The sequence below is a fragment of the Camelus dromedarius genome, chromosome 17 (genome assembly GCF_036321535.1).
Source record: "Camelus dromedarius isolate mCamDro1 chromosome 17, mCamDro1.pat, whole genome shotgun sequence".
In the NCBI taxonomy this organism is placed as follows: Eukaryota; Metazoa; Chordata; class Mammalia; order Artiodactyla; family Camelidae; genus Camelus; species Camelus dromedarius.
The window spans coordinates 35,725,593-35,863,640 of NC_087452.1; the positions used below are offsets into that span (position 1 = coordinate 35,725,593).

The 138,048-nt window shown below is 49.1% G+C and overlaps 9 protein-coding genes and 1 long non-coding RNA gene across 19 annotated transcripts in view; 7 read left to right on the forward strand and 3 right to left on the reverse strand.

Moving 5' to 3' along the window:
* LOC105103923 (serine protease 44) overlaps positions 1-213 on the forward strand; it is a 4,260-nt gene extending 4,047 nt beyond the window's left edge. The window contains exon 5 of the mRNA XM_031470179.2: positions 1-213. This exon is cut by the window's left edge and continues 837 nt beyond it. The gene's annotated coding sequence lies outside the window, so the exon portion shown is untranslated.
* Positions 214-13,016: 12,803 nt separating this feature from the next.
* PRSS44P (serine protease 44) lies at positions 13,017-17,183 on the forward strand. The gene is made up of 5 exons (XM_064496137.1): positions 13,017-13,200; positions 13,422-13,581; positions 13,947-14,209; positions 14,940-15,097; positions 16,794-17,183. The coding sequence occupies exons 1-5, from the start codon at positions 13,044-13,046 to the stop codon at positions 16,917-16,919; spliced, it is 864 nt and encodes a 287-aa protein (XP_064352207.1). The 5' UTR covers positions 13,017-13,043; the 3' UTR covers positions 16,920-17,183.
* Positions 17,184-19,222: 2,039 nt separating this feature from the next.
* LOC135323351 (uncharacterized) lies at positions 19,223-21,655 on the forward strand. Its single transcript, XR_010384866.1, has 3 exons — positions 19,223-19,327; positions 19,818-19,944; positions 21,231-21,655. It is a non-coding gene; the product is annotated as an uncharacterized LOC135323351 (long non-coding RNA).
* A 2,917-nt stretch (positions 21,656-24,572) lies between these two features.
* PRSS45P (serine protease 45) lies at positions 24,573-28,072 on the forward strand. Its single transcript, XM_010997179.3, has 4 exons — positions 24,573-25,444; positions 25,930-26,204; positions 27,081-27,244; positions 27,573-28,072. Exons 1-4 carry the CDS (start codon positions 25,281-25,283, stop codon positions 27,804-27,806), a joined length of 837 nt encoding a protein of 278 aa, XP_010995481.2. The 5' UTR covers positions 24,573-25,280; the 3' UTR covers positions 27,807-28,072.
* Positions 28,073-33,744: 5,672 nt separating this feature from the next.
* Positions 33,745-50,664, forward strand: PRSS46P (serine protease 46). The gene is made up of 5 exons (XM_010997173.3): positions 33,745-33,826; positions 36,585-36,762; positions 36,943-37,202; positions 37,999-38,162; positions 50,184-50,664. Exons 1-5 carry the CDS (start codon positions 33,745-33,747, stop codon positions 50,436-50,438), a joined length of 939 nt encoding a protein of 312 aa, XP_010995475.1. The 3' UTR covers positions 50,439-50,664.
* Positions 50,665-52,401: 1,737 nt separating this feature from the next.
* LOC105103893 (serine protease 50) lies at positions 52,402-58,092 on the forward strand. The gene is made up of 5 exons (XM_064496613.1): positions 52,402-52,730; positions 54,074-54,236; positions 55,250-55,533; positions 56,744-56,910; positions 57,430-58,092. The coding sequence occupies exons 1-5, from the start codon at positions 52,448-52,450 to the stop codon at positions 57,658-57,660; spliced, it is 1,128 nt and encodes a 375-aa protein (XP_064352683.1). The 5' UTR covers positions 52,402-52,447; the 3' UTR covers positions 57,661-58,092.
* Positions 52,692-67,757, reverse strand: TMIE (transmembrane inner ear). Of its 3 annotated transcripts, none has more exons than XR_010384867.1 (4): positions 63,932-64,175; positions 60,571-60,720; positions 59,974-60,265; positions 52,692-54,656 (listed from the first exon to the last, which is right to left on the reverse strand). XR_010384867.1 is itself a non-coding variant. In XM_031470171.2 (4 exons), exons 1-4 carry the CDS (start codon positions 67,409-67,411, stop codon positions 60,165-60,167), a joined length of 447 nt encoding a protein of 148 aa, XP_031326031.1. In that variant the 5' UTR covers positions 67,412-67,757; the 3' UTR covers positions 58,975-60,164. The 3 variants fall into 3 exon arrangements, 2 of the variants coding, with proteins under 2 accessions (XP_031326031.1, XP_064352684.1); XM_031470171.2 differs by lacking the exon at positions 52,692-54,656 and adding an exon at positions 67,334-67,757 and having other exon boundaries at positions 58,975-60,265; positions 63,932-64,049; XM_064496614.1 differs by lacking the exon at positions 52,692-54,656 and having other exon boundaries at positions 58,975-60,265.
* A 4,027-nt stretch (positions 67,758-71,784) lies between these two features.
* Positions 71,785-97,457, forward strand: ALS2CL (ALS2 C-terminal like). Of its 7 annotated transcripts, XR_010384868.1 has the most exons (28): positions 71,886-72,886; positions 75,435-75,533; positions 75,636-75,761; positions 76,547-76,745; positions 77,064-77,129; positions 77,580-77,745; positions 78,244-78,375; positions 79,078-79,197; positions 80,682-80,740; positions 80,885-80,951; positions 81,379-81,575; positions 82,643-82,708; positions 83,127-83,225; positions 83,328-83,489; positions 84,215-84,326; positions 85,422-85,499; positions 86,356-86,486; positions 87,630-87,803; positions 87,957-88,053; positions 88,227-88,384; positions 88,922-88,990; positions 89,879-90,052; positions 90,611-90,653; positions 91,490-91,551; positions 91,658-91,807; positions 92,115-92,211; positions 92,637-94,868; positions 94,986-97,457. XR_010384868.1 is itself a non-coding variant. In XM_031470165.2 (27 exons), exons 3-27 carry the CDS (start codon positions 75,659-75,661, stop codon positions 92,712-92,714), a joined length of 2,859 nt encoding a protein of 952 aa, XP_031326025.1. In that variant the 5' UTR covers positions 71,808-71,842; positions 75,435-75,533; positions 75,636-75,658; the 3' UTR covers positions 92,715-97,457. The 7 variants fall into 7 exon arrangements, 6 of the variants coding, with proteins under 6 accessions (XP_031326027.1, XP_031326025.1, XP_031326026.1 ...); XM_031470165.2 differs by lacking the exon at positions 71,886-72,886 and adding an exon at positions 71,808-71,842 and having other exon boundaries at positions 92,637-97,457; XM_031470166.2 differs by having other exon boundaries at positions 92,637-97,457.
* Positions 95,051-110,667, reverse strand: FAM240A (family with sequence similarity 240 member A; the record flags this gene model as incomplete). Its single annotated transcript, XM_010997150.2, has 4 exons — positions 95,051-95,185; positions 96,005-96,100; positions 106,948-107,029; positions 110,519-110,667. Coding segments are annotated over 4 exons (462 nt in total), but the record flags the coding sequence as incomplete, so codon positions are not given.
* A 26,648-nt stretch (positions 110,668-137,315) lies between these two features.
* CRIPTO (cripto, EGF-CFC family member) overlaps positions 137,316-138,048 on the reverse strand; it is a 4,398-nt gene continuing 3,665 nt past the window's right edge. For both annotated transcript variants that reach the window (XM_064496138.1, XM_010997141.3), the window contains one exon: positions 137,316-138,048. This exon is cut by the window's right edge and continues 219 nt beyond it. The gene's annotated coding sequence lies outside the window, so the exon portion shown is untranslated.

A 138,048-nucleotide genomic window follows, 5' to 3' on the forward strand; every position in this document is an offset into this window, starting at 1 on the left:
GGAGTGTGGAGATTTCAGATGTCAACTGAATAAATGCTTGGAGTTTCTCGTGTGTTCTGAAGCTCAGGTCTCCTGAAGTTTGTGGGGTTGCACATAACATACTGTAGAAAACTAGTTTCTCCTTTAGCGGAGGGAGCTTTCCTGGTGTCCATGAAGCTCTGGAAGTTCAGAGATGGGGAGCCTGTGTCCCAGGACGGAAGTCTGACGCGTGTGTTAGGGGGTGGGTCCTGCGGCCTGAGCTCTGTTTAGGCATCAGCATCTCTGTAGCGGGGCTGATGGAGTTGAGTTTGGCAGCCTTTGTAATCAGGACCCCGGGAGCAAGAGGGCAGAGCCTGGGACGTGGCCCCCTCACCATCCCTGTACCTCTCTGTGCTGCCCTGTGACAGGCATGCCTGGTGGAGACCCCGTGGGCCTGTTGTCAAGACCCCTTGAGCCCAAAGAGCTGAGTTTCCATGAGGGGAGGGTGTAGGGAGGGCCTGGGTCTGTGTGTGTGTGTGTGTGTGTGTGTGCGTGTGTGTGTGTACGTACAGCTTCTTTTTCCTAATCAGCAGACCTAGTGTTCCATAGTCACCTGGACTGGCTGCTGGTCTCCAAGCCTCTGTCCCCTGTCTGGGATCACCCTGCCTGAGGGAGGCTGGGGCAGGACACTGTGCTTTTCAAATGCCAGTAGGTTATCGTTAATCCTAGTAAACACTACCGTGGTTTTACAGAAATGTGTGGTTGGGCAGACTTGGAGGCCTGTGTCTGGCTACGTTGCACTCTCGGGTGCAGCTTTCTTCCAGAACAAGCCACCTTGTTCTTTCCTGTGATGTTCTCTTCCTGGGAATGTCAGTATGGCTTCTCATTTCCTTCTCTCTTCCTCTTCATTGGCTAAGACCCAACAGAAGCAGTCAGTCCTCCCCAGGGCATCTCCTGTGGACTACCCTGGGCTGAGTAATGTGCTTTATTCTGGGCTCCCCTGACTCTCGTGGTCCTGAGCCCTTTCTTCTGTCTTGTTTCCACTGGGTGACTTTTCTGCTCAAGGTTGAAATCTGTATCATCCTTTTATTTTTTTCCCTCCAGCTCCAGGCTTGGAACAGAGCAAGACTTCAGGAAATATTTGTCAAATGTGTGAAAGGCTGGAAAAATGACTACTCACACCTTCTCTGTCACCTCACTGCTTTCTGTCAGTGCTCTCTCAGCTCATTGCTCTGTCCCGCTTTTTCTTTCCAGGATGACTTGGCAAAGAGGGGAAACCTCAACTTGGAAGCAAGAGTTACAGGAAAAGTCCAAAGCTCTGGGAAGTTTATGGTCCCAGTGGGGGTGCCCTTTGTTATGCTGATACTAGAATGTCCTTTTCTTGTGGTGGGGGAGAGGAATTCAGTTTAAGCAGCTTAGTAACTGAGGGTCAGCCTCTGGCTACCAGAAAAGTCAGGCAGGGTCTCCCAGAAAGCAGAACACTAACCTCCAAGTAAATGATAGCCATTTTCACTCCTTCCAACTATTTGTGAAGTTTCTTTTGTGAATCAGGCACTGGGCTGTGGCCACAATGAGATGTGGCTCTCAGGTGGGAGGGAAGAAATGGTCCTTAGGATAACCTTTAGGTCAGGGGGCTGGTGGCTGAGCAAACCACCCTCTGAAAGAGACAGATAGCACAGAGAGAAGAGGAGGTTGAGAAGCGGGCATTGAGTTCTACCTAAATATTGGACTGCAAAGGAAAAGGAAACAAAACCAACAAAAATGCTGATGGATTCGCATCATTAGGAGAAGCAATGTATAGTAGTGAACACTCCTATTACCCAGATTGTGTTCTTGAAATGTGATTTCACACACAAGGAAACCAGGGCTCCTTGTAGCAATGGCTTGAAAAATGTCCAGGTGTTGGGCAGGAAATGTATGAAGTCAGCCTGAAATGTCCTGTCAGATGGTAACGGAGGTATCCAGATGACTAGGATCATGTCAAAGGGACTCAGGAGCAGGTTGGTTCAGGTACCTGCTGTGATGGGTGGCATTCCTGCTAAATCCCTGTTGCAGAAAAGTCACATGTATTTCCCAGGATCTGTGGTTAACGTGGATCCTTATTTTATGTTTGTTTCTGGATAAAAACACCTAATTTCATACACTCTGTTGATTCAGTATCATTGAACTCATGGCCAACAGCGGTACAATTCATGCCTGTAGGAAGCTGACCTGACCTGACCCATGTGTGTTCTCTGCAATGTGCATCACAGGCTGGAGTCCTTGAGCACCAGACAGCACTTCAGCAATTTGCAGGGGGCCATGCTAAACAGTGAAATCACCAACAAAAAGCAGAAAAATGCACAAACGTGGCACTACTTTTGTGGACTGGGAACAGGGCATCTGATTACACCATGAGAGCTGAAACGAGGAGACTCATCTCTGACCTCAGCTGAGAACATTGCTTGCATTGTTTCTGCTGAGAAACGTAATGTCATTTTTATCTTTTTCCTCTTACTTTATTGTTGGTTGTGACCTACTTGATTAGGTTGTACTTTGGTCTAGATTTCTTCATGTTTCTTTGTTTGTTGATCGTTGAGTTTATTGGATGTCTGGGGTTATAGTTTTTTAAATCAAATTTGCAAAATATTTGGCCTTTATTTCTTTAAATATCTCCCACCCCTGACCCCAGCCCTGCAACTTGCTTTTGTGAACTCTAGGGACACATAAATTAGGCCACAGGTCACATGCTCTATTTGTTATTGTCTTTTCTCTCTGTGTTTGATTTTAGAGTTTTAAAAAAGTTGTCATGTCTTTGAGCTCACTAATCTCTTCCACTGCGATGTTTTATATAAAGTCAATCCTATGATCAGTGTGTTTTCTCATCTCACAAAGGGTTGTTTTTATATCTACACGTTTGATTTGGGTCTTTTCACGTCTTCAGCATCTCTACCTAACGTTTGTGGGTGTGTGTATGACTACAGTTCTAATAGCTGTTTTAGTAATCTTGGGTTGTATTGTCATGCTCCTTGAATGGTGAGTATTGTTTGATTAGGTACCAGGCATTGTGACCTTTACCTGGTGCTTGATATTTTCCTAGAAATAGTCTTGGGCTTTATTTTGGGATGCAGTAAAATTACTAGGAAACTGATATATTCTGGTCTTGTTTTATATTTTTTGGAAGGGCTGGATTGAGACTCAGCCTAGGGATGATTAGTCACTGTTGCTAAGGCAAGACCTTCCTGTACAGGCTACAGTGTGTTCTGGGCATCTTGAGGTTTCCAGTCTGGCTGACGGGAACAGGCACTGTTCCTGGTCGTGGGTGAGCACCAGGCATTGTTACTCGAATCCTTTGAGGAGGTTATTTTTCTGGCTTCAGGGAGCTTCTTCACATTCATGCACTGACCAGCGCTCAGGTCAGCACTGAAGGGGGTGCCTCCGCTGATCCCCAGAGCTGTCTCTGTGCATAACTCCCTCTGTTCTGTGTTCTGTCTGCAGAGATACCTTGGCGTGTCCCACCCCTCAGCTTCACCTGCTCCCCTCGGGAGCCTGCTGGGTTCTGCCCAGGCTCCCTCTCTGTCAGCACTGCGGCCTGGAACCTCTTTCCAGGCAGTAAGCAGAGGCAATAGTAGGGGCTCACCCCATCCAACAGCAGTCTTGTTCCTTGTGGCCTGGTGTCCAGTGTCTTGAAAACTGTTTCATATTTTTGTCATTTTTGGTTGTTTCAGGTGACACAGGGAAGGACAATGCCTGTTAGTCTATCTTGGCCATAGGAGAAGTCAACATATGCATTTAATAAGAGTCTCTAATAACTAAAAAAGTTTATCATATCTTTGTTTCCTCTCCCTTTTCACCCTGCAATATCCCTTTGTCTTGTATTTCATTCAGTCTTACCAGAATGTTGTCTCTTACTAAGCTTTTCAAATAACAAAATTCAGGTTGTGTCAATCCTCTCAGTAATTTTTCTCTGTTTTGTTGATTCCTGCTCATGTTTCCCATTATTTCCTCTCTTCTCTCAAAGCCTTTCTTTAAGAGTACAGCTTTGATCTTTCCCCCATTTTGAGTTGAATTTTCAGCTCATTTGTTATCAGTTTTCTTTATTTTCTGATACAGTGGGAGCTACCAGTTACTTTCCAGGAATGCAGTGGCTGTATCACATTGGATTTCGTGGGTAGTGCTTCCTTTTTTTTTTTTTTAAATTCACTTTATTTAATTACTTTTAGAAACTTTATTTTTTTGGAGGGGGTGGTAATTAGGTTTGTTTATTTACTTATTTAATATGGAGGTACCGGGGATTGAACCCAGGACCTCATGCATGCTGGGCATGCACTCTACCACCTAGCTATACCCTCTCCCTGCGTAGTGCTTTCATTGGCAATGATCTCTAAAGTCATATCTCCCTCCTGATTACCCTTTATATCAGAGGACCACTGGCTAGGGTTTTGACTTTATTTCAGAAATACGGGATTTTTAAAAAGTTGATTTTAATATTATTGATGTGTGGCTCATGAAGAGAATGTGTATTGCATGGATTCCTTGAGATAATTGGTCTTCCGTTGTGGCCTTGATTCTGAATATTCCCTATGTGTTTATTCACAGAATGAGTGTTCTCTGTTCATAGTTGTAAATGCAGCATCTTGCTATTAGGTCTAGATAATGTGTTCTGAGAGTCAAACATTCTATACTTTTGCTTAATTTTGCATATGTAAGTTATCAGCTTTGAAGAAGATGTATCATAGCATCAGTTTCCCATAAATTGGTCATCTTTGTTCCACCTTAAAGGCTTGTCATTGCATCTTCTCATTGGTGTCTTTTCCTTACTGTATGTTACTCCCTCTGTCCTTGATACAATCTCTGCCTTGAAAGCTGTGATCCAATAACCAAATTGCTCTCCCAGCTTTCTGTTACACCAGTATGCATGTTACTTCCTGTGCCTTTATTTCCCAGGTATCTGCATCTCTTTGTGGTAAATTTGTCTCCTAGAAAGTCTATTTCTGGACCTTATGTTTTCCACCAATTTGAAAGTCATATATTGTTTAGTATGATCAACCCACTCACGCTTATCACAGATGCGATTATATCCGGGCTCAAAACTGCCATTTTGTTCAGTAGTCTGTATTTACCATACTTTCGTTTTCCTTTTATCCTGGCAGATTGGTTTTTTTTTTGTTTTGTTTTGTTTTTTTTATGACTCCAGTTATTAGATGCTGGTGAGGTATATATAATTCAGAAGGTCTCTACTTTAGGGTTGAGGAATTAATTTCATGTTCAACGTCCTTAAGAGCACAATTTAGATTGGTTGGATAAGCTTGAGGTGAAGATTTTTCCGATGCTGCCGAGGCCCTGTGTTCCCGCCAACAGGAAGGCAGGCGCGGAGCCGCCGCGAGGGGGCGCGGAGAGCGCGGTGCTGCGAGAGGTGCCCATGGCGTCCCCAAGCGTGCCCTGCAGGGGTGGAGGCTCCATGCACGTACTGGTCTGGTTGCTGGTCCTTTGGCTCCTGGTCCTTCATACTGAGCTGAGTGAGACCGGGGCAGACCGTGATTGGACAGGACTGGGCCTGGCTGTTCACATGGGTGCTGGGCTTGGGGAGGGGCGGTGGAATTTCGGGGGCGGGGGTTGGGGAGGTGGAGTTTGGGTGGGGGTGGGGGTGGGGAGGGTGAGATGGGAAGAGGCCACGACGAAGGGGCAGGCTCAGGCCAGCTCCATTCTCACTGGTGTCTCATCTTCCCCAGGTGAGGGTGACAGCCCCAAGGAGGATTCTGCAATGAGTCCGGCAATCCCAGAGGCCCCCTCAGCTCCAGGACACCCGAAATCCCGGAAGTTTCCAGTGCCCACTGTAGCTCCAGGGCCAGCTGCAGCCACAGTGGGGGCGGCTTTCGAATCCAGCCAGACTCCTGTATTTGAAGGGTTGTCTCTTAAAGGTACTGCTTCTACACGGGACTGTAAGGCCTGCCTAGGAAGCCAGTAGGGGTCACTGCCTGGCTGTGGGTTTGAAAGGTCAAAAGATTCTGAATGGTTTGAGAGGAAACCTGGCTCTATCCTCAGGGTGGAGGTAGAAGTGGTGGAGGTGGTGGTGTTGGAGGAGGTGGAGGTGGAGGTTGAGGAATTGGTAGGAGGGAGACAGTGGTGTCACCTCCTGTCCCTCTTCTTACTGAGCCAAGGAAGATGTATCCATCGGGATATGAGGATAATTGATGGAATGCCAGCCCCGAAAAGAAGGTGGCCCTGGCAGGTGAGCCTGCAGACGGGAGGAGTTCACAGATGCGGAGGTTCCCTCTTTGCCCCACGGTGGGTGCTGACTGCAGGTCACTGTGTAAATAGGTGAGTGTTTGGGTAAATAGGTAAGTGTTTGGGGATGTAGGTTGGGCTACTGGTTGGGCTGCACGACATGGAGCCAGTCCTAACCCTCACCTGAGCTTTCTCTTCCTCATTTAAAATCAGATTACAGCCCCTAGCTTGTATTCAGTAGAAGTAAAAGATGAATTTTGCATTTCTTCCAAGATCTCAGGTGCTGCTGTGGTGGTTCTGGGATATCAATGGAGAATCACTGCCTTGAGAGGTTAGGGGTTTATCGATGGGATGTGATTTAGAGTGAGAAAATGGCCTATGGCTCGTGTAGGAGATGGCATGAGGCTGGGAGGAACATGGAAGGGGTGGAGGGGAGTGCAGACCCTCCAGCATCTCTGTGAGGGGCTTGTCCTCTTCCCGCAGCTATGAGATATATGAAGTGAAGCTGGGAAGTACGTGGTTACATGCAGATTCCCCAGATGCAGTGGTCGTTACAGCCAAAGACATCTATCGCCATAGTGGGTATAATCGGACTGCTTACATTCACGACATTGCCGTTATTAAGTTGAACTCCTCTGTGAGTTATTCCTCATCCATCCAGCCAGTGTGCCTCCCAGAAAAGGATTTTGAAGTGCTACCTGGGACACAGTGCTGGGTGACTGGATGGGGGCGAACAATTGAAAACGGTGAGACTGGCAGACAGGATCTGGGGTGGGTGCAGCCTGGTGCCCCAGGGGTTGGGCTGCAGACTGAAGGGAGGGTCAGCGAGGCTGGTTCTTTAACAGGCGGGTGCGGGACGAAGCGGAGGGGATGCTGGCAGGTTGTGACTGAAGTGCATGAGCAGTTTCTGTAGTTGTGTTAGGACCTGGGGGCCTGGGTCCAGGTAGGGTGGGTTCTCTCCAGGGTGGATTTCAGGTCTCCCATTCAGAGCCGTCCTTCTCTGGAATGACCTGCCAGGGGGCAGGGAGCTTGTTGTGCCTGGGGTGTAGGTGTAGCCAGAGCAGCCCTGTTGGTGTGTCTGTGAGGCCCCTTATGTGGAAGGAGGCTGGTCTGGCAGCTTTGGTCACTAGCTGTCCTAGAGTCTGTGAACCTGCTGCGTGCAGGGCCCTGTCACTGTTACTACAGATACTCAGAGTGACAGACACCTGGGTTTGTATCAGGCTGGTAAGGCCTTGCCTCTTCCTGTCCTGAAGTGTTCCTCCTCCTGTCTTGCTTTGCTTCTCACCTCCTTGGCTCCTCATGCCAACATTTGGCTTGTTTCCTTCTGAGCTAATAGGGACGATATCTACTGTCCTTCCTTCATCTCAGGAGGCATCAGGGTGTGACTGCGCTGATCATGACGCACTGTGCGCTCTGGGGGCCTCCGTCCTGTTCCACTCATGCAGGGTCTCTTATTCTTGAATTGCCTCTTTCAGTACCATCATCAAGGCCACCTGATCTTCAGGAGATTGATCAAACCATTCTTCAACTGGAGAAATGTAATGAGATGGCCCAGGAAGCAGCGAATATGTCTGACCAACTAGTGCGAAAAGGAATGATCTGTGGCCATAACAAAGAGAGGGGAGGTCCCTGCAGGGTGAGTTTGTGGGTCCCTTGCTGCATCTACATTGATATCTCCCCTCAAAATTCCCTCTTTCCCAGGGGCAGGGCTTGGGTTATTCGCTACCTCCTCGTTTCATCCTTTAATTAGGAGAGATCAGGAGAGACTTCTCATCACTCCCCTGAGCTGACCTGGCCTGTGTCTCCAAAAGGGAGCAGCCCTCACATCCTGGGGGTGCTGCCAGGGTGGGTGGGATTGAGGATGATAATGATAATAATGTAAGTTCCTGTACCTGAGTTCCTTCTTTGGGGCACTTACTGTGCCAGTGTGAGAATTCACCCACGTTAGCTCAGTTAATCATGTCACAACCCTGCAACGTACACATCATACATGTTATCATACCAATGTGGTCCCTCCAGAGACAGTAATTCCAGGTCCTCCTGTGAGTGGATTTAGGACAACTGGGCCCACAGTCTCCCCTCTGCACCAAGCTGCCTTTCTGAGCAGGGAGCATTTAAGCTCAGTCTTAGAGGATTTGGATTCTGGAGAGAGAGAGAACAACACAGTTGGGAGGAGGAACAGCAAGTACAGTGGCTCAGAGGTTGGAGGGAACTTGTCATGTTTAGGGACATGTTAAGGGTCTGGAGCAATGAGGGGGCAGATATGGCCAGAGAAGGGGGTTGGAGTCAGAATATGTGTGGCCTGGAATGCTGTGCTGTGTTTCCCGGTGCCGTCCATGCAGGACTGGAGGCCAGGAGTTTGTAGGCAATGTAGCAATGGTGTTGTAGGCATGTAGGCGATGGTGTTGATCCCAGGCAGGACCTGGGGCGGAGGGGCTGGTGAAGGGGTTGTGTTTGAGGCGGAGTCGTCAGGTGTTGGTGACTGACTGCAGGTGAGGGAGGGGATGAGGGAGAGCTGAGGACTGTTGAGTTTCTGACTGAGTGGTTGGGGTTGGAGGTTAGTTTCCAGGTGATGGGATGTTTGGAGAGGATCCTGGGGAAAGGGTCAGGGCAGTGGAAGCCTAGGGGGCACTGGATGACAATGTGAGTATATTAGCTACAATGCTGATGTACCAGGGCCTGCTGGTTTAATTGCTCCTGTGCATCTCGGAACACCTGGAAAGAGTGGTATTTCTCAGATGATGTTAAAGTTTTCAACTCTCCAATCTCATTCACAGAAACCTGGGCTTGGTTGGTACCTGGGGAAGGACCTGGGTGACTGTGTCCCAAGTGCCTTGCTGTAATCAGCCTGTTCTGATGTTGGTTGCCTTCCATTCCTGTGTTTCTTTTTTTTTCTGCAGGGAGATTCTGGGGGTCCCCTGGTCTGTCAGTGTAATGACTCATGGGTCCAGGTGGGGATTGTGAGCTGGGCTGTTCGCTGTGGTATCAAAGAAGTGCCTGCAGTTTATACAGATGTTAGGTTCTACAAGGATTGGGTCATTAATCAAGTTACTAAGGTGTCCTCCTGTGGCGCAGCAGGTGTCTTTATCCCACCTCTGTGTCTGGTGCTGCCCTTGGGCATCCTGGTGACGCCATGATACCCTGTCTCAGGGCCCTCCTGTTTCTGAGTCTCACACTAGCCCTGCCTCTGACCTCCACACTACTCAATGCCCTTCCTCGATTCTGTTTGGGATCCACTGACCCTGTGGAGATACACACGACAGAGACTGGCAGCAAGTCTGGAGCCCCAACATTGTCCCGGCCTGGAGATCCTGGGACCTGCCTCATCCACACCTGCAGCTTGGCTGTGCTCTGCCTGCCAGGAAGGAGGCAGTGACACCATCCCAGCAGGGTGGCCAGGTGATCTGCCAGGTGGAGTGTAGTGGCTCCTCAACATCTAGTGGAACATCTAGCAAAGAAGAGACAGCATCAACGGTGAAACAGCATTAGACCTGACACTTTCTCAAGCCAGCCATCTCGATGATTTTTTGATCGGACTGAGGAGGCATCACCACGTCCACATCTGACTCAGTTCTCTGGAGCTGGAAGAAGGTCCTGTGTGGATCCATCTGTGAGTGGCCAGCTTCTGCCACACAAACCACCAGGGGCAACTCAGTCTTGGAACCACCCCCCACCAGGGGTCCAGTGGCCACACCCAGGCTCACCACTGGTTGTGTTGAGGCATTAAGGAGTGTGGAGATTTCAGATGTCAACTGAATAAATGCTTGGAGTTTCTCGTGTGTTCTGAAGCTCAGGTCTCCTGAAGTTTGTGGGGTTGCACATAACATACTGTAGAAAACTAGTTTCTCCTTTAGCGGAGGGAGCTTTCCTGGCGTCCATGAAGCTCTGGAAGTTCAGAGATGGGGAGCCTGTGTCCCAGGACGGAAGTCTGACGCCTGTGTTCGGGGGTGGGTCCTGCGGCCTGAGCTCTGTTTAGGCATCAGCATCTCTGTAGCGGGGCTGATGTAGTTGAGTTTGGCAGCCTCTGTAATCAGGACCCCGGGAGCAAGAGGGCAGAGCCTGGGACGTGGCCCCCTCACTGCCCCGTACCTCTCTGTACTGCCCCTTGACAGGCATGCCTGGTGGAGACCCCGTGGGCCTGTTGTCAAAACCCTTTGAGCCCAAAGAGCTGAGTTTCCACGAGGGGAGGGTGTAGGGAGGGCCTGGCTCTGTGTGTGTGTGTGTGTGTGTGTGTGTACAGCGTCTTTGTCCCAGTCAGCACACCTAGTGTCCCATAGTCACCTGGACTGGCTGCTGATCTTCCTCTCGGTTCTGGGTTGATATTGATTGATTGAGTATTCCTCTTATGGGCTGTATTGTCATGCTCCTTGAATGATGAGTATTGTTTGATTAGGTACCAGGCATTGTGACCTTTACCTGGTGCTTGGTATTTTCCTAGAAATAGTCTTGGGCTTTATTTTGGGATGCAGTTAAATTACTAGGAAACTGATATATTCTGGTCTTGTTTTACATTTTTTGGAAGGGCTGGATTGAGACTCAGCCTAGGGATGATTAGTCGCTGTTGCTAAGGCAAGACCTTCCTGTACAGGCTGCAGAGTGTTCTGGGCATCTTGAGGTTTCCAGTCTGGGTGACGGGAACAGGCACTGTTCCTGGTCGTGGGTGCGCACCAGGAATTGTTACTCGAATCCTTTGAGGAGGTTATTTTTCTGGCTTCAGGGAGCTTCTTCACATTCATGCACTGACCAGTGCTCAGCCCAAAACTGAAAGTGGTGCCTCCCCTGATCTCTGAGGCTGTCTCTCTGTGTGTAACTTCCTCTGTCCTGTGTTCTGTCTGCAGAGATGCCTTAGCGTGTACCCCGCCTCAGCTTCACCTGCTCCCCTTGGGAGCCTGCTGGGTTCTGCCCAGGCTCTGTCTCTGCACTGCGGCCTGGAACCTCTCTCCAGGCAGTAAGCAGAGGCAATAGTAGGGCTCACCCCATGCATCAGCAGTCTTGCTCCTTGTGGCCTGGTGTCCAGTGTCTTGAAAACTGTTGTTTCATATTTTTGTCATTTTTGGTTTGAAATGGTGGGAAGGATAATGCCTATTAATGTATCTTAGCTTTAGAAGAAAGTAACATATTCATTTAATAATATTTTGTAATAATGAAAAAGAGTCAGTCATATGTCTACGTTGCTTTTCTTTTTCACCATGTGATTTGGTTTCTCTCTTGTAGTGTTTCATTCGGTCTTACTAGAATGTTGTCTCTTACTAAGCTTTTCAAAGCTCAGAGTCCTGGCTGTGTCAGTCCTCTCACTGACTTTTGTTTATTGATTGATTTCTGCTTCTGTTTTCCATGACTTCCTCCCTTCTTCCAAACTCTTTCTTTGAGATTATTCCATTGATCTTGTCCCCATTTAGCTGAATTTTTAGCTCATTTGTTACCAGTTTTCTTTATTTTCTGATACAGTGAAAGCTATCAATTACTTTCACGTAGGATTGCACAGGTAGTGCTTTTGTTGGCAATGATCTCTCTAGAGTCATGTTTCCTTCCTGATTTCCTTTTTAAAGGAGGGCCATTGGTTATGGTTTTGAGTTTGTTTCAGAAATATGAGATTTTTAAAGCTTGATTTTCATATTGTTGACGTGTGGCTCATGAAGAGAATGTGTATCACACGGATTCCTTGAGATAACTAGTCTTCCGTTGTGGCCTTGATTCTGAATACGTCCTATGTGTTTATTCAGAATGAGTGTTCTCTGTTGATAGTTGTAAAATTGATCATATGGCTACTAAGTCAAGATGATGAATTTTGAGAGTTGAATATTCTATATTAATGCTCACTTTTGCCTATGTAAGCGATCAGCTTCCCAAGAGGAGTGTATCAAAGCGTCAGTGTCCCATAAGTTGGTCACCTTTGCTCTACCTGTTAAAGGCTTGTCATGCGTCTTCTCACTGGTGTCCTGTTCTTACTGTATGGGACTCCCTCTGTCCTCGATACAATCTTTGCCTTAAATGTTATGATCTGATAACCAAATTGCTATGGCAGTTTTGGTTTGCTCCAGATCGGCCTAGCATTTTGCTTTCTGTCCCTTTTATCCGACATGTGTACCTGTAGCTCTTTCTTGTAAATTTGTCTTCTCAGAGAGTCTACTTCTGGAGCTCACTTTCCCTCCAATCTGAAAGTTCTTGTTTTTTCTGGTGTGTTTCCCCCAGTTATGCTCATTATAGACACTGCTATAGTCGAACACTAAACTTCCGTTTTGTTCTGTGTTTTCTACTTCCCATACTTTTGTTTTTCTTTTTCTTTTTCATTGGGCATTGCGCATACTGCATTTTCCTTCACTCTCTCTCTCTCTTTTATTTTTTTCATTTTTTAAAGATCGCGCTGAGGTATCTAAATCCGGAATATGTGTACTTCAAAGTGGAGAAATTAATTTCATGTTCAAGGGTCTTAAGAGCACAACCAAGAATAGGTTTTGGTTGAATCTGCAGGAGGTGAAGATCCTGGAGGAGGAGCTTTCCGGTTCTGCCTTGGGCCCCGGGCTCCCGCCAACAGGAGGCAGGAGCCGAGCGGCCGCCAGGGGGCGCCACAGGGAGCGGAAGCGGCCAGAGGGTCCCATGGCGTCCCCAGGTGTCCTCCGCAGCGGCGGCGTCTCCCTGGGCCTCCTGCTCTGGCTCCTGCTCCTTCAGCCCCGGCTCAGTGAGGTCCAGAAGAGCAGGAGTCAGAGGAGGCTGGGCTGGGCTGCTCGCTTGGGGGCTGGCGGTAGGGGTTGAGGATGGGGAAGTTTCCTTGGCAAGAGGCCAGTGATGGGGGGGGGGGGCGGGCTCCGGCCAGCTCCTTTCTCACTGGTGTCTCATCTTCCCCAGGTGAGGGTGGCCGACTCAAGGAGGATTCTGCAATGAGCCGGGCAATCCCGGAGGCCCCCTCAGCTCCAGGACACCCGAAATCCCCGAAGATTCCAGTACCCACTCTATCTCCTGTGCTGCCCACACCCACAGCAGGAGAGGCTTTGGAATCCAGCCAGAAACCTGTAAATGGAGGGGGGCCCCCTCAAGGTAAGACCTCTGCATAGGGCTGTACAGGCCCGCCTGGGATCCAGTGGGGCATGCGGCCTGGCCTGGAGGGGTCTAAGGGTCGGAGGGTTCTGGAGGCTTTGAGAGGAAGCGTGGCTCTGCCCTGGGAGTGCGGGGTGGTGGTGGTGGAGGCGGAGGTGGTGGCGATGAGTGGGGAAGGGAGGCAACAGCTTCACCTTCCGTCCTCCTTTTACTGAGCCAAGCAGCATGTGGTCATCGGACTTCAAGGATAGTTGGTGGAATGCCCGCCAGAGAGAGAAAGTGGCCCTGGCAGGTGAGCCTGCAGATCAATGATCAACACATATGCGGAGGCTCCCTCATTGGCCCACAGTGGGTGCTGACCGCTGCCCACTGCATATTTGGGTAAGTGCTTCAGGCTCTGGCTTTGGGTTCCTGGTCAGGTTGTCTGCAATGGAGCCATCCCTGTCCCATTCCTCCTCTGTATCTGAAAAAAAGGTCACGGCCCCTAGTTTGTGTTCAGTAGGAATGAGACCTGAAAGTTTGCATTTCTGGCAAGATCCCAGGTGCTGCTGCTGGTGGTCCTGGGAACTCACTTGAAGAATTACTAACCCAAGTGGTTAAGTGTCTGTGGAGAGGATGGGGTTTGGAGGGAGAAATGGCTGATGGCTGGTGTAGGAGATGGGATGAGGCCGGGAGGAACATGGAAGGGGTGGAGGGGAGTGTAGACCCTCCAGCATCTCCGTGAGAGTCTTGTCCTCTTCCCGCAGCTATGAGGAATATACGGTGAAGCTGGGAGTCATATTTTTACATTCGAATCCCAAGAATGCAATGGTCATTCCGGTTCGGGACATCGTTTGCCATAGCCATTATGATGTTAGAACCTTGAGTAATGACATTGCCCTTGCTCTGCTGGCCTTCTCTGTGAATTATTCCTCATCCATCCAGCCAGTGTGCCTCCCAGAAAAGGATTTTGAAGCAAACGCTGGGACCCGGTGCTGGGTGACTGGATGGGGGCAAACAACTGAAAATGGTGAGACTGGCAGACAGGATCTGGGGTGGGTGCAGCCTGGTGCCCCAGGGGTTGGGCTGCAGACTGAAGGGAGGGTCAGCAAGGCTGGTTCTCTAACAGGCGGGTGTGGGAGGAAGCGGAGGGGATGCTGGCAGGTTGTGACTGAAGTGCATGAGCAGTTTCTGTAGTTGTGTTAGGACCTGGGGGCCTGGGTCCAGGTAGGGTGGGTTCTCTCCAGGGTGGATTTCAGGTCTCCCATTCAGAGCCGTCCTTCTCTGGAATGACCTGCCAGGGGGCAGGGAGCTTGTTGTGCCTGGGGTGTAGGTGTAGCCAGAGCAGCCCTGTTGGTGTGTCTGTGAGGCCCCTTATGTGGAAGGAGGCTGGTCTGGCAGCTTTGGTCACTAGCTGTCCTAGAGTCTGTGAACCTGCTGCGTGCAGGGCCCTGTCACTGTTACTACAGATACTCAGAGTGACAGACACCTGGGTTTGTATCAGGCTGGTAAGGCCTTGCCTCTTCCTGTCCTGAAGTGTTCCTCCTCCTGTCTTGCTTTGCTTCTCACCTCCTTGGCTCCTCATGCCAACATTTGGCTTGTTTCCTTCTGAGCTAATAGGGACGATATCTACTGTCTTTCCTTCATCTCAGGAGGCATCAGGGTGTGACTGCGCTGATCATGACGCACTGTGCGCTCTGGGGGCCTCCGTCCTGTTCCACTCATGCAGGCTGTCTTACTCCTGACTTGTCTCTCTGTAGCATCAGTACTGCCAGATGTTCTTCAGGAGACTGAGCAAATTCTTCTTCACCGCAAAGAATGTAATCAGAGGATGCAGGCAAAATTAAGATTCCATCGCACACTAGTTCGAAAAGGGATGATCTGTGGCTATCACGAAAAGATGAAAAGTCCGTGCAAGGTGAGTTTGTGGGTCCCTTGCTGCTCTGCATTGATGTGGTCCCCTCAAAGTCCTCTCATCTCCCAGGGGCGGAGCCTAGGTTATTTGCCACCTCCTTGTTTCAGACTTTAGTGAAGGAGATTCAGGGGAGAATCCCTCATGGCTCTCCTGAGCTGGCCTGGCTTGTTCCTTCAAAGGGAGCAGCCCTAACGTTCTGGGGCGGGGCTGCCAGGGAAGGTGAAGTTGAGGATGACAATAATAGAAGTTCCTGTCACTGAGTTTCTCCTATGGGGCACTTACCATGCCAATGATAACATTACTCAGTTATCCACATATATCCGTGCAACATAAACATTATACATGTTATTATACAGATGCGTTCCCTCCAGAGACGTTAATTCAAGGTCCCCCTGGGAGTAGGGGTAGGATTCCTGGGCCCTCATTCTCTCCTCTGCACCAGGCTGCCATCCTGAGCTGAGAGCATTTGACTTGGTCTTAGAGCAGGAGTATTTGAATTCTGGAAAGAGGAAAACAGAACTGTTGGCTGAGGGAGCAGCAAATACAGCAGCTCAGAATCAAAGGGAACTTGTTTAGGGAGCATGATAGAGATCTGGTGCAGTGAGTTTTCAAATATGGACAAAGAAGGGATTTGGAGTATAGAATGTGTAGCTCAGAATGCTGTGCTGTGTTTGCAGGTGCCGTCCATGCAGGACTGGGGGCAGGTTTTTTTCACTATGTAGGCGATGGTGTTGATCCCAGGCAGGACCTGGGGTGGAGGGGTCGGTGAAGGGGTTGTGTTTGAGGTAGAGTTGTCAGGTGTTGGTGACTGACTGCAGGTGAGGCAAGGGGTGAGGGAGAGCTGAGGACTGTTGAGTTTCTGACTGAGTGGTTGGGGTTGGAGGTTAGTTTCCAGGCGATGGGATGTTTGGAGAGGGTCCTGGGGAAGGGGTCAGGGCAGTGGAAGCCTAGGGGGCACTGGATGACAGTGTGTATATCAGCCGCAGTCCTGATGTACCGGGGTTGTTGGTTTAATTGCTTCTGTGCATCCTGGAGCACCTGAGAAGGAGTGGTATTTCGCAGATGATGTTAAAGTTTTCAACTCTCCAATCTCATTGACAGATATCTGGTTCTGGTGGGTACCTGGGGAAGGACCTGGGTGTCTGTGTCACTAGTAACTTGCTCTCCTTGCTCTCGATCAGCCTGTTCTGACATTGATACCTTCCATTCCTGTGTTTCTATATTTTTTTTTCTGCAGGGAGATTCTGGGGGTCCTCTGGTCTGTGAATTTAATGACTTATGGGTCCAGGTGGGAATTGTGAGCTGGGGTGTTGCATGTGGTGCCACAGGATTGCCTGAAGTGTATACAGATGTTACTTCCTACAAAGATTGGGTTATTGATCAAGTTATTAAGGTGTCCTCCTGTGGCTCAGCAGGCTTCTTTTTCCCACCTCTGTGTCTGGTGCTGCCCTTGGGCATCCTGGTGACCCCATGGTTACCTGGCCCACAGCACTCCTGTTTCTGAGTCTCTCAGTAGCCCTGCTTCTGATCTCCCACAACTACTCAGTGCCCTTTCCTTAAATTCGTTGGATTCACTGACCCAGTGGAGATCCACCTGACAGAGAGTTGCAGCAAGAGAGGTAGAAGAGAAGTTCCCCAGCCTGGTGCCCCTTTCACTGCCTCGTCCACACCTACACCTTGGCTGTGCTCTGCCTGCCAGGAAGAGGTAGTGAAACCATCCCTGCAAGATGGGCAGTCGACCTACCAGGTGGAGCACGATTGGTCCTCAACATCTAGTGGAACATCTAGCAAAGAAGAGACAGCATCAATGGTGAAACAGCATTAGACCAGACACTTTCTCAAGCTCAGCATCTTGGTGATTTTTTGGAGGCACTGAGGTGGCATCACCATGTCCACATCTGACTCAGTTCTCTGGCACTGGGACAAGTTCCTGTGTTCCCCAGCGTGGATCCATCTGTGAGTGGCCAGCTTCTGGCACACAAGCCTTCCAAGTGCTACTCAGTCTTGGACTCCACCCCCAGGGCTCCAGTGGCCACACCCAGGCCCACCCTAAGTTGTGTGAGGTGATTATGGAGTATTGATATTTCTGATATCCATGGAATAAATGTTTGGAATTTGTTGTTTTGTGTTCTGATCTTTGTTTTCCTGGAGGTTGTGGGTTGCATATAATATACTCTAGAGAACTAGTTTTTTCCCATTTGACTAAGAAACTATTCATGGTTTATATTATGCCCAAGAGGGAGAGGCGAGTCCCCACCTGCTCATGTGTGAGTCCTAAGGATGGTATTATTCAGCTGGGTTTTGCTCCCTGTACTCCTGTTATAGTCATCAGCGTGTCTGCAGTGAGCTTTGTAGCCTAATTTCATAGCCTTCATAACTCAGATTAGAAGATGGAGATAGAGTCAAATTGAGAATACATATATTTTGGACATAAGCAATATTCTTCCTCTTCCATTGCTTCTACTTGCTGCTCACCTCCACTTTGTTACCAAAGATCTGTATTCCCACAGAGAGGAGTATAAGAGAGATTCACTGTATTAGGTACTGGTTCCTTTTAAAATTTAATTAAAATACTTTAATGGTGCATGCTAAGCACATGTTTACGACCTCATGCATGCTAAGCGCACGCTCTACCACTGCACTTTACCCCACTCCTCAAGGTACTGGTTCTTTACCCTCATTCTAGGACAGTGTCCCAGAGTCTCTGTGTCTTGCTGCTAATTAACTTCCTCTCCATCTCCTGTCACCTGCCCTTCCAGAGGTCAATGTTTCAGCTCCCAGATATCCCTGGGCTTCAAGTGTAGTTTTTGTCTTATGTGTTGTCTAAGGAAGGCTGGAGTTGAGAGACTAGGAACTTGCATCAGATCTAGTCTGTTAATAAGTATTGAACCAGCTGCTTTTAGAAGCCACTGAATATTCACGAGTTAAAAAAATAAATTTAACTTCTTGTTCCTATAACATTCCAAACAGGTGTTCTTGGTCAGCAGGTGGTGTTTCTCCATCTTAAAGCTCCACTCAACCCTGTGGTTCATGCTTTAGAATAAGAATCTCAGAATTCCCTGGAGGGCTTATTAAAATACAGATTGCTGACCACACTCCCAGAGTGTTCAATCCTGCAGGTTTGGGGTGGGTCCTGAGAATGTACATCTCTAACAAGTTCCCAGGTTATCCTGCTGCTGCTCTGGGGACCACACGTTGAGAACCATTCCTCTGCATTAACACAAGTAAAGAAGGCAACCTCCTCTTGACTTCCTTGGCATGGAAGTGGCACATGTCACTTCTACTCACCTATTGGTGGAACGCTTCACCTGGACCTCTTTAGATGCTAAGGTGAGGAATGTGGTCCCCAGAGCTGGATTCCCCCACACTAGACAGAAGAAGCAGTAATCTTGGTTGTTATCAACTAATCTGGGACACACCAAGCAGGTCCAAAGGCTGCATCCTTCTACAAAAACACCCTGAAAGCCCAAGGTCTGGCATCCACCACCACCTCTTTCAGTTTCCAACATCCTACTGGTGGTCCATGGAAGAGGAGAAATGCCTTTTCTTTCTCAGGACTACGCCAAGACTCCTTGTTCAAGTCTTGGGTCCAGCTCAGATGCCACTTTCACAAAGACATCTTCCCTGATTGCATAGCCTTACTGTTCTCTTCTTGTGCTTTCTACCTCTTTTCAGATTTTCTAGTCAGTATAAACTGTGACACCCTCAAATGCACGAAGCCCAGGGGAACAAGGTTGTGGTCAGAAGGTGGGCAACAAGATGCCAACACCAGTCTTGGGATTTGTATGTGCCTACGCTGGCCAGGTTTTGAGACACAGTCACCAACTGAGGCAATTTGGGGTGCTTTCATGGGACTGGCCAGCGCGGAGGCAGCGACAGATCCAGAGCTCACCAGGCATCTTTAAGGAACCCGCACGAGATGGAGGTACGCGCGGCGGAGCGTTCACGGTGCCGGGGCGCCGTCGCACGTCTGCGACGTCATCACGTGCGGAGGGGCCGTCACGTGCCCGAGGCTCCGTCTGCGGCGGGAAGTGCCGTCAGGCGCGGGAGTCGCCGTCGCGGCGGCATCCGGGGCTCGTGCGAGCTGTCCTCTTCGCCGCCAGGGGGCACGTCCGAGCCTCATGGCAGCCTCGCTGTCCCGCGTCAGTGTGGCGCCTGCAGCCTCGAGGCCCTCGGGCCTGAGCCGCCGCCTCCTGCTCCTGCTCCTGCCGCAGCTGCTGCTGCTGATCTCAGGTGAGGCGACGTCTGCTCCGCTCCGGGTTCTTCGAGGCCCGGACAGGCCCCGCGGCGCGCATCCGCAGCCATTTCTCCTCCACTGCCCCTCCCGGCATCTACCAGGGCGGTTCCAGGGGTCCCGAACTCCCACCTTCTCCACCCGCCGTCTCCTTCCTCAAGGCTGCCAGCCCTGCAGCCTCCTGGGAGCCAGCGGTGGTGGTGGGGGGACCCCAGCGTTTCCTCCCGGAAGTGTGAACGTATGAACCTCACGGCTGAGACCTGAACCATCCTCTTAAGCGTCCTCAGGCCTCTCACTCTCTACCCCTCCACCCCAGGCTCTCTGATCTTCCCACGCAGCTGGGCACCGCTGGAGACCCGGCTCGGTGAGGCGGTCCGGGCCAAATTCGTGGACTCCATCCACTTAAACGAATAGTCGCAAATTCACCGTCTTCCCAGACTGCCCGTTCCTACCCAATGTGCCTCACTAGCAGCTCCTTCCTTTCCTCAGGAAACCCAGGCCATCAGGTGCTGTCTCCGTTGACTCCCTCCAGCCCCCAGAGGCGCCTCTGAACCTCACTATTCATCGCCACCCTCCCCGCTTTCTGTCGGAATCAGAGACAGGCCTCCAGTTCAAGGTCAGCCCTGCTCTGGACTCTTGGCCTTCCCTGTGCTGCTCCTTCCGTCCTCCTCTCTCATAGTTCTTTATCCTCTCTCTTTCTGTCTGATTTATTTCTTCACTCTGTCTCTTCCCCTTGCTGCCTCACTATTTTGAGATTTCTCAAAGTAAGCCTTCACTTCATGTTTCCTTCCAGAGCTTCTTCACTTCTCACTTAATCCTTAGCCCGTTCCTGGGAGGTCTGTGCTCTTAGCCACCTTTGCTCTGTTTGTCTCTGACATATTGATGTTCCTTAAGGTGCTGTCTTGGTTCTGTCTTCACTGCTCCCTGGGTGAACTTACTTGCCGTGGGCGTTGAGCTGCCATTTATGTGATGCTGTCTCCCAAAGCAATGTGTCTGATATGCAGCCGCCTACTGGACATCTGAATGACCTAGAACTGTCTCAGCATCTTGGATTTGAAAGTTGAGGCTCTCTTCTTCCTACAAACTGGGTTCTCTTGCTCTGTCCTCTAAGTCAGCCAATAGTGGTCACGCTTCTCTAAAATCAGAAACTTGAGCGTCATCCTGGACTCAGCCATTTCCCTAAGTCCTACATCCAGCTCACCATGTCTCTTCTCACTGCTGCTTCCTTATTCAGACCTCCTCATTTCCTGCCTGGGTTCTGCAGAGCCTCTGGTGGGCTTACTGCTTTCAGTCTTGCCACCTCCCTATCTATTTTCCATACTGCCTTCACAATACAAGCTTGACCATTGCACACCTCCATTGGCCTCCTTCCTCCCAGAGGGTCTCACCCAGGCAGCTTGGCCTGGCTTATGAGGCTGCCTTCTAACCCTGACATCATTTCTTGCCATCACAGGCCTTGCCCTTTATCCTCTGGAGTCTCCCGCCTACACCATGGTGTTTGTATCATAAAGAATGTCACTGTCACTTTTCATTTCTGTTTTACCTTGTCATATTTAAGACCTGGCACAGTAACCCCTCTTCCCAGAAGCCTCTCTGTCTACCACTTCTGGACTTACCTGACACCTGTGGCCTGGTCCCTACATTGATCTCACCCAGGTGATTGTGTGTTTACTTATGTCTCCCCCGTTGGACAACGTGATTCTCAAGGGCAAATACAGGATGTATCTGTCTGACACATTTCTGTCCTCCCCTAACCCCAGCCTTGGGCTCCAGGCTGGAAATAGAGTGGGAGATTAGAAAATATTTGGTGAATGAATGAATTAACATATTAGTGAAAAGACACACCTCTTCACTGTCATCTTGTTATGACCTCTTCATCTCTGTCCCCTTTTTCTCCTCCAGGTTACAAAGGAGACAACACCAAACCAGGTGGGTTGGGTGAGCCATTGCTTCAGGAAAACCTCAGTTCCTGGGAGGGTATGTTCTGAAGAAGGTCACAGAGAGAGTGTTTTGAGGTCTGTAGAAGCAGAAGTTTTTTGGGGGAAGGGTCTATTTGTCAACCCTTGTTAATACCACACTGTTTTTGTTATTATGGCTTTGATGTGTCTTTTTTTGTATATATATATTTTTATTGAAGTATAGTCAATTTACTATGTGTCAGTTTCTAGTGTACAGCATACTGCTTCAGTCATACATGAACATATACGTATTCATTTTCATATCCTTTTTCATTATAAGTCACTACAAGATATTGAATATAGTTCCCTGTGCTATACAGTATGAACTTGTTCATCTATTTTATATATAATTGTAAGTATCTGCAAATCTCAAACTCCCAATCTATCCCTTCCCAGCCCCTTTCCCCCTGGTAACCATAAGTTTGTTTTCAATGTCTATAAGTCTGTTTCTGTTTTGTAAATAAGTTCAGTTGTCTTTTTTTTTAGATTCCACATGTAAGTGATATCATATGGTATTTTTCTTTCTCTTTCTGGCTTACTTCACTTAGAATGACAATCTCCAGGTCCATCCATGTTGCTGCAAATGGTATTATTTTATTCTTTTTTATGGCTGAGTTGTATTCCATTGTATAAATAAACCACAGCTTCTTTATCCAGTCATTTGTCGATAGATATTTAGGTGGTTTCCATGTCTTGGCTATTGTGTATAGTGCTGCTATGAACATTGGGGTGCATGTATCTTTTTGAATTAAGGTTCCCTTTGAATATATGCCCAGTAGTGGGATTGCTGGATCAAATGATGTCTATTTTTAGTCTTTTGAGGAATCTCCATACTGTTTTCCATAATGACTGCACCAAAACTACATTCCCACCAGCAGTGTAGGAGGGTTCCCTTTTCTCCACACCCTCTCCAGCATTTATCATTTGTGCACTTTTGAATGATGGCCATTCTGACTGGTGTGAGGTGATAAACTCATTGTAGTTTTGATTTGCATTTCTCTGATAATAAACGTGGTACTGAACATTTTTTCATGTGCCTATTGGCCATTTGTATGTCTTATTGGAAAATTACTTGTTTAGGTCTTCTGCCCATTTTTGGATTGGAGGTTTTTTTTTTTTTATTATTAAGTTGTATGAGCTGTTTATATATCCTGGAAATTAAGCCCTTGTCAGTCTCATGTTTTGCAAATATTTTCTCCCATTCCACAGGTTGTCTTTGTGTTTTGCTTATGGTTTCCTTTGCTGTGAAAAAGATTATAAGTTTAATTAGATCCTATTTGTTTATTTTTTTATTTTTTTAACTTTTTTTATTGAGTTATAGTCATTTTACAATGTTGTGTCAAATTCCAGCGTAGAGCACAATTTTTCAGTTATACATGAACATACATACATTCATTGTCACATTCTCTTTCGCTGTGAGCTACCACAAGATCCTGTATATATTTCCCTGTGCTACACAGTACAATCTTGTTTATCTATTCTACATTTTGAAATCCCAGTCTGTCCCTTACCTACCCCTGTCCCTCTGGCAACCACAAGTTTGTATTCTATGTCTATGAGTCTGTTTCTGTTTTGTATTTATGTTTTTTTTTAGATTCCACATATGAGTGATCTCATATGGTATTTTTATTTCTCTTTCTGGCTTACTTCACTTAGAATGACATTCTCCAGAAACATCCATGTTGCCGCAAATGGCATGATGTTGTTGGTTTTTATGGCTGAATAGTATTCCATTGTGTAAATATACCACATCTTCTTTATCCAGTCATCTGTTGATGGACAATTAGGCTGTTTCCATGTCTTGGCTATTCCATTTGTTTATTTTTGCCTTTATTTCTATTGCTTGGGTAGATTGCCTTAGGAGAACATTGCTGAGATTTATGTCAGATAGTGTTTTGCCTGTGTTTTCTTCTAAGAGGTTTATAGTGTCTTGTCTTATGTTTAAGTCTTTAAGCCATTTTGAATTTATTTTTGTGTGTGGTGTGAGGGAGTGTTCTAATTTCATGGATTTCCATGCAGCTGTCCAGTTGCCCAACCCCATTTGCTGAAGAGACTGTCTTTACTCCATTGTATGTTTTTGCCTCCTTTGTCAAAGATTAATTGACTGTAGGTCTGTGGGTTTATTTCTGGGCTCTCTGTTCTGCTCCATTGATCTATATGTCTGTTTTTGTACCAATTCCATGCTGTTTTGATTACTGTGGATCTGTAGTATTGTCTGAAGTCTGGAAGGGTTATTCCTCCAACTTCATTCTTTTTCTTCAGTATTGCTTTGACAATTCTGGGACTTTTGTGATTCCATGTAAATTTTAGGATTATTTGTTCTAGTTCTGTGAAAAATGTCCTGGGTAATTTGATAGGGATTGCATTAAATCTGTAGATTGCTTTGGATAGTATGGCCATTGTATGTATCTTAATATCTGTTAGGATAAGTGTCCCTTCTTTGCTCTACTTTCTCAAAGACTGAAGTATTCATGGAACTTTGTTTTTCTATTTTGCTTTTAGAGTAAGTTTATCAAATTTCTTAAAAATTCTAACTAGGAAAGTGAGTTTATAGATTAATTTTGGAAAAAATTACTTCTGAAATATTCTATTTAAAAGTAAAGAATCTTTCTCCATTTATGCTGATCATTTTCAGTGTCCTTTATTAGAGTTTAAAGTGCAGTACTGCAGAAATCTTGCATACTGTTGTATATGTTAATTCCTTTGTACTTTTTAATTTTTAGCTATCAGAAATGTCTTATTTTGAATATAGTTGTGTTGTATTCAGATTGATTGGAGGTAGAGAAATGTTACCGATTTTAAAAGTGAGTTGTTGAAGTATTATATATACACACAAAAGTGCACACATTATGTGTCCAGCTCAAGAAATTACCACACAATGAAGGCACCTGTGCAGTCTCCACCCAGGTCAGAAAGTAGAGCAGTACTGGCATCCAGAAACTCCCTTCTGCCCCCCCCCCCCCAGTTACTTCCTTTGTCCTCCTCCCACGAAGTACCATTATTCCTGGCTTCTGTCAGTGTAATTTTTGGGGTCTGTTCCTTAGTGTTATGTGATGTTTGCTGAAGGTTTATGATATATAACTTCTATAAATAAGGATTTTCTTTCTGTTGCTCGTTTGCTAAGTTTTTTTGTTGTTGTTGTTTTAGTCATAAATATGTGCTGAATTTTTCAAATGCCTTTTTAGTGTGTGTGTGTCTATTGAGAAAAGCAGGCGATCTTTCTCTCCTTAGGGGAAAAAAAAACCTATTTATATGGCGAATATACCAAGAGCGCTTCCATTGTGGGACCTCCCTTGCACCCCTGGGACAATCTCTACATGATCATGGTGCATTATTTTTAAAAAATATACTGTTGGCTAATATTTTATTTACAATTTCTGCATCTATGTTCATGTTCATACAATTGTCCAACTTGATTGTTGGAACTACTTGCAAACTAATAGTGTGTAAGCTGTGAGAGGAGGGGTACCTCTCTCTGTGGGCTCCATGCTAGGGTTTTTTTTGTTTGTTTTGTTTTGTTTTCTGAATGGCCTATGAAAAGACTTCTGACACATAAGTCTGGAGCTTTTCTTAACTCTGAGTAGTGTGGGGACAGAGCCCTTTTGTATCTCAAGAGATGAAGCAAGCATTATAGCCTTGCAGCACCATGGACTAGGGACTTACCGGACACAAGGAAATACATTTCTTGTCCTGGGGCTCCTTCTGTGCTTCTCCCTTGTCGTGAGGTTCTGTGCTGCTTGCTTCCTCTGTGTCTCAGTATCTCTCTCCTCCTCCTGTCATGTCTCTTTGTCTTGATGCTTTTTATTTCTGTCATTGTCATTTTCTGTCCAGCTCAGTGCCTTTGGGCAGGCCACTGGTCTTTTCTCACCCTCAGTCTCCCCTTCTTTGAAGTGGGAACAAACCCCCGGGTTACAGCCTTGTGCAAATTGCCCTGGAGGTATCTTGGTCTCTGTCATTCTTACCCTTCTCTGTGTGGCCACTGTATCTTCCTGGCATGCTTGTTCCTGAAGCTTGTGGCAAACCCTGGTGGTTGGAGAATTCGGACGTGACCCGCCATTGGCCCTGGGAAGTAAGCCTCCGAGTAGAAGATGAGCACGTGTGTGGAGGGGCCCTCATCGACCTCAGCTGGGTGGTGACTGCCGCCCACTGCATCCAAAGGTGAGCGTGGCCTATGGAGACCCAGGGCTGCAATGGGCTCAGCCTAGCCTCCTGGTCTCCTCTGTGAAACAAGGTGGGAGTGGGGGCAGTGGAGAGGGTGGGAAGGGATGTCCAGGACAGGGAAGAATCATGCTTATGACTGAGCTGGGGCAGGACCCCCAAGCAACAAAGACTGTATACCAGGGCAACAGGAGAACCCAGCATACACGCCACCCCTCACACGCATGAGAACACACATGCATACTAACAGCTGCATGCCCAAATACACAACACACAGACCAGGCTGCTTGAACCAGTTTAGCTGATGAATGAGGAGGCAGCCATATCTCTGACCCCAGGGGCCCCCAGACTGGATGAGCAAGATGACATGAGCAGGGAAAATCAGGCAGGACTTCTGCTAAGGGGAGGGTCCTTGTCTGAGGTAGGAGCCTAGGGTTTGCTTGGGAACCTTATGTCTACCAGGTGGGGCTCTGTGTCTCCTGTAGCACCAAAGAGTACTCAGTGATTCTCGGCACCTCCAAGCTGAAGCCCAAGGACGCCATGAAGGCCCTCTCAATCCCCGTGAAGGACATCATTTTGCACCCCAAGTACTGGGGCCGGACCTTCATCATGGGCGATGTTGCCCTTCTCCAGCTTCACACTCCTGCCATCTTCAGCAAGTACGTGCAGCCCATCTGCCTCCCGGAACCCAGCTACAACTTGAAGGTTGGAACACAGTGCTGGGTGACTGGCTGGGGCCAGGTTAAACGGCGCTTCTCAGGTGAGCAGGGTGGGGTAGGGGTGAGATTTGGTACCCTAGAGGGTGCACTCCTTTCCTTCTGGAACCTTGCTGCTGAATTCCCGAATGGTGCCTCTCAGGAAGCTGTGGCTGTTACTGCTGGCCCTTGGTTCTTTGGATGTATTGGGTTTGCTCCTCATATGAGAAGCATTGTTATGGTTTACACCATTGCGTTTGCTGTAGGCACTTCATTCAGGCCCAGCAAAGCCTGGGCTGGGCATGATCATTTGCCTCTTACAAAAACTCAGAGTCAGGGATTCATAAATTCCTCACTCACTTATTTGTTCACCCGACAAACTTTTGATGTTCAAGCATCTGCCACATGCCAAACCCTTGACACTGGGAATGCATGCCCTGCCTGCAGGGCACTCATAACTGAGTGTGGGTGGGGACATAGGCTGACAAGGAAAGAGGCAAAAACTGTCAGGTGATCTTGAGAGCACGTCTGGGGGATCTGGGATGAGCTCTGGGCAAAGAGTCTGCCTGAGATGCCTGAAGGAGGAATGGGTGTCAGTTGGGGTGGCAGAGGTCACAGCTGGTGCAAAGCTCAGAGGCTGGAGAGAAGCAGCATGTGGTTGGGGTCTCGATTTCTAAGTGGTTGCTTTGAAATTTGAGTTATAGCCTGCTTGGTTCAGAAGCAAAAGTTTCCCAGAGAAAGGGATCCTGAAACAGAGCCTCTGAGGGTGAGGTGCTTGCCCGACATGGTCCACACTGCAGGGGTAAGGGCCAAGTGGCGGAGGGCATGGAGATGTGAAAGGGTGTAGCTGAGTCTCAAGGATGGAGGGAACAAGACCTTGGGAAGAGGCAGGGCTGAGTGGAGTGAGGATTCAGTTCTCACCCCACTGGGCTCCTCCACAGCCAACTCCACGCTGACGCCAGAGCTGCGGGAGGCTGAGGTGTTTATCATGGACAACAAGAGATGTGATCGGATTTACCGCAAGAATTCCCTCGTCCCCCGAATTGTCCCCCTTGTCCTGGGGGACATGATCTGTGCCACCAATTATGGAGAAAACATGTGCTATGTGAGTTTCTGGGAGGTTCTGGCAGCTCTCCTTTGGTTGGGATGACTCCCGGTAGGGGGCCAGTTCCCTGGGGAGGGGTTTGCTGGGCCTCCTCTTTGTCATCATTACCAGGCAGTGCTCCCATTTTCCTTCCCAGTGACTTTGACTTTGCTTGATATTCTGGGATGGGGTCCTCAACTGAGGAGTGAAGGAAGACTCCAGGTAGTGAGATCCTTAAGAAATGAAAAAAGCTTCCAAGCAGAACTCAGAGGGTGGGCATTCTGGGTCCCCCAATTCCCTGGGTCCTAGCTAGGCCCACAGCCTCCATCAGTCCTCTCTCTTTGCATAGGGGGATTCTGGGGGTCCACTGGCTTGCGAAGTCGAGGGCAGATGGATTCTGGCTGGGGTGTTGTCCTGGGAAAAGGCCTGCGCCAAAGTACGTAATCCAGATGTGTACACCCGTGTCACCAAATACAGCAAATGGATCAAGAAGCAAATAAGCAACGGGGTTCTCTCTGGACCCCGCACCTCTCCCTGGCTCCTACTCATGTCTTGGCTGCTGCAGCCCCTAATGGACCCCTGATCTCCCCTCTCCCTTCTTCTCCATGCTTTGCCTCTGCTGGATCAACCTTGATCTCTGGCCAGATCAAGGTTAGACCGAGGTCATGATTCTGTTTTCAACAAGAGTCAAAGTTGGGAAAGAGTGGCCCCTGGGAGACTGGGTCTTGCTTTAGCCTCCTAGTGAGGAGGGATATGGTGGATGACTAGGCCTTGGTTGACCAGGAGAAGGGAAGTGTGGCCTAGAAGTGCTCTGGAATTGGGGACCAGAACAGTAGGGATTAAATGTGTGCAAATATGTGCTGGCTCTGTTCTCTTTTCTGGGTGGCCCTGTGGGCTGGGGGTCAGTGGGAGGGCCGAGCATCCTGAAATTAATTCTGCCAGGAGACTCATCAGAGTGGGGGCTGATAGTTTTTGCTGTAGTGCTTGGGCTGGGGCATAGGGAAAGGGCCTGAGCCTGAGGCCTCGGTTTCCTCAAGTGTAAAGTGGTTGTTCTGTGGGGAGCAGTTGAGACACACCCCTTAGGTGACAGAAGGAAGGACCGACACATACTGCTCCAAAATCAGCTTGCTTTTTTTTTTTTAAATGGCATTTAAAACTGATTACCGAAGTATTGCATGTTGACTTTCTAAATTTTTAAAAATTAAAAACAATTACAAATATCTGAATACATTTTTGTCGTGATTTACTTAAAAAATTCAGAGATACATGTTAAGACTCCCTCTTGCTCATTCACCCCCACCATTCATACTGCCCCCCTTCCCAGAAATAATCATTGTTAGCATCCTTAAATAATTCATCTTTGATGTTTTTAAGTAAATGGGATCTTATATATATATATTATTAATAATCTACATTTAAAAAAGTATGTGCCTTGAAAACCTTTCTGTGCCAGTACCTAGAGCTCTTCATAATTTTGCATTACTGCATGTGTTCTGTATGCATGTAATGTATGTTATTTAAGTAGCACCAGTTTTGAGGCTGTTTCTGACTTGTCAGCATTGCCGCAGTGCTTCCGTGACCGTATCCTTGCATGCTGGGCGGGAGGACACATTCTGAAGCATTTCTGCAGCTGTCTTCCTAGGAGTGGGGTCAGGGGAGGATCATCAAAGGAAACACACACTTAATAATTTTGGATGAATACTATCCAATTTACCCCTCCCCAAAGCTGAACAAGTTTACATTCACACCTATAGCATATAAGAAGGAATTTCTCCTTTTTAAGCTTGAAATGGATATTACTAATCTTCAAAAATTTTGCCCATTCAATGGTGGAAAGCTATATAATTGTTGTTTTAATTTGCATTTTCTTGATTGGAAAAATGTGTTTTCGTGTGTTTACTGAAAAAAAAGGTGTACTTTTTCTCTAGTAAATCCTCTGTTCATACACTTTGCCTACTTTAAAAATTAGGTTGCTTATCTTTTTCTCATGAAGGTCTTTATCTTTTTTGAATATTAAGTTTTTGTCAGTTGTTTTACAAATACGTTCTCCAGTTGTTGTCACTTTTCTTTTAGAAATATGTGGAATTGATGGGAATTTTCCCCTAAGGACTTTTTAAAATTATTATTGAGTGAAATCAGTCAGTCTTTTTTTAATGGATTTTGTGACTTGTTTGACATGGCCTTCTCCATGTCCAGATCATAGAGCTATCTTCACATTTTTCTTTTAATATTTTGATAAATTGATTTTTTATGTGTAACTATAACCCATTTGAAATTTCTATTTATGTATAGTGTGAGGTGGGGATCTAACTCTATTTCCAGCTGGAGAACCAACTTGGTTGACAGTATTTCTTGTAGAGTCCATCATTTTTGTGCTGATTTGAATGTCCACATTTGTAATAACAAAATCCCGGTATATTCATGGATATGTTTTTGAAACCTAAGTTATTTCCCCATTGATCTTTTTGTCTGTCCCTGTTTCAGTCAGCTTTATGCTATGTTTTGTTAAATGATAGCAAAATCTCTCCTCTTCTTGAAAAAAAAAAGCCCAATCTGCAAAGTTTGTCTTCCATGTAGACTTTAGAATCAGTTTCAGTTTTCATTAAAAATATGATTGGTATTTTAATTGAAATTAAATACACAGACTAGTTTGCGGAGAGCTGTCATTTTTACCTAATGTTGAGTTCCTAACCAGGAATATGGTATATGTCTCCGTTCATTCAGCTTTTCTATTCATGGATGTCTGGAAAAGTACTGAGTTTATTTCTAAGTGTTTTACAAATTTTGGTTATCTTTGTTTTGGATAATGTTTTTTCACATTACACTTTTTCTAATTGTACCTGTAGGTATTTTAAAGCTGTTGATAGGTTTTTTAATAATAGTGATCTTGTTTCCTGATCATCTTGCAAAACTGTCTTATTAAGTTAATAGTTTTTCAGTTGATTCTCTTGGCTTGTTTTTTGGTAATCAAATCATCTCAAATGGTGACAGCTACCTCTTGTCCTTTTTGAAAGTAACACCGTTTATTTCTTTTGTTATCTCATTGCCGGAGACCCCAGCATAATAGGAGATAGTAGTGATAATGTGGGAGCACGTGTGCCGACTCTGACTTCATTCTTTCATCCATTCCACAGATATTTATTGGGAATCTCCTCTGTGCCAGGCACTGTTCCTGGTCCCTGGTGACACAGTAGTGAACTGTTAAGATGATTATATGGTTATTCTTGTTTAATTTGTTGACTAGATCTCCATAGATTTCTTAGGTAAATCCTGTAATACACTGTAAACTCAGTTGCTAGCATTTTGTTTAGAATTTTTGTCCCAATGTTGAATTGGCCTACAATTTTCCTTTTTGTTCAAGTTCTATGTCACTGCTATCCTAGCCTCTTCTAACAGGAGTGGCTTCTCCTTCTTCTCTATTAAAAATTGTATCACAATATGGATTTAATTACTTCTGCATTTTAGAATTACTGAGTTTTTCTTTGTGCCTAGTACTTGGTCAGTTTTAGTGAATATTTCATGTGTATTGGAAATGAAAGTGTGTATTCTGAAACAGAGTTCTAGCTATAACTGATTGGATCAAGCTGTGTTCATTGTGTTACTCAAATCCTCTCAACACTTCAAATATTCTGTGCCTATATATGCCATTAATTCCTGAGAGGTTTACCATGAGAATTAAGACTTTGTCTGTTTATTTCTGCAGTTCTAACAATTCTTGCTTTATGTTTGAAAGCTGTGTTGTTAGGAGTACAAGGTTCTTGCCTACTGTGCCATCTTGGTGGGTTATACCCTATCAGTGTAAAATACGCCTGTTGTCCCATTTCATATCGTTTGTTTTTTCAAAGATCCAGATCATAGAGTTCATTCCTAGCTCTGCGGTCCTAATTGTTTAGGATATAGTTTTATATTTTTGTGCATGTTTCCTACAGATTTTCCTTGGGTTTATTTTGTACCTTTATAGTTTCTTACTTTGAGCATTTAATTCATTTATTTTCATTCTTTGTTATTCAGTAATAAATACCTTTAAGGTTTATGGATTTGCCTTGAACACACCCAATAAGTTTTTAAAAATGCATTGCTTTCATTATTACTATTTCCTAAATAGTTTATAGAATGTTTTTATTTTCTTGAAATAAGTTAACCAGGTTTATTTTTAAAATGTTCAAATCATTTGGTTTATTTTGCTTGCTCATTGTTATTAAAACCCTGTTTCATTGCATCATGGTAAAAAATGTGGCCCAGATTAGTTCAACTTTTAGGGAAGTTATTGTGATTTTCTTAGTAGTCTAGTATGCAGTTGATTTTTTTTTCATTTTTCAGTTTTATTAGGTAGAATTGTTAAAATTTGACTGCACATATACAATATACTGCATATAAATACATATACACAATATACTGCACATATTTTAAAAATTTATATACATGTATGTTCATTGTTTCGAAGAACATTTAGAGCTTTAGCTTTTTATTTTTTTGTGTGATTTCTTTTTAAATTGAGTTATAGTCATTTTACAGTGTTGTGTCAAATTCCAGCGTATAGCACAATTTTTCAGTTATACATGAACATACATATATTCATTGTCACATTCTCTTTCGCTATGAGCCACCACAAGATCCTGTATATATTTCCCTGTGCTACACAGTACAATCTTGTTTATCTATTCTACATTTTGAAATCCCAGTCTGTCCCTTCCCACCCCCCCAACCCCCAGATGATTTTTATAGATGTTTCATTTGTCAAAAATAGAGTTGGAGAAGAATTTCCCCCCGCCAGTAAGGGTTTTCAATTTCTCGTGTTACCACGTTTGATGTTATGTTATTGATGAACAGAACTTTATTATGTTACACGGTTGTTGTAATTTTTATCTTTTTTCAACAAAAGGTAACTTCCTTTTTCTGTTTAAAGCTTTTGTCCTGAATTACATCTTTAGAGATTAAAATTGTCAGTTCTATTTTTGCTTGAATATGCTTAATATATTTTTGCCCATCTTTTCTTTCAGCTGCTTTGTGTCACTTTGTTTTAGGTAGGTCTCTATTTAGTAGCATCTGAGTGGATTTTTTTTCTATTCAATGTAAGAATCTTTGACTTTTAAAAGTAGAGTTTCTTTTGTGTTCACATTGGTGGTGATAATGGATATGCTTGGTCTTTATTCAGTTATCTTGTTTTGTTCATTGGTTGATTGTCCTCCGCTGCTGCCCAAAGCAGTACTTTCCACAAAGGCAGAAGAGTAGAGAGGGTTCTCCTTCTCTGGATTTTCTTTCTTCTCTCTCTCCCTCCCTCTTTCTCCTTCTTTCTCCAAAGGAAATCGGATTGAAGGGCTAATCATTTTCTTGATTGTCTACCATGTACCCCTAAAAATAATGTTTTGCCTGTGTTGAATTTTATGCAGTATGTACCTCTTGGTGTCTGACTTCTTTCACTCAACAATATGTTTATGAGATTCACCATGTGGCTGCGTCCATCCTCATTGCTCTTCATTATTCTGTGTCTCCATCCCACCTTTGATGGCAGTTGGGTGGTTTCCAGTTTGGGCTCTACCCAGCAGTGCTGCTGTCAGCAGGCTCACATGTTCTTTCCTGCTGCATACGTGATGAGGTTTCTAGGGCGCACACCCAGGAGTAGAACTGCAGGTTTGGAGGTAGGCACATTGTCTGCTTTACTAAATGATACCAAACTTTTCCACCGTGCTGGCCCCAGTCCATCTCCCCTAGCAGTGTGTAAATGATCTCATTACCCCATGTCCTTGACAACACTAGCAACGGGGCGGGGTAGGAGTGAGGTGTCCTCATGGACAGTGTGAGGAACATGGGATCCTTGAGGGTGGGGACCTCAATGGAGTGGTGGGGAGGGGTCCCAAGATGTCATTTACTGTGCTGATTGATGAAGACCCGGGCTTGCAAGCTTCTTCGTCCCAGGAAGCCACCTTCTCAGGCCAAAAATATCTGGTCTTGCTCTACCCATGAGCTGTTCTCTTGAAAATGCAGAACCTGTGGGAAAAAGGAAAAACCCCAGTTCCAGCTCAATCACTCACAGCAGGAATTAGCCATTCCCCGTCTCAGAGCCTCAGTTTCCACACTTCCAGGGGGTCCGTGAAAAGGGCTTCATAAAGGATCTTAGACTGGGCACCGGGGGTGCCTCCCAAGCCAGGCACCAGGCACTGTCATAAGCCAGATGCCTGGTGCTATCACAGGCTTAGGGTTAAGCATACAGGGGCATCATCAAGGCCAAGGCTGAGCCTAGGAGACACTGTCACAGGCCAGCCACCAAGTGCTGTCACAGGCTCAGGACTAGGCACCAGAAGCACCATTCCAGAGATGTGCCTGGCAACAGCATCACCTCATGGTCCTGGCAGGGCCTTGCCATGACCACACTGTCTCCTTGGCATCCTGCTGCTGCCCCAGCTGCTACCCTGCATAAACAAACCATGAGTTCTAGAATTCTCGCACAGTGGAAATGCCCTGCCCCACCCTGCCCCCAAGTCCCATTATGAGGGCCAGTGAGAGCCGTGTACCTTCTTGCTATGGCTTGTGGGTCAGGAGATCTTCAGGGCCTTACATCTCCATTTTCTTCTGCCAGAGCTGACAATAGCCTCTATGTTGAAGGTAGGCCTCTGGGAACATGGGAGAGAGGCAGGAGGGATCCGTTTGCCTGGGTGCCTGTGTCAGCCGTCTTCATGCCTGAAGGGCCTCCACTTTTTTGTGTCCTGATGGGTGCATCCTCATGAGACTGAATGGTGTGCCAAGCCTGGGGACCCAGACAGTGGCAAGGCAGTTCCTGTTTGCAGGGTGATCATGAACATGAGGGAAGAGCCTTATTTTAAAAATGGGAACAAACTAACATCCGTGGAATGGATAAGCTTGTTTGGGAGGCACAGTCTAGGAGAACCAGGACTTGTGCTGAGGACAATGTGATACATGGATGACTGCTCACCCCATAAGGCTCATCCACACACCTTTATGTCTCAGCACCCTGTGAAGTGAGCTTTACCAATATCCCCATTTCACAATAGAAACCCAAGTCCCAGAGAACAAAGTGCTTGTGGACCCAGGATTCAATACCAGTTTTCAATAGACTCTTTGGCGATAAAAAGTTTGGGACCCCATTTGACAGAAGGTCTTCGGGTTCCCACTCTAATCAATCATATATAATTTTGTGGTGACAGCTTTGGTTCGGTTCATCTGCCAGCTGCCCATTCTCCCACTTGGCAGAAAACATGCTGACATGGCATCTGTTAGTAGGGGTGTGTCCCCAAACTTAGGGACTTTATCCTTTTCCACCACTGTGTGACCCTTCTTCCCAGACCAGTGCCTGGTTGAATGAGTGAGTGGATGAATGAGTGCTGTCCTGCTCTGCACTGCTCTCAGGCATCTGTGATGTTTGGCGGGTGCTGAGGATGTGTGCTGCTCCTCATGGCTGACTGCTGTGCCTGTGATGATGTGGGAGTGGAGGGCTGTGACCTTGGATGGAGGTTACGAGCCAGGACAGGTGTTCCCATCGCCATGTGTGAGTGCAGGCGGTGATGTCAGAGTACAGCTTGTGAGTGGGAGTGCTTAGACTCTGGACTCCAAGAAGTGGTAGAGGTGGTCTGCAGTGGAATCTGTTTGAGCCACTGAATGTCCCCAGTAGAATGGAATGGTGTCACTGTGCCTATGACGGGGTTGATCTGAAACACATCATGCCCCGAAATAATCTGTCATGACTCCCTTCAAGTTCAGCTGCTGTACTTGGTGCTGGCATCTCCAGGCGGAATCCTGCAAATCTTGCGTAGGGTTTGGGGAAGGAAATCAGAGTCATCGTTGTCCTGGGTGGGAGTGTGAAGAATGCTGTTTGCTGAGACTGGGGAACCCACTGAGGGTGTGGAGCACAGAGGCAAAGCCCAAATCTGCCTCCTAGAGCTGTCACTTTTTAAGTGGGGAAGTTCATCCTGCAGGACCTTAGCTCCCCAGGGCCTCAGCTTTGTAAGAAATGAAAGGGCAAGGCTCTGGAAGCCCTCACTGCTCCCAAGGTCTTGACTGGAGAAGGCTGTGATCTGAAACAAGGTACACACAGCATATGAGAAGGGCTGGAAATGTGGCTCCCCATTAGGGGAGATGGAAAGTAGGACAGCAAGCCACCGGGTAGAGATATGGGCAAGAATGGAGCAATGAGAGGCCGAGGCAGACAAAACTCCATGGAAATGTTGGGGCTTGTGCTGGTGCCTGTGGATCCCTGTGGGGAGCCATTGGTTGAGGGTAAAGATGACCAGCCGTGGACGTGTGTGGCAAGGGAACCCGCGATCCACATCTAATGGTAGTACCAGGAGCCCTGGGGCATGGCGGAACAAGCCCAGTCATCAATGGTTTGTGATCCTCTTGAGGGATTTCCATGAGTCAGGCCCAGGAGATGTTTCTGCTCATGTGTATTGGTTGCAATAGATTATTAGCCTTGTCTGTTTATTGTCGGGCCCCTCCACCACCACCACAGACCTCCACCCGCACCCCAGATGAGGACAAGCCTTGGTTGCTGCTGCTGAGTCCCTGAAGCTCTGGTTGGCACTGTATGCTGAACTGCCTAGGGGAACACTTTCTGGAACTGTGTCTGCTTGAGACAGTGTAAACACATATCCAATTCCGCCTGCATGAGGGGAGGTCCATGATGACATATAACAACTTCTTGGCCAGCCCAAACTTGACAGTAAGCTCTGCATAAGAAACCTTTTATTTTGTCTTTAATCTTGATTGCCAACCTTTGTGGTAGGATTTCTCTCTTTCCTGTCTTCAGTGATGTTCGGTTATCAAATACCAGTCCAAGATGGTCCAGTTCAAAATAGCAACCTCATGTCCAGTTCGGTGCAGTGTCCCCTCCTCCCACTCCTGCTGTCAGGGCTAGTGAGAGGCAGGGAGGGAACTGACAAGCATCTCTGCTCACTTTCTGGTCTGGTCACAGAGGATGCGCCTCCAGGGGTGGTAGTCTATGAAGGCCGGCCCTGGAGTTGTACAATGTGACGTCGTTGTCCATTGCTTTCTGGCTACAAATGACTAGCAGTCCTGCTCATTGTGCCCCATCACTTAGCCCTTGACTGACAACTCAGCCCTCTGATGATTCTCTCTTCTCCTTCATTCCCCTAAGTATCTGCTTGTTTAAACAAGGGGAAGGGATGAATCCTGGGTTGGTGACTTGTAACAAGCCTTAGAGGGGTTGTCTGATCCCCATTATTTGGAGGTTCTCTTCATAGCAGTCTCCTCCTGTCTTTGGTAGCTGTTTTGGGGGTAATGGGAAAAGCCCCTCCCCACATGTGCATATGGAAATCTGAGAGCTGCCCTTTGCTGCTTGAGAGTCTGCAAGGGGCTGGCATGGCCCACCCCCTACCCTTTTCCTAAGGATCCTGGTTCCGGGCCTGTGGTCAGACTAACATCTCCTGCAAGAATGTGAAGGGGAAGCTGGTGGAGGTAGGCAAGTGGCCATGGCAGGTGAGCATCCTGTTCATGGGCATGAACATCTGTGGCGGCTCCATCATCCACCACCAGTGGGTCCTTACAGCTGCACACTGCTTATACAGGTCAGTCAGGGTAGCCAGCCAGTCTCCAGGGCTTTGCTTTCTGGAATGGGAAGCCTTGCTGAATGTGGGGATCTGGGAGTAGGGTCCTGGATGGGTAGCCCTGTGCTTAGCCTGTGTCTTTCCAACCATACCACGTTTGACCTCACTGCTGGTGGTCTGCTCCTACCCATGGCCCTGCAGATCCAAAGACCCCAAAGCATACTCTGTGAAGGTGGGAGTTCAACACATCTCCGAAGATGGCACTGAGCTCTCTGTCACTCACATTGCAATTCATGAGGATTTCAACAACCTCATATCCCAGGACATTGCCCTCCTAAAGCTTGGAGACTCCATCTCCTGGTCCCCCCTCATCCAGCCTGTCTGTCTACCCACCCCCAAACTCAAGCCATCTCTCGGATCCATGTGCTGGGTGATCGGGTGGGCCCGAACAGATACAAAAGGTAAGTAAAGGCAGGCAGAGGTCCCAAGACCCTTGCCTCTTCAGAACACAACTCCACCACGGGCTCCTCTGTCCATTATTTTTTTCACTTTTATTCACTTATTCACTCTATCAGCAAACATTTCCTGAGCACCTACATGTGCTGCATGTCATCCTGATCTCTGTTGATAGAAAGATACACACGGTGTCCTAGTGTAAAACACGCATGGCTTGTATGGACCTCAGTTCCCAAAGCTAAGTTAAATCCAATGTCAATCTCTCACCTTGCAGCATGGTAGGAAATTAATCCTTGGCTATTAGTGGGATTCCCTGTCTGCAGGTGGAACAAAAGCCATGGTCTCAGGAGGTACCTAGGCATTGGGCAGCCATTGTACACACTTGTTACCTCGAGCACCACTAATTCCTGTCCCCTGTTGTTGCCACCCTGAGGTCCTAGAATTGAGGAGCCTTTGTGGGGTCCTGCCCTCCAGGGGCTGCTCACTCCGGGCTCTAGGGTCTTGACAAGTAGCCATGGAGCAGTGCTCAGCCACTCACCCTCATGGACCCTGATTTATTGGGGTAATCTCTCCTTGGCTTCATTCAGTGCCTGCATGTTGGTCTGAGCCCTTCAGGGGACTTTTGCTTAGAATTTTTACTGAGCTTGGGCTTTTTCAAAAGTCAGGCTGTGGGTTGGGGCCTTTATAAATCACCATCCCAGGAAATGGCTCTGCCTCCCACATTGCGAATCTGGACAACTCCAAGATGGAACTATGCCACAGAGTGGAAGGGATGATGATGCAGGATCTCTCTTTCTCCAGTGACCCCACAGCCCTCCTACAGTCTTCAGGAGGTGGCTGTCAAGATCATAAACAAGAAGATCTGCCATCAACAGTACAAGTTCCTCTTCTTAAAGGACCAGAAGAAGTTCATCGGGAATGACATGATGTGTGCCGCCTCACAATGGGGCATGGACATGTGTCAGGTGCGCAGTGTTTGGACCAGGGCAAGAATGGGACTCTGAGAGGTCATGCCTTCCTTTCCACATTGGCACTGGGAGACCTTATGAAAATCTCCTTTCCCTGGGCTTCCGTTTCCCCAATCTGTAAAATAAGGGTGCAAATACTTTTTGCTCCTGTCCATGATAATTAATGATAGTACCTCTCAGGGTATTTGAGCACTTCTGAATGTCAGTCACATGCCCAGATCTGGGCCAGGTGCTGGTAGAACCAGGTTTGCATAAATGGCATCATTCTGTAAGTGTGCTTCTACTTCTTACATCTTCTAGTCAACATCATTTTAAAGATTTATCCATATCAATACATGCAGCTCTGATAGACTAAGTGCTCAATCTACAACGTTCTCTTTTGTGAATATGCCACAATTTATTCATTCTCCTGTTATAAATATTGAGGTAGCTTCTAATTTTTTCATATTGCATACTCAGCTGCTCTGAATAGTCTTACACACACCTCCCTATTTACATGTTCCAGAATTTCTCAACGTGGTACATCCTGCAAGGAACTGGTGGGTCACAGGCTGTACATACTTTCATCTTTAATCGTCATTGCCAAATTGTCTTCCAAAGTGATTGTATTAATCTATATTCTTACAGCAGTGTTTGAGAATTCCATTGCTCTATGTCCTTGCCAACTTTTGGTATTGTCAGACTGTACAGTGTTTTGCATTCTGCTGAGTGAGAACCAGAGAAATAGTTCCCATTGTGGTTGCGTGTACACGTCCCAGTTACTAATGCAGCTGTGCACCCTTTCCTATGTTTGTTCACAATTCATAATTCTTCTGTGAGTCACCTGTTCAGATATTTTACACATTTTTCTATTGTTTGCCTTTTCATTTTTATTATATTTTTATATTTTGGATACTGATTTTATGTTCATTGTATATATTGTAAATATTTTCTTTCAGTTTTTGATTTACCGTTTCATTTTTGTATATACTGTCCTTTGCTGACAGCAGTTTAGATTTTATTTTAGTCAAACATATATTCATTTTTTTCCTTTTTGGCTTATGCTTATTTAAGAAATCCTTCCTTTTCCTGAGATTATAAAGATATTTCTCTATGTTTTCTTTTTCCTTAAAGATTGGAAATTTTGGTTTCTACATTTAGGTCTTGAATCCACATACATTCATTTTGGGAATGATATAAATTAGGGATCTATTTTTATTTAATTCCACATATGACCCACCAGTTGTCCTAGTGCCATTCATTGATAAAACCATTTCCTGTGCTGTCACCACTTCTCTCATAAAATCAAATTTCTGTATATACTGGGATTAATTTTCTGAGCTGGACACCTTCATACATTTTTTCATTTTGAAAGCAAATATTTTTTGTGTTTTTTTCAATTGAAGTATAGTTGATTTACAGTACTGTGTTAGTTTCAGGTGTATAACATAGTGATTCAGTATTTTTGCAGATTATATTCTATTATAGGTTATTACAAGATAAAGGGTATAATTCCCTGTGCTATCTAGTATATCCTTGTTGCTTATCTATTTTACATATAGTACTTAAGCCCATACCCCTAATTTGTCCCTCCATACTTCCCTCTTCCCTCTGGTAACCACAATTTTGTTTTCTATATCTGTGACTCTGTTTTGTATATACATTCATTTGTATTATATTTTAGATTCCACTTACGAGTGGTATCATATAGTATTTGTCTTTCTCTGACTTATCTCACTAAGCATATTTTCTACATCCATCTACATTACTGCAAATGGCAGCATTTCACTCTTTGTTTTATGGCTGAGTAATATTCCATTGTCTATATACCATATCTTCTTAAGCCAGTCATCTGTTGATGGGTATTTGGGTTGCTTCCATGTCTTGGCTATTGTAAATAGTGTTGTTACAAATATTGGGATGCATGTATCTTTTTATTTACTTTTTCATTTTCACTTTTTCTGGATATATACTCAGGAGTGGAATTGCTAGATCATATAGTAGCTCTATTTTTAGTTTCTTAAGGAAATTTCATACTGTTTTGCATAATGGTTGCACCAGTTTACATTCCCAGCAACAGTGTACAAGGTCTCCCTTTTCTCCAACATTTCTAACAACATTTGTTGTTTGTTGATTTTTTTGATGATGGCTATTCTGACAGGTATGAGGTAATACTTCATCGTGGTTTTGATTTACATTTCTTTAATAAATAGCGGTGTTGAGAGTCTCTTCATGTGATTGTTGGCCATCTGTATGTCTTCTTTGGAAAAATATCCATTCAGGTCTTCTGCCCATTTTTGATTGGATTATTTGGTTTTTGATATAGAGTTGTATGAGCTGTTATATATTTTGGATATTAACCCCTTGCCAGTCACATCATTTGCAAATATTTTCTCTCATTCTGTAGGTTGTCTTTTTGTTTTGTCAGTGGTTTCCTTTGCTGTGCAAAGCTTTTAAGTTAAGGCAGGTTTTTATGCAGGAGCATCCCTGTGTAGACTGCATGTACCCAGTGTCTTTGGTGTGAGGGCTGGATTTAACATTGATACCAGCCACATCTTTCCTCAGGGGATGCTGGCTACAGTCACCTTGATAAGGAGTGTGGCAGGTGCTGGAGGAGCTAGAGCCAGTGCAGGGTGTAAGGTGGGACTCCGTCTCTGCTCCCTGGCTATGGCTGCCCTGTCAAGGGTGAGGTCTGCTCCCAAGTTGCTGGAGAGGAAGCACTGAGGGTTGGCCTAGAGCAGGCTCCGTTCCCTTTAAGTGTGTGTTTTCCCTTCTCCCTGCACTGGGGCTTTTGCCCCAAAGGAGGGGACTGCTGAGGTAAGTGGGGCTTGTGCACTTACAGAGGTCTGATGCGCTGCCTGTGTAGACTTCTGGGCTCTGCTCAGATGCAGCCCAAGGTTGGGTCTTTTCTCATTTGGCTGTCCCACATCTAGGGCTATGTGGTGTGCAGTGGGCGGGGTTGGAGTGTTCACTAGGCTGGTAGTGGGGATCATGGTGTTGGTTGTCCTGGTTGGAGGGGCTGTGCTGCCACTGGAGGTCTGGGCTGCCTCTCTGGGCTGTTTGAGTAAGTGCCAACAATGGCCGCTGCTACCTCACCTGGACCAAACCCCAGACCCCTGTGCTGCCTCTGCCTCGCTAGATCGAGTCTTTTCCCAGGACCTGGCTGCCCTAGATCCTGTGCCAAGCTGTGGTGTTGAGTGGGTGAGGCCAGGGTGTTTGCCCAGTTTGAGGCAGTGAGGCAGCAGCCGCCAGAGCAGACTTCTGTCCACTCTGTCTGTTGGTAAGCCAGCACCAGCGCACTCCTCGGGAGTGGAGTCTAGACATCTCCAGCCCGTCTGTTCCAGCGGTTCTCCCAGCAGCCAAGCGGGCTTGTCTCCTCTGTGTAGGACCCTAGTGCTGGGACACCCAGTCTGTGGCTCAACCCACTTACTCCCCTCGGTGAGGTTCTACCCTTGTGGTCTTTCTTTTCCTTTTAGGCCCCTCCCAGGGGCACAGTCCTTACCTGATGCTTTTTTTGTCCATCCTATCTTTCTTGCAGCCTTGGTCATATAGGAGTTCTTCTGCCAGTTTCCATTTAGTTTTTCATGAGAATTGTTCAACATGTAGATATATTTTTGATACGTTTGTGGGGGTAAGTGAACTCCATGACCTCTTACTTTGCCATCTTGATCCCCTTCCCTCTAATACAAGTATTTAAGGTACAGATTTCTCTCTAAATATTGCTTTAGCTTAATGCCACATATTTTAATATGTAGTGTTTTTATTATCATCTATGTCTAAATATTTTATATAATTCCCACTTTTATTTCATTTTGACCTGTGACTTAATTAGAAGTGTATTTTTTTACATTTGCATGTTTGTTTTTGCTGTGGATTTCCAACTCTGTTTCCCTATAGCCATAAAATTCATTCTACAGTGACACCAGTTAGTATATAAAATATGGTGAGACTTGTTAGGTGGCCTGGTATGTAGTTAAATTTTTTAATGTTTATTTCATTATTTTCCATTTCTATTAATTTTTCTTCTGCTTTTCTTGGTTTGATTTGCTTTTCTGTTTCTGTCTTCTTGAGTAAAAAGATTTCCTCTTTCGAGTTTTGTGTTTGAAGTATTTAAAGCCTTGAAATCATCTTTTAATTATTATACTGTGGATGCATCTTTAAATGTTGTACTGTTGTGATTCCATTTACACTATCTTTTTAAAAAAATACTATGTTCTGTGATTGGAAGGAAGTACACATATTTCCTTTAAAAAAAGTAGTATGTAAATGCAGAAATTAGTAAATGGGACTTTTCTGTAATCAAACTACATAGAAGTTTCCACTCTAAGTTGTTTAGTTTATATCCCCAACATTTGTTTCAATACATATATAAAACCTTAAATAAATGTTAGGATTTTGATTTTTTACAAGGACTGTAATATCATTTTATTCTCTAACTTTAAAATTTTTACTTGCAATGTATCTTAGACTATTTCTGTGTCTGTATTTACAAGTATATTCCATTCTCCTTAACTACAGAGTAATAATTCTCTTGTATGGCTATTTCATAATCTATATAACCCTTCAGTAGACATTTGAGCTCATTTCAATATTTTTCTACCATGCTAGAGTAAAAATCCTTGTTCATAAATCTTTGTACATTTGTTCAAGTATTTCTCTAGAATAAATTTTGAGAAGGATAATTACAAGATCAGTTTATGCACATTCAAAATTTTAATAGATACTGATAAATTAGCCCAATGAAAAATTTGTTCCATTATATTAATACCAACAGTATATGAGTGCCTATTTCCCCACATCATCACCAGCATTAGGTATTATTTTTATTTTAACTTTTGTCTTTTTGGTAGGATAAAACATTTATTTTTGCTCTGATGGAATAAAATTGAGCAATTTTGTAAATTGCTTGTGTAACAGGACGCTAAATAGGAAGTATTAACAAAGGCATCCAGATACACCATCTGTCAGGATTCAGAGTTGTGTGACTGACATTTCACTACATGTGTGTATCAAAGGGTCAAAAAAGGTAGAATGGAGGTGATTTTGTGAGAGCTTCTCTGGAGAGAGCAGCTGCTCCTGTGCTCTTACCCCTTCCCCTGTAAGGGGCTGGGTGAGAGCTGCCTGTTCTCCTGGGAGGGATTTCAGCAGGATCACTCAGAGAGTACAAGGTGTGCCTCCTGAAGTCAGGGGACAGTCAGCTGTAAATCTCCCCCAGGCTGAGAGACCAGGAACTGCCCAGAGGTAGGCTGGTTCTCCTGCCTCTTTACTCCCCTGCTTTACCTTGGTAGGTTCACAAGACAGGCCAGCAAGGTGGGGTAAGAGGAGCGGGAGCTGAAGGAAGGGAAGAGGAGAGAACAGAGCCTGCTTCCTCATTCCCAAGCCTCTTGATGCCAAAGCCCTAGACAGCAGTAGGGGGAAGTGTAACTTTAAATCAAGTCTAGCTTTGTGATTATTACATGGATAAGGATATTCTGATTTCTGAACTGAGATGTTTATGTGACAGTGTAATCATAGTAATTATGATTACATTAATCATCTGAGCAAAACATTCTGACTGTGCCCAAGTTTTTACCCAGGGTCAGGGAAAGAACTCACCCCTTAAATACATTTTAAAGGGACAAAGGGGATTCAGATGAAGGTGCTTGCTGCGTTCAGTAGACCATTTATACTTTTCCCTGTCCTTTGCCCATGTTTTTCTATTAAACTACTTTTCTTTTTATGGACTTGTGAAAACTGTGGCTATTATATGCTCTAGTAATTACTGGTAAAGGAACATCATGTCTTTTTCAACGTAATTTTAAGTGGTTCATAAATATGTGTATACACACATACGTATGGAAGAGAGAGAAGATAAAACAAATATGGTTAAACATTAAGTTAGTGAACCTGGGTAAAAATATCATATTTGCAGCTTTTCTGTAAGTCTTAAATTATTTCAAAATAAAAAGTTATCAAAAAAAAAAAAACTTTGGGAACCAAAAGTTTTAATCCTTTGTAAAACGCATTACAGTATTTTACCCTACTTGTGCATCATTTACCATTTTTTGGTGTGGATTTTTTACCATAGAGTTAGTTAAAATTTTGATATGTTCATATTTATCATTATTTCTCTTGATGACTGTAGTTTTTATGCAGTGCTTAGAAATACCTTTCCCATCCTAGGATTATAAAATTCTTTACTCATATATGTTCTTCATTCTTTTCCTTAAGTATTTAAATTTTGATTCATCTGGAGGGGTGTGAGAGGAAACCAGTTTCATTTTTCTCCAAATGTAGTCAGTTATATAAACAATTTTTATTGAATACTTACAGGGTTTTTTTTTAGCGATGAATTAAGAAATGCCCTGCTTATTATATTCTACATTCTCATCTTATTTTGGTCTATTTCTGCCCTTTGCAGTCTCATTCCTATGCCACCACCACTCTTCTTAAATTATTGTAACTTTCTAATTCCTTTTCGTATGTGGTAAGGCAAGTCCTCCTTCATTATTCTTCTTTTAAAGAATTTACCAGGCTGTTCTCCCATGTTCATTCTAATTGAACAATCTTTGTCTCGAGATATTTTCTGATTTTGTTTTTGATTTCACCGTTGACCTGTTTGCTTTTTAGTGGCATTGTTGTTTAGTCTCCAGATGTTCATTTTTTTCCTGTTTGTCGTTTGAACAATCTTAGTATCATGTTTTAAAAAAATCATGTGGTGATTTTGGTGGGAATTAATAGATTGATTTAGGGAAAATAGATTCTATTTTGCTCTATTTCTTTATGCCCCTAGAGCAGGAGTTTATAGCTTTCTCCATATAGTGACTGCATGCTGCTTCTTAACTTTATTCCTAGGTGTTTTAAATTCTCTCTCTATTATGAGCAGTATGGCTATTTTTTTTCAGTGTATTTTCTGTTTGTATTATGTATTGATTTTTTGTGTATTTACTTTATAATAAGCAACCTTCTTGGATGTAGTGGATTCTCTTTAATTTTGTAGGCCCAGAGACATATCATCTGCAAACAATGATAAATTTGGCTCCTACTTTTCAATATATATGCCTCCTATTTCTTTTTCTTGTTTATCGCAATATCAAGAATCATATTCCAGAACAATTACTCTGTCTTTCCAGGAGACACTGTGCTAACTTGTTTTAGGTATGTCTCTTGTAAACAGTGTAATGCTGAATACTATATTTTCCAACATATTTGGGAGGCTTTCCTTTAATCTATTTACCAAGAAGAATGTTTTCTTAACCCCTCACTTTACGTATTGGTTTGATTTTTTTTTCCACTCCACTTTTCCCCTGTACTGGTTTAGAAGTTGTCATATCTCAGTGTCATTCTGCTGCTGGTCACCTGATATTTTCCACACATGCATTTAAACTTGACTTAATATCTAGACTTAATCAGGTCTACAGTTTCCTCCTTAGCAGGACAAGAACCTTCCTTCCTTTTCTCTTGCTTCACTTCCATCCCCCAGACTCATCCTCTTGTTGAAAACATCTGGGCGTTCAGCTCACTCACTGAACCCTTTTGTTATATCCAAGAGTTTTCAGTTGGCTCTCTTGGGCTTTCCAGGTGTATACCCATGTAGGAGCTGCAGTTCATGATGATTTTGCCTCTTTAATTTTCATGATTTTTATTTTTTTCATTATTTTGGGTACCACTCCCCCAAAGCAACCTGGAATTGTAGCTCTGCTTTTCCTTGTTGCTGACCTTCCTCGGAGTGCTTCCCACACTTCGCCACGAAGCTCAGCGCTGATGTGGCACGTCATCTGTCAGGGAGAGAGCCGTTCCTTTCAGTTCCACTGCGGCATTTGATTTTGGGAAAGAATGCCTTGCTTCATAAAATGTGTTCTCTGCAGCTATCAAGATGACTCTACTCTTTAACTCAATGTGCTGAGTTGGTTCCATGAACAGATTCCTCATGTCCATTTACCCTGCCAGCCAGGATCGGCCCTCCCTGGTCATGGTATGCTTTGATTTCATTCATCTGTTGAATTCAGATTAATGATACCTTTTTTAAGAACATGTTTAATTTATTTGTTCATCCAGCAGACACCCTGTTCTGGGCCCTAGGCCAGGCACAGGATAGTGCTGGTGCACGGCCCAGGAGAGGTACTGGCCCAGGAACAGCAGTCCTGTGAGACACGATCCAAGCAACCTTTGCGTTCTGTTTTGTTTTCCTCCAGTGAAGCTGGGCTCCATTTAAGGTGTGTTGAGGAAGGCACCCCCTTTGTTAAGTTGCAGAATTGGGACTGTGCTTCACTTAGAAGCTTAGTCTGTGCTCTGGAACATTTGATATAACATAAATTATCTGCTCCTTGAACGCTGGATGGAAGTTGCCTGTGAAACCCTATAGGCCTGTCTTCCTTTGAAGGGGTAGTTCTTGGGCAATATTTTAATCTGTTTTGTCCATGGTTATTGGCCTTATGGTTTGTGTCTTCTTGGACATTATTCATTTCAGCCAGAATTTAAATCCATAAAGAGGGAGTTATAAACATTCTTCAGATTCTGAGAAAGCGTATTTTCCCTGGATGTGATTCTAGTCTCTTTTCTACTCATACCACAAAGTATTTGCATTTTCCTTCTCTTTCAGTTTTTCTTGGTAGGACTTAGAAGGTGCTTATCTATCCTGTTACTGATTTTTTTTTCCTCAAGTCTATGGTTTTTCTGTTTTCTAATGCATGACATCTGCTTTGTGTCTTTATTCTTTTTCAAGCATCTTCAGCTGAATGTGCAGTGATAAATAATTGATAATAAAAATAATTTATTTTCATTCTTTCTTGTTTGATATTAAAAGTATTTAGACCAAGACTCTTCTGTGTGCAATTCAGGCGCATATCCCATGGGCTCTGCAATATATGGAATTCTTACTTTCTACACTCTAGCTGTAGATTTTAATTTTGTTTTTCCTTAACATTTTTGAAAGTTATTTTTTTTTCTGTTGATGAGGTGGTTCACATTTTGTTATTGGGTTCTGGTTTTATTTCACTGTGGTAAGAGAATGTCCACATAGGAGACCTTTCTCTCTCTCTTCTATTTTCTCTCCCTCTCTCTCTCAGTTCTCTTTTTCTCTGGATTCCCAGAGTCCAGTCAACCATATCTCTCAGGTAAAGACCTACACACTGTCATTACTATCTTGATTATCACTGGCTTGATTTTCCCCTTCATCTTCCATTATCTCGCCCTACAAAAGGCACCTACTGAAATCTGTTTAGTAGATAGCTTTAAAGATGTCTGTGTCTTTGAAAAATACATAGTGTTGCTATATGTGTATTTTAATTTGCATAAATGATATTGTGCTACATTCCCCTACTGTATTTGTTTGTTGTGGAATCTCAGTTTGTTAAAGAATTCACATTAAACGGTTTTATTCTTTCAAGTCATCACCCCCACATGCCCTATGTCAAATCTTCCTCTGTTCTCCAAACATCATTTTGGGCAAAGCCCATTATTTTCAGTTAGTTTCAGTTATTAAATACCTTGTCATATTATAAGTCTCTATTTAAAAATGGATTTGATTTAAACTGCACCAAGCCCCACTCCATCTCCTTCCTCTGGTACTCCTGGAGCATGGGGGTCTGGGCACTGGGAGCTGGCAACTGGGTAATCGCCTATACATGGAAACCCTCAGATCTCCCTCAATTCTCTTTCTCTGCTTGCTGATTTTCAGGATTTCCCTAGATATGCTAAACATTGATCTCTGGTTGGTTTTAGACAGAGCAAGTGCCCTATCTTAATTCATCATCTATCTTCAATGAGATCTGGTGTCCTTCACAGAACAGATAGTTTTAATTATGATGTAATTAAGACTAACACATATGCCCTCTTGAGGTTTGTGGGTTTCGATCTTATTTTAAAACATAGGCTTCATCCCAAGTCATACAGTCATGGCCCTGTGTTTTTAATTAGCTTGTCTTTCTAACTTTTCACATTTTGAGTTTTATTTCCTCTGGAGTTTTGTTATGGTTGGAATCAACTTCACTTTTCTCCATCACTTTCCCTACCATCTATAACAGAGACCTCCTTTCCCATAGACATTACCCTTTCTGGGGCAAGTCTCCTCACCTGAAGGCATCAGGCTGGCTTTCTATTGCCCCATTGGTCTGTTTTTCTGTTACTATGCTAATATCATGGTTTCTATAATTATAGCTTGGAAATATTTCTAACTCTCTGGTTAGATGTATCTCAAGCCCCCAGCCTCTCCAATTTACTCTTTTTTTCTCTCAAACCTGTCATAGAATTCATGGACTTTTTTTTTTTAACCTTCTGTAAACATTTATTCTACTTCAAGTAACAAAGCTATGAAGTTCCAAGAATTCATGGACTATTATTATCCTTCAATATCAGTTCTAGAATCAGACTGTCAGGGTCCTGAAAAAATCCTGCTGGAATTGCTTGAACTTTAGAGGTCAACGTAAGGAGAACTGACATTGTTATGATTTTTGATTGTTCTATCCTCTATTGAATAGATAAAAGAATATTTATAAAATATGTGTGGAGAATAAAGAATAGTACAACCAACACCCATACCTTCACCACCAAGCCTACAAAATAGTGCATTACCAGAAACTTCGTGGCTTCCATGTGATAGTTTCCAAATCTTAAACTGTGAAGGCTCTGATGCAGCTCTTGGTTTTCCTGCTGGCTGGCATCTGCTCCTGGTGCCTCAACTTCCCTGTGTGCAGGGTGATGTTTTAAGAGTGAGGACATGTTCCGTAGAGTGTTCTTTGTCAGGGTTTGCTAAAGTGTGGCTTGAAAAGTGGGTTCCTTCAGACAGAATCTATATTTGCTTCTGCCAGATACCTGGGCACAAGACCAACCCAGGACCGCTTTAAGTGACGTTCCTGGCTGGGTTTTTGAACCACCCAGACAATGTGAATTCAAGTTGCAAGTTCACATGAGGGCAGGTTCTCAGTTTATCCTCACTTGGAAGGTGTGGTCCTTTTTGGGAGGTTTAGCTTTTTGTAGATTTCCTCTTAGGCTTCCCTCCTTGGGCAGACCCTGGATTTTGCCTTTTGTCTCCTGCACTCATGAATGAGGCTGTGAAAACCAAAGCTCAGTTTCACTAGGTTTGGCCAGTGGCTCTGGGGCAAAAGCCATCTTCTGGGCTTTGCTGACAGCTCTCTGGGTTTCAGCCCTTCCTTGGGTTTTGGACTCTGAGGAGTCTTTATATTCTTGCCAGCTCACCCATGCATTTAAATTGATAATTAAAAAAAAAAAAAACTCACATGTTTAGTTATCTTCAACAAGATGGGATAGAGATCTAGTCTTCTATACTGCAGGAAGCCAAATGCTGAGAATTGACATTTTTACATTGTTTTAAATTGCCTCCTCTAAGAACAACGGTGTATCTGTACATTCATGTAGGTCTTCCTTTATGTTCTTAGGTATAATTTTATCATTTTTCCCTTACATGTCTATGCAGTCTTCATAGATTATGTCCTATAAATCTTGGTTTACATTAAAATACATATATATAGAGAGAGACAGAGAGAGAGACAGAGAGAGGAAAGGAAGGTGCAAGCTGTTTTTCTGATTTTTTAAAACTTTTCAGCAACACAGAAGAGTTTAAGTAAGTTTTAAAAAAATCATAAACCCACCACCAGCAGAAATAACAGCTATTACCTTTTGACGTATGCTGTTGTAAATATTATTCTCATACCTGCTTTGTACAAAAAGAGCTGGGGGCAAGGTTACATTTCAAATAGCTCATTCTGCAAGCAGGATTGTAGGAAGGAAGAAAGTCAAGAGCAACACCTTGGAGGCCCACCAAGATTTAAAGGGAGGGCAGAGGAGGGGACCAGGGTTACGGTCAGAGAGTTAGCAGGAGAATGAAGAGAGAGGTCAGTGTGATCCTGAGCGTAGGCCCCATGCAGTGCTTCCATGTCATAGAGCAGGTTTATAGCCTCATTATCAGGGACAGCATGGGCCTAACACAGCTCATGCTAAGGATATGGCTGAGGAAAGGACAAGCTTGTTTATCCAAGACCTGCAGGGAGGCTCTCCTGCTGCCTCCCTTATGCCTTCCTCCCTCTCTCCCTCCCTCCGCAGGGTAAATCTGGCAATTCCCTTGTCTGCCAAGTGAACAAAACCTGGATTCAAATGGGGGTGATGAGCTGGAGCTTTAGCTGCAACCAGCACCGCTTCCCGGGCCTCTACACCAGCACCTCCCACTTCACTAAATGGATCAAGAAGCAGATCAGTGACGTGAGGTTCGTCAGTAGAGCTGGGCCCACCTTCCTGAGCCCAGTCTTCCTCACCAGCTGCATTCTGCTGCTCTCCTTGGGCTCCCTGTGGCTCCTGTGAGTGATGTTTCCAGGGCAGTCCCCCAGGAGGCTGTTTCTTCTTCTCTGTCCATCTGCAGGAGAAGTGGAGACTGGCAGAGCACAGGACATCAGGCAGAGTACCCTGGGGGAGGGTCCCAGAGCCACTGTTTTTTTATAGTTCAATGAAGATGCTCTTGAACTTTGTACCACTGAAGTTATCGTTCTTGACTTTGGCCAGACCCTTCAAAGCCTCCCCACCCCCAAGAGACCTGGCTGTCCTCTCAAGGGAAGCCTCCCTGACAGTATTCCTTGTACTTGTGCTCAATGTGTTCCCCTTTCTGGGCTACAGTTTCCTCTTCAGCCAAACATAGAGCTGGATTCTGTGATCCCCACTCTCTGCTTAGTCATCCCAGTACTCCAGCAATCCCCAGGCCCCCATGGCCCTTCCTTGGGTCTCTGACCAATGGTTTCCCTCAGGTCTTACTGTGAGGGTTGGCCTCTTCCCACGAAACTCACAATGACCAGACCTGCACTTGTGGACCGGAACCTGTGGGCCTCTCCCAACCCCTCATATCACCTACAGATCCTGACTGATTCCTCTTCCATCCTTGGCAGGGGTGGGTGATGATAAGGGGCAGGGAGGAGCAAGGCAGAGTACTTGGTTGGGTGACTGTGTGAGGTGACTGCATCCTCAGCTCCTGAGCTGCTTCAGTGGCCTCCATCAGACTCTGAAGAGCAAGGACAAGCCCAAGCTAGCCAGACTGTGAGGGCAGAGCCCTGCTAACGGTGTGAAAGGTAGCGTGGGGGCCCCTCAGACCTGGTGGGCCTCAGGTTCACAGTGGCTACGGGCTCCAGAGGGTGGTGGATATGGCTTGCAGGCGATTGGAGCACTGAATGACCAGCCCTAGTGTCGTTCCCAAGACAGCAGGCCCTGGCAAAAGTTAGATTGTCCTGACTTGATTTAACTTTCACCCTTTTATTAGGCTAGAATTTTAACAACTTTGAACCAAAGCTTTTCACAGGATTTCCCCACACTACTTTTTAATTGTATTATCCATCTGTGTCACTGAGCCATCAAAATGTTCCCCCAGTTCCAACATACAAAGTGGCCTTCTGCTCCCAAAAGGGCCCAATGGTTATCATCACACATTCTTTGTGAATGGAAACCTCACCTGCGCCATCTTTCCCAAGAAGGTGGATCTGTAAGGGAAGTGTATTTGCTGAATGGACGCTGAGGGAGACGCTGCTTAAAATTTTGCACTCTTGAAAAATCACTATCGAAAACATATCAATGTGCTTAATTTCAGTGCCCTGGGGCAAGGCCCCACTGTAGTCATCAGGTTGGAAGGCAAGTGGGGCCGCCTGGAAATCCTGGATGTCAGCCCCTGGGTTTGGGCTTTCCTCTCATCCAGTAGGGATGGAAATGGGCTGCCGGAGGAGGAGGTGCAGGAACCAGCCGTGGTGAGGTTAAGGGTCTCCAGGAAACTGCTTTGCCAGGCCGACTGAGAGAGACGGGGTTCCAGGAGGGGAGAGGGCTGGCCAGAAGCCAGGCAGTCATGGGCGCCATCAAGCCACACACGAGTCCAGCCGGCCTGAGGGCGGCCCTGACACCGGAAGCACCATCGCGGGGGGTCACGGGGGGGGAGGGGGGCGCTGCGCGGGCGGGACCGGGAGCGCCAGGGCCCACCACACCACAGAAGCCGTCGCCGGCCGCCAGTGGGGGGCGCCGTCGTGGAGCGGGTCCCAGGAGCGCCGTCGCAAGAGGAGCGGCGCGGTTGCTGCTTCCCGCGGATGGAACCCCGGTGTGGGCCGCGGGCCGGCAGGCCCAGTCCCCAGCGCCCTCAGACACCCGCCCGGGCCCGGGCCCTCGCCCTCGCGCACGCCGGCCTCCTGCTGCTGCTGCTGCTGCTGCTGCTGCTGCTGCCGCCGCCGTCCGCGGGTGAGCCCCGCCCCCGGCCCTCCGCGCTCAGGCCCGGCCTGCACCTCTGATCCTCTCTGCGTCCTTCCACAGGTTGCCTGGGCGCTGGCCAAGCGTCGGGGGCACTGTCCATGGCTGCCCCCGCCAAACCTGACGCCCCTTGTGCTCCCAATGCCACCTGTCCCTCGGGCGGGCATCGCCTCCGCCGGCAGGCCTCCACCAGCCCGCCGCCCACGACCAGCCCGCCGCCCACGACCAGTCCCTCGCCCACGGCCAGCCCGCCGCCCACGACCAGCCCCCAGCCCAGGACCAGCCCGCCGCCCACGGCCAGCCCGCCGCCCACGACCACACCACAGGCCAAGACGACCCTGCAGTACAGTGCTTCTAAAGCTGCTGACGACGACTTACTTCCTGGTGAGTACTGTGCCCTCCACGCGGGAGGAAGGTGCCCAAGCAGTCCTGAGGCTCTTAAGGGACGGAGGAAGAGGGGGCAGGGAGAGTGAGAGGAGACCTTCCTTTTACCAGTGTTTAAGAGTACCTTTGTGGGCCAGGCCTCTCATCCTGGTGAGTTAGGAGGCAAGGAAGGTGGAAGGAGCCTGGGGTGGGCCGCATGGTCCTGCCTCCCTGAATGGCCTGTGGGGCCGGCGCCTCTCAGCACGCGCCAGGCCCTGACCCAGGCTCCCAGCCAAGGCCTTTGGGGATCTCCAGCATAGCTTTCAGGGAGCCTTCCCTTTGGGTGTCTCGGGGGCACACCCACAAGATGTTCTCTCCAGCAGTGGCTTTAACGCATGTTTAAGTAAGGTCCACATAAATATTTCTCATCCTGGAACTAAGTGCACACAATTTAACTGCCCCAGAAAGTCTCTCACACACAACCCAGCATCACTCTGCTGTGTGTGCTGCTGTTCCCTCTCCCGTGTTAGCCTTTACAGCTGCTAGTCGTGGTGCCCCTGGTGCTACTGATCTCACAATCCGCTAATCCATTTGCAACACCTAGGAGTGGGGCTGCTGTGACGTTGTATATGTGCATCTTCAGTTTAAATAACGTTTCCATAAAAGCTTTTCCAAAGTGGCTGCACCCATTGACACTCCCACCAGCAGTGAGTGAGCAGTCTGGGGCCGTGATCCTCACCAACACTTGGTATCAGGGACATTTAATTTCACCTGGCAGGTGGCGGTGAGCAGAACCTCACTGTGATTTGAGTCCGTACTTCCCCGAGGACTAACGGGGCTGAGCATTTTCTGTGTTCATTTGCTGCTAGGGTTTCATCCTTAGAGGTGTGTGTTTGTGCACATTGCCCAGTTTTCCCTCTTAGGTCATCTGCCTTTCCTTTCACTGAGGAGGAGGATCTTAGAGGGGGAGGGATCTGCGTTGGCTGAAGTAGGGGAACCAGATGGAAACACAGATGAGTTTGTGAGGGGCCTGGCCAAAGTTGAGATCTGCTCAGCCAGGACACAGGGGCCAGTGGCACACCAGGCTGGTCTACTGGGAAGGCCCTGAGGCCTGGTCTGTGGGATCAGGGAGAGAAGGATACCTGGGGAGTGCTGAGGCCCTTCCGAGGCTGGAGACCCCCATCCTCACATGGACAGCATCATTATGTGATGACCAGTGGTGAGGGAGAATCACTGGATGGGTGCGGGCCAGTGGCTAGCTAGGTGGGAGATTGGGCTGAGGGGGAGGGGAGGAGGGAGAGGTGCTATGGAGTGTGGCTGGAAAGGCCCATTCCTCATCAGACTCCTTTTGCTTTCCTCCTCAGCCTGTGGCTTCTCCTATGAGTTGGACCCCACCCTCAGGGATCCGGAGGCCATGGCTCGGCGGTGGCCATGGATGGTCAGTGTGCGGGCCAATGGCATACACGTCTGTGCAGGCACCCTCATTGCCTCCCACTGGGTGCTGACCGTGGCCCACTGCATGACCCAGTGAGTCGGGGCCTAGATGGGTGGCTGGAAAGACATTTGGAGCCACTGGGGCCCCAGTCATCCTGCCGGCTGGCCTATCAGTCCTCTGCAGAACCCCATAGTCCCAGCCCCCCTCACCCCAGCTCCAAGCAGTTGGGGGCTGAGCCCTGCACATTCCTTGCTGGGAGCCGGAAACTTGCTCCCCTCTCCTGGCCCCCCAGTCCTGTGCAGTCGTTCCACAGATCAGAAGCGGAGGCTTGCAACCCACTGTCTAGGCCTCCTTCTATCCACGGAAAGAAGGTCCATATTCTTTTGTTCCACACCCTTTGCTTCACTTATTCCTTCCTTCCTTCATTCAACCAACAGCTTGACACTCTTTGAAGCCAGGCCCTGGCCTGAGCACTGGAGGCAAAAGGGGGCTGCACCACTCCTCTCGGGTTGCTGGGGAAAACAGACAAGAAGATAGATGCTCACAGAGGAGTCTGGTCTATGGGGGACAAGAGAGCGGGCATATTCATGTTCTGGGGCCAGGGAGTGGCCTGAGAGCCACATCTGTGTTGGCCATGAGGGCTGGCCAGTGGAGAAGCATGCTCCAAGCCTAAGGGTCGACATAGAGACTCCAGGGGCACTAAGAAGGGAGACCAGGAGGCAAGGCATGGCTGATGGATTGCACAGGACCTCTATCACTTCCAGGGCCCAGCATGGGATGCTGGACAGAGTCCAGAGTTTGGAACCAGAGACAGCTGGGTCCACGTCCCAGCTCCACTACCTCTTAGCTATGTAGCCTTGAACTTGTCACTTGAGCTCCAGTTTCCCTCTCCATAAAATGAAGGGTTTTTGTGAGGACTGGACCACGCAGTGTGTGTGCAGAGCCCTGTTCACATCTGTTGTGAGGAGTGGGCTCAAGGGGCTTGAAGCAGGTGGGTGGCCTGCCTGGATTAGCTCACAGTGCAACTGTGGGGTGAAAGGTAGGGGGTGCAGGCTGGGGTGGGGTTCCTGGAGCTGATGGCAGACTCCCCTCCCTGTTCCCCTAGGAGTGATGTTACCTACTCAGTGCGGGCGGGAAGTCCGCAGATTGACCAGGTATCGAAAACTACTGTCGACGTGCTGGCACAGCAGGTCATCATGAACCGCCATTACCGGTCCCATCGGTACTGGTCCTGGATTGGCCGGGCCAATGACATTGCCCTCCTTAAGCTTGAGCGACCACTCAAGTACAACAAGTATGTCTGGCCCATCTGCCTGCCCGGCTTGGACTATGAGGTGAAGGACCACACCCTCTGCACCGTGACAGGCTGGGGACTCCCCAGGCTTGACGGTGAGTCGGAGCCTTCCCACAGCAGGGTGGGTGGTGTGAGAGAGGAGTTGGGTGCAGGCCCAGGTCTACCGTGAATGGGTGTTTCTGCGACACCTTCCCTAGGGAGTCCACTGCCCCCTCACTTCCTGTCAGACTCTCATATCTGAGGTCTCTTTCCCCCTGAGAATCTCAGCAGTGAATGCATTGTGGCCATTCAGACCTTAAGGGGCCCAAATTGCCCTTGAACCTTCAGGCCTACGCCAGGGCATGTAGACAGGACTTCCTTGAAGGCAGAGGGGGCACAGAGTAATATTTTGCTGTCTGCATACAATCCCAGGGCATCCATGTCATGAAGCAGAACACGCAAGGTGAGAGGAGCAGGGTTCTGTGTCTGTAAAAAGCTCCCCAGATCCCCCTCGTGGCTGGCTAAGGGCAGTGTGCACCCAGAAGATGGATGTCAGTGAGGGTCTACTCAGCTCCCTCCCCTATCAGTGGCCCTCAATCCCTCATTATCCTGATTTAGGAGCAAGGACCAAAGAGCAAGGAGTGTTGTCCCAGGGTCATCCAAGAGTTCATTTCCTTATGAGCTCCAAGAATGTCCATCCCCTTCAGGGAGTCCCTTTCCCTTTCCCACAAAAGAGGTGCCCTTCCCTGTGGCCTCGTGGTGCCAACTTGCCTGAAAAAGCCCACAGGGGCTCCAGCCTGGGGCAGCTTTTTGTCTTCCTTGCCATGGCCTGTCTGGGGAATGGCTGGGAACAGTCTGAAGCCTTCCGTCCTCCAGGAGCTCAGACTAGGGACAGACACACTTGGGAGAATGGGGAGGGGAGTGAGGAGTTCCTGAGAGCCACAGAGGGGGGTCTGGGGAAGCTTAGGGACAGAAGAGACCTTTGGGGAAGATTTGAAGAAAAGGCAGGGTTTGGACCTGAGATGGGCTTGGTAGGCATTTGGGATAGAAGGAATGCAGAAGCCAAGATGCTGAGATCAGAATGGACTCAATGGACGTGAGACCAGGTCTAGCAAGGCCAGAGCATTGGTAGCCTGCTCCAGGGTCTCTATATTGAGGGGCCCTTGGGAAGTGTCAGCTGGAATAGTGGGTGGGCTAAGCCTGGAGAGATCTCCAGGACTGCTGTGTGGCAAGGAAAAGAGGCTGGAGGAGTGGTGAGGGAGGATGGACACGAGGCTGTGGGCAGGAAAGAAACCGCCAAGCCTGAATGGGGCCCCTGTCCCACAGGTGTATGGCCCCAGTTCCGGACCATTCAGGAGAAGGAAGTCACCATCCTGAACAGCACAGAGTGTGACAGCCTCTACCACAGGTTCTCCAAAATCCCCTCTCTGATTCAGATCATCAACTCCCAGATGATTTGTGCAAAGGACGTCGACAGGGAGCAGTTCTGCTATGTGAGCACCTCTCCCACTCGCTCACTTGCCTCCAAGGGCACCTGGCCAGGAGTGGGATGGGGCACAGGGGAGACAGGACCTGAAGGGAGAGGGAACAGAAAGTGGAGGGTTGGGGATGAGCAGGGGTGACCGAAGGGGAAGATGGGAAGATGGGGGAGGGAGATGGGATGAGGGATGGAGACTGGGAGGAAAGAGATGGGGGGGTTGGGGTCAGAGTGATGGGGATTGGGGATGGAGGTTGGTGATGAGGGAGAAGGATGGGGGTAGGTGGGAAGGTGGAGGGTGGGTGTTAAAGAGATGGTGGGTGGAGGACTGGGAGAGAGATGGGAGATGGAGCCCTTGGAGGAAGGTCTCCTGGGTCAGGACCTCAAGGGCACCTCCTGTCAGCTGTGTGACACTAGGGGACTGTGGGGAAGGTCCCGTGTGAGGGTTCCCTGCTTGTCCCTGAGCTGGATCAAGTCTCCCTTGGACCACATCTAGCCTCCCTGACCCTTTTTGTTCCCCAACCCCTCCCCACAGGAATTAAGTGGTGAGCCCTTGGCCTGTCCTGTGGAGAGAATATGGTACCTGGTGGGAATGGTGAGCTGGGGCCCAGGCTGCAAGAAGAGTGAGTTCCCGCCCGTCTATCTACACATCTCCTCCTACCAGCAGTGGATCTGGGAGCGCCTCAATGGGCAGACTCTGCCAGCCCCGTCCAGGGTCCTACTCGTGGCACTCTTGCTGCCCCTCAGCCTCCTTGCTGTCCTCTGACACTCTCTTTCTGTTCCTGGGTGAGCCCCCCCTTGCCGAGGCCCCTCCTCACCCTCTGTGTCCAGACTGCCACAGGTGCAGCTCTCACAGCCCCACAAGGCAGGGTGGAGAGTAGGTGCTCGATTAAACACTTCTCTTCCCCATGCCTCCTCCTTCCTGGGCCTCGGAGGCCCCTCGTTCCCTGGTCCTGCTCAAGTGGGAGATGAGAGAACTGGATGGCTAGGATGGGTGACTCAGGCAGTTTATACTGAAAAGTGTAGAGTCCCAGGGTCTGCCTCCAAAGGTCCAGGGTGGCTCCAGCAGAAGGTGGAGGGAGTGTGTAGGGATGATATTGGGGTCAGATGATGGAGGGCCTCGAATGTACTGCCCAGGCTGAAGCTGGGGCTGCCAGGACACAGCATGAGGCTTGGGGTGAGCGTGCAGCTCTGTCTGGGCCAGGGAGGTGAGTATGGTCTCCTTGACTTTGGCCCGTCTCCTCGCCAGTGGCTAGAACACATCCTGTCATTGCCCTGAAACACTGCAATGGACCTTGACCTTTTAGCCCAGCCTCCTGCCTGGGGACAGGGGCAGATGCCCACTGGGATCAGACATTATCCCCACCATCAGCAGACATGCCTGTCCATAAAGGGCTAGTGGAGGCCCAGGTAAGAGGTCAGAGAGGCAGCTGGCAGGACAGATGGAGCTCGGGCCTGGACTTCTCCCAGACTTTACTAGCTGCTGTTTGACTTCAAGTGGCCCCTGCTCCTCTGGGCTTCTCCTGCCCAGCCAACAGGAAGGCTCTGCCCTGTGTGGGTAGAATGATCTTTGCCACAACCATATATGTATGAGAAGCCCATTGGCTTGTCCCTGAGGGCAGAGTCAGGGTTCCTACCTAGTGATGGTGAGTACTCAGCTTCCACATCAGGGCCTTCTGTAATTTCTCTGACCACTGATGGCTCTAAGACCTGGTGCTCCTTCCCCTTTATCAGCTTGGGTCCTTCTCCTTGTGTAATAATGATCTGGGTCCAGATCAGGATCCAGGTTTGACTCCTCTGTGTCCCAAGCACCTGCCTATTGAAACCCACGGGATGGAGCAGAGGCAAGTGGAGAGCAGGCAGCTTCCTCCCCGGTCCTGACACCCTGCCTTAGGGCCAGGCCCCACTGGCTGCGGCTGACCCTCTGCCTCTTGGCCACCATTTCTCCCTCCAGCTCATCTGAATTCAGGCTGGGAGAAAAGTCAGGGGAGGGAACGTCCCTATCACTGATCAATGCATCACCCTCCACATAAATGCTCCAGGGACGGCGCATCTGAGGGCTCATCTCTGGTCCCTTGGGTGTGGGAAGGCACTCAGCTTTATTTACAAATCTCTGCAGGCTGCAGAGGCAGCGTGAGCGTTACCAGCAGCTCCACCTGGCTTGGAAACCTCTGGTGTCTCCAGGCCCAGGTCTGAGTTCCTCAGCTGATGTTCACTGCCATCTAGAAACCCCTCTCTGTATCTCCCCTCCCCAAGGATTCAGTCCCCAGGTGGCATTTGGGCCTTCACCTTCAGGGCAGCAGTGCGTCTTTTAGGCACTGGAGTTGAGAGTAGAAGAGGAAGCTGCGTGCTGTTATATTCAGCAGATGGAAGGCTATTTGCTGCCTCAATCTCTCACTGCCTGCAGCGGTGACCTCCTGGGGCCCTGACACCTCCCACCACAGCTGAGCATAGAAAGGGCCACCAGAACAGCCCAAGGTCTCCCTTGGCTTTTCAAATATTCCCTGGATTCCCAAGATGGGGCCCAGGTGCCAGCTTTCTTCCCTTCTCCCTCTAGCATACTGGCCTCAGCCTTCTGCACCCCGACCCACCCCTGCAGCCCCCAGCCCTGAGCCCCCGGGCCTTGTGCTAGGCCCCCCAGCAGCCTCAGCTGCATAGCAACGTGTAAGATAAGTGCATCTACTGCCTGGAGCTTGGTATCTTCTGGCCTGGGGGTTCTGCTTCTGGTCACCCTCTGCTCACCGCCCTGGGCCAGAACCCTTTCCGGGCTTGGGGCAGTCCCCTCACCACCAGGGCTGCTATCCACAGCTGTCCCCCAGCAACCCTCTCCCTCCCTGTGGCCAGCCCGGTGTGACCTTACATCTAGCCCGTCCATGTCAGCCTTCCCCTTCCAGAACGAAACCCTCATCCCACTACCCCTTTAGCCACTGCTGTTCCTGGCAGAGGAGGGCCAGAGGCACATTTGGGTGAGTACAGGCCACTTTGGATCTACAGAGGGACAGTGGCCCAAGACTACCTCTGCGGAGTGGCCACGTGGATGGGGTGGAAGGAGTGGAGTCCAGGCTGGGGGGCAGCATACCTGATGTAGTCTTGTCTCTGCCCGGATAGGTCCCCTGTCCTGGGCCTCAGCAACCCCCTCTGAGCAGGGAGAGGATGTTCTGCCACCTCTGGTCCATGTATGAGCTTAGAGTCTAAGATGTCTGGACCCTGGCCAGGACTATGAGCCCCAGGGCCGGCCAGCTTCCAGAGCTTCCAGAAATGGGGAATCTCTCATTTCTCTCCTTTCTTTTTCTTGGCCTCATTCTTCTCATCCTCCTCTACCTTGATGGCCACTGTATCCACACTGTCTTTCTTCTTCTTCTTCTTATCCTCTGAAGGGTAGAGGAAAGAGGCATGCAACAGGGGTTAGATTGGGTCCTAGGGCCCACGCCAGAGCCTCCCAGTCCAACCCTTCATTCTTTCTTCCTTCCAAACCTCCTACCTGCAGAATAGCTCCTTGTTTTCCCTGCCTCACTCTGACCCGTTATCTGTGCTCTAGTCTCCAGGGACAGGGCAGGGTCCTGGCCCTCAACCAGGTGGAGGGGAGGAATAGGGCAACTCCAGGCAGCAGGACCAAGAAGCTGGTAGGCGTGACAGGGTCAAATAGTGGCTGGGTTGAGGGCCGAGGCCTGCTCACCTCCGGGGACTTCCGTGAGCTCGTTGAGGGGTGGCACAGTCTCCAGTTTGTCTGTGTACATCTTGGCTGCCTTTCGCTGCAGGTACCGGGCTTCAATCTCCTTCCGGGTCCGTGGCACACGGCAGTTGAAGACACAGCAAAGAGTGATAACTACAGAGGGAGGGCAGAGCAGGCTTGGCCAGAGCTGGTGCTCAGACACCCCAGGAATGGTACCCAAATTTCAGGCCTGTCTCCATCTACCCATGTGTGTCTCACCCAAGATGTCTTTCCTGAGTAGGGCTGGCTTCACATAGGGCCCCACTCTCAGAAGGGCCTTGTGCTTGGTTAACGCTCTGCTGTCCCCATCTTGAAATTCTTAAGAATTTTTGAACAAGGGGTCTCATATTTTCTTTGAGTACTGGCCCTGTATGTTATGTCATCAGTCCTGGTCCTGAGGACTAACCTGAGAGCACCTGGAGGGCAGGGCACTGGGCTGCACCATGACTCAAGCTACAGCCTCCTGGAGGCTGCCCTGTGCTTCCAACCGAGGCCTCTGGGCTCCTGGAGCATCCTAGTTTTTTCTTCCAAGACTCCTGAGAGCACATCAGACCCTGGAGAATGTGGCTTCATCCTCCTCAACCTCCCTAAGGACTAGCAGGGCTCCTCCTGGCTGTGAGAACCTAGGAGAGGGCATAGACCCTGCCCTGGGGTGTTCACATCAGACAGAGTTATTCCAGGAGTGGTTTTCCGGCTCAGGGCAGCTGTGCCCACACAAACTGGGACAGGGCATGGAGTTGGCCTGTCTAGGGGTGGGCAGGGCAGGGCTGCCAGGACTCGGCTGGACTGAGTTTATTTTTCTAAGGCCCCCACAGTCTGACCACCTTGGCCCTAGCCTCAGGGGAGGGAATGGAGCTGCTTCCTATTATAAATCAGATGACCAGACATAACTTCATGGCAGACTCTAGGAGCAGGAGGGCCAGGGAGGACAAGCCAGTCCTATTTTGGGGAAGATGGATCAGACCTACGTGGCCTGGGCTGGAGCACCCCCTGAGGTCATCTTGTGCAATCCCTCAGCCAGTATTGTGGCCCCACCGAGTCTCCCCCAGAATCACAGAATTTACTGCTAAAGGACTGGGTTCCTGAATGAATGGATGAGGCAGACAGCAACATCCAGGGGCAATCTGGGGCTGGGGGGCTGCACGAGGGCCCCAGCAGCAAGTCTGACTGTGCATTGCAGTTCAGGGATAGGCCTGAGAAGACAGCAGGCCTTTCTTATCCAAAGAGCTGGGTTCTGCCACCTTCCAGATCTCTATACTTAAGGCCCAAGTCTGGCCCCCAACCCCACTCTACTGGCTTGGGCCACCTCTCCCAGCCATCCTACCAGGTACCTCCTCAGGACCATGCCCACTCAGGCTCTCTGCAAAGGCTGGTTGGAGTCCCTGGGAGGCCTGGGCTTTAAGGGGAGCTCAGTGGCAGCTATTGGCAGCCAGAGCAGGACTTGAGCACCTCCCCTCACACCAGGTCTGCCCCATCCAGCCTGGCCTGGTTACTTCTCTCCAAAGAAGCAGAGAAATAGAGTTCCTTGGATCGAGTTCCAGGGCCCAGTCAGGGGCTTGGGATAGGAGTCCCTGGGGGTAGAGGTGACTTCCAGAAGCACCCTGTCCAGCTCCAGCCCCTCCACAAGGTTCTAGGGGTGCTGCTCCGCCAACAGCTATACCACCCAGGTCCAGGCAGACTGGGAAGCGAGAAAGAAGTTTCCTCCCCAGAGATGGAGCTGTGTCATCCCTGCTCCCTAGAGCCCTGCATGGAGGGTAACAAGTGCTGACCTGCTGCTCAGAGGCCTTTACCTTCTCTAGGAAATGGGGTTAAGAGTGGAAGTTGATCTGTGTAGTTGAGGTTCAAGTGCCTCTTTGGGTCTGACCTGCAACTTTCCTGTGTGGCCCCAGACACCTCCACCATCTAGGGCCAAGCAGAGGTGGGGAGAAACCATTGTGTGTCTTGAAGCCCCACAGTGCCCTTACCTGTACTCCCCAGGGTGCCCCAGAGCTGCTCCCTGGACCTGCACCCTGGATGGTTCTGTGGCTTCTGCAGGGCAGATGCCTCCCCCAACCCTGCCTCGGTACTGGGGGTTGTTCCCCTCTCTGGACACCTGGAATGGGGCTATAGCCACACCTGTCTGTCTGTGGGGTCCTCCACTCAGAAGCCTGATGGATTCTTGGCCTTGGCTAGGAACAAAATGTAGCCTCTTGCTCAGATCCTTCTACCCTAGCCGTGAAGCGATGGCAGTGGGGGGAATGGATATTTTCTTGCAGGTAGGAGACTTCTGGTGCCAGGAGAAGCACATGCAAATTAGATGTCCTTGTCTCCTCTGGTGCGTTCACATCTGGATGGGCCCTTGTGATCAGTTCTGCCCCTCTGGGAACTTAAATGCCCCTTTAGCCCCTGACCCAGGGTACACTCAGTAAATGTCTTGCAGGGGTTATCTGAGACCTGGGTGGAGGCTGTTTCCACCCACCTCTGCTCACACTATCCTTCTGTCTAGGATGCCTTTCCAGCTGCCTACCTGACAAAACCACTCATCCATCCTACCAATCTACAGCTCAGAGGACCTGTCCTCCATGAAGCCTTTTCGGGGGCATGGGTTTTCCTTTCCTTCACTGCCTGTGCCCCTGCTCCTCCCTTTGGCCTGTAGGAACTTCTATCAGACTATGCTTTGTACCCTGGCGGCCTCCCTCATCCAGCTGACATTTCTTGGCCCCCTTTTCTCTAACTCCAGATGCTGACTCCGGAAGGACAATTGAAGGGAGCATGCCAAGCCTGCTTCTGTTATGACTTCGCATCAAGTAACTCCCAGGTCCAAGGGAGGAAGGGGTCTCTTGCTTTTAATTGAAGTGGGTGTGAGTCATTCTGGGGAAATGGTATTTGACAATGCAGGGTTTGCAGCCTGGGAGCCACGTGTGCTGGGCTGAACTGGGGAGCCTTTAGGACTGAACTGTGGCCAAGAGTGGCCTTGCTGGGGCCCCTGGGCTTGGGCACTTTAAGTTGGCCAAACTACAGGAAAAGCATCAGGAGGCCAGTGATAGGGAAAAATGACACGTTCTCGTCCTGGTTCAGTGGAGTCCCCTGTAATTACCGTAATTGCCATGTGGCTGCATCCCTGATCGGGCAGAATACTTCAGGTCACCACCGGTCTGTCAGCTCTCCACAGGGACTTTGTGTGGCTCAGGAGGTGCCAGAAACCACAACGGGCCTCTTGCTGGCGCCTGGCCTGCTTGCACTGCCCGGAATTGCTGCTCTGAGCCCCTGGGGGTGGTGCTGAGGGGGAAAAGGATGCTATGCTCCCACTGTGTTATGGTGGGGAGAGCGAGGAGCAGCTACTCACTGATGGACAACACGAAGAGCGAGAAGATGCCAACCACGTGCCACAGTCGCATGTCCCAGAACACCACCGTCTCCTTGGTCAGTGGGGGTGGCTTGGGCTTGGGCGGAGCCGTGCTGGGCTGCAGGTCAAGAGAGAACAGTGAGCCAGGCAGAGGCCAGGGGCTAGGACCGAGGCCGAGAGGGACCCAGGTCTCAACAAGGAAAAGCATTTCAGAATCTCCTAGAATCAAATGACTTAGACATTCATAACCAATGCCCCAAACTTCTGGAAGTTCCAGACTTAGAACAAGAGAAGAGGGCAGGGCCCCAGAACAGTGGAGCCAGGAACTTAGAGTACAAGGGTGGCTGATGTTTGGAAGAAACCAAGGCCCCAAGGGGCAAACATGAATGGCCTGTCTCAATCAACTTCAAGTCCCCTCCTTTCCTCTCCAGTCCTGGGCCCCACACAGGCAGATAGGGTCTCAGGACCAAGGCCAGAGACAAGGCAAGGCTTGTACTATCCTGGGGGACTTTGCTCTCACACACCCCCAGTGGGGTGAGGTGTGGAGCTAGAGCCAGGGCCCTGTGACTGTTACTTGACCAGGACCCCCCACCAGGTGGCCTCAGCAGTTGCCTGTCCTACTTGAGTCACCTCCTCTGACCAGAAGGCTAGGCCAGATTCCTTACGGGACAGGACTAGCTAAATAATTTGTCCGAAATGCATTAGCGACACCTGGAGGCCAAAAGTTGTAAGCATGGCTGGAGAAAAGTAGAGCGCCGTGAGCCACTTCTCACCTTCTCAGTGGGACACCAGCTACCCTGTTCTGGGGGTCTGAGTGGACGTGGCTCTGCTGTGGTGGGTCTGAGCAAGACCTGTTCCTGACCAGCGGGGCTGAGAGGGATATGACCCTATCTCTTTCACCAAGTTTGGCTGAGGGGTGTGGATGGGGGTTAGTACTTGGAGGGAGAGAGGACCCTGGGGCATCTGTGCAATGAGTTGTCCCCTGATTAACCAAATAAGGACAGACATGAAGAATCTCTTCCAGCTCTCTGGGAAGGAAAGGCAACCCACAGCTCAACTACCTGTCTAGTCTTTCCCTGGTCCATAAGCATGGATGGGGCACCTACCAAAAGCCAGATACTTCGTCATCAGATGAGCACCACCCTTTAGCATGTTTTGGGGATGCTTGGAGAGGATCAGCAGCCTGTCCTAGGTAACCCAGAGGATCTGTGTCCCCAGGATTGGTATGTGATTCCCTGGTTCTTTTCTCTTAACCAAGGTGGACTGGGGTGGGAGCCTTCTTTTCTCTAGGCTTTGGTTTCTCCATCTGTAACATGATTGAGGTGGTTCCAGGGGTCTCTGGGAAGCTCTACCCTGTCTAAGTGGTAAAATTGATAAGAAGACTCTCCTCCTCAGCATCATCTCTGGGGCCTGGATCCATTTGCGAGGTCAGACACATGTATATGGGGTCCAGCACATGTGTGGGTTCAGGGCAGATGGGAGGGGGCTGGGGCACACATATGGGGCTGGGGTTGGGCACTGTTGGTACAGGGCACATGCATGGTTGGGGCACACATGCATATGGTTGGCACATGTCTGTAGAGTCAGGACCAAGGTCTGGGCAGTGGCAGGGTTCCCTGATTGTAAGGCTCAGTGAGTTGGCCCAGCTGAGTTGTATGACTAGAAGACTCCAAGGCCAGAGTAAATATCTCAGATTCAGAGCCTGGGCAGCCAAGAGCTCACTTCTGACACATTTTTGTTCCAGCTTTGTTCAAGACACCCCCAAAGGGGTCTTGGGTAGAGGGCAACAGGTAACAGTCGGGCATCTTGTAGTGAGTACTGCTAGGGGTCTGGACTCCGAAGCTTGGAGGCCCAGCCTGCATCAGAGCCTCACAGGCTGATGGAAGATGATGCCTGTAGGGGCTGGGTAGGTGGTGTCATGGACCCCACCCTGCCCATCTTTCTGGTGCTTCCCTGGATCCCCCAGGCTCAGCCAGGCCCTTGCTCAGACTGTAGGCAGATGGCAGGCAGATAGAATCCAAATGCAATTTCCCTTGATAAACTGGGAGAAGGTGTGCTCCTGGGGGACTGGGGGAAGAGTCCTTGGCTCAGAACTGATTAGATACCCGCCCTCAGCCTTCTCCTGCACCCTGACCAGCTCAGTTTCTGCACCTAAGGCCTCAGGGCAGTCCGTGAGGGGCCCAAGTACACTGCATGGGGCTGAAGCCAGCCTGGCTCTCCTTACAGGGACCCGAGCTGACATCTGACTCCAGCTCAGCCTTTTGATCACACCCCCTGGTCAGCAGCAGAGGCAGGCTAGCATGGGGGTGCAGGACTCTGTCCCCATGTCCCTTAGACCCTTTAGTTCAAGGCTTTGTTCCCTCACACCCCAAGGATAAGGCCCTGTTCTCCCTCTCCCATTCTGTCCCCCAGCACCTCGAGGGCTCTCCTGAGTACTTTGCCATCTCTTACACTTGTTTCTCTGCTTTCTCCACTCTGCCCCTGCCTACACAGGCTCCGACCCCACTCCTCCCTGGTCCTGCAGATGGCCTCCACCCTTCCCTTCCTGGCCCCAGTCAGCCTCCTGGCCAAACCCCAGCCATCCTCCTCACCTCTTCCTGGGCTGTCTCAGCAGCTCCTCCCAGTTCTCCCAACTATGCGTCCTCTTCCAACTAATTCTCCTCCTTCCAAACCAAGACTCATCATGACTCTTCCCTGCTCATAAACATTTGCTAGCTCCCAGCTGTCACCAGGACAAAGTTAAGACCCTTGAGTCCCTGGGCCCTGCCTTTCCTGCCCCTCCTCTCCAGGGCCTAGTGCACCCCATGTAATCAAACTCAACACGCGGCTGCTCTATAAAGGGTATTCTCATCCTCCTGCCTGGAAAGCACAAACACCTCCTTCCCAAGGCTGTCTCTCCCTTATTAGCCAGGGTACCCTGGAGGATCTCTGGAGCAGATGCTGTTTCCTCCAGCAGATTCTAAGGTCAGTGACTAGATCTCGCCTATCAGATTAGGGGTCACTGAACCCAAGGCACTATGCAGCACCACTCCCCACCGCCCCCACCTTCTGACTCCACTAAACCAAAAACTAAAGGATAGGGGCGAAGTGTCTGCCATTAGGCTGGGCCAAGCTGTATCCCCAATCAGACTGGGAATCCCTAAGGTCAGGGTAAGTCTCCCATCAAACTAATGTTCCTGAAATCAGGGGCTGTGCCCTTCCATCAGACCAGGGACACTAAGATTGGGGGCTGAGTCTCTCCCACAGCCTGGAAGGGCTTGGGACAGGGCTGTCTCCCCCATTTAAACAGGTCTCCTAAGGCAAGAGGAAGGGAAACGCCAGCTCCCGGTCAGAAAGGCGCTCCCAACCTTCTGTCTGGATGGTGACAGCCACCCCGAGCCCCTCCGCGCCGCCCCGCCTCACCTCCACCAGCTGCCCGGCGACCGCCGCGAGGCAGACCCCCAGCGCGGCGCCGCCCAGCGCCCAGAGCTGCCCCGCCATCTTCGTGCCCGTAGCGCCGCTCGGGCTCGGCCACAGGTCGGGGGAGCCGAGGGATACTGGCCGGGCCGCGTTGGCCCGGTGACTGCTCCTTGGGCAGCCGGCGCTCGGCGGTGGCGATCTGGTCGCAGGCTGCGAGTGGGCATCATTTATTCATCGTAGGTGTCTGGTTCCTGTTGCTGCCCGCCTCCCGCATCTCTGCGGGTGGAGATCCCGCCCCCGTCGGGAGATCAGACTCCAGACTGCCCCCACCCCCACCTCTAACTAGACCAAGACCAACACTGGTGGGAGTGGGTGGGAGGGAGGACAGTTTGGGGCCAGGTCCTCAAACAACAGGTCCCATCCTCCTTTCCCAACTCGGGTCTCTGTTTATCTATTGGGACAAGGGGAGGGGCTGGAATCTGCTGATCCGGGAGGCCCTTCCCATTCTGACGTTCTGAATTAGAAAAACCAGTACTGGACCCATATTGGGGTGGGTGAGGAGAAGGGAGGCAGGCAGGTTGCTATGGTGACAGTCACTCAGGGATGTCCTGGGCTTTCTGGGCTGGCTTCCTGCCCAGAGGCAGCTCTGGTCACCCTGGACACCACAGCAGAGGAGTAGGGGGATGGCGAGCAGGGGATGGTATGGTCAGAGCAGCCAGCTGCAGGTGCTATGGAAGCTTCCTGAAGGAGCCAGCATCTGTGGCCCCAAAGGACAGTGTGAGCTCCCCGGGGAAGGGCTGGAGGACCATATTCTGATTCTGGCTGATCCTCAGCCTCTGCCCCAGCCTGAGCTCTGACTCTCACTCCAGTCTGAGCCTTAACTCTGACCTCACACTGAACCCGGCCCACATTGCACTCTGGTCCTGATCTCAGAGTGAGCCCTGACAACCCCAGGGATTGAAGGAAGATCTGAGGAGCTGAAGAGACCTGGGGAGGACTTTGGAAGAGGAATAGGGAGGCCTTGGGTAGGGGGACTCTTCTGGTCCATCCTCCCCTGTCTCCTTTCCTTCCTTCCATTATTATTAATCTCCAGCCTGCTGAATGCTGGAGAAGCAGCCCAGCGTTGGACCCCTGCGTTCCTCATCACCAAAAGCACCAGTGGAGACCTGCATAGGCTGGGGTGCTTTGGGTCTTGGGCCCACCCTCAGAACTGGGGACCCTGTAGATCCAGAGCTTTGTAGTTTTGGATTCAAATACTGGCTTTGGAGTCAAACTGACTTAAAATAACAAGGTGGCCTGCAAGGCTTAGTGCAGTTTTAAGCTTTAATAACCTCAGTTTTTTATTTAATAACCTCAGAAGTATAAAGCTACAAACTTATAAGAAACACAATTAAAAGTTTAATTATTTAAATTTCCTTTTTTGCCCTCTGATGGCAAAACTTGACACAAAAAAATTAGTTATCCAAAATTCACAAAATGAAATTAGCATAAAGAAAATACAAGCAATGAAATTTTCAAATTCTGTTTCTCATAAATTTGTAGCTTTATACTTTATAACTTCTGAAATTATTCAAGCTTAAATCTAAGACTTCCGGATATGATCATATTGACAGCTGTGACCCCTCTGTGGGCTACTTAACCGCTCCAAGCTTTAATGCCTCATCTGTAAAATGGATGTAACTGCAGTATCATGGCATCTGCCTTCAGTAAATGTGAGTCGTTAGGATTATTGCTGTCATTGTTAAAGGCAGTGTGAAATTACACTCTGTAAAAGCCAACTGTACTTTGTTCAATCAGTGCCCTAGTCTTGAACATTTTCATATTTCCATTTCTCCGATGTTAAACACCACTGTGAGAGAACATCCTGAAAGTTAAAGCCTTTTCCATCTTTTTATTCCTCTCCCCTGTTTACTTGTGAAGAATTGAGGCCCAGAGAGGGGGTGTGCCCTGCCTAAGGTCACTCAGGAAATGGGGCCTCAAACTCAGCTTTCAGCTTTTAACCCAGGGCTCTTCTCACCTTCCAGTACTGTTTCTACTTCTTACGAGGGTCTCCATATATCTCTGCACCCCAGCCCTGAGTTGGGCCCATCATTTCTAGGGTGGCAGAGCTCAGGAGCGTCAAGCTCTCCAGCTTGGTTCCCCTGGAAGACAGTCTCTCCTCCATGTATGGTGGCGTGAATGCTGGCCTGCAGAATGCTGTTTGTCCCTTGTGTATTATTTTTAGCTCCTATGGGTTTCCTGTAGGGATCTAGTCCAGCCTCCATGGCCTCTGGCTTGGAAGCTGTAGAGTTTGGCAGTGGCCAGGAGACCCTCCTGGACATTCTCTTCTGGAGCCTGAAACCCTAGGGCTCAAGATTCAGCTCTGGGGAAGCAGGGGATAGGGAGCAAGGATCCCCCTAGTCTCAGAGCCAGGCTGGGATCTGGTGCATCTTGCACTTAGCCTGGACTGGGGGTGGGGGCTGGGCAGTCTAGGCCTGTGACACAGTGGCTGGGGCCTGCTGGGAACTGGCAGTCTCTGACCTCGTTGGCCTCGGGCCTGGCCCAGAATAGCTCTGGGGATGGGCCAGGCCTGGATGAGACCTGTGTGTGCATAAGCATGTGTTTGTATCCCAGGGCACTGGAGTGCAAGGGAGTGCATGTGCACTCTGCCTTTGTGCGTGTCTAGATGTGAGTCTTGGTTTGTATTCCAGGCAGGAGTGTGTGAGTCTGTGAAGCTGCACACATGTACAGGGCTGCCACCCAAGTTGTGCAACGTGGAGGCCCTGCCAGTGGGTTCTATAACAGATGGGTCCCTGTGGCACAGGTGAGTGTACACACCACCACATTCTCATGACTGTGGAATTGTATATGTGTGTGGGGTATGTGGGAGAGGTGCACATCTGTCATAGGACTGGGCAAGGGCCCTGGGCTGCGCTCCAAGGGGCCAAGGGCAGGTGGACCCAGTGGAGGCACTCTTTTAGGCATAACAAATTACCAGTGATGCTGGGAGAGAGTCTGGGCCATCTGGTAGATAGTGAAACTGGACTTGGCAGTGACTGTGATGTCACCTGGTGAGTAGGGAATGGGTGAGGGAAGACTTGTCCCCAGCCTTCCAATTCCCCTATATATGGTTGAACAGGAAGTCTGGGCTCTGGGGAGGAAGCAAACAAGGCCTTTCCCTTCATGCTGGAGTCCAGGCAGCACTGCCTTCCTGGGCTGCAGGTACAGAGGAGGAAACTAAGGCCCAGAGATGGGAAAGGGCTGGCCCAGAGACACCCAGCACAAAATGGGATCCCTCCTTCTCAGGGCCTGGCCTGCCTGTCCCATTTATCACCCATGGTGAGAACACACGTTCCTGGACAAACTTGCTCTCTACACATGTGGCCAGCCCTTGACCCTTCCTCCCAAGCCCCAGAGACCTTTTGCCTGCCCACCTCCATGAGCCAGGGGACCCACAAACCCTCCAATACCCTGCTCATATGCCAGGAGACCCTTCACACCCTCCATGTACACCCCTCCACTGGGGATCTCTCTTCAGCTTGGCAGAATGGGGCATGCCTCCCAGCGCCTCAGACTTGAATTTTGGTGGGCCACCCTTCTTTCTCTTCCATTGCCAGTCTCTGGACGGGGCCTCTTGGCCTCAGTGTTGTTCTGTGAAAGGGGCACTGAAACGGGTCATCCCCTGGAACCTGCATGCAGGAGCGAAGTGATGGGGGACCCGCCGGCTGACAGCTGGCTCCTTTGTTACAGGCTTGAACCATGGCCCCTCTCCTTCCTGGCAGGTCCGCAGGGACTAGACTCCCGCCACCTTTTTCCAAGGTCGCAGGCCTTGGCACAGACAACCGCTGGCTTCACGCTCCACGGGGCCATGTTGAGACTCAGGAGTGGGGGCAGGGGACTTCCGCAAGGTCATTCAGACAAGAGTGGCGGCTGACTGCGGACGCCAGGCCCACGGGGGCAGCCTCGGCCACTTTTGGCCACAGGTTTCACCAACCTACCTGGCGCTCCTCTTCTGCTGGACTCTGGTGACTGGTGGGGGTCGAGGAGGTCATGGGGTTGCACCCAGGCAGGCAGAACGTCAGAATGGGGGTAGGGGCCCGAGGGGGCTGGGACAGGGAAGCCGAGGTCGCCTCCCAGACATGGCCCTTCTCTCCTGGGCGTAAGTGTGTGTGTGTGTGTGTGTGTGTGTGTGTGTGTGTGTGTGTGGCGGGGAGGGTGGGAGAGAGGGGGGTGGGGAGATTAAGCTCCCTTTCCTCTCCTCCTTTCCCCACCGACTCTGGGTCCCAGGAGCGTAGGGATCCTGGAGGACGCCAGACGGAGACCACGGGAGAAACCTCGTGCGCGGGGCTGACGGACGCCACTTCCCGCCTCCTCCTAGGCGGGCCCCAAGCCTCCCACCCCGAGCGACACCCCAAGGCGGGGCGGGGCGGGGCCGGCCGGCACGGGGGCGGGGCGGGGCGGGCGGCGGAGGGCGGGCGTCCGCGAGCCAGCGACCGCCGCGGCACTCCCGGCGCGGGGCCCCGCACCGCACAGGTAAGGGCGGGGTGGACGTCGCGCGTCTGGGGACGGGCTCCTCTGCCCCCGCTTTCCTCGCTGCAGGTGGGACTGTCGCCTCGGTGCCCCCCCGGGCCGCCGTGTAGCCGACTCTCCGCGACTCCTCGGTCCCCGGAGGCACTCACACCCAGAGCCGTCTGAATTTGTCCGAAGGCCCCTCTGTCCCAGCGGGGTTCAGCTTCGTCCTCCCCGCCCCGCGGTCACCCAGCTCGGCTTTAGGGGCAGCGCAGGGACAGCTCCCCCCACCCCCCGCCCAGCCCCAGAGCCGTGCCTGGCACGAAGGTAGTGCCTAAGGACTTGCCTGGGCCGTAGGGCGACCCCGCGGGGCCTCACCCAGCCTAAGAGACTGCCAGGAGGAGGTGACACCGACTGGTGTTGCCTGCAGTGAGAACGGCATGGGCAAATGCCTGATGGCTGGAACAGGACCCCATGTTTGGTAAATTAGAGTAACTGCGTGTGCCTGGCCGGGGAAAGGAAAGAAAGCTGTGAAGAATGCGACTGGAGAGATTGGGAGGGTGAGGGATGGGGTCTAGGACAAGAAGCCTTGGAGTCAAGGAGGGGCAGAGGAAGGGTGCAGAGAAGAGGTCGAGGTGGAGACTGTGAGGGGTGAGCTATGACAGCTCAGTGCCCCCTCCCTTGGACAGCCCCTCCCTCCTCTGTCTACCACTGAGCTTGCTGCTTGATCAAGGGGGTTAAAACACAGCTCAGGAAAGGCAGCACTTCCTTGCCTGTCCAGACCAGGAAATAACAGTGGGTGCCATGACAGGGTGTGGCCAAGGGGCCTGAGGGGCCAGGCCTTGGAAAGGGCGGGGGAGGCCTCAGTGACCCTGCCTGAGAGGGACCCAGCATGGTCAGAGGCCAGGAATGCAAGGAATAGAGCAGGTCTGACTGCTGGTTAGATTGCTACAGGGACAGGCAGCTGACTCACCTGGGCACGTTAAGACTAGCTGGTCTATCCTCACCCGCCCCATGGTGAACATGAAGGCTGCCTGGAGAGCCTACGTGCTTGCTGTGTGCCCTCAGGTGAGTTGCCGAGCCTTCTTGAACCACCTAGCTCTAGTGACCTTGGTGGGACTGGGAGCCAGAGGCCTGGATCGGAGCTCTGTACATGCTCTAGTTAGTATCTCTGGGCCCTCTCATGCCTTCCTGGGCCTCAGTTTCCCCATAAGTACATCATGTGCAGCTATTACTAAGCAACCTTAAAACTGGTTGGAGCAAAAGGGTTAGGAGGCCATGCTCTTGACCAGAGAGGAGTGGGTTGGAGGTGGGAATGGGGTTTGAGGGGGGAGACTTCTGCTGGGTCCCTTTTGTGGTAGGTTCAGCACCTCTTCCTCCTCCCCTGACAACATGTACACTCAGGTACACTCATGCCTGGCCTGGTCCCTGCCCTCACACTCTCCACATCGCCTCCAGGATGAAGCCCCAAAACTCCTTAGCCTGGAGCAGGGGCTCTTGGGGCCACCAGACCAGATGTCGAGCCTCAGCTGCAGTCTTCCCCCCAACCCACCACCTCACCAGCCACGCTTAACCTCTGACCTTTCCTCTGGGCAATGTGACTCAGTTCCCTAGGATTAGGGATGCCTTTGGGGCCACAGACCTGGACGGGTCCCAGAGTAGTGTTGCCAGTTTGGGTCTGTAAGACTCATCCTGAGGGGCCCCTGGCTGCGTTGAGAGTTAAGGGAGGCTGAGGATCAGATCTCCATACCTAGAGCAGCTCCACTCTGCCAGTTTATCCTTTCTAGGAAAGACTAAAATATTTTGAAAAGCTGTGGTCTAGTCAGACCCCGTTTCATAGAGGAGGTGATTAAGGCATGGCTGTGGATAAGCTGGGGGATGGCCAGGGCTGAATAGCTGGGTGGGGGTCAGAAGAAGGCCGTCTGGGAGCTGCTGAGGTGTGATCCATGGGTCAGGGGTAGGAGAGCAGCTGCCTGCCCCCGTGGGGGGAAAGGGAGGAAGCCTGAGAGGGAGAGGAGCGCCCTGGGCGTGGCATTGGTTGGGATGATCCCCAGGTAAGTGTGAGTGTAGGGGATCTGATATTCAAGGCCTCTCAGCTCATCCTGATCTGGTTCCTAGTCTGCACCTCCCATCCTGGCTTTACCCTCCTCCCTTTACCTTTAGCCAGTGTCTTCACCTCTCAGCCCAGACCCCAGCAGACTGCCAGCTGAGGGTGGAAAGGCCACTTCCCAAAGGACCTTTCCATTCCACTGGTTTCTGGAGACACAGGTGAGAGGCAGATGGGCCCAGGCTACACTTGTTGCACCACTGACCCCTTGGCTTGGCTTTCCTGGTCTGCCTGGAGACCCACAGGGGGCTGGGGCTGCTGCAGGGGCCAGTAGAGAGAGGCTGCAGCTGGATGTCCAGCTGCTTCCCCTTCCTGCCTCTCCCTCCCAAGGCCTCACCCTCCTGAAGCAACAGCAGCAGGAAAGGTGGGGCAGGAATGTCTGGGCTTGGGCCTTGGCCAGAATTCTCAGGCACCCGCCCCATTCTGCCCCAGAGCCAATTCCCTAGGAACTGCAGGCTCTGCCAGGGACCTAGAATGCTCATTGGTGTCCTTGAGTCTGGGTGGGGAGGGAGGGATAAGAACCCTTCCCATTTGCTCTTTTGGTCTAATCTGTGTCGCCTTCCGATCATTGGCTGCCTCAGTTTTGTCTCCAGCCTAACCTAGGTCAACTAACTTGGAGCCTCAGAGTGTCAGAGCCAGGGAGAGGCAGAACCTGAGGGTCTTGGGTTAAAAGACTCTCTAACTCTCAACCCCGAGGCATATGGTTTGGTCACCTGGGCAGATGACCTCTTGCCAGGTCGGATAGGAAAGGGCTGTATCTGATTGGAGGCTGCAACCTGGCTGTGGGGGCTGGGTTTGAACCCAGGCCCCTTGCTACCTCTCTCCAGTCAGGAGGCTGCATTCCCAGGAGATCCTGTCTGCTTGGAGGGTCTCTCTCTCCAGGGCAGAAAGTCCAAAGACCTGTCCACCCCCATGGCCCCCACATCTTGAGTGGGACCCATCATGCAGGGTCAGCCAGGAGGGTCTGGCTCCTGCCCGTGCTGACCTCACCTTCTCACTGCTTGGCACCATCTCCCCAGATCTGACTTTGGATCCCACCACTCCCTCACTCTGAGGCCCTCCATGGCTCCTCCATCAGCTGCATGGGCAGCTCTTGGTGGTCCACTGTGGACTTCATGCCCATCAGACTTTGCTTTCATGGTTCTTCACCTGCACATTTTGTCTTCCTCTCTGCCTCTTTATTTCCTGCCCATGCTCAAGGCTCCAGTAGGCTATTCCCCTCTCCCTGCAGACCTCTCCTTGCTTACACAGCCCTACTGGGTGATGGGGGCTCCTGAGCCATGGCCTTAAGAAAAAGGCTGGGCTCCTCTGACATTCCAGAGATCCAGTGGAGAGGGGACTAGGTCAGAGCACCACTCTCTAGGTATTACTCTGAGCCCTTGGGAACCTTGGTGGGTGTTTGAGCACAGGAATGAGCCGGCCAGAACTAGGCTTGAAGAGCACCTGCCTTTTGGGGTAAAAAGGAATGCTTCCTTTGGCAGTTCTGAGCCCTCTCTCCCACTCCTTCAGGCTCCCCTCATCTGGACTCAGGTGGAGAGCAGGCAGGGGTCACTGACCAGTTCAGGAACTCCCCTTTGGGATGACCTGGGCTCATTGCTCAATTCCAAGGTACAGTGATCATGGGCCTTGCTTCTGAGCATAGCCTGGGAGGATGGGCACTGAACCTGCTCCCACCACTGCTATTCACTCTAATCTATGCCCGGTTCACAGGCCCTGAGTCCGGCACCCTGGCCATGTGCAGCCCTGAGGAGGCAGCCCTGCTGCGGCTGGAGGAGGTCTTCTCGGAAACCCTTACCCGCATCAACAGCCTTGTCCTCCAGCCCCTGCTCACAGCTGGTGAGTCTCGGCTCTCCAGTGGGGAGGGTGCGGGGTGCAGGAACCATCCAACAGGACTCCTCCCCTTGTTGGACCTTCTGAGCTGCAGCTTTCTCAACTGTAAATGGGAGCAGTGACATTTGGTATGACCATCTTCTGATGTGACCAGGGCCCTTGCCCTGGTTGTTGTTGGCTGCTCCCTTCTCAAAGGGACCCTGAGGGGCCAGGTCATGAACCCCATGCTAGGCCAGACCTACTGTGAATGGAGACAATATTCTACCTCTTCCAGGGCACAGGCCTGGATTCTCATCCTGCTTTCACCCAGGGCATGACTAAAAGGCAAGATGCCCAGGTTTTACTTCCAGCGTGGATCTCACTTGTGAAGTGACCAGTCACCTTGGGCAGGTGCCTTCCTCTTGGGGGCTTTGTTGGTGCATCTGTGAATGTAGGGGACTACCGGACCCTATGACTCAATGTTCCAGACCTGAGGAAGCTCAGAGACTTGGGGAATTAGTGTACTTGGTGGCCCTAGGTCATCAGTGCTGCCCCTGTTTAGTGAGGCAGTGGACACGTGCCCTTGTATACTTCACAAGGGTGCCGCCCACTGCTCCAGCCTGCCCGTCCCCTGCAGAACTCAAGGGGGAACATTGGTTTCTAGTCCTGTTCCAAGGGATGTGGGACCCTGACTGCAGCTCCAGGGTTATGGGTGCTGCTTGCCCTTGGGTGGCCACACGGGGCCTCTGTGTGCTCCCTGGAAGGTGGAGCAGCCCTGTTCCCCTCACAGTGTGCCTGTGCTCCTGCCCCAGCCCCAGACCCCTCAGACTCCTGGGGCAGAGAGTGCCTCCGGCTCCTGCAGCAGCTGCAGAATAGCTCCCAGCAACTGTGCAAGGTGACTGAGGAAAGCCTGCAGTCACTGCAGGAGAGGCTGCACCACCCGGACTCTACTGGTCTGGAATCCCTGCTGCTGCTGCACAGCGCTGACCGCGTCCTGCAGGTCCACATGGAGTAAGACAGCCGAGGCGGGGATGGGGCTGACATTGGGACTCGCCTAGGTCAGGCTTCCGCAAAGATTTGGGATTGGATGTTAGGCTGGCGTCAGGCTCAGACACCCCAGATCTGAGCTTGGGGGTCTCCCAGGGAAGAAGGGCTTTGAGTTAGAATTGTCTAGTTGGGTCAGTCAGGACTCAAGGTCACCAGTGCCCAGAGCCAGGTCCTCAGGGCTGCAGCCACTCAGTGGGTGGGATCTGGGGACCCCAGAAGGGCAGGGACTTGGGTTTGGAGCTGGGGGTTGGGCCTGCAAGGTGTCCCGTGTGCTGCCTGCAGGTACATTGATTCCTACACAAGCTGTGTGGCGGTGCAGGCCTTTCAGAAAGCAGCAAAGAGGAGGAGGTGAGCATGGGGGTGCTGCAGTGGGCCTCTGAGTTGGGGGGTGTTTGGGATGGAGGGCTTGGGGAAGCCCCATCCCCAGAGCAGCAAGTGTCATGACCCTGGGGACTTGTCCTGAGCACTCCCGGTTCTATCAACTCCACGCTGATCCACATCGGAAGAGAGGGAGGGAAGCCTAGTGAGGCCTTGAGCAGAATCTGGATACCAGCTTGGGGAGGAGCGACCCTGAGGCCGGGAAGCATTCCCACTCAGAGTGGGCAGTTGTAATCAGTGATCCCTTCAAACTCTGAGATACTGCTACCAGGTCTCCAAGGGGGTGACTCAGCCACTGTGTTTTCCTGGTGGGAGAGATATTTGGGATCTGGGACATTAGCCAGGCAGGGGGTCGAAGGTGGTGGGTGCGGAAACGGAGGAGGGGAGAGTGACGGGGTGTGTGGCCTTCCCTCCACTCAGCGAGTACTGGCGGAGCCAGCGGAAGGAGCTGCGGCAGCTCCTGTCGGGCATGAGTTCAGAGGGCTCGGTGGGCACGGCACTGGGCCAGGCCCTCCGCCAGCCGCTTACCCATCACGTGCAGCAGTACGTGCTCCTCCTGCTGAGACTCGGGGACACTGTCGGCGAGGTAGGTAGCAGGGGTGACGAGGTTGGGGGTGGGGCAGGTACTGGTTACCAGGCCTATCTCCTGTGGGAAAGCTGAGGCTAAGGGAGGCAGAAATGGGGTCCTGGCTCAGGGGACCTGCCTTACTCTGGAACCCTGGTTTGAGAAGGACCTGACCATGCCTTGGGGACAGAGCCCTGTTCTAGGGGGTTTGAAGGGATGTGAACTTGCCCTGGGGTATCTCAGGTACGTGAGTCAACAGAGGCCCAGAGAGCAGATGTAGAATCAGGTACTGGGTAAGAGGACCCAGGTGGGGGAATCATTGAATAGTTCTGAATCCCCTGGGAGCATCCTCCAACAGGCCCCTCCCTGGAGGAGGAGCTGGGAAGGCTAAAAAGGCAAACTTTGGTTTAGACCGAGACCTCCTGACCAGCTGGGGCCAGGCCAAGGATGGGGCAGCCATCACAGGGTGGGGGCAGGTTCTTATAAGCCCCTTGCCCTGGCTTCTCTGTCCCCCCGCAGCGTGACCCCGCCCGAGAGCTGGTGGTACACGCAGCCACTCTCTTTGGGAACCTGCAGTCCTTCATGAGGCAGGCGCTGGACCAGGCCTTGGCCACGCAGGCCCTCTGGCACACCTTGAGCAGCCGTCTGAGGGTGAGTTTGAAGCCTGAGGGGCGGTTAAGGAAGAGGTTCCTGTCGGCCAGGGGCCGGCCAGATGGCTCGAGCTTCCTGCTGTGTTCTCTGCACCTGAGCCTCCCCATCTGGAGGGTGGGGGCTGAAGCAGGTGTCTGAGTTCCTTCTGTCCAGCCATCCTCACCCATTTGCTGAGTGCCTCCTGGGCCAGGATGTGAGCTGCAGGCTCTGGGGAAGGGTGGTCAGCAGAATTCACCCTCTCTCCTGGGATATCGCTGAATGATCACACCCCTGCATCACTGCCCACCACGGCCTGTACTGTCCCTGCAGGGGGGAGAGTTCTCGGTGCCCTGAGAGGGCGTAACAGGCTTGGAGCCCAGTGCCGACTGTTAGGAGGACAAGTGAAGGGGATAAGACTAGCCAAAAAGAAGCAGAGGTGGTAGAACCCTAAATGAGTGTTGGTGGGATTGACTGGGGCCGTGGCTCGAGATGGGGTGGAGGAGGACAAAGTGAGGCTTCAAGAGATGTTGTGCTGTCCTGCTGGGAGGAGCCAGGAATGACACCCCCTACCTCAGAGCCCCAGTGCCCATCACGGACTTGGGGGCCTCCAGGAGTTGCTCAGAGTGCGGGGGAGGTGTCTGGGGCAGAGGCAGGCAGTGGAGTGGCCGGCAGTGTCCAGGACAGGGGTCCCTGATTCTTGCACCTCCCTCCTCGCCTCACCAGGATGTGCTCTGCACCCCCGCTCGCCGACTCTTGCAAGATAGCCAGGACTCACCCGTGACGGTCACCCCGCTGCGGGCAGAGCGCGCGCTGCTCTTTGATGATGCCCTTGTCCTGCTGCAGGTGAGGGCGGGGGCTGGAAGGAGGCCTTGGGACCACAGTGGGGGTCTAGGGGTGGTAGAAAAAAGGAGTGGGGAAGAGACACGTAAGTGGAAGTGAGAACTTGGGCCCGGGGTGGGGGTGATGGGGCGGAAGGGCAAGGTGCTGGGGTGGGGGCAGCAGGTGGAGCCATCCCTGAAGCAGTGTGGGCTGTGGGGAGAGGCTACTCGAGGGGCACCCAGCCTCAGCGCTCCCCAGCTGGCGCCCCTGCTAAATGTCTTCAGCTTGGCTTCCTTATTTGGAAAATGGGATAATTGTGAATGAGTTTGTCCCTCAGCAGATGCCAGACAACTCTCAGTTCTCTTCCTACAATAGAAAAGGAATCCTGGATGGAGGTCATGGGTGGCCCGTAGTGGCTGAGAAGGTTCTGGACGAACCATTCAGGGCATTTCAAGGCTTCTAGAGAAGCAGCAGCAGGGCCTGGGCTCTCGGCATTACAGAAGTCAGGAGAGCCAGGCCTGGGGTTTGGGATTGTTATGTGTCCTGTAACTTGACTGTGCTCAGTTCCGCCTGAACTCATGCCGCCCTTGTGATAGCCACATCAGTGTCTTCTCTGGTCCCCTGGAATGTCAGCCTGGAACTCCCCTACATGCTCTACCAAACTTGTGTCTCCCAAAGTCTGGTTTTGGGGTTTTGACTCAGTTTGAGTTTCCCTCCACTCCTGGCTTCACCCTCTGTGCTCCAGGTACACTGAGGAGATACTGCCACTTAAAGGTCCTGAGTCCTTTCCCACCTCTGGAGCTTAGCACACCCTGTTGTCTCTGCTGGACCCTCTCTTGTCTATGGCTTGTGTCTGGTGCACTTCTCCTCCCCTTCAGGCCTGGGCCTGGTGTCGCCTCCGCCTGTGACAGTGGGGCAGGCAGGAGGTCGCGCCACAAAATCTCCCAGAGGAAGGGACATTCAGTCTGGTTCTCAGAGCAGGGATGGCACTCCAGTAGAAGGACAGCACAAGCAAAGGCTCAGACTGGGGAGAGTTTGGGGAGAGCTGGAGGTGTGGGTACGTGCGGAGAGGGTGAGGTGGGGTGCACGTGAGCCAGAGTGGTTCGTGAGGCTCAGGTGTCAGGCTCAGCAGTGAGGTCTCCATCCCCCAGGCAGTAGGGACCCTAGGGAGGTTTCCAGCAGGGGCTGACAGGGTCCAAGCTGCTTTTCCAGAAGACTACTCTGGTGACCCTGATGGAGCAGGATGTAGGGAGTGTGGGGGGAACTGATCCCAGGTTTCCCACCAGGCCTTCAGGTGGGAAGGGAGATAAAGGTGCTGTCTGGGAGGTAGAGGTGCTCTCTTGAAGATAGGGAACAGGCAGGGGTGGTGAGGGACTCAGTGCTGGGCATGCTAGATTGAGCACAGCCTGGGGACAGCCCAGCAGGCTGGTGCATGGGAGCAAGGCCAGACCAGAGGAGCAGGTGAATGTCTAGGCTCTGGACGACACCTGTGCCCCATCTTCTTCCAGGGCAACAATGTCCACACCTTTGATCTGAAGCTGATGTGGGTGGAACCTGGGCAGGACGGGTGAGCACTCCTAACCAGCGACACCCAGGCCTTCCCTCCCTCCACCCCATGAAACCTGCCTGCACCCCAGGGCTCGGACTTGAGCCCTCCCCCAGCACCCTCCTGGACAGAGCTGGGGCCTACCCGTCACTTCTGTCTGTCTAGGTGCACGTTTCACCTTCTCACACCCGAGGAAGCGTTCTCCTTTTGCTCCAAGGACCCCGAGGGCCAGGTGAATGTGGGTGAACTATGAATTTGGGGAGTGGGTTGAGGGGAGTGAAGGAAGGCGGCTCCAGGGGACAACCCTGGAGGCTCCTTGGGAGTGTCAGGCCTCTGGGGTCATGGTCAGAGTGAGTCAGCAGTCAGCCCAGGCTCAGGCATCAGAATGCTGTAGAGAACAGGTGTTTTTCTTTGTGAAGCCAGGATTGGGGCCTTTGTTGACTCCTGTCTAGTGGTTTTGTTTGGCCCCTCCGGGCAGGTTCTGAAACTGCAGACAAGCATCTCAGGTCTGGATGAAGCCTAGGGAACAGCGTGGAGCAGTTGAAATTTCCCCCAAGTGACAGAAGGCGATGGGGGGTACCTGGAGCCACCCCAGAAGGCTTCCTAGAGAGGCTGCCTCCAGCAGCAGTGACCTGTCCTGTGTTTCCCTGTCCCCCCAGGTGGCCTGGCAGTGGAAGGTTACCCAGGCTGTGTGCCAGGCCTTGCGTGGGAAGAAGGACTTCCCGGTGCTGGGGGCGGGCCCTGAGCCTTCCGAACCCCCCACCTGCCGCTGTGGAGCATACACCTTCTACGCAGAGGGCCGCTTCTGCCAGGCCACCTACGAGGGCGAGTGGTACTGGGGCAGGCCCCATGGCAAGTGAGTGACCGAGGCTCTGGGCCAAGCAAGGCAGTGTTGGATCCTTCTGGGAGTCTGAGGGGCAGATGGGACCCGGATGGGCCTAATTGCCTTGGGACATGAACCAAAGGCTGTTATTCCCTGTGGTCAATTCTGTTTGTCTCGCAGAGTCTCTCTTAAGTCCTCTTGGACAGGACCTGGCCCATAGTAGGTCTGTGCCAAATACAGTCATATTGGCGGTGACGCTGGAGAGCATGGGGCAGACATCAGGTAGCCAGCCTGTGGGACCTGCAGTTACCGTTCTGTTCTCAGGCGGGTGAAAGAATAATTCTCATGTCTACACAGCATTGTCTGGTGGTGGTAAAAATGGTCTGCAGACATTCTGTCTTCATTAATCTTTATAAGAATGCTCTAGGGGAGTGTTGTCACCCCCTTTAGAGGTAGGGAAACGAAGGCCCAGAGACTGGCATGACTTGCCCAAGGTCTCAGAGCAGGTTCTAGAGTAAGCCTGGTCTCAATTGCAGGTCTCCAGGACCCCACAGGCAGGTAGGCTTTTGAAGAACGTGTGGCACCACCCTGTGCTACAGCCAGAGAAACCAGGGCCCAGAAAGCAGAAAGGACTCACTGAGGTTACACTTGCAAGCATTCCACTAGATTCTGATACCATGCCTGCTTCCAGAAAGGGTGTAAGGAAGCTTGTGAGCAGAAACACAGAAAAAACAATGCCATGTCACAGAAGGAGAGGGTGGTAAGGATCCCACTGACTAGCACTTGGCTTGAGCTTGAAGTTTAGCTCTGAGCTTCCTTTTGGTCAAGGGGATAAGGGAACCTGGTTGCTTCCAGAGCTCCCTCTGTTGGGTGTGGAGTGTGCTCTGTGAGGCTGCTGGGTCAGTTATGGCAGGAGTAAGAAAGGGCTGAGAGCCCCTGTGGGGTCATAGAGCTCAGAGAAGAGGACCAGGTAGGGGCAGAGAGTCCAGTCCAAGGGGAGTTGAGGTCTCAGAGAGGGTGGAGGCTGGCTGGGGATCCTGTGTGTGTGGAAGGATGGGTCTGGTGGCCCTGATGCCTGTGGACCTCAACTTGTGTTCCAGGGGAACCCTGAAGTGGCCAGATGGGCAGAATCATGTGGGGGATTTCTGCCAGGGCCTGGAACACGGGTAAGGCTGGGGCTGATGTGGGACTGTGTTGGGCAGGCAGTGGTTTCCTCCCCCACTGCCATCACCAGCCTGGCCCTGTCCTAAATTCCCAAACCTCAGGCAGGAACTTAGAGGCCATCTGTTCCAGCTCCCCTCACTGTCCAAAAGGGGAAACTAAGCCCTGAGGAGGGGACGGGTCATGAGGGAGTGGCCCAGGGCCAGAAAGCCCTCCCAGGGTGCATGGGGGGTTGGGTGGGTGGGGTGGAGGCGAGGCGTCCTGAGGGGCCCTTGGGAAGAAAAAGGGTCTGAGCACCTGTCAGATTCTCCTCATCTGAGGAGGCCCCTTGGAGGCAGGGACACTTCTGGGTGGCATAAAGGGAGTGTGATGGGTGTCTCAGGCCCTGTGCCGAATTCCCTCCCCACCCACCCACACTGACAGCTTTGGCATCCGCCTGGTGCCCCAGGCCTCCGAGGACAAGTTTGACTGTTACAAGTGCCACTGGCGGGAAGGCAGCATGTGCGGTTATGGCATCTGTGAGTAAGTGACTCCCGGCCTGATGGTGGGGTGGGCTCGTGGGACAGGCACATCCCCTGGGCTGAGCTCTGGGAGGCAGGGCGAGCCACTGGTGGTCCTTTCCAGGTACAGCACCAACGAGGTGTACAAGGGCTACTTCCAAGAGGGCCTGCGGCATGGATTTGGGGTCCTCGAGAGCGCCCCTCAGGCCCCTCAGCCCTGCAAGTACACAGGCCACTGGGAGAGGGGTCAGAGGAGCGGCTATGGCATCGAGGAGGACAGTGACAGGTGAGCTCCCCGCAGTCCCCCACTTCCCCCACGGGACTGAGGAGGCAGAGAGGACCCTTGCAGACCAAGTGCCTCAGGGCCTGGGTTCCCTGTAGTCAGTGGGTCCACTCTGTCTGTCCCCAGGGTCTCTCTGAAGCCCCTCACTTCCTCTCCACTCCTTGGTTGTTGCTGAGCTGAGGATGAGGGACCCCTGACCTCCCTGACTGCAGGAGCCCTCCCACCTCCTGGCCTCTCCTTGCTCTGTTGGAGGAGTTTCTGATCCTCTGATCTGTTCCCATCAAAGGATCACAACCCTTCTAGGCTTTCTGGGCTATGAGACAAAGCCTGGGGTCCTTGGCCTGGCATTTGAGGCCTTGCCTGCTCCTCTGACCTCGCCTTTGCTGTGCCGCCTGTGCGCCCCCAGCCTTCTAGAGCCCCGAGCGTCCCCACATATCTGCCGTACACTCCTGCCTCCATGGCTCTGCACACGTGTAAATGGACCCCCACTCCATCTGTACTTCCCGCCACCTCCTGCAGAAAGCCTGCCAGGTTGCCCTCCCCATGCCAGGCTCCCTCCCTCCTCCACACTCTGTTCCTCTCACCCGCCCTATGTCTGACTTGAGTGGATTCAGGCCATGTCATGGCTCCTATCTGACCCCCACCCCAACCCCAGCCCCATGCCAGCAGAGCACAGAGAAGGTGCATGGGAACAGTTCTGGTCCAACTCTGGCCATACTCCCCCGCAGGGGTGAGCGCTATATTGGCATGTGGCAGGCTGACCAGCGCCATGGCCCAGGGGTCATGGTCACCCAGGCGGGCGTCTGCTACCAGGGGACCTTCCAGGCAGACAAGATAGTGGTGAGTGGCGTGACCCATGTGAGGTACTCTCTCCCTCCACCCTGGCTGAATTCTGGAGCCTCCCTGCTCTGGGGGGTCCCAAAGCTGAGCAGGGGCCAGTCAGGGGTGGATGGAGCAGGTGCTGGAGGGAGCCAGAACCTGGGCAGGAGTCCAGTTCTGCCACCCGCCTACCCTGTCCTCGATCAAGTCCCTGCCCCTCCCAGCCTCAGTTTTCCCGTAGGTAGCTCAGGTTAACTGCTTGTTGTGAGGAATCACTGAGATAGCAGTGGTGAAGTGCATGGTGGTGGTGATGCCGGCAGCCTCCACAACTGACCTTCCCAGACCCCTAACTAGATGCCTAGCTCTGGGCTAAGCCTCCCAGCATGGTCTCGTGGGATCTTCCCAGTAGCCCTGGGGTCATGTCGTTGTCCCTAGTGTGTCAGTGATAAATGTGAGGCTCAGAGAGGTCCGAGAACCTGCCCAAGGTCACATTCTATTGAGTGGCAGAGCTGAGAGCAGCCAGCACACCAGCCCTCACCTTCTGCATCACCCACACCCTGCCAGGTTCTTGGCGCGTGGTGGGGCTCTGGACTGATGGCTGTTATTGTTATTGTGGCTTGTTTGTTTATCTATATTTTGTTCTAGAAAGGATTAAAGGAGGAAGAAAAGACAAGAATAGGTACATAAAATAGAATCAGAAGTGAGTAGAACACAAATTGGATCCCATTTGGCTCTGAGCTTTCTGGCATCCAGTGCAGCAAGGGAGCCTGGTCAGCTCCACTGTCCCCGGCATCAGCGGCAGGGAAGTGGGGATGGTTCAGGAGAAGCCCAGCACTTCCTGAGCTGTAGGTGGGAAGGAAGGGTCCCCCAGGAGGCTTCCTGAGACAGACCACTGGAGGGGAGAGCCAGGTCCCTGGGTGTCGGTCAAGGTAACCCAGGGACGAGGTCCATGGGGCTGGGCCAAGGGCTACATCCCATGTAGGCACAGTCCTGGGAGGTGTGACAGGGCTCAGGACCCTTGTGCTGTGGGTCACTGCCTGCCTCCCTGACCCCCAACCCCTGGTCTCTGGCCCTTCCTAACCCGCTGCTGCTTCTCTCCCCGGCTTCCTTCCCTAGGGCCCAGGGATCCTTCTCTCTGACGATGACTCCTTGTATGAGGGCAACTTCACCAGGGGCCTGACCCTCTTGGGGAAGGTGAGAGCCACTGAGATCCTACTCCACTCCCTGCCCAGGCCTTGGCTGGAGTCTAATCTCCCTGCTTGGAGCCAGGGCTGAGGGTACAGGCTGAAGGTAGGGGAGGAGCTCTCCCATCTCCATTACATCCAGGAGGCAGGTACAGCGACCCCCTCCCTGCTGCAGAGGTGTGATTTGATCCGGTGTGAGTCAAGAGGGGACAGGTGGGCTTGCCTTGGGTATAGAGGGTGCCGGTGGTCTCCTGGCTGTGTTCCCTACTGCCCTCAAGTTGGGGATCCACCCCGTTCATCACCACCATCAATGCCTGGAGGCATTGTCTTTCAGTGTGTTCCTGCCCAAGCTGACCCAGCAAAAGACAATTGTGTCCCTAATGGGGCATTTGAAAATGTGGGGACTATTTTGGTTTCCTAATGACTGGACGTCACTGTGGCATCTAACGGGTGGAGACCAGGAATGCTGTGAATGGGATAGCCCCGTGCAGCCAGGAGTTGACCTCCTCAAGGCCAGACATACTTCCTGCCCTCCCTAGGCCTCTGCCTACTTCTGGACTTACCCCCATGCCAGCCCCACAGTGGTGGTCCTCCCCATTCTGACCTCTGAGTCCCTCCTCTGTCTCCCTTCCCATCTCCTACCTCAGAGATGAGCCCCTTGGTGGTGGGCACAGCTCTTGGTCAGGGGCTTCTGCAGGGGTGGAGGATTATGGGCCTCTCAGGGTGGGATAGGTTGAATGGATCGTGGGAAGGCTGCCCACCAGTCCATAGACTCTGTGACCCAGGATGGACAGGTATGATTGGATGGAAGGGCAGGTGGACAGACAGATGGACAGACATTCCCGTAATCCTCTCCTGACTTCCAGGGCAAGGTCACCTTCCCCAATGGCATCACCCTGGAGGGCTCTTTCAGCACTGGGGCAGGGAGAGGACTGCATACGCAGGGCGTGCTGGACACAGCTGCCCTCCCTCCAGACCCAAGCAGCACCTGCAAGAGGTGAGAGCCTGGCTGTGCATTCCACAGCCTGTCTGGGGGTGTGTCTGTGTGTCTGTGTCTCCACCCCAAGGACTCAGGTCTCATTAGAAGGGCTCCTCTGTTCTTCCACTTAGCTCTTTGGAGAGTTCAGGGAGCTCAGGTCATGCAACCGTAACTCCATATGCCATAAAACTGGAGTAAAATATTATGTGTAGGCTTTGCTTAGACCTTACTTTTTTTCCAGGAAGGGTACAAGGCAGTTTATGAAACAAAACAGACAAACAAGAATAAAATAGGAAATAAAAGTCTGAGTTGAACTGAAAAGAAAGGGAAGTGCAGGTAGGCCCTACGACAGTTATGACCATGTATTGGCCTGGCTCTGAGTTCCCTGGCAGACAAGATGAAGAAGGAAACTTGTTAAGTGGAATCACTGTCCCTATCATAGGATATCTGAGAAGGGGATAGAATAGGGACAGGGCTCTTCCTTAGAAAACTGTGTTCAAGTGGTGGCTCTTGTTATGTTGTTGAGGTGTGGGTGGTGGTTCTAATGGTGCCAGCTAGCATTTCGGATGTGGGGAGGAGATACAGGTGATTACTTGACCCATCGTCCCTGCATGTTTCTTTTCCCTGACGGTAGGACCTAGAAGTGGACAGCAAACCCTAGGGACATTACCCAGCCCGGGTAGGGTGCAGGTGTAGGAAAATCTGTGAGCATGACATGGAGGGCAGTGTTTACTAGACACACACACAGCCCGACCCCTGGGCCTGTTGGCCAAACTCGGGAAGGAACCAGGTGTGGTGGGAGGGAGAGTGGGATCTTGTGGCAAGGGAATCCTGGGCTTCAGGCCCTGGTCTCTCTTAGGCCAAGACCTCACTCTCTGGGCTTGGTGTCCAGCTCTGCAGCTCTTTCTTTCTCATTTCCAGGGCTCTGTGTGCCCCCTCCCTCTTCTCTATCATGGAGTAGATTCTCTCTGTCCCTTCTCTGCCTGTCCTTTCTCCTCCTGGAGCCCTGGAGGTCAGGCCCTTCTGCATTCCTCTGTCCATCTGCCCTACCCAGGCCCTGACTCTAGGCTGGGTGGGATATCCCCACCTCTCCAAGGGCTGGGCAGGGTCCTGCCCAACATGAGTCCATCCCTATCCCGTTTCCCGCCACCTCCATCGCAGGCAGCTGGGTCTGGGTGCCTTCCCTGTGGAAAGCCGCTGGCAGGGCGTCTATGGCCCCTTTGGGGACTTTGTTCGTGCTGGCTGCCCCGGAGACCTGCGGGAGGCCCTGCTGGGCTTCCATGTGCAGAGCTCGAGGGAGCTGCGCAAGTCCCAGGAGTACCTGTGCTGCGAGAGGTGAGGCCCAGGCGTGCATGGGCGTGTGTATCCACGGGGCATCCAGAGAGCTGGTGCTGGGGTCAGTGGGACTCTGAGTGGGCCAGGGAGGAAGGCTTCCCAGAGGAGGTGGGCCCGGGCATCAGTGAGAGACACATGTGCGTGGTGCCCCAGGACCCACCCCGAGGACTGCGTGGGCAGGATGGAGGACATCCTGGAGGAGCTGCTGCAGCACCGGGAGCCTGAGGCCCTGCAGCAGTACCTCAGGAAGGTGAGGGTTCCAGGGGAGGTTACTGAGCAGAGGGGACAGGCCTGTGGGCCCTTTCTGAGAGGGCCTCGGTGTTCCCATCTAAGAAATGGGAGCAGTCTTGTGGTCTTGCCTGGGTATGCTGTGCTGCGGCCCCTGGTGCTGAGCATCTCTTTGCTGCCTTTTCACCTGCCCAGGCTCTGAGCAACTCACTGCACCCGCTGGGAAAGCTGCTCCAGACGCTGATGCTGACCTTCCAGGCCACATACACAGGCATCGGGGCCAACAAGCACCTGCAGGGGCTGGCGCAGGAGGAGGTGAAGCAGCACGCCCGGGAACTCTGGGCTGCCTACAGGTGAGCTTGGCGGCACGTGGGGACAGCCACTGCCCTGTGACCCCAGCAGGGTGGGGCTCTGCTCTTTCCTAGTGCCTGGGCAGCAGTGGAGCCTCTGCCAGAGGGTGGATTGGTCAGCATGCAGCTGGTGCACACTGAGGTCAGAGGTGATAACAAGGCCTGACCGCAGCCTGCAGCCAGAGTCCAAGCCCCAGTCAGGCCCTAGGCTGGCCCTTGACCCCAGGGGAACTCTAACCCCACTGCAGGCTGAGCCTGACCCTGGACTTAGACCCTATCTCGAGTCCTTGCTGAGCTGTGATGCCATCAAACATTACACACAGGAGCTCGAGACGCTGCAGTTCCTTCTGCTATGGCTTTCCAGGACTCTTGCGTGGACATCCAGTACTTCCAGCCTCCTAATGGCTGAGGTTTCGGAGGCTGGGCTCTGCAGACTTCATGCTCCGTGGTTCTGGGGGGCGCAGCCCACCTGCCTGGCCTTTGGTAGACTCGCATTCTGTGGGAGACGGCAGTTTCACCGCCTCTTTCTTTGGTTTGCAGGGGTCTGCTGCAGGTTGCCTTAGAGCGCAAGGGCCAGGCCCCAGAGGAAGAGGAAGATGCAGAGACAAGGTGACCGCCCCCATGGAGTCTGCAGGTCCTTTCCCCTGATGCAGCCTCACACCTTTGCTCCTGGGGCCTCCCTCAGGGGAAAGGGGCATTTCTGGGGAAGTGCGGGGGTTCATGCTGTTGACCAAACATTGTTCATTGACCCTTTGATGATCAGAAGGACCCATGACCTCAGTTCCTTGATCAACCTGGGAGGGGGCACTGCATGATACAGCAAATGCATCTTTGTTCTAAGCATGTTGTCCCAACCTCATCTGTTGAGTGCACAGAGGGTGAGCAGCTGCCCCAGGCACCTCCTTCTCCCTGTGCACAGATGGGGAAACTGAGGTCTGGCAGGGACTGAGCTGGAGGTCACACAGGGCAGGAGTTAAGTGGGTTATTAAATCTGTCTCTCCCAGTCCCCCCAGACCAAACCTTAAAATTTGCCTTCAGATTCCAGGCCTGGAGATCCTGATCGGAGAGGCCCTTCTGTCATTGCATTGCAGGAGGCATGGGAAATGGGGTTAGACATTAGGGAGCACTTGCCCCGAAGTCCTAGGAATCACAGAAAACTAGGAGGCAGAACCGAACTCGCCTGGAATGGCTGCTGAGAGCTTTGCCACAAGTCACATGTCCATTAGGGCCCTGGTTTTGCATTCAATCAGATGGGGATCAAAATCCTGCCCCACCTGCCATATTGGTTCTCAAAATTAAATGAGAGAATGAAGTGGTCTTGGATATCAATTGACTGTGATGTGACTAAGAACAGGCTGGAAAGGATCTTCTCAGGAGTGGAGGAGGGACACTGTTTGTGGTGGACGAGGAGCTCTGTGGGCTCTTTGAAAGGCAACCCAAGTAGATTCCTCACCATCACCCTGCTGACCCCGACCTGTCCTGATGGCTCTCACTCAGGGACCTGCAGGTGCATGGATTGGTGCTGCCCCTTGTGCTGCCCAGCTTCTACTCAGAGCTCTTCACTCTCTACCTACTTCTTCATGAGAGGGAGGATAGTCTCTACAGCCAGGGCATCGCCAACCTGAGCCTTTTCCCCGACACCAAGCTACTTGAGTTCCTGGACGTGCAGAAGTAAGCTTCACCCCTCCCACCCATCAAACACCACGTTTGCCAGAGTTCTTGTGTAGCAGAGGATACAAACTCAACTCAAATTGTTTTCAGCAAAAAAAGGGGGGGGAGGTTAATTAGCTTATGTACCCAAGAAGTTCTAGAGTGTATTGGGTGTGACTAGATTCAGGTGTGGCTGGATCTAAGTGCTCAACTGCATGATAAAGGGAAGCAACTTCTCTCTTTCTCTGTTGGCCTATCTCTGGTCTACCTTGCTGTCTGGCCCGACCCCCGGGACTTTGTCCTTGAGGGCCCCCTGGCCTACAGCCTTCATCTTCCACTGTGTCCAAGTCCTGCTTGTGTTTTGGGGCCACATGGAGGGAGGCCCTCTCAAGGAGCACCTCCTGGCCTCCCCTTTCCTGGGCTCCACACAAGCTCTCTGGGATGTCATTGTGTATCCCCTGCCCCTTCCCTGTGCTCAGCCCTGCAGGGGGACATGGGGACACAGGAAATTTGCCCTCTGACCTTAGACCCTGCCCCCTGATCCTGGTAAAACCTCTCATCTTGCTTCTTAAATTTCAGGCATCTGTGGCCCCTCAAGGACCTCACACTGACGACCAATCAGGTGAGAGAGTGAGCCCATCACCTGCCCGGGAGAGGGAGGTCTGAGCCTGAGCGAGGCCCCCAGGTTCGCCCGGGCTTCCAAGCAGCTCCCTGCCTCATGGTCACTGGTCAGAGGCTGCAGAGGAGCTGGGGCAGGGCAGAGGTGAGTGATGGAGGAGATGGCGGGCTTTCTGTGCCATCTGACCCCCATGTGGGTGAGCGCTCAGCCACTGTGACCAGGCTTACATGTGGGCTTCACCCCTTTTACTGGCTGTACGACCACGGGCAAGATACTCGATCTCCATGCCTCAGTTTCCCCATCTGTGGTAGTACTCCCTGTTGCAATACTCATGTAATTATCATGGGGGGAAGTAGGCCAGAACACAAGGGCCAGTGGTTCTCAAAGTGTGCTCGCCAGGCCAGCAGCATCAGCCTAGATCTTGTTAGAAACGCAGACCAGACCTACTGAGTCAGAAACTCAGGTAATGAACTTGGAATCTGTGTTTCAACAAGCACTGGGGTTCAAGAGCCATTGACATTGGCACTTAGAACTGGGTGGCACCCAGTGACCATTGGCTGTTACCATTTTGTTTATCCATGTTACCAGAATGTTTATCCATTTTGATTCGCTCAGCTTCCTGGAGACCATTTACCCCACCTTACAGTTGAGTAAACTGAGGCTTACAGTGGAGCTGTGACTTACCCTGGGTCACTCAACCCTTGGGGCAGAGCTATGCTGAAACCAGTGATGGGGAAGGGGTGGGTGACGAGGGGCTCAGGGCCAGCCTTGACCCTGGGAGGGAGGAGGTGACAGAGCTGGGGGACTGGGACCTCATCTAACCTGCTTCCCCACCACAGAGATACTCCCTGGTCAGGGACAAGTGCTTCTTGTCAGCCACGGAGTGTCTGCAGAAGATGATGTGAGTCTACACCCTGGGGAGGGTGGGGTGGGAGGCAGGAGTGTTGAGGCCCCTGGTTGGGATTGAACCTGAGGGCCTTGATCTGGAGCCAGCTACCTTGCTGCAGCACCACCGTGGACCCCCGGGAGAAGCTGGAGGTGCTGGAAAGGACGTACGGGGAAATAGAGGCCACCGTGTCGCGGGTGCTGGGCCAGGAGCACAAGCTGCCCATGGATGACCTGCTGCCGCTGCTCATCTATGTGGTGTCACGTGCCCGGTGAGTCCCAGCCAGGCTGGGAGCTGGGGGTGGGCTGCAGGAGTTTCCCTTCCCATCCTGTCCACCCTCAACCAAGGCCCACTCTGAAGTCTTTGAACGTCAGGGTTTATGGACAGAGCCTTACTTGGTACAGTTGAGGAAGCTGAGGCCCAGAGTGGCCCACCCAGAGTCCCATGGGTGCCAGATGCAGAGCAGAGACCACATCCCAGGTGTCCAGCCTCCCAGACCAGGGCTCCTTCCCAGCTGCTGGGTGCCTGTCCCTGAGAGGTCCCCTTCTCCCTCTCACTGTGGGTCGGTTGTCCTCCAGAATCCAGCACCTAGGAGCTGAGATCCACCTGATCCGTGATATGATGGACCCCATGCACACAGGAGGCCTGTATGACTTCCTGCTCACGGCCCTGGAGGTGAGGGGCAGAGGAGGTGGGCCCAGGCAGAAAAGCCCTGGCCGCGGGGGCAGACCCCTTTCCGGCCCCAGACACCGTCGTGGGATAAGCTCAAATTCACAGCTCATGTGTGTCTCCATGGGAAGGGTCCTCACAGAGCCCCTGCTCCTGCCCTTGTTAAAAGGGGCTGGGTGTGGGGATGTGGGCACAGTGCATCCCGGCTCTCAGCTCGCTGGGGCTGAGGGTGTTCCAGGCTGCATCCCCGAGCACCATAGGAGAGGGAAGACCCCATTTCCTTGCAGACTGTGGCTGAGGCCTGAGTTGGAGACATAGTAGTCCAGGCCCTACACTCCTGAGCCCAACTGGAAGCAACCCAGTATCAGGCCTGTGCCCGTGGCTGGGAGCAGGGGGGCCAGCTGGCCTCAGCCTTGCCTCTCTCCCGCCAGTCCTGTTACGAGCACATCCAGAAGGACATGAAGCTGCACCGCTTATATGGCTGCTGGAACTCCAAGGAGCCCTGGTAGCCTGACTTCTGGACAAACTGCAGAACTGAGAGGGGCCGCCGTAGAATTCTCGTGGAGCAAGCGCAGCCCAGCGTGGCCCCTGTGGCCCAGGGGGCAGAGGGCCGGGTGGGTCCTGGGGGTGTCTCTTGGAGGAGATGAGGTTTCTCTCAGGAAATGCTGCTGCTGTCCTGACTGGGATGAGGGGTGGGGGGTGACGGGCGTGGCCCCAGAACTGGTGGTTTCCCCTCCTCCCACCCTCTGCCTGACCCTTGCCTCCAAGTTACTGAGCCTCTCTGGGCCTCAGTGTTGCCATCTGTAAAATGGTGGACTAGATGGTCTGTAAAGGACCTCTCATCCATGTTGCTGAATTCTAGCATCCTTCTGGAAGACTGCCTTTGGTCTGTTGGGCTGTAACTGAAGTTCTCATGTCACAGTCCATGTCATTCCGTTTTTCCATTCCTGGTCAGAGGCTCCAAGCTGCTAGTGACCACTCTGTTTATCGAGCCTTCTTCCCACGAGTCATCTCCTGTGGACCTTCTTCCTTCCCGACTCTGCCCCAAGGCCATCTGGCCTCTCAGGGCTGCAAAGCAGGAACAGCTCCAGCTCCACCCGACCTACTGGGTGGCCTCTGGCAAGCCCTGCCCCTCGTCGGGTATGCGGTTGAGGGGGTGGGCTTGGAGGTCTCTGACCTGTGCTCCACATATCATGGCGGTGCTGGAGAAAGCTGAGGAGGTGGGGGGAGGAGACGCACCTTAACTGCCTCACCCCAGCAGGTGCCATGGGAATTACACACCTGTGACCTCTGTGGGCCTCTGTGCAGGAGGGACAGCAGGGGCACAAGGCTGGCCTGTGCTCTGACTGTCAAGCGCCTCTGGTTTAGGACCTGCCAGGAGTTGGGGAGGGAGGCAATGGGGGTTCAGGTGCCTTGGGGCAGGGAGGACTTTATTTAATTAGTGGGTCTAGTGTGGGACCAAAAGAGCTGGGTCTTGTCGGGGGAGGGGGGGAGGGCTTCATCCCTGCCGGGCCTCAGTTTCTCCTCCTGATAGGCCTGGTGACCTGCAGGGACTCCCCCTGCCCTAACGGGAGATGTGAGTGTTCTGGCAGGGTGACTGTTCTGAGGTGGTCCAGGGGCACAGCATGGGGAGAGGGTGGATTTATGCAGGGCCGTAGCTCTGGAGGACAAGCTGGGCCCAGTTGACAGGCCCATCCTGGACTGTAAGCACGTTGGGTCACCTGTCTTGGCTCTAGGTGTGCCTTCCATAAATGAAGCCCCAACCTCGGCCTGTGAGGGGAGGGCTGTGGGGGCCTCTGAGAAAGCCCAGCCCTCCTGAGCCCAAGGCTGAATCCCCTCCAGGAGCCTGATGGGGACAGTGTCCGAAAGACCCTCAGAGACAATGTGGGGCAGTGGGCTGAGAGACTCAGCTGCCCCGCTGCGCTTCCACCCCCAGGGGAAGGGGTGGGGGAGAGCTTTCTCTGGCTGGTTCCTCCAAATATGGCAGCTTGAATGCAGAAAGGTCTTGGGCTCTGGTTTTGTCAGAGACCCCTGTGGTGGTCCCATGGAAGTCCCTGGAAGGGAGTCGAACTAATGAAGAGTGAGGATATCCAGAATCCCATGGGCAGCTCACCAGCATGTTAGCCCTCTCCAATGGTTATCAGCTAGTTCCTGTCCCTTGACAAGTGACAACAGCCGTGCCTGAAGGCAGCCCTGAGTTGGTGCGATGCTGCAGCCTCACTCCAGAGAACCCCACATGCTACTGGGCCTCCGTCAGGATCAGCAGAAGCTCACTGCAGTTCAGATTGACCAGGACCCTTCCACCCACCCTCTCTCTGGGCATCTCCTGCACCTACTGAACTGGGGCCTCTGGACAGGCCCTCAGGAGATTTCCAGGGCAGCTCAGGCTGCTGGGTCAAACCCTTTCAACAAAACAATAGGGCTGGCAGGAACCTTCGCATTAGCCATTAGTGAGTGAGCAAACTGACAGCTGCGGGCAGTGCTTCTTTACCGAAGAGACACCTGGAGCCAGGTCACCACCTGCCGTGTGGGTGCCTCTGGGAGGCTGATGGAAATAACTACCCACAGGCAGGCGAGTCCACACCCCAGTGATGATCTCTTCCGGTTGCTGCAGGAGCCCCTTCGGCCACAGTGAGAGCACTGGTGTCCGCTCTGCAAGTCAGGTTGGTAACCAGGGACTCCAGCACCTCCGTGAGCTGGCTGGCATCAGAAGCAGCCTGGAGGGGCCCAGTTCAGGCCCCCTCTGCCCTCCATCTTTCTGGTCCCTGTCTCTTCTCCAGAGTGAGGACTCGGCTTTCAGCAGTGATCGTGAGGAAGAGGTAAAATTCTTCATAGTAGACCTCAGTCAGGACTTGAGGATCACCAGGGCCAGAGAGGAGAGAGGCCAAGGGTGACGCTGCTCGTTGGCAGCCCACAGGTGGCGTTCTGACAGGCTATGAAGGACCACTCCTGCCCTGCCCTCGAGGGCCAGGACTTGGGGCTGAGAAAGACAGAGACACCGAGAGTTATTAAACGACCTCTCAGTGAGCAGACGTGTCCGAGTCTCACAGCCCTGGCCCTGGAGACCCACTTTTGCCTTGGTGACCCAACCCCGCCCCCAGCTGCAGCCCTGGCCCTGTGTGCAGGCTCAGGCAACTTCTCAACCTCGGCTTCCCCTGCCTGCTGCTCCCCCTCAACAGTCAAACTTATCTGCTGCCACCCCCTGCTCTCCAGCTCCTGCCCCTCGATGTTCTGTCCCCAGAAATGTCCCCCTCCAGTCCCACTGGGTCCCAGGCTGCTCTGTCCTCACATTCCCAGCTCCTGTGAAGCCCTGTGTCCCAAGGCAGGAGCGTCCTCACTCCCCAGCTCTTCCCCAGAGCCCCTTCCCCAGCCCCATCACCTTATTGGTGTGTGACAGAGGGGTGCCCGCTTCCCCCTGTTCTGCAGGCACACTGCTCACCACCTCTCCCTGGGCTGGCGTCAATAGCAGTGGGAGCCAAGAATGGAAACAGCTTGACTCAGGAGAGGCCAGACTGTGAAGGTCCTTGGTCCCCAGGGCAGGTCTGCATTTAAGGCTGGCAGCGCCTGTAGCATCTGTGCAAACAGAAGCCCCTCAGGCATGACCAGGACAGGCAGGGATCCACAGGGAAATGGAGGCCCGGTCAAACTTGAGCCAGGAACAGACGGGAAGTTGTTGCCAAAGCCTCAGGAGAAAGGGAAGAAAAGACAGATGTCCTCTCTGTCTCTGAGGCTCGGGTGGACCTCTCCAGGGCACCAGGGGCTCAGGCCTGGTCCTCCTGGCCCAGGGCCCCTTCCACACCTGGCAGCGATGTTGCTGGTCTGGCAGGCGTCTCCATGCAATGATCTGCTGCTGGTCATTGAGCTCCCACTGCAGGATGTGGTAGCCAGGCTTCAGCTGTTAACCCAGTTGTGGTTGATGGAGCTGGTATCCTCCTGAAGGGGACAGGGGCCAGAGAGTCCTGCCTCCCTCCTTCAGTCAGTGAGCCTTGCCAGGAGCCTCCTGGATGCCAGCCCTGTTCCCTGCATGGGGTATGGTCTGGAACACATCAAATGAGATCCCAGCCCTCTTCAGGTGAAAAGGGCTGGCTCTTCTCTGCCAGAAAGGCACCAGCAGACTGCCTGTGCTTGCTGGGCAGAGAGGAGGGGGAGCTGAAGAAATTGAGTCCATGGCTAATCCAAAGTGGGGGCTGGTGAACAGCTAGAGCTCTGACCAAAGGCTGTTTATTCAGACCACCCTTGAGGGTGCTGGGAGCCAGGGTAGCCCGGGCAGCCCCTTGCCCCCCGCAGCCCCAGAGAAGGGGCTATGCTGTGTATATGAAGCAAATGCTCCCTGAGCAGGAACCTGAGTGAAGGCCACCTGGCCTCAGCTGTCGGCGCTCCCAGATGGATGGCTGCCCACTGTGGGGTCAGCAAATGGTGGGGACTGCCCTCCCGTGGGCACTGGGGAAGGGATAAGTTCAGGGTTAGGGTCAAGATCAATGTTAGGGATTAGGGTTAAGATCAGAGTCAAGATCAGTGTCAGGTTAGGGTTAGGAGTTAGGACTGAAGTGAGGGTGAGAGTTTAGGATGAGGTAGGTTAGAGTGAGGGTCGAGGTCAGGTTTGGGTCAGCTCAGGTCCAAGTGCGGTCGGGGCTTTCCTGGTTGGCTTGGTCAGGCGTTGAGCTCTGGCTTTTACTCTTGTCGTGAACAAGAACCAGGGGTGGAGCCAGGCTGCCAAGGCCTCGGTGAATTCATCAATGACCTTGGCCAAGCCCTTCCCCTAACTGGGTCCTGTGTGCTGTGTGCGAGGAAGGTTGCAGCTCAGGCTCTGTTGTTCTGCCGTCCTAGAAGGAGGAGGAGACCCGGAATGCCTTCTGGGGAGAGCAGGAAGAAGTGCAGCTTGGGCTCTGGGCTTGGAAGGGGCTTCTGCAGGCAGCCCTGCACCTCCGGCACGTCAGAATGTGGTGGCCATGCCCGGGGGTCCACTAGCAGTTGTCACCATGTCCTCATGCTCGGTATCAGCAATATCTGTAACTGCCCGATCCAGCGAGCGCAGGCAGGAGGTGAGAGAAGCCCCAGGCTAGCATCTCCCATCCCCAGCTCTACTCTGCCAGCCACAGGCCCCATCACCTGCTTCCTGAAGGTAGGCATGGGAGGGAAAAAGGGGAAGCAGGAGGAGGCGCGTTATGTGGCTGGGATCTCTTGTAGCCTGTGTGGGACTTTTCTTATCCCCCCCTCCCCACTTCATAATTAAATATTGTATTTAAACGGTAGTACTTTTCTGGGGAACTGCCACAATTACAGTCTACTTATTCTTCCCAGCTTTTATTTCTGAAGAGTCCACTTCATCTTTCAGTGGTACCTGTTGTCTGTGGGTGATACTGGGCATGAAATGTCCCATGAATGCCAGAGAGCTGCTTGCTGCTGCTTGCTGCCAGAGACCGTGAGGGCTGCGTCATTGTCTGATGGACTGTGTTCAAGGAGTTCAGATATGTAGCAGCACATTTAGGATTCTTTCCTTGACTGCCGGAGGGATGCACCCCTTTCTCAGAGTTCTGGGTTCCTGCCTCATGGGGCCCATCTTCCATGGGTTTCTATGTTTTCTTATTTTTAGCCTCTTCCATGTCTTCGTCCAGCTCTACGGCGAGGAAGCTGCTTCCTTCCTTCCTTCCTTCCTTCCTTCCTCTTTTCTTTCTTTCTTTCTTTCTTTCTTTCTTTCTTTCTTTCTTTCTTTCTTTCTTTCTTTCTTTCTTTCTTTCTTTCTTCTTCTTCCTTCCTTTCTTTCTTTCTTTCTTTCTTCCTTCCTTCCTTCCTTCCTTCCTTCCTTCCTTCCTTCCTTCCTTCCTTCCTTCCTTCCTTCCTTCCTTCCTTCCTTCTTTCTTTTCTTTCTTTCTTCCTTTCTTCCTTTCTTTCTTTCTTTCTTTCTTTCTTTCTTTCTTTCTTTCTTTCTTTCTTTCTTTCTTTCTTTCTTTCTTTCTTTCTTTCTTTCTCTCTTCCTTCTCTCTTTCTTCTCTCTTTCTTTCTTTTTTCTCTCTTTCTTTCCTCTTTTCTTTCTTTTTTCTTTTTCTGTTGTACCCACAGTTACAGTTTATTAAAGGGGAAGGATACAGGATCAAATCAGCCAAGGGAACAGAAGCACAGGGCAGGAGGAAGCTGCTTTCTGTAACTGAGCATTCCTTATTCGACTTTTCAGTTCTTCAGTTGCTGGGTGTGGTAGACAGAATAATTGTCCTCTAAAGATATCTGAGACCTAATCCCTGGGACCTATGAATATGTCACCTTATATGGCAAAAGGGACTTTGTAGGTGTGGTTTAGGGAGCTAATCCTAAATTATCTGGGTGGGCCCAATCTAATCACAAGGGTCCTTAAAAGTGGAAGAGAATCAGAGTGAGATGTGACCACAGAGGAAGGGCTGAGAGATGGAGGTGTGAGCACAGGAAGGTGAGAGCCTCTAAGAAGCTGGAAAAGGCAAAGAAATGGATTCTTTCCTTGAGTTTCCACAAAGGAACACAGCCCAGTGAGAGCCGTGTCAGAGTTCTAACCCACAGAACTGAAAGATAAGGCATCTGTGGTGTTTTAAGCCACCTAATTTGTGATAATTTGCTATAGCAGCAATAGAGAACACATACACTGGTAAATGCTTTTATATTAAATTGTCTTTGTTAATGTAGCTGGGGAAGTTTCATCCTCCCCATCTCTGGCTAATGCAGAGACACCCTCACGTCCTGCGTGCTCCCGTCACTCCACATGGTGAGCAGTGTGAGCTCAAGGCGGGCCCCACCTCACCCACCTTTATCTCTCACGTTGACTGGCTCTGACTCGCAGGAAAGTCTTCAACACAGCCTCTGTGTGTCTCTGATCTTGTATAACCTGTAACTGGTCCCTGCATGGCACAGATCCCAGCAGATTTCCAGGCTCCTGGGAAGCCAAAATTCTGTTTCCTCCTTGCTGGGAGATCTTAAGCTCATAGATTCCCCTGTCATCACGGAGAGCCTCTCCAAAGCTGGGACTTTTAGCCCCAAACCATCTTCAGTCTTACATGTTAGGTCCTTCTGGTCATGTGGACCCAGCTCACTCAGGGCAGGTAAACCATACGCCTTACAGTTCTCTCAAAAAGGGATGCTGTGGCTTCCTCCACAAACCTTCACAAAAATGAATACCAGATAAATTGAATACTTAAAAGGTAAACATAAAACTCTAAATATTTTTAGAAGAAGAGACAGAAGAATAAGTCCTCAAATTTGGTTAAAAATGACCATTTAAAAAAATTGTAGTCAGTTAACGATGTATCAGTTTCTGGTGTATAGCATAATATTCCAGTCATATATTCGTTTCATGTTCTTTTTCATTAAAGGTTATTACAAGATATTGAATATAGTTCCCTGTGCTATATAGTAGAAATTTGTTTTTTATTTATTTTTATATACAGTGGTTAACACTTCCAACTCTCAAACTCCCAAATTTATCCCTTCCCACCCCCCTTCCCCGGTAACCATTAGATTGTTTACTATGTCTGCGAGTCTGTTTCTGTTTTGCAGATGAGTTCATTAGTGTCCTCTCTTTTCTTTTTTTAGGTTTCACATGTGACTGATGCCACATGGTATTATTCTTTCTCTTTCTGACTTACTTCACTTGGAATGACAATCTTTAGGTCCACCCATGTTGCTGCAAATGGCATTATTTTATTCCTTTTCATGGCTGAGTAGTATTCCATTGTATAAATGTACCACAGCTTCTTTATCCAGTCATCTGTTGATGGACATTTAGCTTGCTTCCATGTCTTGGCTATTGCATATAGTGCTGCTATGAATATTGGGGTGCATGTATCTTTTCAAATTAGAGTTCATTCCAGATATATGCCCAGTGGGGTTGCTGGATCATATGGTAAGTCTGTTTTGCTTTTTGAGGAATCTCCATACTGTTCTCCATAGTGGCTGCACCAAACTACATCCCCACCAACAGTGTAAGAGGGTTCCCTTTTCCCACACCCTCTCCAGCATTTATCATTTGTGGACTTTTGAATGATGGCCATTCTGACCAGTGTGAAGTGATACCTCCTTGTAGTTTTGATTTGCATGTCTCTGATAATTGGCGATAATGAGCATTTTTTTCATGTGCCTATTGGCCATTTGTATGTCTTCATTGAAGAATTGCTTGTTTAGGTCTTCTGTCCATGTTTGGATTGGGTTGTTTGTTTTTTTTTGTTGTTGTTGTTATTAAGTTGTATAAGGTGTTTATACATTCTGGAAATTAAGCCTTTGTCAGTTGTATCATTTGGAAGTATTTTCTCCCATTCTGTAGGTTGTCTTTCTGTTTTGCTTAGGTTTCTTTACTGTGCAAAAGCTGATAAGTTTAAGTAGGTCCCATTTGTTAATTTTTGCTTTTATTTCTATTGCCTGGGTAGACTGCCCTAGGAGAACATTGCTAAGATTTATGTCAGAGAATGTTTTGCCTATGTTTTCTTCTAGAAGGTTTATAGTATCTTGTCTTATGTTTAAGTCTTCAAGCCATTTTAAGTTTATTTTTGTGTACGGTGTGAGGGAAGCGTTCTAACTTCATTGATTTATATGCAGCTGTCCAGTTTTCCCAACACCACTTGCTGAAGAGACTGTCTTTTCTCCATTGTATATTCTTGCTTCCTTTGTTAAAGATTAATTGACTGTAGATCTGTGGGTTTATTTCTGGGCTCTCCGTTATGTTCCATTGATCCATATGTCTGTTTTTGTGCCATTACCATGCTGTTTTGATTACTGTAGCTCTGTAGTATCGTCTGAACTCTGGGAGGGTTATCCCTCCAGATTCATTCTTTTTCTTCAGTATTGCTTTGGCAAGTCTAGGTCTTTTGTGATTCTATGTAAATTTTAGGATTATTTTTTCTAGTTCTGTGAGAACTGTCCTGGGTAATTTGATAGGGGTTACATTAAATCTGCAGATTGCTTTGGACAGCATGATCATTTTAACGATGTTGATTCTTCCAATCCAAGAGCATGGGATATCTGTCCATTTCTTTAAGTCATCTTTAATTTCCGTAATCAATGTTTTGTAGTTATTAAAGTTGCCTGTCATAAACTGACATAATAAGGCAGGCTTACTTTATTAACTTATTTCATGTCTGTCTACCTACACTGCTTCCCGTCTTTTATGTCTTTTGCACATTACACACCTAAAATTCTGCTTATAATTTATGCCCTTGACAATCAATGTATGGTTACTTCAGCCTTTCACTCAAGAATCCATCAGAAAACACAGTATAGAATTTAAGAATCTGTGAAAATAATGTCAATAAACCACCAAGATTGCCACCACAGGAAACCCGCAGACCAGGAGTAAATCAGTGAGACAAGGCATTGATCCCTCCAGCCTCCCCTGTCCTCACCCCCCACCCCCGCTCCTTTAAGGAGAAAGATTCTTAGGGGTGGGGCAGAGGTCTGCCTTTCTCCATGAGGCATTTCTGGGGAAACTCAGAGAAGGATAGGACCTAATCTTCCATGGTTCTGTTGGATGCAGACACCTGTCTCCATCCTATCTGGGCATAAATGTACAATTTTGTTTATCAAGGAGAAACTACCAGCTGAGAAGCCACAGATCACACCCGGAGGTGGGCTCAGGCCTGGCCCAGCGGGACTGGGCATGTGTGGGAAGGTCACAGAAGCACCTCAGCCCTGTAGTGCCTTTCATTTTATAGGCTGAATGGAAACGCTTGGACAGCTATGAGATGCTGAAATCTTCCTGGTCAGGAAGTGCCCTTGTGAAAGGGAGAAGCCTCTGAAGCTTAGCCACTGACATTAACCTCTTTTGTGTGGCTAATTCAGACAAGCTGAGCTAGCTCTCTGCTAAAACGGGGAGGAAATAAGCCTGGGGTGACAACTATTCAGTCTCCTCAGCCCTGCTGTGAATGCGGTGTTGTTGAGGAGTTTCTCATAGAGCAGTGTCCTTATGCGAGCCCTCCATTCATTCATCCAACAGATAAGTTTTGTGACTTACAATGTATTATGAGTGTTGTTCCAGACCCTAGGGCTGTACGGGATGCCGAGGGGGCCAAGGTTTCTGCCTTCACATTCAGCCTCTGAGCCCGCTGAGGGGATCTCGGGCTCCCTGGCCCTAACTTACCCTAGCTTTCCTTTCCCCACAGCCAGACCATGTAGCTGGAACCTTCCTTTCACCATCTTCTCCCATTGCATTTCTCATGTTCTCCCAAAGCTGGCCTCCAACCCAGTGGATGCGTTATCCTGGTGACCCTTCCATAGATTAGAGAAAAGGAAGCAGTCTCTGCTCATTTCCAAGGAGCACAACCAGGACGATTTGGCTCTCTGAGAGGACACTGAGCCAGTGGGGCAGACTGGACTGAGAGCTGAGCTTCAAGGGCCTGATTTATCCTCTAAGGCTCTTTTGGCCTTGACCAAACGAACCCTACATTGCATCTGTACATCTCTTATTTTCCAGGAATAAACAACTTTCTGCAAATACATGTTTTTCCTAGAAGAGAATTCCTCTAGAGCTTTAAAATGATGAATTACATCCATACAGGTGGGCATGAAAAGCTCACTCTATGATCAATCCTAAGAGAAGAATTTCATTTTGCTTGCTCTTTACAAAAACACTAAACTAAAACATTTGTAACCAAAACATACCGATCAATAAAAACCTCTTCAGTACAGATTCAGCCTGGAAATAGGATAGAGCCCCAAGAGCAACACTTGGGTATTTCAAAAGATAGGCATCCCTTTTTAATACTCAGAGACGAGACATTCACAGACTGTTTCACGGGCCAGCACACCCATAAACCGTTTCCCCATGGAAGTGGGATCTCAAATCACCACCTCCTCAGGGTAATTTTCAGATACTCTAAAAATGGATATCTTACCACTTACCGTCAACAACTGAGCAGTGACCTGGGAATAGAATTCTGTCTCCATTTGACACTCCACTTAAAAGTACTGCTTGCAGCCAGCTTCCTGAGTGACCTACAACCCACGCTCCCTTGCACCTACCCTGAGTGAGCCGTCGCAGCCGCCCAGTGGAGGTAACCTTGGAAAGGATGGGAAACACTGACCTTCTCTTATAAATTAGGCAGTCTAAAGGTGGTCAATTTTAATTGTGTTAAAATTGCTGTCACCCTGGAACTAGGGTGTAGTGGTCTGAGTGTAAACCCTGTATACTTTAGAAGGTAGAACAGATATTTTGAGGGTAGAGCTGGCAGGATCTGTGAGTGGCTTAGAAGGAAGGTTTAAGAGAAAGTGAGAAGTCGGGGTGACTAGATTTGGGTCTGAGTCATGAGCAAATGGGGCACCATTCATGGCGATAATGAGCTTGAGGGGTGGTGGAAGTTGGGGGTGGGTATGGAAAAGCCTTTGGGAAACATCTTAGAAGAAAGAATGCTTGATCTTGAAAGTCTAAGTGCAGGAACAGCCTTTAAGTGCACGCCTTTGAAGCCCATTTGTAACTAAGAAATTATCATTCATAGAAGCTTAGCTACCTCTTCAGTTGTTTTACACCATCTGTTTGCCTCCTGTGACTATGTGTCAGGCACTGTACTTTACTTATAAGGAAGGTACTATTATTAACTGTATTATAAAGATGAGGAAGCTGAAGCTCAGGTCTTAAAATAACTTGACTAAGGGCCCCTAACTACAATTATGCAGGGTAGAATTCCTTCTCTTATATTTGTGTTATATGGAAAGTTAGCCCAACACTGTAGGTGTTTTGTGACTTCATCACTTCTGTTCTTTTTTCTTTTTTTTTTATTGGAGGTACTGGAGATTGAACCCAGGTAGTGCTAAGCATGCACTCTACCAGTGAGCTATTTCCTCCCCTGCTGTTCTGTGACTTCAAAACAAACAGCACCAGCTCCCTGGTCCCTGTGAAGCAGTGTCCCTGTCCAGTAGCTTCTCCTGGTCACTAGGTCCTTTCTCCGGCAGTGCACAGTACTTACTTGCTGAAAAAAGTGCATCTGAGAGAGATGTCTTTGAAAAATTTTTGGAGTATATTTATGATGACCACATTTCTTCACACAGGATCAGATATTGGCAGCACATTTGAAATTGGGACTGCTCTGGAGAACCCAGGTTATTAGGCTGCCCTTGAGATGAACTGTGAGTGGTTCATTTGCAGAATTTGGTCCTGAGATGAGTGGACTCTGGGCGCTCTCCTCCCAGTAAGTAACCCATAACCACACTTCTCAGACTGCCGCTTTCCCCTAGAGGTGTAGCTTGGCACTCTAGAGCATTGCCCACATCTGCAGCCTCTGGTCCCAGCAGACTTCACATGTGACGTGGGAGGCCCTGTCTCTAAAGAACAGCCCCACTCCCAGATCCAGACCCTGAAATCCCCTTTTCATCTATATTATTTGTGACTTTTTTATGAGTAAGAGAAATCAACGCCAGCAGCCAGACCCCAGGAAGGACCAGAACTGGGAGTGGAAGGCTGCCGAGAACCCTGGAGGGCACACTTGCCACCCCCGTGTTTTTCTCCAGCTGTCTGCTTCCCTCTTATTTCCTAGCAGTTAGGCTTCTCTGTTTTCTAGTCATGGTGGTGGCCCCTGGAACTCTCAGATTTCCACTGTATTTGTTCAGATGCTCAGAAGAGAATGGATTCTTTCTTGGTTCCACCTGACCCCTGGCAAACTCTGCTGGGTCCACCATGCTCTCTTATGAACCCGAGTCAGGACAGGGCTTTGTGGGTACAAACGTGGCTGTGGTGGGGGCCACAGATTTGGAGAGAAATAGCCAAAAAGAAACTTCTCCTCTGAGTTTAGCTCTGGGCAGACGCTGCTCGGAATAGTTAAGTGCGGGAGCGTGACTGGGCTCCAACAAGGAGATCTGTTGAGGACCTGTGAGTTTTGCCATTTGGTTATAGTCCCCTTGGATCTGTAGGGACTAATGATTTTCTACTCAGTACCCTTTCCATTTTCTAAGAAACTGCTCCTTCCCCATTCCATGTAGTCCTGATGGGAGTCATACAGTATTTGTCCCTTTGTGACTGGCTTATTCCACTTAATGTAATGTCCTCCAAGTTTATTCATGTAGCGTATGTCAGACATCCCTTCCTTTTTAAGGACAGTGTTCCATTGTATATATAGACCACAGTTTGTTGATTCATTCATCTTTCGATGGACACTTGGGTTGCTTCCACTTTTTGGCTACTGTGAATAATACTGCCAGGAACATGAGTGTGCAGACATTGCTTCAAGATCCTGCTTTCAATTCTTTGGGGTATATACGCAGAAGTGGAATTACTGGGTCATATGATAATTCTATGTTCAATTTTTTAAGGAACTGATACACCGTTTTCCACAGCAATTGCACCATTTTACGTTCCCACTAACAGTGCACAGGGTTTCAACTTCTCCACATCCTCACCAACACTTGTTATTTTCTGTTTTTTTGATAGTAGCCATCTTATGGGCGTGAGGTCGTATCATTGTAATTTTGATTGCATTTCCCTAATGACTCATGATGTTGAGCATATTTTCATGTGCTTGCTGGCTATTTGCATGTCTTCTTTGGATATTTCTATTGAATTTCTACTTGAAAATGGCTACTCAAGTCCATTACCCATTTTTTAATTGGGTTGTTTATTTTTGTCATTGAGTTATAGGAGTTCTTTATAAATTCTGGATAAATTTCTTATCAGATATATTTTTGTAAATGATTTCTCCCATTCCACAGGTTGCCTTTTCACTCTGTTGAGCATGTCCTTTGATGTACAGAAGTTTTAAATTTTGCTGCAGTCCAATTTATCTATTTTTGATTTTGTTATCATAGCCGAGAAAACATTGCCAAATCCAATGTCATAAAGCTTTCCCCCTATGTTTTCTTCTAAGAGTTTTATAGTTTTAGCCCTTACGTTTGGTAACCTTGCTCCCTGAATGTATAAGGCTTTGCAGGTGCTGCTTACAACTATCAAGTACTTTACAACATGCATCTTTATACTCCCTTGTTCTGGTTGGAAACTGTTGCCCCAGGCCCAATTATGGTTTGCACTTTTAGAAGCAACGACCCTGTATGAGGACCTGAGAGATGGCTGGGCAGTGACAATGGTATTTCAAAGTCCAGGATCTATGTGGCAGTCGCTTTGTTGGAGTGGCCAGATATACTTTAGCCAGCATGTGGAGATTTAAAATAAAGCAATAAAATGAGCACACATACCAGTGAAGGCATGGCAACCAAGTTTTATTAAAATTATCTTGATCTTATTAAGTGGTTTTTGAAGAAGCTGATGAAATCCATGTGAAGAAAAATATTAGACCAATTAATCTGCAAGCCTTATTTTAATGACTGTTTACACTATTTCTATTTCTGTGAAGAGATGCATTTTTCTTCTCATAAAAAGAAAACAGGAGAAAGGATTACATGATGCTGTTTCCTACGAGAAATGTGGAGCACAACTACTATGCAATATTTAATGGATGACCATGAAGATCATCTCTCCTGATGTGCTTAGAATTTTAAATACTGGGATTTCAAAATCAGAAGATAATTATATGGAAATAAAGTATGCTGCATGGAGCTTTGATGTTAAAAGACATCTTTAGAGAATTGGGGATCATATTCTGGCCGCCATGCAGAGAGGACTGACTTGGCTAATAATTCCCACTTAGCACTGGGGAAGGAGTCACAGGTAAATCCCCTCACAGGTCGGGGAAACAATAGTATGGGATCTGTTTGGTGTAGAAAAAGGACTCAGGGGTTTGCACTGGCTTCTCCTGGCAGAGTGACTTCAGTGGTTTGTATCCTCTTGTGTCAATGAAGCTCTTGGCCAACGCTTGCCCGCTTTTCTGTCTCATCTGGATTGTTCCGTAGTCTCAGCTTTGTTTCCAGTTTCTGCTTCCATTCTTCTCTGAGCCTGAAAATAGAAACAGAACACACACAAATGGAGCATTCATCTCCATGGCTTTTGGTTCACGGAAGCTTCCTTCCTTTTTACTCTGAAGGTGCCTGTGTATGCATGTGTGTACATGCGAGTGTTATGTGTGGGCGTTCAGGTTTTAAAAGGTATGCAGGGGACTTGCAAATTTAAATATATACATATATGAAGTCTCACTTCTATTCAAGTGGTATTCTAGTCTTAATCTCTGAACTTCCTTTTGAACGTGCAGTACCTTTAAAGTACAGGAGAAAAGAAAAAAACCTGTCAGTTGAGAACCTTTCAAGAACAGGGGTGAAATAAAGTTGTCTTCAGATATGCAGAAACTGGAAGAGTTCATCACCAGCAGACTGCCACTACTTGACATGTTAAAAGAAGTCCTTGGAGCAGGTGGAAAAATGACACCTCGTGGAAATCCGCACAGTGGAACAAAGAGCACCAAGAGAGGCAAATGCGCGTGTGCACAGTAATGCTTTTTTTTCTTTAGTCAGTAGTTCAAAGTAAACCTGTTCATGATGTAATCTGGGGTTTATAACACATATGGAAGTCAAATTGTACTTTGCACAATAGCACAAAAGCCAGGAGGGGAACCGTGGGACTGTTCGATAGTAAGCTTCTCACCCTCTACAGGAAATGATGAATCACTTGAAGGTAGACTGTGATAAGTTAAAAATGTATATATAAGTCCTAAAACAACCACTAAAATAACACAGATTTAGTTAAAAAGAAAACAGAGGAGATAAAATGGAACCGTAAAAAATATTTAATCCAAAAGAAAGCAGAAAAAGAAAGGAAATAAAGAACAGATGAGAATAACAGGAGACAAATAACAAAATGCTAGGTTTAAACCCAATCTTACCAATTAATGTTAATGACGTCAGTAATCTAATTGAAATGCAAAGGTTGACAGATTGACAATATTCAAATATATGTGGCCTACAAGAAACTCACTTTAAATATGAAGACACGAGTAGGTTACAAGTAAAAAAATGGAAAAATGTCCCATCTTAACCCTAATCAATGAAAGCTGGAGTGGTTATACTAACATCAGACAAGGCAGAGTCATAGCAAAGAATATTACTCAAGAGAAAAAGGGTTGTTTTAACATAATAAAGGGGTTAATTCATCAAAAGGATATTAAAATCCTAAATACTTATGTACCTAATAACAGAGCTTCAAAATACACAAAACAAAATGTGACAGGACTGTCAGGAGAAACAGACAAATCCACAACTGTAGTTGAAGACCTCAATACCCATATTTCAACCATCAGTGAAACAAGTGGACAAGAAGTCAATAAGGATATAGTTGAACAACACTGTCAACTAACTCCCCCCCACTAATTAAAGACAGTGACTCCCCACCATCCCTCTTACATTCTCTTTGTGTCTGTTTCTCTATGATGCAAACAACAAGGAGGAAACTGAGGCACAGGAAGACTTGCTGACTCATCCAGAGGGCTCTTCCTTTGGCATCTCGCTGTTGCTCTATTCAATCCTGGATTAAGTGGGAGCGTGGGAGAGGGAGGGGAACTGACATTCGAGAGCCCTGACCTTCAGCCCTGCACCATGCTGGATGCTGTAGGCACATTTTCTTAAACAACCTAATGAACCAGGACTGTCTTTTCCAATTTGTGAAGGGTCAACATGGAGGAATGGTTAACAGCAGAGACCCTCTGGAGCCAGACTATCCAGGTTCAAATCAGAAGAGGCAGGAGAAGGATAAATAAGTTACAGGTTTGCTCTCCCACCAGCCAGAAAGCTTCTTCCCTGCAGTCTTCTGTTACGTGCACAGACAGATACTGCACATATATATTTTAATGTTTTAACAAACCACACAGTTTGTTTTCAGAGCCTATTTTGCTTTTTGTTTCTGTGTTTATATGACTTCATTTATCTTAATTGAAATGTAGTTGCTTTACAATGTTGTATTAGTTTCAGATGTACAGCAAAGTGGTTCATTTATACATACATACATATAGATAGATATAGATATATTCTTTTTCAGATTCTTTTCCATTATAGGTTATTATAGGATACTGAATATAGTTCCCTGTGCTATACAGGAGGTTCTTGTTGTTTGTCTATTTTATATATAGTAGTCTGTATCTGTTATTCCCAAACTCTTAATTTATCCCTCCCTGGCCCCCTCCCCACTTCAGTAACCGTAAGTTTGTTTTCTATGTCAGACTCTATTTTGTTCACCTCTTGGCTTGCTCCCTTCTTGGAGGCAAGGCTTTTGCATCTTTCTCAGTCCAGTTTCCCTCCACCTGAGGCCTTCTGTGTACTCCCTGGGGGACACAAGGGACATAGGACTCAACGTGGCCTCTGGTGTGCAGCATTCTGAGTGGCCTGGCCTGGGGGAGGAAGACGGCAGGGACTGCAGAAATGACTGGCTGCCCAACTCATCTTCTCCGAGAATCCCTGGACAAGACACCCTAACACAACACCTCAGCAGGTAGGACAGACTGCCTTTTCTTGCCTCTGACCAGGAATGTGGCTGAGAGGCTGGGTTCCCCTCTAGGGCTGAGGATGGGGTTTTGGAAGGAAAACCGTGAGTTTAACTCTTGTGAGTTATCCATATTCTCAGCCCAGCAGCCATGGGCTGACAGGATGGAGTCACGGGCCCTGCCGTCAGGCCAGCACACACCTGCCCCGTCACTCCCGGGTCACACACTAGCTGTGGTCTTAGTGAACAGTCAGTGGTGGAGCTGTTCCCTAGGAGGGAACAGAGAACTGGACCGGTCCCTCCCTGTGGCCTGTGGGTGGCTCCCTGCTGCCGCTGGGAGGCAGTATCTGTGAGGGTGGTGAGATGCTGCTGTTTCCACAGAGACAGCAAGCCTGGTCTGCTGGCCACTCGACTCCCTTGGCGAGAGCAGGGATGCACACCAGTCTCCCTCCCCGCCACCCAGATCCACGCAGGCAGCCTGGGACTTTACCCAGGTGAGCACGGAGAACTGGTCACCGTCTCCTTTGCTTGATTGCTCTTCACAGACATGTCTGCTGACCTGCTCCCCAAATTTAGGGTAACCCTCATGTGCTAGAAATGATGAGGGAGAGGAGAGGTTTTTCTGTTTATAAAGATAGAAATTAGAGTGTACATTTGTTAACTTAGGAGAATTTTCTAAATTACTGCCCATAACCATATGGTGGCAGGACCGCGTGTATGGAAAATTAAAATAATTACATCCTCTAGGATGCCCACCTGGCATTCTTCTAGGGAAATCTATTTTGCCTTTAAAAAACAGACAAGCAAGGGTGATTATGACGTGTCCATGTAGGTTCACAGACTGTAACACATGTATGCTCCTGTGGGGCACGTTGCTGGTGGGGGAGGCTGTGCGTGGCAAAGTGATATGAAAACTCTCTACTTTCTGCTCAGTTTTGCTGTGAACGTAAAACTGCTCTAAAAATTAGTCCATTTTTTAAAAAGTTAATTCACCAAAGAATACACAAACAAGCCACATACTTTCTCAGTGCACTTCTTCCCAGGCGATACTCCTCTGATTCTCGGTAGTGAGTCTGTTTGCCGATTTCCCTTTCCCAGAAGCGTTTGAGCTCGTGACAGGTGTTCCGGCAGAAGACCTCCCGGCGCACGTACTGATTGTTCATCCCCTGAAAAAGAAAATATCAGCCGAACCCCCATAGAACACGGTCCTTCGGACTCTGGAAGGTACAGACTGTTTGGATCCAGACCCTGCCATTTATCTGAGGGCAACCCCAGCCAGGCACAGAACCTCATGAGGGGGATACAATGGTTTGTTGACAGGATACAGGGATGTGAATGCAGAAGTTCCCCACTGGAGCTTAGCATGTCACAGGCACCTGGCAGATACCTCTGTCCTTCCTTCCTCTTCACAGAAGAGCGCTTCTCAGCTATTTATCAGCAGGTAGCGTGTGCCAGGCATTTTAGGCTGTCGGTCCCTTTAGTTACCACCACGTCCCCGTGAGTTGTCATTTCCTCCCTCATTTTCTAGGTGAGACATTTGAGGAGTGATGGAACTTGCTCGTGGCCCCACAGGTATAGCTGGCAGAAGGCAGGCTGTGTACTTCTGGATGTTTTCAAGCCTTTTGCTAAAGGGGTTTGTCACAGAAAATGAGGTGTGTGAGGTTTGAGATGTGTGTGTGCATGTGTGTGTGTGTGCACGCTTGTGTATGGAGTTATTCACATCAGACACTCAATGCTCACTCTTTTTACATGAAGAAACCCCTGCCCAACTCCCAGACCTCAGTGGGTCCAGCAGACAGGTCAAAAGCTGAGGCTGGAGGTGAGAGTGGGTGCAGGGAAAGGAGTCAGCAGGCTGTTGCAAATGTCCAGGGAGAAACTATGACCGTGGTAGATCAAGGTTAACAAAGAGTGGACAGGTTCACAGGTATTCTGCAGGTGTCAGCTCCACGTGGGGAATGAGGGTGGGGGGTGTCAGTGGAGGCTCTGCTGGCTGTGCCTGTGCAAGGGTGGGCAGTTAGAGGAGGAGGGCCGTGGAGGGCGACCTTCAGCAGTGCTGGTCAGAGTTTGAGTTGCATGGGCGCTAACATCCAAGGGGAAAAACTGAAGGGGTGTCTGGACACCTGGGTCTGAAATCAGCATAAAGGTCTGGGTCACAGCTCTCCCAGAGGGACTGACGGGGGCAGGGGGGACAGGGAGGAAGCAGAGAGGAGTTTGAAGCCAGACGCTTATACCAGATCCATTTGTCTATTAACTTGATGCACCTTCTATTTGCCAGGCCTCAGTCTCCTCATCTTTAAATTTTCTCTGAAGGTTTCATTTGATCATGAATGTGAAAGTGTTTTGCAGTTTATAAAGTTCTGAATGAACATAACTTTGTAAGTCTAAAACCTCACATTATACAGGACATTATACTGTAATTCGCAGTAAGGAATCATCACAACCTCCCCCAACTTTCCTTCTATAAATGTGACATAAATCCATGTCACTTCTCTTTCCTTCTGGATCATGGCTGTTGAACTTGGCTGACCTTGGCTGACCTTGGAATCACTTGGGGAGCTTTACAAGAAACAGATGTCAGGCCTCCCTTCCCAGGGAGTCTGATCTCATCAGCCAGGGATGTGGCCTGGGCATCAGGAATTTTTAAATCTCCCTCTTTGATTCTAACACACAACCAAGGTCCCAAATGTGGTCTTTGTTTCTGTCCTCTTGTACGATGGTCACGTCTGGTCCAGAGCTGGCCCCAGGGAGGCTGAGGTAGGGAGGGCTGGCATAGGGATGTCACAGTCACAGCCATCTTGCAGGGTAGGCACTACTTTCCTGTTTTGCAGGTAAGAAAGTTGAGGTTCAGCAGTGGCAATTTGACTTTATCAAGGTCCTACAGCTGGTAAGTAGGGCAGCTGTCATACTCAGTGCTCAGGCCCCATCCCCTGCCCTCAACTGTCCCCTAGGGAGGAGAAGAGTGACTTTCTTACCTCCTAAAAGTGCTCAGTGGTCATACTTTCCTAGCAGAATAGCAGAGATCCAACTTACTTTGCAGTGAGCCCCCCAGAAATGGGAACTATTTTATGTTTTATTTAAATATCTTAAAGCATGGAGGAGGGTATAGCTCAGTGGTAGAGTGAGTGCTTAATACGCATAAGGTCCTAGGTTCAATCCCCACTATCTCTATAAAAAAAAAAAGAAATAGGTAAAATAAATAAGTAAACAATTAAATATCTCAAAGCATGTACTGCTACTCAATAAATATTTGTTGGATTGAATAAATGCTCCCCACCCCTACCCTGGCCTCCAAATTATCTTTATCCTGAAGAGCTGGCCTGAAGGTGGCAGTGGTCCCTTTGGCAGTGCTTCAGGCATTGAGGGAAAGTCTGTGGGGCCAGTGAGGGGCACCCTGGAGCGACCTGGCCTGCCCCCTGGTCCCTGTGGACCTGGCAGGCCGGAACATGCTTCTCAGGGGGGGCAAAGGAGAGAAGTCCCATTTGCATGGTTGCTTACCGGAGGGCATTCTTACAAAACGACCCTGATACTATTAATTTTGAATTCATGTGACGTTTCTGGCATTCAGCTGGGAGGCGGGGAGGGGACTGACCACAAAGGGGCCTGGGGCGCTTTTGGGGATGTGGAAATATTCCGTATCTGTTTCTCGTGATGGCTGCACAGCTGCATACAACTGCCGAAACTTATCAAACTGTACACTTAAAATAGGGGATTTTATTACACATAAGTTATGCCCCAATAAATGCAGAGAAAGAGATGTCTTCTGTCTTTGGACTAGCGTTTCATCCAAGTTCCCTGGCTCTGTCCTCCTGGGAGACCCGGCATCTCACTGTTAGGGTCCAGCCCTTTCCTTCACAGGGAGTACATGTGTCTGCGAGCATCTGTGCTTTGGTTTCCTGGCTTCTGAGATGAGGACAACTACGCTACCTTGCAGGAATGTGACGAGGAAGATGCTGATAGTTGGAAAGCCCTTTGGAAACACGGGGATCATCCTTGATAAGTAAGGCCTCTACCTGCACCTACTTGGCCGGGAACGCCATCCACCGGCCTGTGCGCCCACGGGGAGACTGAGGGCTTCCTTCCAGGGGTCACCACTGACGCAGCAAAGCCATAGCTTCAGGGACAGTTACGAACTTTTCATCACGAAATGAGTGAGTGCTTAAAGAGAACGGCAGCGTGGAACACCTCCACAGAATTCAGCTGAACTTGGTGCCGTCTGTGAGGCATCTGTGCTGCCCAAGGGGCCAACTAAGGCTAGTAAGGCAACTGAAACAAAGGCACATCTGTCCGTTGTGAGCACGGATTGCTGTGCCAACCGCTTAATTTCCCAAGTCTCTGGTTACTCAGAGCACTAGATCCAAACTGAAGAATGTGGGAGTTTTTTTTCCAGTAAGAATTTTGGCTTATGCCAGTTACTCCCATGACTCTCGGCTAGTGTGGCTCATTACGTCCCAGCTGAGCGTGCATGCCAACAGCGTACTTCTTGCATATCCAACACCTCAGAAGAGCAACTATTTTGTGATTTTGTTTTTTTACAACATTTCAAAAAGCTTCATAAAGATCATGGCTTGAAACAGAACAGAGTGTTCCAGTTCCAGACAAAATGAAGGACGCACACTCTACCCCGTCTCTCTAAAACCTGGCCAGGTTGCTCGGTGTGGCTGTTTGCAGACCCTGAGAGGTAAACAGTAGCAGCTGGATTGGAGAAGAAGACCAGAATTCCAGTTACCATTGAATGGCACTAAGTTTTCTACTTTCATTCTGGTATCCCCAGTTTGGACTTAAGGCAGTGGGAAACCCAGAGGTGGGAATGTAGACAGAGAGAACTCCAGGGAGTCCTCTGATTCTAGGGAGAAAGGAGATGCCTAATGCTCAGAGAACGAGGGAAAGCACTTGTTTTCCTTTTCTCTCTTCTCTAAGATCACCGGGAAATTCCAGGGTGAGGGAGTGTGGCAGCAGCAATGGAACTGACTGGCAGCAGGACCGGCAGAGATGCAAAGCCCTGCCAGGCGGAGTGGACCCTCGCTGCTTTCCTCTCTCTCTGTCGTCTCAGCACGCTACCCCAGTGTGACTTCGGCCACCAGAAGTGCACAGCAGAACAGGTAACTAAAGCCCCAAGTTTCTGGCCAAAGGACTGAAGAAGGGGAGTTCAGGGAGTTGGAAATTACCAGGGATACCACAGAGGTAGGTGGACCTTATGAAAGAGACTTCTTAAAAATTGCTCATGAGCACCTAGGCTGGCCTCTGGGCTGCACATGTGTGGATCTGATCCCAAACAACAGAACTTCGTAGAGAGGAAATTATCACGGGTATAGGAAACCGGAGCAACACCATCAGCCAACTAAACCTGACTGTAACTTATAGATCTCTCTCCAGCAATGACAGAATACGGATTCTTTTCAAGTGCGCATGAGACAGATCACAAACAAATTCCTAAAATAATAAGTGAGTTTAGCAAAGATGCAGGATATGAGTTTAATACACAGAAATTAGTATATGCTACCAATGAACAATTGGAAATTGCAATTAGAAAAATACTACCATTTACAATAACTCCCTCAAATTAAATACTTAGGTATAAATCTAATAAAATGTGTACAAAATATTGTTGCTAGAAACTGCAAAATGCTGATGAATGAAATAAAAGAAAACTTCAATAAGTGGCGAGACCTATCATGTCAACGGATTGGAAGACAACATGGCACAGAAACCAATTCTCCCCAAATTAATCTATAGATTTACTGCAACTCTAATAAAAATCCAAACTGGACTTTTTATAAAGACAAACTGATTCTAAAATATATATGGAAAGGCAAAAGGACAGAGTAACTAAAGCACTTTTTAAAATGAAGAATCAAGTTGAAAGAATTACATTATCTAATTTAAAACCTGCTGTAAAGCTACAATAATATGCAAAAAAAAAAAAAGAACCTAAACCCCATACCTTACACAAAAATTAACTCAAATGGATTATAGACCTAATATAAAATGTAAAACTTTAAAACTTTTAAGAGAAAACATAGGAGAAATTTTTTTGTGGCTTGGAGCTAGGTGAGGAATTCTTAGATATGACACCAAAAGCACAATCCATAAGAGAAAAAAATTAATAAATCAGGCTTTATCAAAATTAAAAAGTTTTACTATGCAAAAGACACTGTCAAGGGAATGAAAAGACAAGACACAAACTGAGAAAACATATTTGCAAATCACATATATGACAATGGATTTGTATCCAGTATATATGAAGAGCTCTCAAAACTCAACAATAAGAAACCAAGCAACCTAATTAAAAGGTGGGTAAAACACTGTAACAGATACTTCAGAGAGGATACACAGATATCACATAAACACGTTACAAGATGTTGAACATCATTAGCCACTAGGGAAATATACATTAAATGAAAAATGCAGAGATACCACTACCTCCTTATAAGAATGGCCCAAATTAAAAAACATATATATATTGACAATATCAAGTGCTAGAGAAGATAGGTGGAGAGCAATTGGAACTCTCATACGTTGTAACTTACAAAGGTAAACATACACCCACCATATGAGCCAGCAATCCCACTCCTAGGTATTTAGCCTAGAGAATTGCAAACTTAACGTTCTAGCAAAAACCTGTGCACCCATACACAGTTCTATTTGTAACTGCCAAAAAGTGGGGATGACGTGTGAATGGATTAAAAACTATCAAACATCCATAGAATGGAATCCTGTGCAGCAATAAAAGGAAAAACTAGTAATACTTTCAGTAACTTGGCTAAATCTCAGAAGGCATCATGCTGGGTGGAAGAGGCCAATCTCAACAGCATATACCTGCTATGATTCCATTCAAATGACGTTCTTGAAAAGAAAAGCTATAACAATTGCTTGGGGTTAAGGTGGGGGAGAGTATGATGACAGAAGCACAGCAGGAGGAAATCTGGGGGACGAGGGGATGGAGTTATGTGTCCTGATTGTGATGGTGGTTACACAGAGCTGAATGTGTGATAAGTTCATAGAACTGAGCACACATTGAAGAGTCGTTTCACCATATGTTAATGTAAAAACAAACATTTTTAAATAGAAGTGTTTTTAGTAAAATGTATTTTGACTTTTTTGCTGATTCGATAAAATTCCATCATTGAAAAGTCTAAAGGTTATTTACCATCCCTGACACACCACTGAACCTGCTTCTCCATTGCTGCACAGACCAGCAGCATGGGCATCATCGGGGAGTTGTTATGAATGCAGAATTTATCAAGACCGAAATCTGAATCAAAATCTGCATTCCAGCTCGATCCCCCAGATGATTCCTGTGCATGGGAAAGTTTAAGAAGCTCTGCTTCAGAATTACAAAGACCAGAATTTTAGTATGTCCTCTGAAACATCAGTCTTCAGAGAAGCCCACTGTGGTTGAGCATCTCCATTTGAACATTCCTTGAGGCTGTTGGTCCCTCCGGGGGTTCAGCATTTCTCCCTCAATATGCACTGTTCTTGCTTATAGAATTTCATCTCATCAGAGCCTTGCTAAGTGAACACTGGCACTGATTTCTGGCTTTCTCGTAGAGTTTTAGCCTGTTTTGCCTGCATCACTTAAATATATAAATTAGATATGAAAAAGCCCCATTAAGATTTCTAATTCATCCCTAAGCAGACAAAAGGTAAGGATTCAGAGCAAAAGATGAATCCTAGTGGCTGAAAAAGACAGAGTTACAAAGAGTCTATCCATTCACTTCCCCTGAGAAGTGCAAGATGAGCTTCCATCCCAGGCCCACTCAAGTTCCGCATGTTTACCTTTGTGATGAATCAGCTGCTGTCTTGATATGATGTAAAGGAGGGTGAGTATTGCAGCTCTGAGGTTTGCAAAGCCCACAGCCTGGTCCTGAAACCTTAGGGCCTCCACCCTTTATATGCAGGGTGGAGGAGTTTCAGAAATGCCTCAGCCTTTCAAGATTACAGGCACCAAATTAGTAGCAGAATCACAAAGATCTCATTCCAGGGACATGGTGATCTCCTTCCTGGTGGAAAATAGTCCCCATGACCTATGCCCTCTACCCACCCCAGGGCAGGTGAGCTTCTGCTCGGGCAGACCCTGCAGGGACCATGACTTGGCTGGAACCAAAGTTATTGTTCAGAATATGCTCTGGATTATCCGTAAGCTTGAACCTGCTGTCCATCAGGCAGAGCTGCCCTTCAGAGGATAAACGAGCCTGGGATGGTGTGACAAGTCACACGTTGGGGTCACTTTACAGGATGACTTAGAGAGGCGTGTTGCTCTTTGGAGCCGCTAATCCACACGTGGGGCTTGGTGACGACATTTCACAGTCTGCTTAGTTCTCCCTCAGCGAGAGCAGGAACCAGACACCAGTGACCATCAGGCATTAAACCAAGAAAGGCTTCTCAGTTGAGAGGGACCTTCAAGTCATTTCAAGGAGCATATTGCGTTCTTGGGTTTGACATCTGGGCTGGTCCCTGTCTGAGAACAGTCAGGTCATCATTAAACCCTGCTGGGCCACTAACAAGCCTGCTTATAACATAGTTACAGGGTTTCAGTGTCAAAGCCCAAACACTCCATTGCAAAGTCCGAGGGCAGTGAAGCAAGATGGAATAGCTGATAATGAATCTGCAGGGGTATTTTAATAGCCTTTCCCCTCCTAATGTGAATGCCTAACGGAATAGCAGAGCCAGATCACGCAGTGGGGGCTTTTCCACTGAGGTAAGAGAGGCGTAGATTTGGAAGCCACTCCTCAAAGCATCACTTATTCAAAATGGTAGCAAGAGCAACACTGATACCGCCGGACTACACGTAAAGGTAAAGATACCCATTTTGCTTTTAGTGTTTTTCTGCTGATACATGTTATATGCAAACAGAAAGGATAGGATTAAAAAAAAACCGACTGAAATATTTCTCCTGAAAGTGTTTAATACCGCTTTCCTCTTGAAAAGAAATCCACAGTGGAACAATATTTAATAGGTGAAATATTATCTTGAAAGATTTTTTTTTTTTTCTCACCAGCCTGCTAAATGCTGGGAAAGGCTTTTTGGTTACAAGAGGTTCCTCCAACTTTATTGACACCGTTAGCAAGTCCTTTAAGAAAAAACTTATCAAACTAAGCTTCTGAAGAGCGCTACTCCTCCTGGGCTCACAAGTGATCTGCAGACCTACTTAATCCCCTAGCATGGAATTTCACGGCCTCCATAATTTGTTTACTTTAAAGGACAAACATTTATGATTTTCCTGATTCCACTGAATTTTGAATGGCCAACACAGAGTCAAAAGACAGACCTGTGTGAGTGAGGACATTGCTGAGCCACTGAATTCACCAACCCCAGAGGCTCCCAACCTTAGGACTCAGAACAAGTAAGAACGTAAATTTCCTTTATAGTCTGAGTCAGCTGAGATGTTCTTTCTCATCTTTCTTCCTAAAATATAATCTATTCTTCCTCCTTTTCTCTGCCTTCTGAATTGTTTCCCCCTCCTCTTTCTGGTGAGGCTTCCACACTCACTGACTGAGACAAGCATACTGGAAAGGACATAGACTTTGAGGCTCTGGGTTTGGATCTCAGCTCTGTCACTAGTTGGCCCACACTGGTTAATTTGTTTTGCTTAGTCTCAGCCTCTCCATTGTAAAATAGGAATGATCAGACCTGTAGAGAGATGTAATGGTGGTAAACGGTATTTGAAGTAACAGCTAACGTTTATGAACTCTTTCTAGATGTCTGGCACTATTGTAAGCTGTATATGTACATATACGTCGTACACCTATGATTGGGGACTAACACACCCCCCGTTTCATGGATGAGAAAACAGAGGCACAAAAGGGTAAACATCTTATCTGAGCTCTTATCGATAGTAAGTGACAGATCGGGGTTCGAACACAAGCATTCTAACTTCAAAACCCTTAACCCAGTGTGCTTTTTAGCACAGAGAGTTGACCCCATGCTTAACTGTCACACCCAGACTCCTGTGGGTCTCTACCCTGTGCTTCCGTCATCAGTGCCCCAGTGGTAAGTTACATGGGAAAAGGGGTCAAGACTTCATTCAAAGCTGTGGGGGCTGCCAGACAAAGTGAGAAGGGAGGACAGCACTCGGGCCAGACTCCCCAGGGGACATCTCTTGGGAGGAGGGGTCATGGCAGTGTCAGCAGGGCAGCCCACACAAGCTCTGCGTGGGTCTTGCTGTTTTCTTGGTTTGAACTTCTTATTTTGGAATAATTATATTTCCACAGAGAGTTGCAAAGAAATGTACAGGGTGGTCCTGTGCATCCTACATCCAGTTCCCCCCCGAGTTAGCACCTTGCATAACTATAGCACAATCGCAAAAGCAGGAGACTGACATGGGGACCATCCACAGAGCTTCTTCAAGTTTCACCAGGGTCACATGCACTTGTGTGTGTATGTAGGAGTGGGGGTGTGTGTGTAGCTCTATGCAGCTCTATCATTTGTAGATTTGTGTGTCCACATCACAGTCAAGATACAAACCTGTTTCATCATAAGGATCTTTTGTATCGTCCTTTTATAATCATAGCCACATCCTCCTTCCTTCCACCCACAACCTCTGGCAACCACTAATTTCTTCTTCACCTCTACAGTTTTGTCCTTTCAAGAATGTATATAAATGGAATCATGCAGTAGGTAACCTTTTGAGATTGGCTTTTTACACTCAGCCTAATTTCCTTGAGATCCATTTAAACTATTTTGTGTATCAATAGTTTGTTCCTTTGTTTTGCTGAGTAGTACTCCATGATGTGAATGCACCGGTTTCTTTATTTACCTACTGAAAGCTGTTTTGGTTGTTTCCAGTTTGGGGCTACTACACATAAGCCTTCTATGAACATCCATGTACAGGCTTTTTGTGAACAGAAGTTTTCATTCTCCGGAATGAAACTGAAAACCCGAGTTCAGTTGCTGGGTCACAGGGTAAGTACATGTTTAGGTTTCTAGGAAACGGCCAGACTACCTTCCAGAGTGGCTGTACCATATTATATTCCCATCCTGCATATATATATATATAAATTTTAGTATCTTCCTTTTCACTTTTCATGCTTTTCTTTGTTTTAAAATTTTTTTTGTTTTAAATTAACTTCTCATTTAACAGAAAAGTTTTAAGAATTGTACAAAGAATTCCATATCCTTCACCAAGAGTAACCAAATGTTAATTTAGCCGCATTTGCTGTAGCATTTCTTGCATCTCTCTTTCTACACCTGGCACCCTCTCTGTTTATCTGTCTACCTGTCCATCCATCTATCATGTCCTTTGTGAACTGTTTGAAAGTAAGTTGCAAGCATCATGCTTTCTTCCTCCTAAATACTGCGTATTTCAGCGTGCATTTCCTAAGAACAAGGACATTCACTTACATAAACACCATATAGCGGTGTTAGGAAATTTAACAATTATTACCTAATATACACATGTTTTTCAAATTTTCTCAATGCAACTTATAGCAGTTCCCCACCCTCACTCCCATACACCCCTGTCAGGAACCAATCCCAGATCATACGCTGCAGTCACTTGTCACGTCTCTTTAGTCTCCATTCATTTGGAACACTTCCTTGACCTTTTTGTTTATTTACTTATTTAGGTCTTTCATGACACTGACATTTTTTAATATTATAGGCCAGTATTTTGTAGAAGACCCCTCAGCTGGGTTTTGTTTGACGGCTTGTCATCATTAGAGTCAAATTATGGATTTTTGGCATCAGCACCCCTGAAGTGACATTTCCTGCTCCAGGCATCCTAGCAGGGGGCACAGATAGCCATTTGTTCCAGTGTTGGTGGTGTCGATGTCCATCATTGATTAAGGTGGTGTCTGCCAGCTTCAGCCACTGTCAAGTTATTTCTCCCTTCATAATTGAGAAGTATTTTGTGGGGAGCTAATATGAGACTATGTCAATATCTTGTTGCTCATCAAACTTACAGCCTCCAGTTTTGGCATCTGCCTGTGACTCCTGCCTGCAACATTTTTTATTATGATGGTTGCAAATGTAATCTTCTATTTCCATCCTTCCTTCTGCATGCATTATATGGCATTCCACAGTAGATAGGAGTCTGCTCTTCTCAACCACCTGTCAGTCTATTGGTCTGTGTGTTGTCAGTATGGACTCAGGGATTATTATTTCATTCAATGGATCACAACCCGTTACTACCTTTGTTAATTCTGGCGCCCCAGTGGATGCAGATGTGGCCAGGGGAAGCCACTTCAGGCTGGCTTCTGTGACAGGTCCCCATCCTTCTTCGAACACCTCCTTACTTTCTGGTGCAAGATGTTCCAGGCTCATCTTGTCCCTTTCCTGCCCCAGCCCTGGAATTGGCCATTTCTCTTTGGAGCCCTGGTTCCTCATCGTGGAGAAAGGTGTTGATACACCGAGAGCTGGGTGCTGGGTGTGCTTGTTGCAGTGAAGGAGTCCTCTCGGCATCTGGGTCTCGGGCTTCCTAAAGTGAATTGTGGGGACACTGCTGAACTGATGCTGCCTGGGTGCTTTCTAGTCAGTCTGTTCCTAAGACAGTCCACTGCAGGGGAAATGGGACATTTTCTAAATTTTACTTTATTTTTATCTTGGGGGGTGGTAATTAGGTTCATTTATTTATTTTTAATAGCGGTACTGGGGATTGAACCCAGGACCTTGTGCATGCTGGGCATGTGCTCTCCACTGAGCTATACCCTCCCCCGGGAAATGGGACATTTTCTGAGTTGAAGGTTTCAACAACTCCCTCCTTGAGCTCAGCCTGACTGAGTAGGGCAGCTGCAAGACCGTGGGGCTGAAACAGGCCTCAGAGGACAGGAGAGAAGCAGGGGCCACAGCCCGAGGAGAAGACATGCGATGCCCACCAGGCAGAGCATTTGGAAAATACAGCTGCTTCGCTCCTCCCACGGCCAGAGGAGACCCTGACGGATGGAGACATTGTTGCTTCTGTTACTGTTGATGTTGCTGTCATCCTAGAGTCTTCTTTCTCCTTTCTTGGAAATAAGGGATTTATGCTGATTCAGTTTTTGACCGTGGGTTGTCCCAAAATGGCGAAGGGAAATTCCAGGTGTTGCCAAGGCCCATTGGATCTTGAGATGTTTGCCTGCAGCACAGCGCACACTGTTGGCTCTGAGAGCTGAGCTGTTAGATGTGTGTGGGGGTGGGTAAGGAGAGAGCGAAATAAAGAGCATGAAAGCAGGACTCTGCTGCAGAAGATAACCCTGCTCCAAATGGGCCACAGAGAACCCGGCTAATGAGACCAGCCTGCACACCAGGAATCCTAGCCACCGAGAGTCCTCGAGCTCCAGGCAGGTGGGGACCTGATCCAGGCAGCAGATTCACAAATGAGACTTTGTGAGGCACCCCATTTATACTGGTGGGGCTGCTTTATTAAGCTTGGGGGCTGAGTGGAAGTGAAGAACTTATGAGTCGTTTGTCAAAAGAGGGCTGGCAGGACATACGCCTGCCCCCAGACTGAGGAAGTGGCAGAGCCCCGGGAAGGGCCGTCTCTGCGCTTTGTGATGGGGCTCTGAGGAGCCCCTCGTTAGAGTAAGATTCTTCATTCAACACTGAGCTGCAAGTACTGCCCCTCAACAACGTTAGGACTTTTCTAGGCAAGTCCAAGGTCAATAAGACAGAAATTGGAGAGCCAACTCATTTCTTTAGCTGATACCAACTTCTTACTAATGTGGGTTTTTCAACACTGGAGGTATTTATATGGGCTGCATGGTGTTTCTAGCCTTCATTCGGCTGCTTTTCTGGCATAAGATGATTGGATGAGGAAAGACTGGGAGGGTCTGGTAGCACCAAACTTTCCTGTTAACATAAAGTGAGCTCCATTCCCTCCAAGAGCTCACAATGCTTTACACATGACTTATTAGTTATCCCATTGTTTCATAGTCAGAAAGAGTGTAAAATTAGTAAGAATCACTGACCCACAGGCCCTGTCTTCCAAGACCCTTGCCCGCCGCATACCCCAACTGACACCCCAAGCCCCGAGCCAGGAACTGGAGTTTCTCTGAGAGACAAGTCTTGGCAAACTCTGATGGAAGCTTCTCTCCAGAGGCTTCTAGTGTCACAGTGTGGTCAGCCCACGGGACCACTTTGTGATGCATGAATTTGTTTCCCTGGAGGTTTATCTTTAAGAACCTCTTTAGAATCGTGCTTTGCAAAAGATAAGAGTTGCAAAATCAACAGGGCCTGGGCTTGTGTCTCTCTCAGCCTGACCTTTTCCACTCCCTTTTGAATCTGATCCATATTCCATTACCTTTGGATAAACCGTTCCTGCTTGGCCGAGTGGGGGATGCCTGGGAGTGAGCTGCCTGGATTACACCAGCATTTTCACCGGAGTCTTCCCTGTCATTCTCTGAAGAAAAATGAGAACGGGGAAAGATTTTCCAGCAGTGCCGTGAGGAAGATTATTTGGGGCAAGGACTTTTTGGGGTCTTTCCAGACACTGTCAGTGAGGCTGCTGCATCCAGGCACGTCTGGCTAAGCATGTCCTTATGTTTCAAGGATACAGCTCAGGAAGGGCAGAGGTGGCCCACAGAGCAGCTCTCTGACCAGCCCCGAGGCAGGCTGCGTGGAGAAGGGGACAGGCTGGTGTCAGCATGACAGGACTCCTTCTCCACTCCCCCCATCACACGGGTGGGTGAGAACACATGTGCAGGTGGCGGTGAGCTGATGCCTGGTGTCTGCAGTGCTGCTGTTGCTCAGGAGTGAGCATCCAGCCAGGGCTGCCTCTGCACAGCGGGGATGCCAGCAGTTGGACCCAAGGGCCTCCGTCCACCCAGTCAGGACCCTGTGCTCTCCAGGATTTCCTGTCAGTGGTCTGCTCACTGTAGTGATGAGATGTGACCTGCTGCATAAAATGGGGATTCATACCCCACAGAGTGATAACACTATTGTTTCGGATTTGAGTGGTGAACTTGACTATTTCCAGCTGCTCCATGCTTAGCACCTCCTGCTCTGTGCTTTTTCCCTTTGTTTAGTTGTCTCTTCACACCCCAGGCTATGGGCACCATTGTCTGTGGGGATTATGTCCTGTGCATCCTGGTGTATTTGCCCCAGGCACCTAAATGCTTTGCATATAGCAAGCATGTTTTTTTTTTTTCACTAGTAAATGTAAGCTTAAAGAAAATCAGTGACCTTAGATTTAATTTGATCCAAACCCACATTTTTGGGATGAGATGGGGCTAGGGATGGAGAGTTACAGTGTAGCGTGGGATTTAAGGGCCTGGAATGTGGAGTCAGTGTTGGAATCTGTCCTCACCTATGGGCTGTGTGGCCTTGGGCAGGTTAGTCACCCTCTCTGAGTCTCAATGTCTTTGTGAAGTAGAGGTACTAATAGTTACCCAACACTATGGTGAAAAGCATCAAGTGGGATCACGTATGCACAAGTTTTCTGGCAAAGTTCCCAGCAGAGTAGGCCCACAGTAGATGAGTGTACTGGATGCTATTTTGAGAACATTAAGAACCGGAGGGGTTAAATGAATTGCCCCAGTTCATACAGTGAGCAGTATTTGTTCTATTACACTATGTTGTGGGGGAAAAAAGGCAATAGAAAAACCATGCAGGCCTGTCGGCTTTGTATACACAGACGGAAGGTTAATGTGAATCCTTAAGAGATAACGGTCTAATCCAAAATTAGGCAAAGGACACAAAGAGGCCATCTTAGAAGGAGAAATACCGGTAGCCAATAAACACAGAAAAACATGTTCAGCGTCATTTTCAAACAACACTAATGACAATAGTAATGGAATATTAGCCTGAAGCATTTGCTGACGAATAAAAGTGCTGATGCCCAGTGTGGAGATGATGTAGGTAAACAGGCACTTCCAGAGTCATTTGGTGGAAATGTACACTTCAAACTTATACTATTATGCTAATGTATGAGGATTCATGAGTTGCTTTACTTTTATAATAAGTAATAGATGAGTTCTTTGTTTTTTTGTTTTTTGCTTTTGGCATAAAAAGTTGCAAGAACACAGAGACACCTAGAATTAGACACGAACACCTCCCTTCAGCACCATATCCTATTACCCTGACTCAGTCTCACTTGCCTTTTCGGGTACAGCCACTCCCGAGTTTGATGTGTCTCCCAGTCATTTTTCTAGGTACGAGTACAGATCTGTGTAGAAATAAGACATGTGGCTTTTTAAATATAAGTGCAATGTTCTACATGCATGCTTCAACTTTAAATTCTTTCCAGGTCTGTGCATATAGATTCATGTTCTGATGGGCTATCTACCTTGTTACGGATACACCATACTTGTTTAATCATTCCCTAATAGATGAGCCTTTAGTTGTTTCTAGAATGTTGCCTTTACGAGTTATGTCACCCTTATCCGTACATCTCTGTGCACATGTGCAATTCTTCTCGGGGGGATAAATTCAAAGTGTAGCCCAGGTCAGTTGGAGGCAATCTTGCCAGGTTGTCCTGACTTTACTCTCACCACAAGCTTATGAGGGCCTACTTTTAGAATTTAAAAATATATATATATTTTAAGGATAATTTGGTAGTTTGTATCATAATTTTACAATTCCACTAAAGCAATTAGCAATTACACAAGTGTACAAATATATGGGCATAAGGATGATCTTTGCAGAGACAGTAAAGAGCTGGAAACCAACCTCTCCATGAAAGGTAATTGGTTAAAAATTCCTGAAGCCTGGGTTCTGTGGCAAGTGAGGATGCTCAGGTGGGTCAGGAGAGCCCCAAGGTGGGGAGGAGGTATTTAAAGCCCGTACATCTTACCCTCCGTGCGCCCCGCCTCACTGAATCCCCGGACCTCTGTGTCTCTCCCTGCACATGCCCTGCGCCCCTTATGCTGAAATGGGGGCAGGGGGCCAACCCAGCGGAGCCCACATCAGCCATCAGGGGCCACCGCTTGGTGACTGGTTGGGTGGGCTCAGGCCCTTCTAGTTCATATTTTACAACACCTCGTAATGGAGTCGGCATGAGCCAGAGACTCCTTGAGGTTGGTCCGAATGCCAGGCATTTGGAGAACAAGGAGCAGTCGAAGAGCTGAGACAGCATCTTAAAGGTGAGAACAGCTTCTCCATCTCGCTCTGAAAATGAGGGGGAAAGTGTAATACAGATGGGAAATTCCAACCAGAGGAGTTGGGGCTGTGAAGGTGCTAACATGCGAGCTTGGGAAAAGCACAGTAAGGAGAAAAAGTGAGCTGCCTAAGAAGTCAGGAAGGAAACAGGGAGAAAAAAGCCTTGAGAAGCTTCGAGAAAACAGTCAGGTTCAAGAACTTCAGGAGAGGTAGGAGAAAGGTCTGCGGCCATCGTCTGGGAAGGTGTGGGCTTTGCGCTTTTAGGCGACAAATCTGAAACCATCTTGCACCGAGTTCCAAATGCTTTGAGAAACACAAAAAATCAGAGCCACAGAGTTTGGAGCACATGTGTCAGCCAGTCTCAATTCGCTGGTAAGAAACTGAGAAGTGACGTGATGTGCCCAGGGCCTCATGGCCAGGGAGGGACAGAGGGAACATGAACCCTTTTTTGGTTTTGAGTCACTTCCTCCCGCCCCCACATTTCTTGTGTTGGAGGTGGGTCCTGGGTGTTGCTGGGCATGCAGTCCCTGCCCGCACTGTCCTGAGTCCTGGCTCTGGATGAGGCATTGTGTCCTTTCTGGATGCAGGACTCCATCCAGCAGGGCCCCTGCCCGCTCTCACTCATCCCCACAGCCATCTTTGGATCATGGGTGTTGATACTAACCCTGGTGTAGAGACAAGGAACGTGAGATTTAGAGAGTTAATGTCCACCCACAGTCATAGAGCCACTGGGTTCTCTTCACAGTGAGCCCCTCCATGGTTCAGAGCTTCTAGTGGTGGTTTGCCTTGTTAAGAAAGTTTCCATACAAGCAGTACACACTTGAAACTCTAATCCAGTCACCACTGCCTGGCCCCTTGTGACGGAATGCCTCTTTGGCAGTACACCCAAATTATATATTCGTGATACGACACATTTTATTCTTGGCATTTGTCTAGTAAAGACTGGTTTTCTGTGCAGTGAAGATAAAGACAAGGACAGCTGGCTTACTGAGGGCTGATGGCAACTCCAGCCACTTTCCACCTGGGTCTCAGCCTCACGCAGGCCCCGCCGGGCACGTCTTCTCTGCCCTCTGCAGCTGAGAGCAGTGCCTCCAGCAGTCACCCGGAGTCCCTTGGCTCCGAAGCAGCAGGCAGGACCGAGCTCTGGAAGCCAGACGGTCACTGTGCTCCAGGCCCTGCTCATTGCCCCTCACCTGTGCCTGGTCCTGGCCTCTCCTGGGTCCCACAGGACTTGGCAGATGCCAGTCATTGCTGTTCTGTCGTCATGACATCAGCTGGAAGAAAGGTAACAGGTGACTCTGTGTGTGAGTTTAGGCCACCTACCTCCCCCTTCAGATGGGGGCTCCGGTGGGGGCTGCAGCTCTAACACTGTTTTACAATGTAGCTGAATAAACAGCCGAAAGCCTGGTTAAAGAAGAGCCCTAAACCCAAAACCTTTTTTTAAAACATTTTTTATTGAGTTATAGTCACTTTACAATGTTGTGTCAAATTCCAGTGTAGAGCACAATTTTTCAGATATACGTGAACATACATATATTTACTATCACATTTTTTTCTTGCTGTGAGCCACCACCAGATCTTGTATTTCCCTGTGCTATACCATATAATCTTTTCTCAAAACCTTTCAATGTAACAATACAAGGCAGGGCTCCTTCACTTACTTTCAAGGATTTGTTTGTCACCTACTGTTACTGAACTGTGTCCTCTCGGCCACACGCAGTAAAACCAATCAGTCTGCCATCGCTGGACTGTGGTGAAGGAAGGTGCAGCGCCTACTGCAGGGCGTTAGGCGAGGCATTCAGGCAGCCAGTGCTTAAAAAACTCCAGTTCCCGGGTGGCTTTCAGGGAAAGGTTTTTAAAGACAGGGTGAAGGAAGGAGAGGGTTGCAGGGTGCATGATCAGCTCGTGGGCGTTCTTCTGATTGGTTGGTGGTAAGGTAATTGGGAGTCAACAGCATCAACTTTCTGGTTCCAGCTGGTCTTCGGGCTTGTGGGCAGCGTGCAATGAACTGCTGGTGGGGCTTTCAGTATCTGCAAAACAGCTCACAGGAGTTGGCTAAGAATATTATCTATAACCCTTGAGAAAGAGCTAAATGTCCTTGACTTTGTTTAATGGCTAAACTATTATTTTGTTTTCCTTTGTTTCTGCATTTTCCCATTTCTCCAATTAAATGTACTCTTTGGAACTTGGGGAAGGCCTGGGAGGCTAAAGTTTTACTACAAACAAGAGATACGAGGAGGACATGGGGGGATCGGTCCTGGGAATGCCCTGCTCAGTTCTAGTGCTATGTGCTGAGCATTTTCTAGATATATCAGTGAACAAAGCACAGGGGACCTCAGCCTCATGGAGCTCAAATCCCTGTCCCTGTGGAGGGACAGAGACAACATACAAGTAAATATGATGACAATGAGCCAACACCAGGGCAAAAAACACCTTGTAATGGAGGGTACCTGGGAGGGGTGACCTCAGAGCGGCCAGCATCTCTAAGAAGAAGACCTCTCAGTGGGGCCTCAAATGGTGAGGGCGAGCCCTTACTGAGGGGACATCCCATTCACGTCAAAGTGGGGGAGCCCACAGTTGGGGGCTGAGTTCAGGGAAGGAATGGCTGAGCTTTCAGACTCCTGGTCACAGGGCTGCTGTCCTGGCAGGTCGGAAGAGGCTAGCTTGGGGCAGAGAGAGGAGCCCCAGACGGCTGCTGCTCCTCCTGCCTCCAGCCTGGCAGCCAGGAGACTGGCCTGGTCTTCACCTTCACCTTGGGGAAGGATGAACCCCTCTACCTGCTGGGGCTGCCGGCTTGGGCAGGTGCAAACATTGTTTTAAGGCAAGAACAATGAAGAGTGAGCTACCCCTGACATTCTGGGGGAATCATCTACCGGTTTTTAATCCAAATATCTCCCGAGGTGGAGGCCGGGCACAGAAAGGCTTGGGTGAGCCTGGCCACCTCCCGCCATGGCCCATGAAGGGCCCTGGGAACTGGTGAGCTGCCCTGAGGTGTGAACTCAAGTTACTCAGCACTACTGTGTTGGGGTGGGACTCTGAAATGTTTTGCTAAAATGACTGCAGAAGAATAAATAAATAAAGGGAAGGAAAGAAGAGAGGAATATAACCCTCTTAATAATCCATTTACACGAGAACCTAATTTGCCTAATTTCTAAAGCCATTGCTTTAGAACTGGGGCCCATGCTCCGCAGTGATTGGTGAGGGGCGTTGAGCACACACTGTACAAGGCAGCCCAGGGGAAATGGTGGGAAAAGCCTTACAGGGAGAGAGCTGATTACTGGGAAGCACAGTGGGAGGACTGCCCCCCTCTCCCTTCCAGAACTTTTCTGGAGCCCCACTCCCATGTCGGCACCAATGCTGGCAGGGATGGTGATGAACAGCCTGCCCGCACCTTCGTTCTGCCAGCAGCACAGGCCTTTAGGTGACTTGCTAGCAATGGGTGGGGCTGAAATTTCCTTTCAGGCTGTGGGAGTCCAAACCCTCTGTGTTGGGAAAGAAACCAAGGTTTGGCCAGCCGGCTCTTGGCAGCCTGAGAAGGTGCGTCTGTGGTTTCCTGCTCTTTTCTGTCCTCTTTAAATGCCCATCTTTCTCACCACTCCTCTTCCCAGCAGAGGCCCCACCCAAGAAGGAGATTTTCCCCCCATGTGCCAGGAAAGGGCTCACTTGGCTTCCTCCAGGTCCAAGGGTTCCTGGCCCTTCAATAAAAATGATCTGAGCTGCTGCATGAGCTCCAGGAACATGTTGAATGGGTGCATATGTGTATATATTGAGCTCTGAGCCTCCTTTCAGCCATCTCTCTTTTTTTTTTTTAATTGAACTATAGTCAGTTTACAATGTTGTGTCAATTTCTGGTGTACAGCACAATGCTTCAGTCATACGTATACATACACATATTCGTTTCCACACTCTTTTCCATTATTGGTTACTACAAGATACAGTTCCCTGTGCTATACAGAAGAAACTTATTGTTTACCTATTTTATATATAGTAGTATCTGCAAATCTCAAACTCCCAATTTACTTTTGGCCATTTCTAAGTGGGAAGTTGGGACAACTCACTTCCCAGTGAGTACCTGCCCTAATGATTGACAGACGCCAGGGGAAAGGCCACAGCCATTGCAAAGAACAGCAGTCAGCTCTGCCCACCCAGCAGTTTCAGGTTGGAAGGAGGCTGAGGACTGGGGGAACATGGCCATCTGGGAGGAGGGTGCAATCTTTCCAACTGCACACTAGGTGTAGTTGCTGGCCCTGGATACACTGGGCAGCTGAGTTTTGTTTGTTTGTTTTTTGTCTTAGAAACTTTTTGTTTGGTTTCTAGGTGCAGCAAAAATTGCGCTTTTTTAAAATTGAAGAATAGTTGATTTGCGATGTTGTGTTAGTTTCTGGTGTACAGCATAGTAATTCAGTCATACATATATACATACATTTTCTTTTTCCTTACAGACTATTACAAGATATTGAATATAGTTCCCTGTGCTATAACTGCAGGACCTTGTTGATCTATTTTATACATAGTAGTTTGTATCTGCTAATCCTAAACTCCTAATTTACTCCCCCCACCCCACCTTCCCCGACCCGGGCAGCTGTTATTCCCTCGCCTAAGAAGCGAGATGAGGCACAAGTGAATTCAGAGTGAGCTGCCCTGAGTGACTCTGGCAGAGAAAAGAATGAACTTCCATGTGTTTCTCAGGCTGGAGGGAAAGACAGGGATTGGGCCAGAAGGTATGTGAGGAGGGCACGTCCCCAGCTGCCATCATCTGATGCTTCTCACTTGGGGCTTTATGGGACTCATGGAGTTGCAGAGCAATTGGCCTTATCTCCCTTTGTGGACTTCCCTCCTCCTTCCTCTGCCCAGGGAGGGAGGAGTCTTGGACTTGGGGCGACAAAGACCCTTGGCTAGGCTGTGCCTGTGCTGACCGAGATGAAGCTAAGTCCAAGGGTAGGTGGTGGTCACTGTCAGCAACTGTGAGCAGAGAGAGAACCTTAAGCTTTAAGGGAAGGGTCTTTTGCAAAGGGTCTTATCTGAGGTCGTCTTCTGTCTGGGCGAGCTGTGGACGTTTCTGTAACTGAAGCATTTGTACAACCAATGGTTCCAGGACACACGTTAGAGGGTGAAACACCTTTTATCCAACTATCTCCAAGTACTACAGAAAAATGAACATCTCACTTTTCACAATACCAAACAAGATTTGGTTTTCCTTTCATAACACATGGGCTTTGTTTTGATGGGCTAGTCTGGTAAATCCTATAATAGTTGATGTCAATTTCTCTGATTGATATTGATTACATTCTGATTTATCTAGTCTATAGTTCTTGGCTTTTTTCTTTCCTTTTCCAATTAAAAACAAAACTGAGTGATTTGGAATCAGGTAATTCCTCACTTGTCTTTTGATTCCTAGTGCGTCGAGGGCTCCCTACGCAACTGGAGCTAATCTGTGAAGGGTTAATTTACATCACACATTCAGCATGAGAAATAATTGTGGGGCCTCCAAGTTCTATATCACTTAGGAGAAGAATGTGAGCTCCCTCTGTAACCCAGCGAGACCCTTAAGGAGCCTTCCTGGGACAGCCCCTATATCCTCTGCTGCAGCTCCTCTCTGAAGGACCCAGATAATAGTATCTCATACATGTTTCCTGAGTTTTTCAGATGCTAAAAATCACCACCAAGTGGAAGAAATTAACTACTTGATGATCATGAGCACAGAGACCTTCTGGTGCCTAAGGATTGATCACCATCAATCAATCTGAAAATTGTGCACAGCTGATCACAGACCCGGGGTGCCCCGCCCTCAGCTAGTCTTTAAAAAGGCTCAGCTGAAACCCTTCAGGGGGTTGAGGGCTTTTTGGGGGTAGGAGCCATTAGTTCTCCTTGCTGCACCCTGCAGTAAACCGTTCTCCGCTCTGAACTCCGATGTTTCGGTGTTTTCTGGCCTCACGGTGAGTTGGGCATGGGAACTTGTGTTTGATAACACCTCTTCTGCTTTCATTCCCCCCCCGCCCCCTTTTTTCCCCCTTGATTAGAGTTGACCTAGTGGGTGAAGCTGGCCGAGTCTGCCAGGAGACGCAGAGGCTCCTGGAAGCAACCAGAACTGGAGACGGCCCTCTCCTCTGAAGGAGCCGCAGACTATGCTGAGGACGCCTTTGTCAAAGGGCGTGCTGCCTGTTCTTCCTTTATCGTCTCCCCTCCGTGCGGGATGTGGAAATGGTTTCAAGAAGTGCTAATTGTCTTATAACATATCTGTTAATGAGAAAGGAGAAGATAAGGAGCCAGTTCCCCTCCTGCCTTCCTCCCCTTCTTCCCTTATCCACACCCACTCCCTCCTCCATCTACAGCATCTCTGGAGCTGATCAAGGGTCCCCAGCGGTTGGCACCCAGGTGCCAAGGATGCTGACAGAGCAGTGGGGGAGACAGACATGAAAACAAATCTGGGTGATGGAGTATCATGCGATCTGTGAGAGACCCGTGAGGGGGATTTAGCTCATGGAGTGGTCCTTCCCCTCCAGTGGTTGGGTGAGGGGTGGGGAGATAAGAAAAGTGGGAGGGGGAGATGCAGACTGTGTTTATCCTCCTGGTTGCAAAATGCTTGCATATATAGGCCCAGCTGTACCTCTGCCAAAGTGGGCATTACATTCTTAAGGTTCATGACCACTTCTTAAGGCCTGGACATCTATGCCAGCTTTTAAACTGTGGGGATTATCCTTGCTGTGCTCCTTGACCAGCCTTTGAAGTTGTCAGTCCTGGGTGGCCAGTGCCTGGCCAGCAGGGCCCAGGGTGCTTTCCTATTGTGTGTTGTGAGCTACCTGTACTGATTAATCTGGGTTCAGAATGGGAGGTCTTGCAGGCAAAGTGTCTGGTAGTCAGGCTCCCTGAGTTTCGTTTCCTCCCCGTTTCCCTTCCTGTTTTGTTTTTGGTTGTTATAGGATCTTATTAGGGGGAAAGAAAGTCCCCTAAAGGAGAATATTCGCTAATAAATGGGACTAGCTCACCATGCCTGATTAATGTCTAAGCTGTGAAAAGAAGGAAGCAGTTAACCATTAACAGTTGTGTAATTATTCGCAGAACACTGCCAGCTACAGTGGCGTGTGAAATGGTATACAGGTTTCATAAAATCACATAAGGCAGAAGAATAAGTGATTGTGGATCAAGGAGTTAGGAGTAGGGAAGCTGATTGTTCATCGTTATTGAAGCAGCAGGAGCCGAGCAGTCAGTGTGTGAAAAGACAGTGCGGAGTGGCCCCCAGGGAGGCATGACTCACTGGGGGATGAATCAGAAGAGAGTGTTGGCTGTGGGAGGCTCATAACTGTAGCTCCCTGGAAATGGCCATTGGTTGAAGGGAACCTAGGCCAAGGAGATGCTTCCTCCCCTGGACAGAACCCCTAACAATTGCTTGCTGCAGGGATTCCCTGGGGCATGTCTTGGTCCTCCCTGCCCACCTGGATGGTCAGTGGGCAGATACTGCAGCCACAGCTTGAGAAGGGCCAGCAGATCAGGGATGCAGACCCCTAAGGAATCCACACAGACTCCACCAAGCCAGCCATGTGAAACAGCAGAGGCGCTGGCTCAGGCTAGGGGCATGTAGAATGGGGAGAGGAGCAAGGAGAGGAATATCACTCATCAGCTGTGCCCTGAGATGGGCTGCCGTGTTGGGGACTGCAGCCTGTCCCCCTTAAAGTTTCCCCGGGAAAATGGACCAGTCGGAGTCCTGGAGGAGGTGGCAACCACATCACAGGAGCTGACTGGGATGGACATCTGGATTCCCCCCTCAGGACCACAGCATTTGTTCTCCCAGGTGCTGCGCACGTTGGGTGGAACTGCCCTGGTCTCAAGGGAGCCCACTCACCCAAGGTCTCACCCCTTCCCAGGTGCAGCCTGTGTTCGATGACTTGCTGACTGGGAGTCCGAAGGCCCGGCCCCCTTGCTGCAGGTGGGGACAACTCTGAATGGTCACGCCAGCCCCGGAGCTCCCACAGCATCAGCTCTGTGGCACTCACCCCAGCACGGCTGCTGCGACACCGCAGGTAACTTCTCTTACCCTGTGAGTGTTGCTCCCAGGAGCGGGGAAGCCCCTCGTGTGCACAGACAGCTCAGCTCCCCCCAAGTCAGCTTCCTGGGAGCCTGACCTAAGGCTCATCCCAGAGCAACCTTTTTTTTTTTTTTTTATGAGGCCAGTTTCCTCTAGTTTCCTTTTGTTTATTGATGTCATTATAGCATAACTATCATGAATTTCACTGAAACAGTGACAGCTCTTGTACATTTAGCCACTTATCTTGAAGTTGATTTTTTTTTCTTGTAATTTCATAGTTGGCCCCAGGCTAAGTGCCTCCCTCTCCGATGAGCCCTTCCATGGACCCCACTGGGATCATCTGTGACCTCACAAGCACAAATATCACTAATAAACCTTGCCTTTACTCTTTACAAAATCTTAACTTCCCAATTATAAAATTAATTGACTGTAATTGTACTTAGCTGAGAAAAAAAAGATAAAAAGTTACCCGTAACCCCTCCACTTGGAAATGACCACTTCAATATTTTCATATTTCCTACTTTTAAAGAATTCTAGTTGAAGCCACACTGCCTTTCTTACCTGACATTGGGTTTTACACATTTCATGTCATTAAAAATTCTTTCTAAAGGTGGAATATTAAAGGTGGTCATAGTCCAAGGTTAAGGTTGAGTCCCTGTGCAGTAAACTCTTCTCTGATGTTAGGTCTCCAGGTCAGCAACAGTGTTCTAAGTGAACCAGGGCAAGTCCACCCATATAGAGTGACAAGGTCAAAGGGTAAAAGGCTTTCCAGCCAGTGTGGACCCAGGTGTGTCTTTACTGGTTCCCATGTGGACACATTGCTTTGAAAAGCCTGTAAGGCTTTTGAGGGTAGAATCTTTTACATCCCCTTGGATACCATTTTCCAAAATGTGCCTCTGGTTCATGATCTTAGATGGCATACAGGTGAATGCTACTGCTCACAATTATTTTCTTTAAATTTCAAGGCTGCTATAAATTCTCCAGGACTTCACAAATGCTATTGTTCTTACGAGTAAAAAGCATTTTTAAAAAAAATAAGTGGGTAAATGTTCAACATCACCAATCATTAGGGAAATGCAAATCAAAACCACATGAAACTGAATTGTTCTGCTCTGCACATGAAACTAACATTATAAATCAACTAAACTTCAATTAAAAAAACAGTTTAAAAAAAAAGAGAAAAAGAACCACATGAGATACTACACAACACCCTCTAGGATAGCTATTGTGAGAAAAAAGCAAAGCCCAGAAAGCAATGAGTGTTGACGAGGATGTGGGGAAATTGGCAACCTGGTACACTGCTGATGGGAATGTAAAATGGTGACGCTGTAGTGAGAAACAGTATGGTGGTTCTTCAGAAAATTAAAACATAGAATTACAGTCTGATCTAGCAATTCCATTTGTGAGTACACATATCACAGAATTGAAAGCAGGGGCTAGAAGGGATATTTCTATGCAAATGTTCATAGCACATTATTCACAATAGCCAAAAGGTGGAGACAACCCAAATGCCATTGATGGACGGACAACAAAATGTGGCATATTCATATAATAAGAGTATATTCAGCCTTTAAAAGGAATGAAGTTCTGACCTGTGGTCCAGCATGGATGAACCTTGAAGACAGTATGCTAAGTGAAATATGCCAGGCACAAAATGATATACATGACTCTACTTATGTGAGGTGTCTGGAATAAATTCATGGGCACAGAAAGTGGACTAGTGGTTGCCGGGGGCTGCAGGGGGGAGGAATGGTGAGTTATTGTTTGATGAATTTCAGTTTGAAAAGATGAAAAAGTTCTGGAAGTATATGGTGGTGATAGTTGTCCAATAATGTGAGTGTACTGAATGCCACTGAACTTTATACTTAAAAATGGTTGAAATGGTTAAGTTTTATGTTATGTGTGTTTTACCACAATACAAAAATGAGTTGATGTAAAGAAAAAAATTAAGCACAGATGACGTGGCCCGAATCAAGGCGGAATGTGAGTGCCCAAGTTTGGAAAACGTGGTCCCAGCCTGGCGTGCTTAGGGATCACAGCAGCTGCATGCAAGTGAAAGAGAAGTCTTCTTTCAATACTGTTTGGTTTTAAAACATTTTTCCATTCCCGGGCCAAAAAATGTTTTAAAGCACTTTGTGGTAAATAGGAAGGTAGAAAGAGAAGAAATGTGACATTTGTCGAAAAAATCTTTGTGCTAGTGTTCTGTTTCGTTCACTTAATTCTAACAACACTGTAGTGTAGAGACTAGCCCAGGTTCAGATGGGAAACTGGGCCCCACTGCCAGTAAGTGACCAGAACAGCCCTCCAGCCTGAGTGGCCCACCCTCAGGCTCTGAGCTTTCTGGGGGTGTCTCTCACTGTTTCCCTACTTATCCTATTTCACCTTCTGTCCATTGGACATTGAAAAAAAAAAATCCACTCATTTGGAATTTTGCATCTACAGGCCATTAATTTGGAAAAACCTGAATTGTGCATCTAGTAGGATTTAAATAATGGAAGCAAATCTTGTCCCTCCAGCAAAGCACACACACCAAAGCCAGAAAAAAAAAAGTGGCTTGAGCTCTCAGCTCTTCCAGATCCATCAGTTTTAAGCCCATTGTAGTCATCGTGTACCATGTGCAAACAGATGTCATACACCCTCACCATAGAAACCAGAAAAGTGCATGGGGGCAAAAAATCCCACCACCTAGAAATAACCACAGTTCACATACTGGTCAGCATACTCCCCAGTTTTACTGGGCATACCATATTCACAATGTGGTTTTAAAATAGCCTTTACAATGTATAGCTTTATATATTTAACATTTATTTAACGTATAGGTTTACAACTAAGTATACTGTGAACATTTCCTCTTTTACAACCATTAAAATAATTGCATAGTATGGAGAAAAGATAATTTATTAAGCACTCTCATGGGGGTAATTCAGATAGAATTTTTTTTTCAAGGAAATTTCATTCTCTTTACAATTCCTTGAAGACAGAGCTATCCTTTTCTTATATAGCTTCCTATAGATGATAGAAACTTGTCCTTCAACTTAGATTTTTAACTTGCTTCTCTGTGCACCTGCAGTCATCATCAATCAAGTAATCCCCCTTTTTTTTCCCTCAAATTTCTCTTATTTGCTCCCACTTTGCTAGTCTCCTTGGGACACCCGTACACTTGCATTACTCCAGCATCCTGTCTCTCACCTTTAATATCTGCTCCCTCCCTTCTCCTTTGCTCCCCTTACAGATGCTTCCTTTCCTTTCCTTTCCAAAATACTATTTTAATTGATTTTGATGAACTCTACTCAAAGCTTTGTGCTCAGTTCCATATTAGGAGTAACCCTTAATAATCTGAAGATAGAATTCAATAGTTTAAAGAAAAATAATAAGTCCTTGGTAGAGTTAGATGTATCAAGAAACGCAAGACTTGGGCACAAGAGATGACTTTTTTTAAAGCAGTTTTTTGGAGAGGGTAGGACAGAGGAAAGTAGTGTATAGTTTAAGGAAATGTTAGAGACCATATGGAAATCTA

Bases quoted from the DNA above. Each gene is read 5' to 3' on its own strand.
- PRSS45P (XM_010997179.3), top strand. From the start codon at position 25,281: ATGCTTGTTCCTGAAGCTTGTGGCAAACCCTGGTGGTTGGAGAATTCG. The intron at 25,445-25,929 runs GTGAGCGTGGCC...TGTCTCCTGTAG, and splicing joins GCCGCCCACTGCATCCAAAG to CACCAAAGAGTACTCAGTGA. The intron at 26,205-27,080 runs GTGAGCAGGGTG...GCTCCTCCACAG, and splicing joins GGTTAAACGGCGCTTCTCAG to CCAACTCCACGCTGACGCCA.
- PRSS44P (XM_064496137.1), top strand. From the start codon at position 13,044: ATGAGCCGGGCAATCCCGGAGGCCCCCTCAGCTCCAGGACACCCGAAA. The intron at 13,201-13,421 runs GTAAGACCTCTG...TACTGAGCCAAG, and splicing joins TGGAGGGGGGCCCCCTCAAG to CAGCATGTGGTCATCGGACT. The intron at 15,098-16,793 runs GTGAGTTTGTGG...TCTGCCTGCCAG, and splicing joins AGATGAAAAGTCCGTGCAAG to GAAGAGGTAGTGAAACCATC.
- ALS2CL (XM_031470167.2), top strand. From the start codon at position 75,659: ATGTGCAGCCCTGAGGAGGCAGCCCTGCTGCGGCTGGAGGAGGTCTTC. The intron at 77,130-77,579 runs GTGAGCATGGGG...CCCTCCACTCAG, and splicing joins AAAGCAGCAAAGAGGAGGAG to CGAGTACTGGCGGAGCCAGC. The intron at 84,327-85,421 runs GTGAGTGGCGTG...TTCCTTCCCTAG, and splicing joins TCCAGGCAGACAAGATAGTG to GGCCCAGGGATCCTTCTCTC.
- PRSS46P (XM_010997173.3), top strand. From the start codon at position 33,745: ATGGCTTGTGGGTCAGGAGATCTTCAGGGCCTTACATCTCCATTTTCT. The intron at 36,763-36,942 runs GTCAGTCAGGGT...ATGGCCCTGCAG, and splicing joins GCTGCACACTGCTTATACAG to ATCCAAAGACCCCAAAGCAT. The intron at 37,203-37,998 runs GTAAGTAAAGGC...CTCTTTCTCCAG, and splicing joins GGCCCGAACAGATACAAAAG to TGACCCCACAGCCCTCCTAC.
- LOC105103893 (XM_064496613.1), top strand. From the start codon at position 52,448: ATGGCTGCCCCCGCCAAACCTGACGCCCCTTGTGCTCCCAATGCCACC. The intron at 54,237-55,249 runs GTGAGTCGGGGC...CTGTTCCCCTAG, and splicing joins GTGGCCCACTGCATGACCCA to GAGTGATGTTACCTACTCAG. The intron at 55,534-56,743 runs GTGAGTCGGAGC...CCTGTCCCACAG, and splicing joins GGGACTCCCCAGGCTTGACG to GTGTATGGCCCCAGTTCCGG.
- TMIE (XM_064496614.1), bottom strand. From the start codon at position 64,139: ATGCTTTTCCTTGTTGAGACCTGGGTCCCTCTCGGCCTCGGTCCTAGC. The intron at 60,721-63,931 runs GTGAGTAGCTGC...CTCCCTCTGTAG, and splicing joins GCTCTTCGTGTTGTCCATCA to TTATCACTCTTTGCTGTGTC. The intron at 60,266-60,570 runs GTGAGCAGGCCT...TCTACCCTTCAG, and splicing joins GCTCACGGAAGTCCCCGGAG to AGGATAAGAAGAAGAAGAAG.